General features: G+C 38.7%; 4 protein-coding genes across 7 annotated transcripts; 3 read left to right on the top strand and 1 right to left on the bottom strand.

Annotated features, from left to right (window-relative positions):
* Nucleotides 1-27900: 27900 nt before the first annotated feature.
* rbbp8l (retinoblastoma binding protein 8-like) lies at nt 27901-43320 on the top strand. Its single transcript, XM_067372029.1, has 14 exons — nt 27901-27992; nt 32972-33014; nt 33101-33196; nt 33270-33382; nt 33585-33660; nt 33905-34089; nt 35021-35073; nt 35331-35398; nt 35480-36179; nt 39020-39131; nt 39204-39238; nt 41963-42056; nt 42147-42234; nt 42333-43320. Exons 1-13 carry the CDS (start codon nt 27926-27928, stop codon nt 42230-42232), a joined length of 1728 nt encoding a protein of 575 aa, XP_067228130.1. The 5' UTR covers nt 27901-27925; the 3' UTR covers nt 42233-42234; nt 42333-43320.
* A 908-nt stretch (nt 43321-44228) lies between these two features.
* On the top strand, nt 44229-59343 carry hck (HCK proto-oncogene, Src family tyrosine kinase). Its single transcript, XM_067372362.1, has 13 exons — nt 44229-44527; nt 47458-47582; nt 49045-49084; nt 49433-49529; nt 49616-49711; nt 51694-51797; nt 51915-52064; nt 52194-52346; nt 53835-54017; nt 54097-54173; nt 55166-55319; nt 55434-55565; nt 58154-59343. Exons 2-13 carry the CDS (start codon nt 47466-47468, stop codon nt 58354-58356), a joined length of 1506 nt encoding a protein of 501 aa, XP_067228463.1. The 5' UTR covers nt 44229-44527; nt 47458-47465; the 3' UTR covers nt 58357-59343.
* A 1103-nt stretch (nt 59344-60446) lies between these two features.
* Nucleotides 60447-75219, top strand: tm9sf4 (transmembrane 9 superfamily protein member 4). The gene is made up of 18 exons (XM_067372445.1): nt 60447-60495; nt 63731-63838; nt 64115-64214; nt 64564-64732; nt 65580-65724; nt 66001-66124; nt 67155-67273; nt 67354-67465; nt 67549-67619; nt 67710-67842; nt 68146-68227; nt 68327-68402; nt 68516-68599; nt 69725-69900; nt 69993-70056; nt 70180-70299; nt 70773-70862; nt 73628-75219. The coding sequence occupies exons 1-18, from the start codon at nt 60463-60465 to the stop codon at nt 73775-73777; spliced, it is 1956 nt and encodes a 651-aa protein (XP_067228546.1). The 5' UTR covers nt 60447-60462; the 3' UTR covers nt 73778-75219.
* A 4829-nt stretch (nt 75220-80048) lies between these two features.
* plagl2 (pleiomorphic adenoma gene-like 2) lies at nt 80049-127871 on the bottom strand. 4 transcript variants are annotated; one of them, XM_067372449.1, is made up of 5 exons: nt 114356-114374; nt 98292-98359; nt 84972-85048; nt 84199-84617; nt 80049-82029 (listed from the first exon to the last, which is right to left on the bottom strand). In XM_067372449.1, exons 4-5 carry the CDS (start codon nt 84498-84500, stop codon nt 80565-80567), a joined length of 1767 nt encoding a protein of 588 aa, XP_067228550.1. In that variant the 5' UTR covers nt 84501-84617; nt 84972-85048; nt 98292-98359; nt 114356-114374; the 3' UTR covers nt 80049-80564. The 4 variants fall into 4 exon arrangements, with proteins under 4 accessions (XP_067228550.1, XP_067228549.1, XP_067228548.1 ...); XM_067372448.1 differs by lacking the exons at nt 98292-98359; nt 114356-114374 and adding an exon at nt 127721-127871 and having other exon boundaries at nt 84914-85048; XM_067372447.1 differs by lacking the exons at nt 98292-98359; nt 114356-114374 and adding an exon at nt 127721-127871.
* Between the last annotated feature and the right edge of the window lie 16308 nt (nt 127872-144179).

Genomic DNA, 144179 nt, shown 5'->3' with positions numbered 1-144179 from the left:
CATGATCCTTCAGAAATCATTCTGATATGATGATTTGATGCTCAAGAAACATTTATGATTATTATCAATGCTGAAAACAGTGCTGCTTAATATTTTTGTGGAGACCGTGATGAATAGAAAGTTCAAAAGAACAGCATTTATGTTATTTTATATTGTGAATCAATTGGCTACCTTTTATGAATTGTTCACTAACATGTTTACTTGTCATGTGACCATGATCTATATAAAACAAAGCAGCTTTAATTATACGTCCATAATAGACCCTTTAAATATTATATGTACCAATTATGTGAACCTGGACCACAAAACCATAAGGGTTGAATAAAGAAGCTGAATAAATAATCTTTCCATTGATGTGTGGTTTGTTGGGATAGGACAATATTTGTCGAGACACAACTGTTTAAAAATCTGGAATCTGAGGGTGCAAAAAACTCGAAATACTGAGAAAATCACCTCCAAATGAAGTCTTCAGCAATGCATATCCACTCACAAAAATTATTTTTTTATATATATTTATGGTAGGAAATTTACAAAATATCTTCATGGAACACGATCTTTACTTAATATCCTAATGATTTTTGGCCTAAAAGAAAAATCAATAATTTTGACCCATACAGTGTATTGTTGGCTATTGCTACAAATGTACCCGTGTGACTCATGACTGGTTTTGTGCTCCAGGGTCACATATGGTTGCTGTGTGTTGCATGTGCATATAATGTGTATTATTTTACATTAACAAGAAGACTTGCTAGTCAAATATCCAAGATCGCAAAACACGTGAAAGCTAGTTTCAGTCAGGGCTGATTTTTGCAGTCACATTCCATTAGAAACTTTTGCACGAGTGGAATGAACTTTGACCCTGCCCCGGTCAGCTGAACTCTAGCCCACTCATTAATTTATAGACTCTGTGCCATCTGATTGGTGCTGCACTGATGATGTCAGGCCTGAAACAGCAGCACTAAATTATAATCATAGCCATCGTAAAGACAAGGGCCTGCTGCACATGTGGAATTCTTTTCTCTCTCTTTCTCTCTTTCATTATCTCTCCCCTCTTCATCGTCTCCATGCAGGATTTCCTTATGTTCCTGTCTCTGTCTGTCTATCTATTTCTTTTCTCTTTGTCTGTCTGTTTCTCATGTTCCTCCGTGCGGGTTAATCTCTCACCCTTTCTCATTCTGTTGTCTCTCTCTCTCTCTCTCTCTCTGCTTCTGAACATGCACTTTGGATAACCCTGTTTTCAGACCCTCCGCTGCACTTTGCAGATAGATGCAGCCTATTTATTTTACTGTAAGAACACAGCAGACACAGGGAGCCAGAGAGAAAGCCAAAGAGACATATATTCTGGTGGGTTAAATCCAAAAGAAGTTGGCTGAAAGTAAGTGTGTGTGTGTGTGTGTGTCTGCCGACTACATCTTCAAGAGAGCCCTCCAGATTTATAGAAGTGACTCTAGACCTTGAAATATTTTTAATCATGATTTGTTTGATTATGTGGGGGAGTGGAGAGAGAGCTGGAAGTACTTTAATACTGGATTCTCTCTCTGTCTCTTTGTCTCGCACCAACACACACCCCGATCCCTAACACACAAACACTACATCACTGCCTATATATATATATATATATATAATATTTAAATATATTTTCTTATTATTATTCTAGTAATTTTTTATTAATTCTAATAATTTATTGAATCTGCTGCATTGTTGAACTATTTCTCTTTATAGGACACAGAATTGGAACACATCCCACACCTCTTATATGTTTGTTTTTTGGCAATAAGGTTTCACATTAGTTAACTACACTAATAAACATGAACAAATGATCTACAATACTTCCACAACATTTGTTAAAGGATTATTTCACTTTCAAATGAAAATGATCCCAAGCTTTACTCACCCTCAAGCCATCCTCGGTGTATATGACTTTCTTCTTTCTGATGAACACAATCTGAGAAATATTAATAAATATCCTGACGCATCCGAGCTTTATAATGGCAGTGAACAGGATCAGCGTTTATGAAGCTGAAGAAAGTGTCTCCATCCATCGTACTCCAATTTTAACTCCACATGGCTCCAGGGGGTTGATAAAGGTCTTCTGAAGCGAAGCGATGTGTTTGTGTAAGAAGAATATCCATATTTAAGTTATAAAGTAAAATATCTAGCTTCTGCCAGACCACCTTCTGTATTCAACTTATGAAGAAAGTGTAACGCCTCTTACAGTTCAAAACACTTATGCTACGTCCTACACCTTCCCTATTCAACTTATAATAAAATGTCAGTTATGCTTTTGGAAGCTAGATATTTTACTTTTATATTATTTTTACACAAATGCATCACTTCGCTTCAGAAGGACTTTATTAACCCCCCGGAGCCGTGTGGAGTATGTTTATGATGGATGGAGACACTTTCTTCAGCTCATATTTGTTGGTCCCCATCACTGCCATTATAAAGCTCGGATGCGTCAGGATATTTATTAATATTTCTCAGATTGTGTTCATCTGAAAGAAGAAAGTCATATACACCTAGGATGGTTTGAGTAAAGCTTGGGCTGATTTTCGTTTGAAAGTGAACTAATCCTTTAAACTGAATATTAATTTAATCATGTAAGAATAGATTTATTAAAATCAAAAGTTGTATCTGTTAACATTAAATTCCCTGATATACTTAAAACGAAATCCGAGAACGGACTGATGTGAAGTAATTTCAAACAAAATCAGGCCAAAGCGAAGTTTGTTTTGTGTTTGTTTTGGGAGTTCGAAACGGCTTGCCAAAGTGAACTCTCAGGAAAAGTTCTCTTCAGCTGGTTATCACCTTCGTGCAACCATTGGTTCGTGAAGATAACGTAACAGGAGGCGTGCTCTGAGGCTCCGCCTTCTTTCACGAGGAACTCTTCTCTGACTCATTTCATCTGTTGAGTCTGTCGAGGTGAGATCTCCACGGGTGAAAACATGAACACACTGGATAGCCGCTTTATAGTACAAAATGAACTTGTGCTTCTGATGAAATGAAGCACTGACACTTTTTTTCATCTATCTATTGAATAAAATGCCATATAAATAAGCATGACGTGACTTTACCGGAGTGTTAATTTGCTGAGCTCGTGCTAACACACCCCCTTCACGAGTTCATGTGCCCATATAATCTTAGCGTAAGTGGTAAACAGATTTGGCTTGCTGTCTGCTATAGAGGGGCTCGGAAAGAATATCCTACTCGAGCTCCGAGTGGCCCCTATAACAGGCAAAAATAAGTAAAAAAGGAGGAGAAGGGGAGGAGGAGGGATGCCAAAAGAACTAACAACAGGAAGAGGGAAGATGCTGGTTTTATACCTCGGTATTAATTGGAAGATTAGATGGGCGTACTCCTCCTGAAATTACGTTTATTAACTTCACATGTTATTATGATCAGATGCTTTTTTGCTTTCTATAAAAAATGCTAGCTGTTTTCTCATATCTGTTGTGTTAATTTTGTCATTGAGAGGAAAGCGTGCAGCACATATTTACATGTTCATCTAACCGTCGCTCTCAGCAGTGTGGGCGGAGTCAGATGTTTGATTACAGTGTATCACTGCACACGGATTTCAAACTTCGTTTTACCCCTAGATGAAAAAGAGTGAGTATATCAGGGCCTTAGTTCATTCACCGTGAACTGACATGAACAAACAATCAACATTTTAAAACATTATCAATATTATAAAACGTTCACAGTTTCTGTCTGGGCTTAAAGGACAGTTCACCCAAAAATGAAACTTCTGTCATCATTTAGTCTCCCTCAGGTTGTTCCAAATCTGTGTGAGTTTCTTTGTTCAGCTGAAGACGAAGGAAGATATTTTGAAGAATGTCAGTAACCAAACAGTTGATGGACCCCATGGTTGCATGTTGCATGGAGAAATGTTTGTCTGAAAGGTATGGATCTCTCTCTCTCTCTCTCTCTCTCACTGTAATGGTATTTGTAGGGCTTGATAAGCTCCTCTCTGACGGCCTCCTGTCCTGATGATGTGGACACAGAGACAAAGGCCGACTGCTGCATTCTTCTGAAGCCAGGGTTTAACACATGCTCAGATAACAGAAAGGTATTTACAGCACACTTCACTGTTACCTCAGAAAAAACGGCCAGAATCTAGAGCTTATAAACTAATGCTGCATAAAATGACACAATAGTCCTTTTAGTTTATTGTACTGAAATTGTTTTATGTGCCAGAATTGATTGGCTAAGACCCTTCCATCTGTCATCTGCGGTCATCGTTTCAATGAAAAGGATGAGGACAAAGCAGTGATGTCATTAAAAGAGAAGTGAGGTTGGTGAGCTGCAGTTATCGCCGTGATGTGAGTTTAACGTGTGCAGATTAGACTGCAGTCAGAGCGGCTGTGAGTGTATCAGTGAGCGGCAGGCCTGTCCATCTCCAGTCCCGCTGGGATTCCTCTGGCTGTGTCTCATTGTGCTGGACCCTGTAAGACAAAGGGTTAAGTAAATGTTTGGGGAAGATAAGGCCACTCACACTGACAGCATGCAGACTTCAGGGACCGGGCTCCACTACGGCCAGATACACACACACACACACACTCCTCCTCACTATTGCCTCTTACTCAATTTCAAATTTTCTCTCTCTCTTTCAGGATTACTTCATCTCTCTATTCTAGCTCCATGACTGTGTGTGTACAAGTTTGTGATGAAGTCGCCAACATCTTATTTTATATTTTCATGTCCTCATCATCTATCTTATTATTGAGCTATATATAAAATACATATACATATATATATATATACTTTTATTGAATACTGTGGATTTGTGCCAGATTCACTGGCTGCTAAGCATTGACTTCCAACATGAAAAACTGGCAATTTATTAGAAATATTCAAAAAGATTACTTTTTGAAATTTTCCCTTCATTTTTTCCTTTGTTCTCATCAAAATGTTTTGCACATGTTTTCTTGTGAATGTTGTTTTAATTGATAATCATGTATAGGTTTTCTTACTTTATGTGTTCTCAATTTCACATTTTTTAACCTATTAATGTTTTGTAATATCCATTTAACAAAAACCAGGTCGTGACTTTGCGTCATTTTCCAGGAAGTGACACCTGTTTTGGTGGGAAAACAACAACACAGACATCAGTAAGTGTTGACATTAAAGTTTATTTAAAAAATCCAGTCTGAACATTTTCTAAAACAAGGTTATAGTTATTGAAGTGTCTGAGTTTGACCAAAACACATGTCTGAGAGTTTAATTATTTCTTTATGGGAATGCTTCCTTTAAATTACAACACAAACATATTATTCGAATTCATTTTTTTCAGACTTCAGAACACTGCGTAACAGGAATGACCTGACTGCAGTGAACATGGAGGCCGAGATGATTCTCTGTGTGTGTATGATTGTGTGTAACACACTGCAGTATTATGTTTTCAGGTAGTATGAGGCAGTGGGAGGAGAATGGTGGAGGCTTGCTTTGCATGGCTGTTCCAGCTGCTATCTCCAGCTACAAGACTAAAAGTCTGGCCAGGAAAACAGACTCGCACACACTCACTCCTATTTTCTTTAATGTGCTCTGCTCAGTTTTTCCTACTTTAAAAAAAACAAGCTACAGTGGTCTGATAAGAGAGAGGAGGGCCTGTGTACCTGTGTTTGTGCGAATGTCACTGTGTCACGTTGGTTTTTTGGAGGGTGTGTGTAGCATTAGTCATTTGAGCTGTGACACTGGTTCTGTATGCGTCGTGTGTGTGTGTGGGTGCACTCATTAGTGCTATTAGCATCAGGGTAAATAGCTATGAAATACTTTATCACATTGGCAAAGTGTCATTTTATGTGTGTTCATGACAGCTTGTGAACTGAAGGTGGGCCTTCAAAGTCATGTCACTTATCATTACCATGTTTTCTGAGGCAGAATACCATAGTAAAAGTGTTACTTTAGTGTTTTTTGAATATTTACTATGGAAAAACCATGATTCTTTGACTTACCATGTTAATGCCCTGTTTATCTTTGAAACCATTTAGATACCATGGTATATGTCACGATGTTGCCATGCCAACATCACGCCGACTGTACCACGCTACCACCGCAGTGCATTTTTTAAAGGGCAAGCCAGCCTCTTTCATCCAATTTCAATACAGACAAATGAGCCCTGAAAATACATAAACTTCCCACTTTCCGTTTACTTCTTACTTTCACACATATTAAAATTATGGCCTACATTTTACACAAATAGGAGATCATAAATTAAAGCGCAGACGTCGGCTACACAATGAAGTGCTGCCATTGATGTGTTCTCGCCATACACAAACAGCGAACGCTCTCCGTGCACGGTTAGACGTTTTGTTTTTCTCCATAATTGGGCTGTAGAATAAACACGGAGGTTAGGCTGTGGAGCAGAGATGTCAGATAGTTTACGGAGACTTCATTCACGTACGGTCAAGTCCGATTCAGCCAACAGCTAATAAGTACGACGAACATCGTGTCAAATTGTCAGAGACGTCCAGAGTGGCTCGGTTAATGATACACAGTCCTTGATTTGTGAGAGCTGCTAAATAGCAGTAACATTAGTTCAGCTGTTTTAATGGCCTTGTTAGCATGTCAATGAAAGATCAGTATATCAAATGATGTATCACCTGCCATCTTAGTTATGAAGAGCTAGCACCAGCAAAAATGAGGGAAAGACAGTAAATTTAGTTTAAAAGTGTTCTTGGATCAATGTGAACCATAACACATACAGTGGGGGTGCATCCTCTCTCAGCCAATGAAGATTTAGGTGGACAGCTGTTTGAAACGGGGAATGCATTCATGAACCTGGAAATTAGCTTGTGCTCTTTGGATAATCTACACCTTCGGGAGGACTGGGAATCTGAAAACACACTCCTATCCTTCTCTCACTCCCCCCACTCTGACCATCTCTCGTTCTCTATTTGGTTTTCTGTCTTTCTCTCTCACTCACACACACTGACACAAACACATTCAGACTTTCTTTATATCTCTCTTTCCATTCGCTCTACCCCCTCGCCCATTACCATGACCCTTGTTCTTCCCACTTACTTTCTCTCCATTCTCTCTCTCTGTCTCTCTCCCTCCCTCCTGCTGGTTTTATCAGTGGTCCTGCTCAGTGTCCTACTGTCATGTCTTGATGTGATTTATGTCATGGGCTGTGAAGTTTACTTATCTCCTCCCCCTACACACACACACACACACACACACACACACTGAGAAACTGGCTCCCACTTCCTAGGGCTCAGCCAACCTGGCTCCTCTGCCGCCCAGCACCCAGACCCGGCCAGAGTGTGTGAGCAGTGTTGTTTGTGGCAGCGAAAAGTGTGAAGGTCTGAAATTAGGTGGCGGTTTTTTAGTGGACAGTCAAAGATAGTGATGTATGTTCTGTCAGTCATGAAGCTGTAGATTTTCTCCCAAATCCATTCATCTTCCGACCTGTCCTATCCTGGCCTATCCTTTCCTATCCTATATTCTGGTCAATCCTATCATATCTTGGCCTAATTATCCTATCCCATCCCATCCTACCATATCCTGTCCTATCATATCCTGGTCTATCCTATTATTTCCTGGCCTAACCTATCCTATCCCTTCCTATCCTATATTTTCCCAATCCTACCTGGCCATGATCTATCCTATCCTTTCCTACTGTATACTATCCTATCCTGGCCTATTATATCCTATCCTATCCTATCCTTTCCTAATTCTGCCCTGCCCTGATTTAATCTATCCGGTCCTTTTATACCCTATCCTGTCCTGTCCTGATTTATCCTATCCTATCCTATCCTATCCCATCATGTCCTACCTTGCCCTAATTTTTCCTAACCTGTCCTATGTTCTGTTCTTTCAGTCATGAAGCTGTAGATTTTCTCCCAAATCCATTCCTCCTCTGGCCTTGCCTGTCCTGTCCTATCCTATCATATTCTGGTCAATCCTACCATATCCTGGCCTAATTGTCTTGGTCTATTCTATTATTTCCTGGTCTAACCTATCTTTTCCCAATCCTACTTGGCCATGATCTATCCTGTCCTGGCCTACTGTGTACTGTCCTATCTTGGTCCTATTATACACTTTCCTGTCCTGATTTATCCTATCTTATCCCATCATATCCTACCGTGCCCTAATTTATCCTAACCTATCCTATATTCTGTCAGTCATGAAGTTGTAGATTTTCTCCCAAATCCATTCCTCCTCTGGTCAGTCCTATCCTGGCCTAATTATCCTATCATATCCCATCCTACCATATCCTGGTCTATCCTATTATTTCCTGGCCTAACCTATCCTATCCCTTCCTATCCTGGCCTATCCTATCTTTTCTCAATCCAACCCAGCCATGATCTATCCTGTCCTGGCCTGCTGTATACTATCCTATCCTGGCCTATTATATCCTATCCTATCCATTCCCAATTCTACCCTGCCCTGATTTATCCTATCCCATCCTATTATACCCTATCCTGTCCTGCCCTGACTTATTCTATCCTATCCCGTCATATCCTACCTTGCCCTAATTTATCCTATCCTGTCCTACCCTCCCTTATCCTATGCAGTGCTATGTGATGAGAGCTGTATTCTTTTCTTCATTCCAGTCTTTGAGTCTGAATATTTGCCCCTTGACTGTGATTTTCTCCATCCAGTAACTCACAGTGGATCCAGCTCCATTTATATGTCATTGTTCTGTCTGTAATTTTGAAATACTTTCATCCCAGTGTCTGCTATGTATGCTTGTGATATTTGTGAGGTGCATATGTGATTTGTGTATGTGTGCATGTGTGCGGTGGAGAGGTCATCCACATCTCTCGTCTACACGGCTCTTAGTGCCGACCCTTTGATGTGCTTTTAGAATGGCCATACAGCTCTCTGCTTTACCTCTCGCTTGACAATTGTTTATTAGTTTTGAAACGGCTTTAGTGGACATCAGGCTCTCTGTGATGGCGCTTTTGAGGAGAGGGCGACTCACAACTCACCCGAAACCATCCTCCCCGGGAGCTGGACCTAAGACAGTGAGTCACAGAGACCTTTGGAGTGTATAGGGGGACCGGGACTGCTGGGGTAGGGAGTTTGAAGGATAGAGGAATGGATAGGGTGAATGTTTCAGTAAGAGTAAGAGAAAGTTTGAGATGGTCGCAGGAGAGACAACAGGGAAGACCACCCTGGTCTTTAAGAGCTCATTGTGTGTGAGATTTATAGCAATGGTTACTAGATGTGAGAGGTGTTTGAGAGTCCTGTGGAAGTGCTAAGAGAGTGCTGCATAAACGCCTCAAGAGCGATAGAAGCTGACATATATGCAAAGGGACAGCATGACAAAGCAGTTTAATACAGGGCAAATCTTTGTAAGAGTGGATAATCCACCTCAAACTTGTTTTGGAACATGGTAGCTGGCATCCAAGTTGGTCATTATCTAGATTTTCTAACATGATGTGCAGCTGTTCAGAAATCTCCTGTTTAAATTTGTAATAATGTGCATCCTGGCATCTCCTGCCCATCTTATGTATTTCTATGCATGTTAAAATATCAAGCAATTACATTCAGTTTTAAATTATTTTACATGAAGTACACACTCTAATCCCCATGACTTATATAGTCGTCATTTAAAAGAAAAAGAAAGAAAAATAAACCAGCACAATGCTATTATTAATCATTTGCTGTGAGAAGTCACTTAAAGTTTCACTTGCTAAAATTATCACTGCAAGTGCTTTTTTTGTCTCTGTTTTTCTAAAATCAGGAAATAAGTGCACAACTTGCAGCTGCTTCCTCCAGAGGCCGTCATAAAACATGTGCGCGTGCTTGAGAACATTTTATAACAATTTGGATCGGTTTAATATCAATATGATATGTTATCTATATTATCCAAGATGTCTCACTGATGTTTTAAAAACCTCTGTCCAAAGGAAGATCTGCACATGAAATGACCCATGCAGACTCTGAATGTCAGTGCATCTACAAAACAAGCATTCTGTAGCCAATACAGTCATGCATAAATCCCAGCAGTATGATAGGACAACGAGGCACTGATAAAAAGGCAGTCGGACCTCAAATTTGGTCCATTTACAAGTGTGTATTTGACACATTTGTGATTGCTACATCTCAGTGTCCTCACTGAAGAAGAGTTATTTTTACAGAGGAGTTTTTTGGACGGTGTTTTGTTTTATTTTAAGCTCTATTGAACAGTATTTCGAGGGAATACGGTGAGGTAATATGATGGATCAGTCTGTCCCTAGATATACAGTGCTTTATATTGGTTTAGATTAATAATCCAGATACAGCCGTTTCTCCTGCACTAGTTTTTCACTTAATTTTTCACATCTCTTTCTCAGGAGTCAAAGAGTTACTGAGAGTTCAGTTCATTTGTCTTCTCTCAAATAAAGAGAGACTCCCTGCAAATACGTCTAATCTTCCCTACCGCTCCTTTCATAACCATCACTTTTCTGTCTCTCCGAGGGACACGATACGTTCGCTCCGTCAGCTCGAGTCTTATCGCTGTGTATAAAGGGTAAGAAAACACTGGGATGTTTGGTTTTTAATAGGCCTGTGTGGTGTAATTGGCTAATTGCTTTATTTTTCTCTGAAGGGTTCTGTGTTCTGTCATAGAGGCAGGAGGCCATAAACACATATGAGCATCTCCCTCACTGTCAAGGCTTCGTGAGCTGCGATTGGCTGAAGGCTGCATTGGCACCGCAGCCGATTGGCTGGGCTGAGGATGAATGGCCATGCTGACAACCAATGGGGCCAGATGAGGGTGAGCCGGGTGAGATATGGGACGCCGCATTCTTGAGCACTAATCAAATCTTATGAGCTTTCACTGATGGGTATGTGTTATGTTTGTTGATTTCCCTTCATTAGTCTTTACGGCGTGTACATGTTCTTATGCATTTTTGTGCATGTGATGAATCATAGCCCTCTGTATAAATGCTCACTGTGTGAGGGGCTTTCAGTGAATCCGTTTGTTTCGAGAGTTCAAATGCAGGAGGAACCAAGACAAGCCTCAACAGATTCAAACAAACACACACACACATATTGCAGCAAGCTAATAAAGTTTATATTGAAGAGGTTCTGAGGTCAAAGGTGACACGCTGCCCTCTGCTCAGCCTCCCCTCACCACTCCATCTAACGCTCCAACGGGAGTGCTGAAAATACCCTGTGATGGATGCAAATCTGAACATTTCCCTCATTCCCTCCCCCTTCTCAGTCTACCTTTCTGTGCTCATCAGACCATCTCTCGTCATTGCTATTAGTCCAGATGGAGATGGATATGGACAGTCAGTTATTTATGGATTAAGGCGGAGCTTTAAACTTCTCCTGCTATTCTTTAATGTCCTGTGCATGTTTCACATTACCTGCTGTAGTATTAATATCAGAAAATGGTTGTTTTTCTACAGCTCTTTAATCTTTGACTTTATTCAATTCATATATAGCTTTACATTGTAGAATCAGATCTTACAGTTATACTGTAGAAAAAAACACTTATACAAAACAACAATTATTGTGCGGATCCTGTTACTATATCTTATACAGCACACACACACACAAATTTTTGGTTTGCCTGTATTATATATATATATATATATATATATATATATATATATATATATATATATATATATATATATATATATATATATACATAAATACAGTCAAACCAAAAATTACTCAAACATTGTTGATATTTTTTTATATATTTTACTAGTGGGTGCAGGACACTATAGTTCATATTTGTAAGTGAGGATAGCAAAATAAAGTAAACCCAAACATTCTTCATACAGAGGAGTACCAGTAAAACTGATATAAATTTGGACACAACAATTATTCAGACACTTTGACCCGAACATGTTTAGCTTAAGTGTTATCTGACTCTCTAAAGATCTCGTCATATTTTATTACCATTTTTTAAAACTATAGTGAATAAACTATAGTGTTTGAATACATTATGGTTTGACTATATATATATATACACACACATAAATACACGCACACTCCTTTCAAATGTTTGGGATCAGTGTGATTAATGCTTTTTATTCAAAAAAGTGTGCATTAAATTGATCAAAAGTGACAGTAAGGATATTTATACATTAATAAAGATTTCTATTCCAGATATATATATATATATATATATATATATATATATATATATATATATATATATATATATATATATATATATATATGTATATAGATTTTTAATGTTTTTAAAAGAAGTTTCGTCTGCTCACCAAGGCTACATTTATTTAATTACAAATACAGTAAAAAAAAAACAGTAATATTGTGAAATATTATTACAATTTAAAATAACTGTGTACTATTTAAATATATTTGACAAAGTAATTTATTCCTGTGATCAAAGCTGAATTTTCAGCATCATTACTCCAGTCTTCAGTGTCACATGATCCTTCAGAAATCATTCTAATATGATGATTTGCTGCTCAATAAACATGTATGATTATGTTCAATGTTGAAAACAGTTTCAGGATTCCTTGATGAATAGAAAGTTCAAAAGAACAGCATTTATCTGAAATACAAAGCTTCTGTAGCATTATACACTACCGTTCAAAAGTTTGGGGTCAGTAAGAATTTTTATTTTTATTTTTTTTGAAAAGAAATTAAAGAAATGAATACTTTTATTCAGCAAGGATGCATTAAATCAATCAAAGTGGCAGTAAAGACATTTATAATGTTACAAAAGATTAGATTTCAGATAAACACTGTTCTTTTGAACTTTCTATTCATCAAATAATCCTGAAAAAAAATATTGTACACAAATATTTTGTACACATTAAATGTTTCTTGAGCAGAAGATCATCATATTAGAATGATTTCTGAAGGATCATGTGACACTGAAGACTGGAGTAATGATGCTGAAAATTCAGCTTTGCATCACAGGAATAAATTACTTTGTCAAATATATTCAAATAGAAAACAGTTATTTTAAATTGTAATAATATTTCACAATATTACTGTTTTTGCTGTATTTTTAATTAAATAAATGTAGCCTTGGTGAGCAGACGAAACTTCTTTTAAAAACATTAAAAATCTTAGTGGTTCCAAACTTTTGGACTGGACTGTGTATGGTAGTCAACATTTGAAGTTGATCAAAAAAATTCATCAAAGTTGTCCTATGAAGAAGGTTTTAGGACAACTTTGATGAAAAAAAAAAAATAAATAATAAAAAAATATATATATTTTATATATATATATATATATATATATATATATATATGTACAAAAAAAAGCAACTTGGGCATAAATATCTCTACAAAATAACTCGAGTTTGGAATTACATTTGCGTGATATGATTATTTGTGTGAATTATTCCTTTTACGTAAGCATGTTCTGTGAGCAACTCATTCTGAGAGACGGCGTGTCTGCTGGTCTGTAGGGTGGAGATGGACGTGTGGGCAGACGAGACCTGGGACACAGGAATCAGGAGGGGGTGTTTTTGTGTTCTGTTTTAGTCAACTTCCTCTCTGTGCCACAGAACTTCCTGTGTCTGTTCCGTGAAAGGAGACCCACCAGCTTCCCCCACCTCTGAACCGGAATGAGTGTGTGTGTGCATGTGGGTGCCCATCTTACACACCGTAAGTTACTGCCACCTGCCACACTCAGATCTCTCTCTCTACAGCCTGAAGTCATTAAGACCGCTTCAGAGTTTGCCACAGGGTGTAAATAATGTTCATGATGTTCACTGGGGTTTGGGTACCAATGCACTGCAAACATTTATGAGCCAATGACATGATGCTAATTTTGGTAATACTTTAGTATGGGGAACAATTCTCACTTTTAACTGTTCACTTATCAGTTTGAATATTGGCTGTTTATTAGTACTTATTAAACACACATTAGTGGCTTATTCTGCATGACCATAATCTACATCCCATAATCTTAAACTTAACTACTGTCGTACTAACTATTAATAAGCAGTAATTAGGAGTTTATTGAGGCAGAAGTCGTAGTTAATAGTGAATGTGTTTCCCATAAAAAAAGTGTTAACCTTATTTTTTTTCACGCCAATCTGTTAATGTATTCAAAAATACAATAAAGAAGTATACATATGAACACGCCTCTTCTATGATTACATTTTTTTTTAATATGTTAATATTTTCTTTTAAATACGTTAATTAATTAATGAATTAATTAATTAAAATTCATGTTGATATTTAATCAAGATAAAGTAGAAAATTCCAGAGTACTATCTTGATATCATAATGAAGAAAAGCTTAAATGAAAGAATGAAATTATTGAAAAGAAACATTAAGTAAGCCAACATGTTGTTTTTTAGAAAAAAATATTGTAAATGTAAAAAAAAAAATCGTTTGTTAATATTTAATAAACTTATGTCTGCCAGAACAAAGTCCTGATATATGACTAAAATGCAAAAAACAAAAAAACAAAATAGAAAATAAGTTTAATAGGTTCTAAGATGTCATGTGGTACAACTCGACAGAAATGTGTTATTTATGAATTCATAATTTGTAATATTTTTAAAAAAAAAAAAAAAAAAAAAAAAAGTTTTTTTCTTAATTAATAATTCATGATATTTATAAACAATACTTTTTATCTTCAACAATATATTTAAAAACATTATGATGTGTACATGTATTCAAACTATGAGGATATACAGTGTGTTATTGCTTCTTTCTTCATGGTTACACCAAATGACATTTTTAGATCTATTAAACTGAAAGTGATAAAGTTATTTAAAACCGTACGAAACCACTAGAGATTTCTGGTTTACACTATTTTTGGTCATTGACCCACAGGCTTTCGTACAGTCCCATCATGCTCCAGCGCAGTCTTTGGATCGGTGAGGTCACCTGTGACCTGGAAAACGCTCTGAATGTTGCTCAAGCATGTGACAGATTAAAAGATTTTAAATCTATGGCATGTCCAAACAAAAGTTCTAATGATTTAGGATATGGGCTTACATCTACACATAAAGTGAAATATATCTATTTATGCTACAGTAATTTTCCATCATTAGAAACGAAGAAATGGTGACTTGTGAATCTCTGTGTTAAGATTACAGTATTCTTTAGGGATTGGAAACTAAAGCTCCCCTGTTCCCGACCCCGGTCCTGTATCTTTCTCTCGCTCTCCCCTTCCTCTCTCGTTCTTGTTTGATGTCACTGTAAGTGGAGTCTCTGGGTGGGCTTGGACGGTATCGGGTCTTGGACTGACTGACTGCTCCATCATGTTGTTTTCTGGCAACACTACAGACAAATGATCAAGACACATCCATTCCTTTGCTCCGTGGCGGAACAGAGCGATCTGGATGTGCCATATGCTGTTAAACGGCAACGGTCCTGCTTTCCATCCCTCCTGTACTGGCAGGTTTAAAGACCTATACTGTTGAGATTATCAAAGTAGTTTAAGAGCAGAAACAACATCCCAGCTTCCAATGGGAAATCATTTATTGTGTGTGTGTGTGAGTGAGTGTGTTTGTTTATACCCAGCATCTTTGCAGTACGTGATAAAAATGTTAAAACACATTCATTTTGAGTTTAAATCAGCCGTTTGTTTTGGTGGACCAGCATGTGTGATTTCCGTACAGGTGAATTCCTATAGAGGTCAATTACACAGCGCCCTCTAGTGACTGACTACAGAACTGCGTGAAAAAGCTACAGCCACAACATGATGACATCAGGTTGTTTTATCACTTGAATTGATTTAAAGATAGCATTTGGACTGGGTTGTCAAAAACAAAAATTTTCATTTTAAAAGAATCACCCTCTGTGAATAAAAATCTGAGACCACATGGAAAATCTGTGATTCAGAATCAAATAAAACAAGGAATCTAAGTTTAAGTATTCAAAATAGAATCAAAATGTAAGCATTTTCACTAGTTTGAATGCTGTTGTATAAATCATTTACATCTGTTTAATATTGCTTTGTTCAGTAAACACCAGTAGCCCATTGTTCTCTCCTGTGAGAAGCCACATGATGACTGAGCTTGTTTCTGCAGCGCTGGACGTCTTTTGAGTTACATAAACATTTATGTAGCAGTATTTTTTAAAGGGAGATTCACCATGTCTTGTAAATCTGTCTCATTCTTTGAAGTCTTATCTGGCTCGAGACATTGATCGCCGTGCCGGAGTGATCCGATGGAATCCCAGCCCTCTGTGTGTGAGTCTGTGTGGGGCCCAGAAGACCCGCTGCATATTTTACTGTTGGATGATTAAGGCATGCCATGAATCAAATTTAAACAGTAAAAAATAAATTCTTAGTCATTTGAAATTGTACATGACATTCATGAATCAGTCAATTAAAAGTCATTGAGAAATTTGAATCATTTTGTTAAAGGATTAGTTCACTTCAGAATTTAAATTTCCTGATAATTTACTCACCTCCATGTCATCCGAGATGTTCATGTTTTTTTCTTTCTTCAGTCGAAAAGAAATGAAAGTTTTTGAGGAAAACATTCCAGGATTTTTCTCCATATAGTGGACTTCACTGGGGTTCAACGGGTTGAAGGTCCAAATGTCAGTTTCAGTGCAGCTTCAAAGAGCTCTACATGATCCCAGACGAGGAATAAGAGTCTCATCTAGAGAAACCATTGGACATTTTCTAAAAAAAATAACAATTATATACTTTTTAACCACAAAGCAGTGCAAGACGAGCATTTGTGGTTAAAAAGTATATAATGGTTTCTCATGAAGAGCTCTTTGAAGCTTCACTGAAACTGACATTTGGACCTTCAAGCCGTTGATCCCCAGTGAAGTCCACTATATGGAGAAAAATCCTGGAATGTTTTCCTCAAAAACCTTCATTTCTTTTCCACTGAAGAAAGAAAGACAAGAACATCATGGATGACATGGGGGTGAGTAAATTATCAGGAAATTTTAATCCTGAAGTCAACTATCTATCTAGTCTGTGCGTTTTGTACAAATTATTGTTATTAGCAGGAACAGATATTTATCTATTTATTTAAAACCAGTGCATTTTTAAACAATCAACCCTTGTCATGACAAGTAATGACACACCCAGTAATTTGCTGCAATTGTGCGCACTTCATATGTTATTTAAATTCATTTGAAAGCCAGTAATAATTTCAGCTGCATCTGCAATCCCTTATCTATTTTTATTCTTCATGTGTAAATCCATAGGGCTATAGACTGTGCTATCACACCCCCCAGTGGACATAAAGCTGATCACATCTCTGAGCACTACAGTAATATAGCATATTTTGTGCTTTGCATCACGAACCCAGAGAAACCAGTTTGCATAGATCTGTCACCATTTGCTTTGATGATTGTTGTGGTCTAGTTGCTCTCTCTGGCCCTCAATAAAATCATTCAAATAGTCATTTGCCTATCCCAGCATAAAAATACATAATTTGTTATAAGTTATGTTGTTATGGTTTGTTATATTCTCCAAATTTAAATTCTCCAAAAGATGACACATAGAGCTGGTTTAGTCTTTGTGCTTATAAGCTGCACATGCTGTTCTCTACAGTATGTGTCCTCAGAGTCTAGTACTGAATCAGAAATCAGTCGACAAACAGACATTACCAGCATCTGTCTTGCTGTATTACATAGTATTGAATAGCTCATGCTATTTATTTAATAATCATATTTAATAAGCATAATGGTGACCTGGTCTGTAGACCTAAGTTTATTTCAGCCTCAACACTCTGGTCTCTTTGTTGTGGAGTATTGAGTCCAAACTTTAAATGCATCGGTCAGGACATATGAAGTGTGTCTCTGCTTTGAAGATATATGAACACTTTTTTTTCCTCATTTTTTTGTTACTGATTTTGGTTGGAAAATCTGTGGAAACTAAAGGATGTAACCATGGGTAGATAAAAAAAACTGAGAGTGCTATAGAGTTAATATATCAGTAATCCCATCATAAAAGACAGGTTTCGAAGCACTAAAAGTTATGATGAAATGAAAGTAGTTCTTTCCTTCCATATTGTGACATACATCAGAGTTAAATGGATTATCCAAAAACAAAACAAAAAAATTCAGACAGGGTTCTACCCATGGGCTGTTGATTGGAGGGATTTGAATGTGGCTACTTTTGGAGCACATCTGATCTCTTCTGGAAGCTGGTTTCTCCTGCGGGTGGCCCGATTTTGCATAGTTTCTGCTTGCTGTTTAATAATTATTTGAAACTTAGCAAACTGACAGCTCCAGTAGTAATGAAGCGATTAGTCTTGAACTCTCTCATGGAAACTAGCATGTCTAAACCTTAATTAAACAATTTAATAATCAATTAAAAACCAGCAGTTTGGAAAATTGATAGATGATTAAGAATGCAGGTGCCATCTTCTGTTCAGACACAGGAATTAATTCGGTGCACAGTGCATAATAGGTATTCTCTAGTTGTTGAGTGTATAGATATTAGTGGGTGGATATATTAGGCAGCAAGTGTCCTCACAATTGATGTTAGAAGCAGGAAAAATGGGCAAGCGTAAGGATTTGAGTGAGTTTGACAAGGACCATATTGTAATGGCTAGACGACTGGATCAGAGCATCTCCAGAACTGCAGCTCTTGTGGGGTGTTCCCGGTCTGCAGTGGTCAGTATCTATCAAAAGTGCTCCGAGGAAGGAACAGTGGTGAACCGGAGACTCATTAAAGCCTGGCCCGTGTGGTCCGATCCAACAGACGAGCTCCTGTAGCTCAAACTGCTCAAGAAGTTAATGCTGGTTCTGATAGAAAGGAGTCAGAATACACAGTGCATCAGTTTGTTGTGTATGGAGCTGCAGACCAGTCAGAGTGCCCATGCTGACCCCTGTCCACCACTGAAAGAGCCAACAGTGACACGTGAGAATCAGAACTGGACCACGGAGAAATGGAAGAAGGTGGCCTGGTCTGATGAATCACGTTTTCTTTTACATCACGTGGATGGCCGGGTGCGTGTGCGTCTATTACCTGGGAACACATGGCACCAGGATGCACTATGGGAAGAAGTCAAGCCGGTGGAGGCAGTGTGATGCTTTGGGCAATGTTCTGCTGGGAAACCTTGGGTTCTGCCATCCATGTGGATGTTACTTTGACACGTACCACCTACCTAAACTTAAAAATGCTGCCTTCGTAGGACGCATTCCAAGGTAGGAAGGCATCAAGGCACGTCCGAATCCAATGCTAGCTTCACTTCCTGTCTCCTGAGATACCTTCATCTGATCGATTTTTGAAGGCAGCATACAAACCCGATTCCAAAAAAGTTGGGACACTGCACAAATTGTGAATAAAAACAGAATGCAATGATGTGGAAGTTTCAAATTTCAATATTTCAATGACATATCAAATGTTTAAACTGAGAAAATGTATCATTTTAAGGGAACAATAAGTTGATTTTAAATTTCATGGCATCAACACATCTCAAAAAAGTTGGGACAAGGCCATGTTTGCCACTGTGTGGCATCCCCTCTTCTGCAAACGTCTGGGGACTGAGGAGACAAGTTGCTCAAGTTTAGGAATAGGAATGTTGTCCCATTCTTGTCTAATACAGGCTTCTAGTTGCTCAACTGTCTTAGGTCTTCTTTGTCGCATCTTCCTCTTTATGATGCTCCAAATGTTTTCTATGGGTGAAAGATCTGGACTGCAGGCTGGCCATTTCAGTACCCGGATCCTTCTTCTACGCAGCCATGATGTTGTAATTGAGGCAGTATGTGGTCTGGCATTATCATGTTGGAAAATGCAAGGTCTTCCCTGAAAGAGACAATGTCTGGATGGGAGCATATGTTGTTCTAGAACTTGGATATACCTTTCAGCATTGATGGTGCCTTTCCAGATGTGTAAGCTGCCCATGCCACACGCAATGATGCAACCCCATACCATCAGAGATGCAGGCTTCTGAACTGGTTTGTAGATGTACCCTTCACTGCCTTTGATATCCCACAATCCTGTGCTTTCCATTCTGTGACAGTTTAGCTAGAAGAAGAAAGATGGCATCTGAAAATTGCGGTTTCAGGTCAGTTTGTGTGTAAATGTACGTTCCCTTTAGTGGGAACTATCGGCGCTATGTCAATGACGTGATGGGAACCCTCTGTATGATGTATTCTTGAAGTACCTCTGTATCCAACCAATGAGGAAACGAGACGTCAGAGGCGGGTGACGTCACGGACCAGGAAACTACAAAGCATACCCAGAACTAAGAATGCTAGCTTCTGTTGTCTTCAGCAAGCGCTCTCTGTATCTTGTGTGTCTTATTTGGTGTTGTTTGTCTTATCACATATAAACAAGTCACGATCTCTTCGTCTGAGAACAAGAGTATCTCACACCAATCCATATATTTATATATAAAAAAGACACATATTAAGGTGAGAAACAGTGAAATGGGAGTTGAGTAAGCCCAGGCAGCTCTCAAAGGAAGCCTTCTGTGCACTGTAAAAACTCATTCTCAGGACACTGTGCTCCGGTGTTCCCCGCGGATCAGCGGCGGAGGCTCCATTCGTGGGGTTCACAAATGGATCTGACAGAGGGTTTAGAGACGGGCGCCGCCCTTTCTCTGCCCTCACCTTCCAGGTTCAGTGCCGTCTCCCAGGTGGAAGCACGCTCTGCGGTTTCTTCCCCCGGGTTGAGGCACCGATACTCACATATCCAGCTCTGAGGAGGTGGATATTGTGATATCGATCTGAGGACCGCCACCTCACAGTCACAAACATATTGTGTTTCAAAATCACACGTTTATAACAAATCAATAGTAAACATGAGTTTGAATCGTGTTTTCCCCTGTGCTACACTACAAAGCGAGTTGGGATACACACGATTTATGTGTCGTTTGCTGGGAGTGGAGCATGCACGTCAGCTCACAACTGGCAGTGACAGTGTTGATTCATAAAAATGTCCTGGAGTTTTGTAGCTCCACTCCTGTTGGCTTTATTCTCGAGGGAATAAAAGTCTAACGCAAAGCTCGATTGAGATTTCATTAAAAGAAAATAAGGAGACCATTCTGCCAACCCTGCCACCTCGTGTGCTTCAGGGTGCAGTGGTTTCCAGTGTTCCTCCAAGAAAGAGGAGGATTGTAGAGCGGTCAGTTCAGATGTTCCCTGCCGGTTCGCCATTTCGGGGCACTGGTCTGGCCGTTCATCCAAAGAAAGTGTCGCCACCCTTGGTCCCCCGCAGAAAGCTTGGGGACAGGGACAGGCGACACAGCTGAAGTCTTTGTGGGATAACACAGATCTGTGGACTGTAATTATCACCAAGAAGGCTTTGAAGAGGTCCTGATGCCAGTGGCGCGGGACATTGGAGGGCAGCCCCCTCCAGAGAGAGTTGGGTATTAAAATACTTGGTACCCATCCCTCTGCTAACCCTGCCACCCAGTGTGCTTCAGGGCGCAGCGGTCTCCACCAACCCTCCGAGGAGGGCCGGTCATCACTTGATTCGGCTGTTCCTTGCCGGTTCGCCGCTTCAGGGTGCGAGTCAAGTGCTCAAAAAACACCAGAGGCCAGTCTCGAGAGACTGGTTCCCTTAGTAAATAAAGCAGAATGGAAACTTCTCCCAAATATTTCAAAATGGGTGCTGCTCACAATAGAAAAGGGTTACAAATTCGGGTCCCGCCCGCCCCAGTTTAATGGGGTCCTTCCCACAGTGGTGGCCCCTGAGCAGTCTCTGGTAATGGAACAGGAGGTTATGACGCTCTTGCAAAAAGGAGCTATCAGGGTTTTACAACCTATACTTCATTGTTCCAAAGAAGGATGGAGGGTTATCCCACAGATCAGGTCCGAGGACTGGTTTGTTGTGATAGACCTGAAAGATGCTTACTTTCATCTATCCATCCATCCTCAACACAGGAAGTTCCTCAGGTTTGCTTTCGGGCAAAGCTTACCTGTACAGAGTTCTTCCCTTCGGCCTATCTCTATCACCCCGCATGTCGCAGCTCTGGCTCCGTTGAGACTCCAGGGCATCCTCGTACTGAACTATATCGACGACTGGTTGATACTAGCTCAAACAGAACAGTTGGCAGTTCAACATTGAGATGTTGTTCTGTTACACATGAAAAAGCTTGGGCTGAGGCTCAATGCCAAGAAAAGTGTGCTGGTTCCGTGTCAAATTACGAACTACTTAGGGGTAGTTTGGGACTCCACCGCGATACAGGCATATTGGAATGGAAATGATGGCTGTATTTCTTGCAGTAAAAAACTTCCTCCCAGACCTGAGGGCATTAAATGTGGGAGCAGAAGCCCTGTTGAGGCAGGGGCCGAGGCCCGGGGAATGGAGTCTCCACACCGAAGTGTGGAGCTCACTTTGGAAAACTTTGGTCGAGCTGAAATCGACCTATTTGCTTCAGGGGAATCAACCCAGTGTCCACTGTGGTTCTCCCTATCTCATTCAGCACCATTGGGTCTGGATGCCATGGTACAGATGTGGCCGAGGCTGCGTCTGTATGCATTTCCCCCATTCGCTCTGCTCCCGGGAGTTCTGGAGAAAGTACGCCAGGAAGGGGTCAGTCTAATATTGATAGCCCTGTACTGGCCAACCAAAATATGGTTCTCAGACCTAGTATCACTTCTAGATGGCTCCTTGATGGAGCTTCCTCTCAGGCAGGACCTCCTGTCTCAAGCGGGCGGCATGATAATTCATCCACGCCCAGAACTACGGAGACTGTGGGCCTGGCCTCTGAGGGGGCCAGGCTCATAGATGCTGGTCTCCCAACTGAGGTTGTGGAGACCATACTCCACTCCAGAGCTCCCTCCACATGGAAGTTGTATGTGGCCATTTAGGCCATGCTCCTCTGGGCGATTCCTCAGTAGGTCAAGACCCCCTTTTTGTACGCTTCCTCCGTGGTACTCTGAGGCTGAGGCCTTCAGTACGTACAAGGACTCCGGCCTGGGACTTGACCATGGTATTAGAAGGGTTAGCTGAGGCTCCATTCGAGCCACTAGAGGAAGTTTCAGAGAAATTCCTCACCCTTAAAGACCATATTTCAACTGGCTATTTCATCTCTTAAAAGAATAGGAGATCTTCAAGCACTTTCAGTTGCTTCTTTGTGTTGGAATTCACACCTGGAATGGTCAAAGCGTTCCTGCACACTAGACCAGGCTATATACCTAAGGTCCCCACCAACGTCCCAGGTTCTATCGTACTTCAGGCCTTCCATCTTCCTCCATTTACAACTTCGGATCAGGAGAAACTCAATCTGCTCTGCCCAGTGAGGGCTTTAGATGCATATGTCCACAGAGCTGCCCTGTGGAGCAAAACAGATCAATTGTTTGTGTGTTTAATGGGTCTCATAAGAAAGGAGGCCCAGCATCTAAGCAGAGAATGAGCAAGTGGGTGGTCGGGGCTATCTCACTTGCTTATGAGACGGTCGGACAGCCATCTCCATTAGCTGTCCGTGTCCACTCTACTAGGGGTGTCAGGTATGGAAGGGTGAGCACTCAATAATGCAGGGAAGGAAGGGCTTTTTATTAATAATAAAAAATAAAACAAAAACACAACAAAAACTACCCCGTGGGGGAAAACAGACTTTACAAAAAACAAGACATGACTTGACTTGACTTGACTTGGCTTGACTTAACTTGACTTGACGAAAACACCAGGGAAAATATGACATTTCACGACAAATTTTGACAACGAACCAGCCCAGGACTGCAAACACAAGGAGAATAAATAGGAGAGCAAACAAGGCAGGTAACGAGGGAGGACAGGTGGGGCAAATCAACCAATAATGAGGTAACAAGGTGGGCGGGGTCAAGACAATAGACATGAGAGCACATGGCACAAAGAAACACATGACAAGCCATGTGCTCACATCAAACAAAACAAAGACACAAGCACATGGCCAATGAAGACAAATCACAAGCCATGTGCTTACACAAGACGAGACAGGAACACGTGACTATGAAAACTCATAAGCCACGTGTTCACACAAAACAAGACAACATGAGAGCACACAGCCCGTGAAACACAGACTGCGTGCTGCACAAGACAACACCACAACATGAAAGCACGCGGCAGGTGGAAATAACCGCGTGCTACACAAAACATGAGACAAGAGCGCACGGCAAGTGAAGGTACACACAAACCGTGCGCTCACAATAAAGACAGGACTGGGAGCGTGAGTGTTCGAATCCCGACACGAAACCGAAACCAAACTAGACACGAGTGCCGGGATCCGAACGCCACGCTCCCAACATGAAACAAGGCACGCAGACAAGAGAGCACACAGCCCCGAGAACCCTCGAGACCGTACGCTCACACAAAAACACGACAAGAACGGGAGTGTCAGAGCTCTGTCACAAAACCAAGAAATAAACTAGACCGAAGTGACAGAACCCCGACAAGGGGTGTGGTGGCCTCAAAGGCCTTAATGTCAGGAGTATCCATTAATGACATATGTGGTTCTGTTGGATGGTCATTCCAGCACACATTAATTAGGTTTTACATGTACTTGGTGATACGGCGTAGTTGGGATAGCGTTCCTATCACGTCATTGACGTAGCGTCTTGTTCCCTTACTCAGGGAACAAGGGTTACACCAGTAACCTGAGACGTTTTTGACCAACATGTTTCTTCTGATGTAATTTCTATGAAGCAATTACTACTGTAGTAATTAAAGGATTAGTTCACTTTCAAATTAAAAGATTATTTCCTGATAATTTACTCACCCCCATGTCATCCAAGATGTTCATGTCTTTCTTTCTTCAGTGGAACATAAATGAAGGTTTTTGAGGAAATCATTCCAGGATTTTTCTCCATATAGTGGACTTCACTGGGGTTCTTCAATGGGTTGAAGGTCCAAATGTCAGTTTCAGTGCAGCTTCAAAGAGCTCTACATGATCCCAGAATAGGAATAAGAGTCTTATCTAGAGAAACCATCAGCCATTTTCTAAAAAAAAAAAAATGAACTGTATATGCTTTATAAACACAAATGATTGCCTTGAGGGTGAGTAAAGCTTGGGCTAATTTTCATTTTATAGTGAACTAATCCTTTAACTATTTGTTTAGTTCTCACAATTCTCGCTCTGTAGATGCCTTCATGTGCAAACGCTGCCTGCAGAGTCATTACCTATAAGGCAGCGAGGCAACAAGTCAGCTGCCTAAGTTTTCAAATGCAGCCTATGTCTTGACCATGTCTACATGCCTTGTGATTGGCTGATTAGATATGTGTGTTAACAAGCAGCTGAACAGGTGTACCTAATAAAGTGGCCAGTGAGTGAATATCAACTGGTCTGTAGACTTGGTTTTGCAAAGCAACATATGATGTCTTGATACAAATCATTCAGTTTTATGATTATTATCATGATATATGAGGATTTAAACAGACACCGGGGAATGTACATAGTAAATAAACACAAAACATTTTCCCATGGCACTGCAATGAAGCTGAATAAAGCCATTTGGTTCCTTGAGATTAAAAGAGCAAATCAAAGCAGAATAAAGCGGCTTTGTGTGTCTAAAGGTTCTCTATATCCTTCTGAGGATTTTTTTTTTCTTTGTGGCCGGGCAGGTTTAGTGGGATTTCAGCAGGACCGGTTTATCCAGGGGAGAACTGGTGTTTGTGTGCCGCGGCGAGGAACTGCTCAAACCTGTTCTCCTCGTCAGTGGGGAGGAGGGGAGGAGGAGGAGAGGAGCGCAGGGCGTATTAAAAACTCTTCTTTACCTTTCCTCTGTATTTCTTTCTCATTCCCAATAGTTTTCCATCCAGTGTAACTCTCCGAGGGGCTCCGGAGGACACTGGCGTGACGAGGAGACCGACAGCATCGCGTGATTGACAGGTGACGTGATTGACGTCCACAAGGTGGCACGGGGTGAGTGAACTGCTCGTTTCACGTGAACACACTGTATCGATCAGGTGTCATGTGCTTTTGGTATATATTTATTTAGGGACACATAAATTCACTCCGGATAAAACACAATCACTCAATCAATCATTCAAGCTATTTCAATTGGGTGGGGTGACTTATAATGTCCTCGTTATTTGATCAGTGAAATGAATTCATCTGGCTGTAGTATTGCATTTTATTCCATCTGCTTCTATCTATTATTGTTTCATGAGTTTTTCTCTTTCATATTAATTGGAATATGTAGAATTATAATAATCACGGGTATTTTATCATTCATAATTTGTATTTTTATAATGTTTTATAATCTCAATACATGTTTATAACATTTGCTTGCAACTTCCTCTCTCTCTCTCTCACACATTTTGATTGTCATGCCCATGGGAATATACCAAGCGATATTAAACTGATATTACTCTGTTAATTCAGCATGAGAAACATGTTCAACACAAACATCCATCAAATGCCAAAAAACAAAAACCAGCAACACCATAGGCAGTGATTGCGTAATGCCAGGCGTGATCCAACAATCCATCTCAAAATCACACTTTCTCATGTATATTAATATTATTTTTATGCCCTAGGCCTGCTCATACTCCACCTTTATATCTTGCAGACTGACTGATTTTGTATGTTTTAGATCAGTTATATGTGATATGTAATATTCAACTTATTTAGTGTCACCATGTTTGACCTCTGACCCCAAAATGTCAAGGGCACAGAGAGTCAGAGGCCAGATCTGATCGTCATCAGCTGTTTGTATATGCTAAATCTATATAGGTATATATTAAAATGATGTCAGCTCAAAGGATTGGGTTTAAAACATTAGTGTGTGTGTGTGTGTGTGTGTGTGTGTGTGTGTGTGTGTGTGTGTGTGTGTGTGTGTGTGTGTGTGTGTGTGTGTGTGTGTGTGTGTGTGTGTGTGTGTGTTTGTGTGTGTGTGTGAAATGCAAAGTTTGCAGATCTGAGAGACAGGTTCCCTCTTGCTCCCGCTGCTGTAACGTTCAAAACTGTTAGCTAACATATCCCAACATGCAGAGAGAGTGAAGGAGCAGGCGAAAATCACTCAGATCAAAATGCAAAAACGATTGTAGGGGGGAGGGGGGTAACCGCACCCTCCCAAGAGCCCTCAGCAGCAGGCTGTCTCTCTGCAGGCAGAAGTCATGCAGACGTATAATCAGCAATTACAGCGTATTCAGATGTTTATATGCAGCTTTGCAGCACATTTCCCACTTTGCATTTGAAATTAAACACACCGTATTGTCAGAAAATGTGTTTGTTTGCCATCGGTTTTAAGAAAAGTCATGCATTCCTACAGAGAAACGTTTGTATCTGGCATCATTTACAGTGCCTAGACTAAACTAAGTGTCTGTTTTGACTGTCTCAGTATACAGTACTGTTCAAAAGATTGGGGTTGGTAGGATTTCTTCATGTTTCTCACCAAGGCTGCATTTATTTGATTAAAAATACAGTAAAAATGGGTATATTATGAAATGTTATTACAATTTAAAACAGCTCTTTTCTATGTGAATATATAGTAAAATGTAATTTATTCCTGTGATAATAGTGTATCAATTATGTATTCACATTGCAGCGCATTGCAATCATTCTGTGTTACTAGGCATTTACGTCAACTATGACAGTCATCTGGAATTGTTTAGTTTCTGTGGTCTGGTAAAGTTTTTTGAGGCGGTCATTTATTAGACAAACGAGTCAATGTTTGTAGATAGCACAGGTCAAGAAAAATAGGGTGAACGACATATATAGATATATAGATGTAAGTGTAGTATGTGTCAAGCTGAACCCTTTCATTAGTCCTCACTGCATTACATGGGTCATAAATAAACTTCCAGATCCTGTTTGTTCTCTAGGTACTAGCACACACATGTCGTAAAAAAAAAAAAAAAAAAACATCTCTACTCATTTCTTACTCTCTCACTCTCTCATTTACACACACTTATACATGCATACACAAATAAAGTTAGGCCTACGGTGCTCACCTTGCAGAACCGGTTTAGCAAGACCAGCTTTTAATAGCCATGGCATATATGAGAGTAGAAATTTAAGCTCATATTTTAAAACATTAATCCAGGGCAATGGCAGAACATGAACATGGCACCAATTGTTCACTAATCAAGCTTTAACAAATCTGCATCTCGGTGTTCTTCATTTTTTCCCTTCATACCCCATATCGTAGGAAGACGAGTCAAGTGGCAGGTGTGCAGGAACACCAGCATGGCTGTGGAGAGCTTCTCTGAGCTCCTGCAGAAACTGCGGGAGGTCCATGAGCATGAGTTAGAGGGTAAGACCACCTTAAACACAAATTCACCGCACTGACCGATAGAAAGCTGCTTATTTTGACAGTATCTTCCATACATCCATTGTTGGGTTGTGATGAGGGTCCAGTTACGTAATCAGATTTGTTTTAGTAAAAACCAATGCATCACATTTAAATTTACAACAAAATATCTGATTTAAAATAAGTAACGCAAGCTACTTTGTTGTGAGGTGCGGAGGTGTTGTGTGCGCACAACATGTAAACATGATCCTTATTGTAGCTCTAGACTACAGTGGACGTGCAAAATGAATAATAACTGTGTAATGAAAACTCAGAATATTACTGAAACCTGCAATAATTAAATATGTTCAAGGGTTAGTTCACCCAAAACTCAACTCTTCTCTTATATCCAAATCCTCCGACATTTCTCTTTAGAAATTCATGTTTTAGACTTCTATTTCCCAACTGGTGTTTAGTTTTGCTCTCTCCTCTGAGCTTCAGTGTCCATCATTGCATCGTGCATCGGTCAAAGTTTGCTCTTCTGCCGCAGATTGATGTGTATGGCTGTCTGCTGGAAGCTAGTTATATACTTAATAGTTTTAAATATGGAAATTTTTCTTACAAAAACCCATCGCTTCACTTCAGAAGGCCTTTATTAACACTCTGGAGCCGTATGGATTATTTTTTATGATGGATGGATACACTTTTTTGAACTTCAAAAACTTGTGCCCCATTTAATCCCATTATAAAGCTTGGAAGAGCCAGAATATATTTAATATATCTCTGATTGTGTTCGTCTGAAAAATTCTGCTTAAAATTCATAAACATTAATTTATTGCACATTTATTGGAAAGTCTGAATTTATCAGAAGTCCGAATGTGCGAATATAAAACCAACTTTACCCAAGTCTATTCTTCTGCGATCCATTTCATTTCAATTTTAGTCTAAAAGGGCCTTTACATTTGCCAAAAATAGAACTCTGTTGTTGTTGTTGCCCAGTCAATGTCATGATCACCAGTGTGAGTGCCCTTTCAGCCACTAGAGGGCACTCCATCCTGGACTCTGTTCACCCATTTCATGGACTACATTCCCATACACACTCCCTGGACTTATCACTATTCATCATTGCACTCAGCTGTTTTGTGTTTGTTCATTAGAGTCTGTCTATTTAATCTCAGTTGTTTCTGTCCTCAGTTGTGGTTTGTTGTATTGTTACGAGCACTTTTTGTTACCTCTGGCTTTCTGTTTTTTGTGGACTGTTTCATGGATTTTGACCCTTGCCTGTTCTCTGGATTTTGACCTTGGATTACCCTTTAATAAATGCTGCAACTGGATCCTACCATCTTGTTCTTGTGTGCACCGTGACAGAACAAACCACCACAATGCAAGGATCCAGCAGCGAGGGAGTCTGGTCCCCGGCCAAGGCACAGGGTGCTTGGGGCAGTCCCCAGGATTTGGCGGCGCTGCGGCAGAAGGGTATGAGGATACGGCCATTTATCCAGAGGTTCTGGTCACGGGCAGAGAAGTTTAGCCTCCCTGATGCGGTCCTCAAGGAGACTTGCAACGGCTGTCTGAACAACCCTCTACCGCAGTGGGAGATGGAGCTGGTGGGGAGGTTGAATTTTTGGAACTTTGCCAATTACCTATACCTACGTAAGAATAAGCCGATTCGGAGACCTCCTGTTCCCGCTCCAGCCCGTGTGTCTGCTCCAGAACCCTCTCCACCCTGTGTGTCCACTCCAAGATCCGCTCCAGCCAGTGAGTCTGCTCCAGCCAGTGAGTCCACTCCAGAGCCCACTCCAGAGCCCGCTCCAGCCAGTGAGCCCGCTCCAGGCAGTAAGTCCATTCCAGAGCCCACTCCAGTCAGGGAGTCCACTCCATCCAGTGAGTCCACTCCAGAGTTCGCTCTAGCCAGTGAGTCCACTCCAGTCCCGCATGCTCTCCCTGTTAGTCCTATGATGGCCAAGAGGACTGTCTTCACTTTTTATGTTCTGGCGGTCTTGCGTGCCTGGAGGATGCACTCAGAACAGCCCGAGCCCGCTCCAGCCAGCGAGTCCACTCCAGAGGCCGCTCCAGCCAGTGACTCCGCTCCAGCCAGTGAGTCCACTCCAGAGCCCGCTCCAGCCAGTGAGTCCGCTCCATTCAGTGAGTCCGCTCCAGCGCCCGCTCCAGTCAGTGAGTCCGCTCCTGCCAGTGAGTCCGCTCCAGCGCCCGCTCCAGTCAGTGAGTCCGCTCCTGCCAGTGAGTCCACTCCAGAGCCCGCTCCAGCCAGTGAGTCCGCTCCAGCCAGTGAGTCCGCTCCAGCCAGTGAGTCCGCTCCAGCCAGTGAGTCCGCTCCAGCCAGTGAGTCCGCTCCAGCCAGTGAGTCCGCTCCAGCCAGTGAGTCCGCTCCAGAGCCCGCTCCAGTCAGTGAGTCCGCTCCAGCCAGTGAGTCCGCTCCAGCCAGTGAGTCCGCTCCAGCCAGTGAGTCCGCTCCAGCCAGTGAGTCCGCTCCAGCCAGTGAGTCCGCTCCAGCCAGTGAGTCCGCTCCAGAGCCCGCTCCAGTCAGTGAGTCCGCTCCAGCCAGTGAGTCCGCTCCAGCCAGTGAGTCCGCTCCAGACAGTGAGTCCGCTCCAGTCAGTGAGTCCGCTCCAGCCAGTGAGTCCGCTCCAGAGCCCGCTCCAGCCAGTGAGTCCGCTCCAGCCAGTGAGTCCGCTCCAGCCAGTGAGTCCGCTCCAGCCAGTGAGTCCGCTCCAGCCAGTGAGTCCGCTCCAGCCAGTGAGTCCGCTCCAGCCAGTGAGTCCGCTCCAGTCAGTGAGTCCGCTCCAGTCAGTGAGTCCGCTCCAGCCAGTGAGTCCGCTCCAGCCAGTGAGTCCGCTCCAGCGCCCGCTCCAGCCAGTGAGTCCGCTCCAGTCAGTGAGTCCGCTCCAGCCAGTGAGTCCGCTCCAGAGCCCGCTCCAGCCAGTGAGTCCGCTCCAGCCAGTGAGTCCGCTCCAGCCAGTGAGTCCGCTCCAGCCAGTGAGTCCGCTCCAGCCAGTGAGTCCGCTCCAGCCAGTGAGTCCGCTCCAGCCAGTGAGTCCGCTCCAGCCAGTGAGTCCGCTCCAGCCAGTGAGTCCGCTCCAGAGCCCGCTCCAGTCAGTGAGTCCGCTCCAGTCAGTGAGTCCGCTCCAGCCAGTGAGTCCGCTCCAGCCAGTGAGTCCGCTCCAGAGCCCGCTCCAGTCAGTGAGTCCGCTCCAGAGCCCGCTCCAGTCAGTGAGTCCACTCCAGCCAGTGAGTCCACTCCAGAGCCCGCTCCAGCCAGTGAGTCCGCTCCAGCCAGTGAGTCCACTCCAGAGCCTGCTCCAGTCAGTGAGTCCGCTCCAGCCAGTGAGTCCGCTCCAGCCAGTGAGTCCGCTCCAGCCAGTGAGTCCGCTCCAGCCAGTGAGTCCGCTCCAGCCAGTGAGTCCGCTCCAGCCAGTGAGTCCGCTCCAGCCAGTGAGTCCGCTCCAGCCAGTGAGTCCACTCCAGCCCCGCATGCTTTCCCTGTCAGTCCTGCGATGGACTCAGAGCAGCCCGAGCCCACGGCCGTCCCAGAGCAGCCCCAGCCCCCTGATACGGCCATGGAGGCCACCACCGAGCTGCCCGCTCGCCCTGATATGGCCACGGAGGTCGTCACCGAGCTGCCCGCTCTCCCTGATATGGCCATGAAGCACCCTTGGCCTACTGCCCTGTCGCCGTCCAAGCCTTCTGCCCTGCCGCCACTGCCCAGATCTTCTGTCCTGCCGCCATCATCCAAGCCTTCTGCCCTGCCGCCGCCGCCCAGGCTTTCTGCCCTGCCGCCACTGCCCAGGCCGTCTGAACCGTTGGAACCAGCCTGGTCAGTTCCTCCGGCACCACCCTGGCAATCAGCCAGGATTCCAGACCCGCTGGAACCAGCCTGGTCGGTTCCTCCGGCGCCACCCTGGCAATCAGCCAGGACTCCAGACCCGCTGGAACCAGCCTGGTCAGTTCCTCCAGCGCCACCCTGGCACTCAGCCAGGACTCCAGAACAACTGGAACCAGCCTGGTCAGTTCCTCCAGCACCGCCCTGGCTATCAGTTGGGCACCCTGGATCTGGCCCACCATCCCTCCCCCTGATCCTCCTCCTGTCCACCTCCCTCCTGAGTTTTTTGTGTGTTTGTGTTTTGTCTGGTGGAGCGTCTGGTAGCCGCTCCTTTGAGGGGGGGTAATGTCATGATCACCAGTGTGAGTGCCCTTTCAGCCACTAGAGGGCACTCCATCCTGGACTCTGTTCACCCATTTCATGGACTACATTCCCATACACACTCCCTGGACTTATCACTATTCATCATTGCACTCAGCTGTTTTGTGTTTGTTCATTAGAGTCTGTCTATTTAATCTCAGTTGTTTCTGTCCTCAGTTGTGGTTTGTTGTATTGTTACGAGCACTTTTTGTTACCTCTGGCTTTCTGTTTTTTGTGGACTGTTTCATGGATTTTGACCCTTGCCTGTTCTCTGGATTTTGACCTTGGATTACCCTTTAATAAATGCTGCAACTGGATCCTACCATCTTGTTCTTGTGTGCACCGTGACAGTCAAGGTGAGAAAAAGTAATGCAAAAATAACGTAACAAATTACTTTCCATAAAGATTAATGCAATTACTTTGTATAGGGAGCAACGCAACAGCAAATGCTCCTTAACAATACTCATAAATAAAATCAGTGAAACAATCATTTATAAATAAACAATTTATACATTTACAATTCATGCTATGATGCTATGGGCAAACTCTTAATAAATCTGCAACATGCTTAGTATGAAATTGGCATTGTTTATTCACCATGTCATTCCAAACCTTTTTTTTTTTTTTACTTTTTTCATTTATGTCTTTCTTTCTGAACACAAAAGGAAGTAGTTTAATGAATGAAGGTGGAGTGAATTCAACACAATGGCATTACATTGTGATTCACATTAACACCTAACATATCCGGCTCCTCACACTCCTGTTGTCCAGATTCACTGTGTTTCTCTCTCTCTCTCTACAGTGTGGCAGGAGAAAGTACTGGAGCTGACAAATAAAAAGAACATGTGAGTGAGAATACCACATTGTCCAAGCTAAAATCGACTGACATCAAATTTGACATTCACGTCATTTTGTGTGCGTTCTGTTGTAGCGATACGAAGCGCATGGAAGAACTTTACAACAGGAACCAGCAGATGAGAGAACAGCAGCGGATCCTCACCGAGAACATCAAACAGCTGGAGAACAGGTTTGTGAGAATTCATTCTTGAATTCAATCTCACGTACCGCTGCCCAAACTGGATGTGTCTGTCGATCCTCAGGTTGCGGGCCGGGTTGTGCGACAGGTGTACAGTCACTCAGGATGTGGCTAAAAAAAGACAACAGGAGTATGAAAACTCCCAGATCCAGAGTCTACAGCACATCTCTTTACTGGGTGAGCTATAGAGCCTTCATGTGAAGAAGAAGAAGAAGAAGAAGAAATAGTGACCCAGTGTTGTTGTTATTGTTAACTAAAACTATTAAAACCACAACAGGGGTCAGTCACCCTTTGCAGTATTTACTTCATTGTCCATCTAGTTGAATATATGAAGGAATATCTGAACATTGAAGGTATTCCTGTTTGTTCACTGCTGCAGTGAGTGAGATGAACATACTCAAGAAAGAGAACGACAGACTGAGAGAGGAGCTGAAGGGCTTGAGGAATCCCTCGAAGTGAGTTTCTAACATGCTTCCTTGACATTTGTGTTCAAGCATTTCCTGTTGTGTATCATGGGAAAGTTCAAGTCCTGCCACATAGTGGCACAATCTGATTTACTGTAACTGTAGCTGTGTGACATTAGCCGACATATGTGGGTCACTTTGGCTTGAGGTAAAGGCCGGTTTAACAGACTAGTATTGTGTGTGTTGCATATAATAGTCATGAATGAAAATACAAACATCCTCCTTTACCTTACAGTCGGCAGAATGGTCATTCAGAGGACACGATCAGCCCAGAGGTCAAGATGTCACCTGACACAGCAGTGGCTGCTGTGACTCTACTGACCTCAGGGCTGAAGTCCAGCCAACCTCCACCAGGGGACGCCACTGTACCTGCAGCGACCGTCAAACGAGAGACGGACAACAGCCCAACTGACAGTCTGGGTAATGAAAACCAATGCTATTTTATTCCAACAATACATGAGATATTTGTCATTTGATCAAATGGTAAAATGGTGTGTGTGTGTGTGTGTGTGTGTGTGTGTGTGTGTGTGTGTGTGTGTGTGTGTGTGTGTGTGTGTGTGTGTGTGTGTGTGTGTATACAGTACCAGTCAAGTTATCTTTAATGTTTTTGAAAGTAGTCTCTCATGATCATCAAGCCTCTATTTATTTGATCAAAAATACAGAAAGAACAGTAATATTGTGAAATATTATTACATTTTAAAATGGTTTTATTAAAATATAATTTATTGCTGTGATTCAAAGCTGAATTTGCTCCAGTCTTCAGTGATCATGATCCTTCAGAAATCATTCTAGTATGATGTTTTGATGCTCAGTTATTATCAATATTGGAAAGTTGTGCGCTTAATATTATTTTATAACCTTTGATACTTTTTTCAGGATTCATTAATGAATAAAATGTTAAAAAGAACAGAATTTATTCAAAATATAAATCTTTTCTAACAATATAAATCTTTACTATCACTTTTTTATCAATTTATCACATCAGTGCTGGATAAAAAATATATTTTACTTTCAAAAAAGAAAGAGAAAAAATACAGTACAGTTCAAATAAATGCTGTTCTCTTTTTTTTTTTTTTTTTTTTTTTACATTGTATTCATCAAAGAATTCTCAAAAAAAAGTATCACAGGTTATAAAAAATTATTAAGCAGCACAACTGTTTTCAGTATTGATAACTAAATATCAAATCATCATATTAGAATGATTTCTGAAGGATCATGTGACACTGAAGACTGGAGTAATGATGCTGAAAATTCAAAAATTGAAAAGTTTGCCTGGTACTGAATGTATGTTTCTTTGCTTGTTCCCAACTGTACTGATGAAAACATCTGTAATGTCCTTTCTTCTGAACAGAAAAAGCATCTGAACACAAACTCATGCAAAGCTGGAGCAGGGCGTTTTCATTCGTAAGCAATCATTTTTTCTTAAATAGAATAGAATAGAATAGAATAGAATAGAATAGAATAGAATAGAATAGAATAGAATAGAATAGAAAACTTTATTGTCACTGTAGAGCTGTACAACGAAATTTAGTCTCATTCAAGTGCACACACATACAAATAACACACGTTTTTGCTGTTTCAAGTTGGTTGCTTTATTAAAAATCTTGTTTCTTTCCGTTTCCTTGTGTCTCATTGGTTGCTGAAATTTGTGCTTCTCTCAGGAATCTAAGGGCATGTTGCCCACCTCGAGCCCTGTGAGATGGGGGACCGAACACGGCACTGAAAGGAGGTGAGACAGGCAGACGTGTTGACACTGGAAACAGACAAAATGTTTTGGCACATCTTAATCCTTCTCCTCATGTGTCCACAGAGCTGCCAGCGTGGACTCGGTGGAGCACAGACACTCCCCATTGTCTCCTCTCATCCCATCTCCTCTTAGTCTACTGAAGAACAATCCTATTTTTTCTTCTACTGCCTCTGAGGAACGTAGCAGCCGGCAACAAATCCACGCTCCCGTCCCCTTCCGGCCGCTTCCGATCAAGAGCGGTCGTCTGTCCATCCCGTGGTCACTCTCTGAATCCTCTGACTGGTTGGCAGCGGCCAGCTCTGGTGTTAGTAGTGGAATAGCAGTTAATCCAAGCCAGAGCCCACTCTCAAGCTCAAACATTCTGCGTTTCCCTAAACTGGTCCCACCAAGCGGCGGCCTCCAGTCGCGCATGCACTGCTCAACACCTGCCGGCCTGCGGCCCTGGTCCCGCAGAAACCTCTCAGAGCATGCCGAGAGTAGAGAAAAGAAAGTGACAGAAGCCGTTGCAGCGCCGCCCCAGTGGAGGGTCTCGGCTGCGCAGTCGGAGAGGATCTTTGGAGAGAATTTAAGAGAGGAGGAAGAGGATGCACCGCTGGACCTGTCTGATTCAGGACGCTCAAAAAGCCAAGAGAGAGAGAAAACGCACTCACAGAGCGATGCATCTTCGTCTTTGTCTTCCTCCCCACATGCTGCACTTTCATCGTCGTCTCAATGTCCATCAAGCCCTCAAAGTGACCAGCAGACTGCAGATAATAATACACAGGTAGACTTCAAATGATGCATAAAAACCTCCTCAATAAAGATATATATTTTTCTGAGCAATCTGTTCATGCCTGATTAGAAAGTATAGAAAATCGCTTTAGTTTAGGGTCTTTTAACTAGTTGTTTATTAGCATGCATATTACTAGAACATTGGCTGTTTATTAGTACATATAAAGCACATATTAATGCCTTATTCTGCATGACCTTATTCTACATCCTCAATACCTGAACTTAACAACTCTCTTACTAACTATTAATAAGCAGTAATTAGGAGTTTATTGAGGGAAAAGTCACAGTTAATAGTGAATATGTGTTCCCCGTACTAAAGTGTTACCGAAAATCATAATATGATTTAATAATGAAAATGTAAATTATACTTGAACAAATATATATAATAAATTGCACATCAAAATCCAGAGAAATAAGCCGTTTTAACCAGGACACAGATAGTGATCTTTAATGACATCATACCCGCGTTACCCTCGATTTCTGGTTTTGTTTTGTAGAAACCATGGAGACACCAAAGACACTTTAATAAATTTTGTGTTTTTATTAGACAGGTGAGCAACTGTTTGGATACATTCATCGACAGAAAACTAGTCATTGTTAAATAGCTCAACACAGAGGGCTCTATTTTAACAATCTAAGCACATGGTCTAAAGCGCACGCCACAGGTGCACTTAGGGCGTGTCCAAATCCACTTTTGCTAGTTTATCTATGGAAACAATGGCCAGAGTGCCCGGCGCATGGTTTAAAAGGGTTGTCCCTATCCTCTTAATGAGTCATGGGTGTGTTTTGGGTGTAATGTGCAATAAACTAATCAGAGTCTCATCTCCCATTCCCTTTAAAAGCCAGTTGCGCTCGCGCCGTGGCAGATTCTCTATTTACATGGTGGAATTTGAAAGCGGAAAAACTGAACGCTTCTCTAGCGAGGAAATGGATCTGCTCATGCACGAGGTTAAAGCATGCGAACAGATCATTTACAGGACAAGCTGGATTCCACCAAAGCATTTTTATGCACACAATAACAATATTTTACATTGTAATCCTTATCATATTTGGCATGTTTGTGTGCTGCTGCGTGTCCCTGTGTGCATGGGCGCACAAATGCATTTGCTATTTAAACAATGTGGTGCAGGACGTGAACTAGCAAAAAACACTTGCATCGCGCCTGGCGCCACATTGTGCCGGGTGTATGATAGGGCCCTAAGTCTTATTGTTTGTATCTTGTTTTCTTGATTTACTATGAATACCATGTTTGACCATGCCTAATATTGATCTAGCTTACTGCAGTGTGCAACACGTGCCTCATAGCAATCGCAGAGCAAACGCACAGAGTAGCATTATAACAACTTTCAACACTCAAATGTATCTAATATGATAAACAGGGCTGTGTTACCCCCAGGTGTGCCTGGAAAAGACAGAAATCGACCCCGCGCTTTTGATAAGGGCTGCTTCAATCAGTCACAATATATCATCTTTTAGCTTAGAATATTTTCTTTCAAATGAGACCATTTTCACGTTTCTGTGAGCTTTCTTTCATAAACGATCAACTATTTTGTCGCAGATATGAACAGGAAATGCGAACGGAGAAACACGCGATCTCCAAGCAATCGATCACAGTGTGCTAACGTTTTAGGTCAGGTCGATGGTATATAAATCATGGCCGAACGTTAGCGTTTGTCAATCAAGCCAAACCGTCCATTTAGAAAGCGAGAAATTTGACACTTTAAGGTAAGGAGGCTGATCTCTCAGGTTGACGCGCGAGCTGGCTTGACTGAGGTTTTCGTGAGGATTTGTAGTTTATGGGCTGTTTTGATTTCGGTAATTACATCTAGAAAGTTCAAAGCATTGATGGCATCTATAAAAGAGATATCTAAAAGCGAAATGAAAGTTATTGCCTCGACCGGCGACACAATGGGGAGGACGCGCGAGAGGAGACCTGCGCGTTTAATGGATATATACTATAATACTGCATTTACAAAGCTTATCAGTGGCATGCACTTTGATCGCGGTCCCATTTCTCTCGATGTGAATCGTGAGCTCCAGTCCATAACAATTTAGGCTGTAGATGTGAAGACAACACCTCCCATGATTCCGTGAAATCACGGCATCATCAAGCTACACCTTTGTTTTGAATAAGCGACCTCTAGCGGTGAAAATTACATATTGTGCCTTTAATTAGCTAGAACAAGATGGCAGTAACTCAAGCATTGAGGAAGGGGTATAGGATCTTGCACGATTAGAGGTCCTTGCTTGCTAACATGAAAAGGTTAATTCTGCTTTGGCTTTGTTTAGAGCTATTTAGAACAAATAAAATAAATTTGATTATTTTGTTTCTAAAATGTAAGTTACTCAATATTCACTTCTTGTTTATAAAACTCTTTGCTTTAAACTGTTGTGTACTATTGTATTTGCTAGACACTCAATTAATATTTCTCTGCATGCTGTGCTTGTTCATGGAGCCCTGCACATGGAATATAGAAATAAATAGATATTGTCACCACAATAGCCATGAATTAGAGGCCACATTTTATTAATTTGTTCCCTCATTTTAGGTAAATCTCCGCAGTCTTGTACTTATTTGTTTCCGCATTTTAGTTAAAACATGTACATGTTGTGCTAATTTGCTCCTTTAAGTTAATTAAACTGTAGCAATGATGTTTTAGTTTAACAGCCACAACTTACCTAAAATAAACAAATTTGGGGAAGAAATTCATAATTCGTAGCCACAATGTCTTCTTTTTTCTTCCTTAAATGTCATGTGCAGGTGTCTGTACATGTTTGTATCAGTGAGTATAAAAATAAAACTGACTGTGGTGTTTGGTTGACATTACACAGCAGGAGGAAGCACAAGAAAGATGTAAGGAACAGGAAGAGGTAAAGGAAGGTGAAACATCTTTCAGCTCAGAGAACAAGAAACTCCCATCACTTACCATTTCCCTCCAGCCAGGTAAAGCTTCACTCTCATTGGTCAGTTTAAATTAAATTCGACAATGTTTAATCAATCTGTTTTGCCTTCCAGTTGTGGTTATGGAGCCGCTTAAATCTGGAGGACAGGTAAACTCAGCACTGAATTAATGTTATGTCATTATACAACCTGAATTCCGGAAATGTTGGGACGTTTTTTTAAATTTGAATAAAATGAAAACTAAAAGACTTTCAAATCACTTGAGCCAATATTTTATTCACAATAGAACATAGATAACTTAATAAATGTTTAAAGGGATAGATTTTACACTTTTATCCACTAAATGAGTTCATTTCAAATTTGATGCAGGTCTCAAAGAAGTTGGCACGGGGGCAACAAATGGCTGAAAAAGCAAGAAATGTTGAAAAGATTCAGCTGAGACATCTAGTAACTAATTACGTTTAGTGATATCAGGTCTGTAACACGATTAGCTATAAAGGGATATCTTAGAGAGGCAGAGTCTCTCAGAAATAAAGATGGGCAGAGCTGTGAAAGAGTGAATAAAAAGATTGTGGAATACTTTAAAAACAATGTTCCTCAATGTCAAATTGCAATTACAGTGCATAACATCATCAAAAGAGTCAGAGAAACTGGAGAAATCTCTGTGCGTAAGGGACAAGGCCGAAGACCTTTATTGGATGCCCGTGGTCTTTGGCCCTCAGACGACACTGCATCACTCATCACTAAATGGGCCCAGGAATACTTCCAGAAACCACTGTCGGTAAACACAATCTGCTGTGCCATCTGCAGATGCCAACTAAACCACTGTCGGTAAACACAATCTGCTGTGCCATCTGCAGATGCCAACTAAACCACTGTCGGTAAACACAATCTGCTGTGCCATCTGCAGATGCCAACTAAACCACTGTCGGTAAACACAATCCGCCGTGCCATCTGCAGATGCCAACTAAACCACTGTCGGTAAACACAATCCGCCGTGCCATCTGCAGATACCAACTAAACCACTGTCGGTAAACACAATCCGCCGTGCCATCTGCAGATGCCAACTAAACCACTGTTGGTAAACACAATCCGCCGTGCCATCTGCAGATACCAACTAAACCACTGTCGGTAAACACAATCCGCCGTGCCATCTGCAGATGCCAACTAAACCACTGTCGGTAAACACAATCCGCCATGCCATCTGCAGATGCCAACTAAACCACTGTCGGTAAACACAATCCGCCGTGCCATCTGCAAATACCAACTAAACCACTGTCGGGTAAACACAATCCGCCGTGCCATCTGCAGATGCCAACTACACAACTGTCGGTAAACACAATCCGCCGTGCCATCTGCAGATGCCAACTACACAACTGTCGGTAAACACAATCCGCCGTGCCATCTGCAGATGCCAACTAAACCACTGTCGGTAAACACAATCCGCCGTGCCATCTGCAGATGCCAACTACACAACTGTCGGTAAACACAATCCGCCGTGCCATCTGCAGATGCCAACTAAACCACTGTCGGTAAACACAATCCGCCGTGCCATCTGCAGATGCCAACTAAACCACTGTCGGTAAACACAATCCGCCGTGCCATCTGCAAATACCAACTAAACCACTGTCAGTAAACACAATCCGCCATGCCATCTGCAGATGCCAACTACACAACTGTCGGTAAACACAATCCGCCGTGCCATCTGCAAATACCAACTAAACCACTGTCAGTAAACACAATCCGCCGTGCCATCTGCAGATGCCAACTACACAACTGTCGGTAAACACAATCCGCCGTGCCATCTGCAGATGCCAACTACACAACTGTCGGTAAACACAATCCGCCGTGCCATCTGCAGATGCCAACTAAACCACTGTCGGTAAACACAATCCGCCGTGCCATCTGCAGATGCCAACTAAACCACTGTCAGTAAACACAATCCGCCATGCCATCTGCAGATGCCAACTAAACCACTGTCGGTAAACACAATCCGCCGTGCCATCTGCAAATACCAACTAAACCACTGTCAGTAAACACAATCCGCCATGCCATCTGCAGATGCCAACTACACAACTGTCGGTAAACACAATCCGCCGTGCCATCTGCAAATACCAACTAAACCACTGTCAGTAAACACAATCCGCCGTGCCATCTGCAGATGCCAACTACACAACTGTCGGTAAACACAATCTGCCGTGCCATCTGCAGATGCCAACTAAACCACTGTCGGTAAACACAATCCGCCGTGCCATCTGCAAATACCAACTAAACCACTGTCGGTAAACACAATCCGCCGTGCCATCTGCAGATGCCAACTACACAACTGTCGGTAAACACAATCCGCCGTGCCATCTGCAGATGCCAACTAAACCACTGTCAGTAAACACAATCCGCCGTGCCATCTGCAGATGCCAACTAAAGCTCGATCATGCAAAAAGGAAGCCATATGTGAGCATGGTCCAGAAGCGCCGTCGTGTCCTGTGGGTCAAGCCTCATTTAAAATGGACTGTTTCAGAGTGGAAAAGTGTTCTACAGTCAGACGCGGAGATGCAACACCATGGTAAACATGGTCCCATCCCAACTTTTTTGAGACCTGTAGCAGGCATCAAATTTGAAATGCTCATTTAGTGGATAAAAGTCTAAAATTTCTCAGTTTAAACATTTGTTATGTCATCTATGTTCTATTGTGAATAAAATATTGACTCATGTGATTTGAAAATCTTTTAGTTTTCATTTTATACAAATTTAAAAAAAGTCTCAACATTTCCGAAATTCAGGTTGTATTACATGCAGCTTTAATCGAGGTTTTCTGATGTTATGAGATCAGTTGTAACTTCTGTTTTTTTTGTGGTCGCTGATCTTTTTTGAAGGTCACTGATACTGGGAGCAGACCGATGGAGCAAGAGGAGAAGGAGAATGACAATCTTGAAACAAGCAGAAAAAGACCTGGGCAGGATACTGATGGTGAGAAATCATCTTTTATTCGTTCATGTATTCAGTCAATACATTTAGCATCTGCTGAAATGTCACTTTTGATTCATTGTTCTGTCTCAGCTCTTTTCCAGCATTCGCTAAAGGAGAGGAAAATACGGCTGAGCAGAGGACCTCAAGGAAACCACGCAGCCCCAGATCAACGATGAAGGTCTCTTTTTATTTTTCACCGTTTTATGTTAATATTTTCATGAACAGTTTTCTTTTTCAGTTCGCTTCATATATTTATGTTCTTTTCATTTTTTACAGGCATTGGATTCTACGACAATCTGTGGTTATTAAGCCAGCCGTTTTGTTTTTAGCCTTCATCACCAGCCTCCTCCAATCCAAATCACTGGTGTTCACTTCAGCTTTCCAGAAAAACCAACAAAAAACATTTTAACCGCACATCTGTCAACATCATTTGCATGTATCAAACAGAATCGGTTCTCCAGCGCACATCCCAATTCCATTAGATCTATTATTAGTGTGTGCGAGCGATATAGTTTGTGTAACCTTCATTGTAAATATACAGAATATGTTCCTTCAGTGGCTAGATTTCCCAGCAGTCTTTAGCTGTACTTCAACAGGAAGCCAGCTTTTCTTGCTGACAGGGGGCTGTCAATAAACTTATCCGCTAGATTGATTTATTTTTATTTTTCGTGGTTTCGCTTTCTTCTTCCTCTTTCTTCATTTATACCATGAGTTATTAATAATGTACATATAATTGCTTGCTTTCGTGTGTTGTTACAGTTGTCGTGTCTTCTCTCAGTTTGTGTTCACTCTCTCTTCCGTGTGAGAGCTGTCACATCTCATCTATTTTTGTCTCTGTCTGAGCACCATGGCCTGCTTCTTGTAGATGTGACAAAATGAAAACCCTCGGCTTCCCCTTTTGGTTTTTTTTTGAGATGTCAAGCATATATTTTGTAATAGTGAATTTTCCACTTGCAGCGGTAAAAACTTTCAGTGTAAAGGAGGAAGGTAAAACTGTGAAGAACAAAGTGTACTTTATTAAAGTTTCTGTACCATTGCATTAAACTAGTCTTATACCTTTGCTTTTATCTGAGGTAAAGCTAATTTAGAGATATTAAAAATTCCTAAGTTTGTTGTTAAAAAATGGACACAAAAATAAATGTATTTTACCAAGGCTTACCAAGGTTCCCATAGGCTTTTATTTGATCAGTGCTGTGGTCATACCTTGAGAAGTATCATTCTGTAAATGGTTTAGGATGTGGGAAACACCTACAGTGTTGCAGGAAGAGGTATAAATCGTTTCACCGTGAAGAACATGCCTGCTTTGCATCACTGGAACAATTTAAACTTTTGCCAATCACCACAATATTTAGCTTGCTTACTGAAAGGAGTTTAAATTACAAAGGATCCCATTAAAAACCTGTGGATTTTCTGTTTCCAAATGTTCTAATATAAATGTTTTATTTGTAATTTGATCTATGCGCATTTCTTGACTCTTTCTCTGAGAAGTATTTGCATATCTAGAATTTTCTGTAATTATAAGACTAAAGTTGTTTGGTTTTATTATTATTAAATATTATTACAGAAGAGGGAGATTTATGTATTTGCTGGTCTCTCTTTCTCCATCTATTTCACAAGAAGAGTGTGTTTAATCCCACCATCTGATAGAGGATTATTAGAAGCTCACTGTTTTTCAGAGTCATTATATAACTGAGGCCAGACCAACTGTTTCCAATCCAATAATACATCTGTGCGTCTATCTCTGGTGCTTTTCTAATAGATACACACAGATCTGACAAGCAAACATTGTCTAAATCTGCCTTTATTATCAATGTTTCTTTTCTTTTCATATATACAGGCTATATAAGTGATACATATCCTATATTTAAAACGCATGCCTCAGAATTTGAATGACATTTTGGCCGAATGAAGTGCTGAGGGCGGTTTTTTTTTTTGTTAAAAGTGACATTGCAAACTTTTTTGCAACCTACACACACACACACACACACACACACACACACACTAGCACAAAAAAACCTTGTTTCACAGTGTTCTACAAAGACAATTGCGTGAATAGGGCATGCGGATACTGAAGCGGAATATTCATGACAGATTTCCTCTGACTACACAATGTGTGTCTCAATATGCACTGAGCTCCCTATCTAGACAGCACTGTAGCTACAGTCTGCGCTTGCGGCATTTCCGCCCTCATGATCTCGATGTGAGTCGGGTGGGCTCATTGTGCATGAATGAGCTGAACTGACTCGGAACACGCCTGGAGTCTGAAGCTGTTGTCTACTCAGGCATCTCAGTAATATTTGAGACACGGCCGCCAACTTCCTCTGGACAGTTAGTGAAGCTGTCAGTCTCTCGGAGAGGGTGAAGCGCATCACTGCGATGGAGTAGCCGGTGTGAAGAGACTTCATTTTCTCGTCGTTGGAGAAACTTTGTGAACAAAGAAAATACTTTTAGACTGGATTGCGATTGAAGAGGTGAGATTGCTTCAAATATATATATGTGTATTTTATTGTTTTACTTCATTTTATTATTTATAATTTCAAATATATATATTATATCTTTTTTTTTTTTTAGTCAAACGTCGAAGACTTTTTCTAACGTCTATACCCTTTTTCTTTGAAGTTGATTTCCCATTTTCGTTTTTGAAACGAGGTTTCTACCTTTCATAACTAGCTAAATTAGGTTAAATAGTAGCCCTAATAGGTCTATTAACATTTAATATAAATTATAGCCTATGTGTGCTTAATGTTGATTGTCATAAGCTACTCTGTCCAACTTTTGCAGTTTCACTGTAAACTAGAATCAGTGGCCTGTTGCTTAGACTAGTCCTACAAGTTAGTCATCTAATTTCTTGACTAATCATATATTTTTTACGGCTATTACATAAGATTGATCTAATCTGTAGAACTGAAGCCCAAAGTCATTGCTGCAGTCTTTCCTCTTGGCTGTTGTGTTCATGCAAAATGGACCCTTCTTCTCTTTTGATGTATAATTGGTTCATATGTCATCAAATAATGAAGTTGTTTATTCTTTTTCTGAATTCAGGGTTAGTTTCTAGTGTATGTCGCAGTTCCTGTATCAGATACTGCATGTTTAAAAGCAGTCACCTGTGTTTGAGGAACCTGCATGTTTATTCGAAATAGTATCAGGCTTTATCTTTAGTCATACTGGTACTTCCATAGTTCACTAGTTTTACAGAACACACCAATATCAGAGGACTCATTTTAATATTTATCTTCCTCCTCAGAGGATCCATGTCCTCATGTAAAGTGAGACTCTTTAAACACTCTTTACATTCACCTTTCTCTGTTGGCTGTCTGCCTGCTGAAGTAGAGAAGCGTGCCGTGTGTTCAGACAGTGTGATTCTGGGACAGAAGACAAAACACAATGAGAGAGCCCTGACAAGGAAGGTGGAACTAACACATCTCACATTTGCATGCGTGTGGTTAAAGGGAAAGAGCTGTAGTTCTCCTCGTGCTCCTGTGGGAAAAGTGGAGGTGGTTCGTCCGAGCTCTGGGCCTTTGAGGGACGAAGCGATCTTTGAATGGAATGGGCGACGCTGTCGAAAGGCAAATCTGAACATTTCCTCCGGGAACGATCGGTTATCAAATCCCGAGTCGGAAGAAGGAAATGTACTTGTGATCAAGCCAGCAATTAAGCAGGTTAAGAGGAGACGAACTGAGTAAAGGCTTGAAGAGCTTTCAACCCCCTTGTGAAAAAGAAGCACACGTTTAGTACAGAAATATTTAAAAGAAGAGGCCTAAAGGGATAGATCACCCAAAAAAATTAATTCTGTCATTAATTATTCCAAACCTGTATGAAGTTCTTTCTTCTGCTGAACACAAAAAACATATTTTGAATATGGGTAGCCAAACAGTTCACGGATCCCACTGACTTCCACAGTATGGGAAAAAATACTATGAAGGTCAAAACGGCTCATCAACTTCTTTTGTGTTCAGCAGGAGACAGAAATTCATACAGGTTTGGAACAATTAATGACAGAATTTTCATTTTCGGGTGAACTTTCCCTTTAAAGTGTGCTTTTTTGACCCACTTAAGTAGGACTTAAGTATGTAATGGTAAACTAAACTATAATATAGTGCGTTAGTATCTTAGTCAACACATCAAAATAAGTGTACTTAAATGTACTTTAAAGTAATTGACATTATTACTAAATGCACTTTTTAAGAAGCATAGTCATGAAAGTGTCTTTACACTTAAGTGGCCTTTTATTTCAGTAATATTATATTATCCAAAAGTAAAGTTCTTTAAAAATATACTTTGCATAAAATTGAGCGCCCTTCTTTATCACAAGTCAGCCAGTTAGAATAAAAAAACATTTGAAATGAACAGCCAACCAAAAGTAACACTTCAAACAGAGAGAAAGCAGAACATGGGTGAACAAGCTAAAGGAAGCAAGCTCTTAATGCATCACAAATTTCTCAAACTAATTGCATTCACTGAAGGAGGAAACTTGAATTAGAACTCGGCTGTTCAACACAACTGATTCTCAAATAACATCTACGTCTTCATCCTGGTCACCTGCAGGACAAACAGACTGGCCGTTAATATGAAACATGTCGTTTTGTTTGTGGTTTTGTGTGAGGTCGTGTGTCATGTGTAAAGGTGCATAAGTTAATGATCAAACTGGAAAGGAGACATGAACCTACACCGTTACAGCGAATTGCTGCTGTCGTTCGACTCGATGTAAGGGTTCTTGGGCGATCGCCACAGAGAGGCCGAAGAGCTTAGAAACATCTCCGTTCACCTCTCATTCAAAGGCTGATTTCTGCTTCCAACAATCATCCCAGCTGGAATCTTATTTGTGAAGGAGGCAGCTCTGTGTGTTTTGGTTGGTTAATTTCTGCTCTGTGACACAGGGTGATTTAAATCGGCTTGAACATTAGGCCTTAACTAACCACAGTTTCCACTGAGCAGCTTCCGCATGTGCATGTGTGAGAGAGTTAATGACAAAACCACAGGCGAGTGTGAACTGCAGCCTACAACGTGGAAGTCTCCTCAAGAACCCGGTTATTTCGACTTTCACTAGTTTAATCGGTCACGGCTGCACTTCCAAAAAAAACATACGTTTGAGTGGATTGTAGCAACCAGGACTCTACAATCTACTTATTATGATGATTTTAGGAAATAATGTTAAAAATCCTAATCTGAAATATCATCTCACCACTTACCACTTAGGTTAATTTTGTTTGTAGGGCAAAATCGTGGTGTGTTTAATACACTATGAGTCTTGTATGACATCAAAATATGCATCATACATGCTTTCTGAGCAACAAAAGTGGGCGTTGTTTGGTGGGAACCATCTCTGATTTGCATTTTATTTTCTATTTGAAATGGCTGTTTTTACAACCTGCATTAGTCTCCTCTTTGGTGATCTCTGCAGGCCTCAAAATGGGCTGTGTGGGGACTAAACCGGAGCAGGATCCTATTGGCAAATCGATGGGCAACGATGACAACCGCAACCTGACAACACATTACTCCAAAGACCCCACGACAGGGAGCAAGGACGTAAGTAGAAGACGCAGAAGTTCAAGTTGATTGTGGCACCAATGGTCTCTACTTGTCATGATATTGGGAAATAATTTCCATTTAACATTGGAGATCCTAATCTGAAGTAACATCTCACCACTTCTTTGTGCTTTTAGTCTGTATGTGTAATATGTATGGCATATTACAGACATGTTTCCATCATAATCTGTACCATACATGCTTTCCGAGCAACAAAAATGGGCGTTGTTTGGAAGGAACGACCCCTGATTTATATTTTTTAGTTTCCAGTTATATTTTATATATATAAAAAAACATTTCTGAAAAACGATCTTTTTTTGGGGGGGTTTTGCTGAGAATTGTTTTCTTCTGAGAAAGTGCTGATTGAGTTGAAATGTTGAGATGAGCTAAACCATCAGTATCGGTTGTTTCAGCATATTTTTTGCTTTCGTTTACTGCACTTCTACTTACTTCGAGACAGAGCTGTGAACCGCTAAAGTACAGCTGTACAATATCATCTTGACTTTGCATAACTTTTTTTTTTACCCAACCTAACCTGTTAATTGCCCTTTTTAAGCACAGATCTGAACTTAAATGGTTCATGAATGCTTTGGAATACAGACCAAATGCTTTTTAAAGAAGCTTTAACGTAATCTTCGGCAGAATATAGCAGAAGTGAAAGCACTTCCAAAAATGAAAGGGTTAAAAAGCTTACTGTAAAGCAGATGTACTGAAATAAACTTTTTATTTTGTACAAAATCTATATTTTACAAGTAATTTGGATGTCTAACCAAGTTGTGTTCCAAATTTGAAATGGATATCAGAAAAATGAAGCTCACTAAAAGGTTTTTAAAATACTTTTTCCATTGTAACACAATGCAAAATGTGATAATTCGAATGAATTTATGATTATTACTAAAAAAAATGACTGCTAAAATGTGATGCAGAAAGAAGATACAGCCCTAACCCTAACGTCTAATAGCCGTCCAAACACAGCCCTGACGTCTAGGCTAAAACAATTTGGGCCGTCAGTGAAAATTTAATATACGAAATGAAACCAAACACCTTATAATCACTGTTGACTTTGCTTATATGATGAACTACAGGTATCATACATCTCGCAAGTAATTTTGGCAAAAAAGACATGCACAAATTCAAGATTATGTTTGGCTGGATGTGGGTTACTATAGCCGGTCTATGGTTAAACAAAATGGTGAAATGACGGCAGAAACACTGAGAGTTAACAGGATATACTCTATATTTAGTGTGTTTACATGTTTAAATTTATCACTCTGCACTTGGGTGGTTTCTAGCTGCTTCTACCTGATTTGCATAATCACCATGAAAGAGTTTGAAATGTTTATGTGTTTGAACAGATATCCTCTATTTGGAAAGCTGCCTCAGATGACTCTGTTTTTACTCTCAGAAAAGAGAACTGAAATGTTTGTTGTCTTAAATGCTGCACCTATTTTTCCATCTACAGAGCAGATCAGCTACCAAGACAGCGACTTCAGGGGCAGAAAGTAAGTCAAAGTGTCTTTGATTTCTAGAACATTGGTTGGAGATTTCATTCAGAAAGTTAGATTATCGTAAAATTTTGAAAATACTGTGTACATGTATGGATGGTTACTGGAGCCGTTGATGGTAAATACTGTTTTCACCCGCATTTCGTTGAACCTCAAAGTGTGCAACGCTTACTAATAGTAATTACTCGTCTCAACTTTAACCATAGTATAAGACAGAACGTGCTCACCTCAAACCCTGCTGGAACCGTGCTCGGCTCGCTGCTTGCTATTATTAAAAAAAGCTTGTGAAGAGCAGAGAATGTGTGATCACAGCTCTTTCACACTGAATATTCCACTTGTCTTTAGCTTCAGAGAACATTGCCATCGCTCTGTACGACTATGAAGCTATGCATGAAGGTGACCTCGGCTTCAGGAAAGGAGACAGACTCAGAATCCTTCAGGAGTAAGTAGGCCTCTGATTCTACATCTCGCTTCTTTGATTGGTTGATTGAGTGATTGAGTGATTGAATCATTGATTGTTGTGTTTAGGTCAGGTGAGTGGTGGAAAGCAGCGTCTATCAGCACTGGTCAGGAGGGCTTCATCCCCAGTAACTATGTTGCCAAGGACACTCTGGAAACTGAAGAGTGAGTAAATATAGTTTGTGTGCTTTTGTAGTCATCAAAAATGAGATGGCAGAAACCGCCAGACGCCACTTCCCTTTGTCAGCAAAAGTCCACAGAAGAACCAATCAAAAACTGCGTATCCAATCATATGATTTCAGGATGAATGACGGTGTGTATATGAGCTGGCTTTCGATTGCCGAGCTGCACGATTTCATCAGGTTTTGTCCATTGTTGCAGTGGCAATGACAGGATTCACGAGTAGCACACAACAGTGTTCCTTTTGCTGCTGTAAAACTGACAGAAACGGACGTTTTAATGTTTCTTGTTGTCCAAAGAGGTGGACTTTGAGGTTTCTGCAAAAAAAGCACGCATGGACTTAGCTGGTTTGGCAGCAAAAGACATTCAAATTTGTTAAATACCAATGAATTGAGTGAAATTACTGAACCTAAACCTAAAGGAGCCTGATGAAAAAAATGCTCTTTTAAAAGAAAACAACTTAGAGGTTTTTGTATCTGAATATATATATATATATATGTATGTGTGTGTGTGTGTGTGTGTGTGTGTGTGTGTGTGTAGAAATGTTTCTTGAGCATCAAATCATCATATCAGAATGATTTCTGAAGGATCATGTGACTCTGAAGACTGGAGTAATGATGCTGTCATAATTCAGCTTTGATCACAGGAATAAATTACACTTTACTGTATATTCACAGAGAAAACAGTAATTTTAAATTGTAAAAAAAAAAATATTTCACAGTGTGGATCCTTTCATTTAATTTTTTTTTAATGTACATCTAAAATACTTTGTGTTATATTACTTTGGCATTTCATTTCAGAAAAGTAGTTAACACTGCTGCATGAGTGTTTATAATAGAGCGGCTGAGGAAATAATGGAAAATTCATTTATGATCACTGTAATTAATCTCCATTATTTCTGTCCTCTTTTGGGAAGTCAAAGAAATGCTATCGTAGATATTTTATTTTGCTATTGGAGCAAATGGAAATGCAAAAAAAAAAAAAAAAAAAAAGTTTCCTTTCAGTATACACTACCATTCAAAAGTTTGGGATCGGTAAGAATTTTAATATTTCTAAAAGAAGTTTTGTCTGCTCACCAAGATTGCATTTATTTAATTAAAAATACAGTAAAACAGTAATATTGTGAAATATATAATATTAAAGTGTAATTTATTCCTGTGATGTAAAGCTGAATTTTCAGCATCATTACTCCAGTCTTCAGTGTCACATGATCCTTCAGAAATCATTCTGATATGCTGATCTTCTGCTCAAGAAACATTTATGATTATTATCAGTGTTGAAAACAGTTTCAGGATTCCTTGATGAATAGAAAGTTCAAAAGAACAGCATTTATCTGAAATACAAAGCTTCTGTAGCATTATACACTACCGTTCAAAAGTTTGGGGTCAGGAAGAATTTTTATTTTTATTTTTTTGAGAAGAATTTAAAGAAATTATTTTAATTTTTTTCAGCAAGGATGCATTAAATCAATCAAAAGTGTCAGTAAAGACATTTATAATGTTACAAAAGATTAGATTTCAGATAAACACTGTTCTTTTGAACTTTCCATTCATCAAATAATCCTGAAAAAAAAATATTGTACACATTAAATGTTTCTTGAGCAGCAAAACATGATTTCTGAAGGATCATGTGACACTGAAGACTGGAGTAACGATGCTGAAAATTCAGCTTTTTAAAATGTATTACATTAGGAAACAGTTATTTTAAATTGTAATAACATTTCACAATATTACTGTTTTTACTGTGTTTTTAATGAAATAAATGTAGCCTTGGTGAGCAGACGAAACTTCTTTTAAAAACATTAAAAATCTTAGTGGTTCCAAACTTTTGAATGGTAGTGTATATATATACACACACACACACACATATACTGTATATATATATATGTGTGTGTGTGTGTGTGTGTGTGTATGTGTATGTGTATATATAACCGTACAGTTGATCTATATTTATGTCTGTGTCTTCAGGTGGTTTTTTAAAGGTGTCAGCAGAAAGGATGCAGAGAGACAGCTGTTGGCCTCTGGAAACAAAATAGGGTCCTTTATGATCAGAGACAGTGAGACCACCAAGGGTACGTCCAGACACAAGCTCTTTACACAAGGAGTGTAATCTTGAAGCATTAGCAGTGCCGGTAACAGTTTTACTTCATCCGCTCATCCACAAGCTCTTCCTCTGCTCTTCCTCTCAGGAAGCTACTCTCTGTCTGTCAGAGACTGCGACCCTCAAACAGGAGACGCTGTGAAGCACTATAAGATCCGCACACTGGATAACGGCGGTTTCTACATCTCTCCACGCATCACCTTCAACACCCTGCAGGATCTGGTCGCCCACTACAAAAGTAAGCATAAAATGCAAAGTGTGGACTACTGTAACATACATAATGGCACATTTCATTGGATAATAGACAAACACGATTGTTGACTCAGTCGGTTTACCATTAACAAATCAAATAAATGTACATCTACAGAGCAGAGCGATGGGTTGTGCCAATCTCTCACCACTCCCTGTCTGAGTCCCAAACCTCAAAAACCTTGGGAGAAAGATGCCTGGGAGATCCCACGCGAGTCCCTAAAGCTGGATAAACGTCTGGGAGCAGGCCAGTTTGGAGAGGTCTGGATGGGTAAGACACATTGAGCTTGCTGTAATATGTATTTCTTATGTGTCTGTGTACTCCAGTAAAATACTGGAATAATGGTTAGGACTCTAAATCCAGAATTTGAAGTGTTTCAGGCATTGGCAGTGAAGTGCCAATAAACCCACATTCAATATCAATACAGTTTAGGTGCAGTCACATTTTTCAATGTTCAGTGAGTGTTTGTGGGCGAAATACAGTCATTTCAATAGAAATCTACGCAATCAGGAGTGTTGCAGGTGGCTGAAAGAAATCCCCACGCACATTCACATCATGTTCAAGTTAGTAACGCCAATTCCCGCGTATTAAAGTCACGTCTTTCTGAGCTGTGCTTCATACAGTGCTATACTAGTAATGAGCAATGGATATTTTTGGACTTATTATATTATATTATATTATATTATATTATATTATATTATATTATATTATATTATATTATATTATATTATATTATATTGTATTATATTATATTATATTATATTATATTATATTATATTATATTATATTATATTATATTATATTATATTATATTATATTGACATAAAAATGTTCCATTGGTTTATTTAATATTTATTTATATGTGATTAATATTTATTATTTATTATAAATAAAAACACCTTGGTGTGTTTTATCATTAATTATTTATTAATATATGTAAACATTTTATTATGTATTATAATAAAATTACATTAGTGTTATGCATCATATGAACTATATATAATATATATTAATTTATGTTGAATATTTATTATAAATATAATAAAAATAACCTTGATGTCTTATATTTGATTACATTTATTTATTTATTAATATATTTTGGAAATACATTATAAATATAAAAGTTTAACAATGGTGTCTTATCGCTTTATTAACAGAAAATACATTAGATAAAAATGTAAGTATTCTATATGTGACCCTGGAGCACAAAACCAGTCATGAGTCACACGGGTATATTTGTAGCAATAGCCAAAAATACACCGTATGGGTCAAAATTATTGATTTTTCTTTTATGCCAAAAATCATTAGGACATTAAGTAAAGATATTTTATAAATTTCCTACCGTAAATATATCAAAAATGTATTTTTGTGAGTGGATATGCATTGCTGAGGACTTCATTTGGACAACTTTAAAGGTGATTTTCTCAATATTTAGATTTTTTTGCACTCCAGATTTTATAAATGAAAAATGTATCTTTGCCAAATATTGTCCTAACAAACCATACATCAATGGAAAGCTGTATAAATCTCAATTCTGGTTTTGTGCTCCAGGGTCACATATATAAATCACAATGACAAAAATCATTATTATGACAGTAACAATTTATTGTTTCATTAATTACAAACCTGAGAAAAAACACGAACCTGTTCCTAAAAATCTGACCGGATCCTGAACTTGATCTGAAACAGGGTCCAGTCAGACTTTGAGCAGGTAGTGAACACTAATAAGTGTAAAACCCGTCTCCGTTTTCTTCTCAGCTACATACAACAAGCACACAAAAGTGGCAGTGAAGACTATGAAGCCTGGCAGTATGTCTGTGGAAGCTTTCCTCATGGAGGCCAACCTGATGAAAACGCTCCAGCACGACAAACTGGTCCGCCTCAACGCTGTGGTCACCAAAGAAGAGCCCATATACATCATTACAGAGTACATGGAGAAAGGTGTGTGTGACTTCAGCCTCTCCAATACGAAAGCATAGCCTTCTGTTATTTATCTGTTTGTGCGTGTGTGTGTTTTCAGGCAGTTTACTGGACTTTATTAAAAGCGATGAAGGGAACCGTGTCCAGTTGCCCAAACTGATCGACTTCTCAGCGCAGGTGAGGCTTTAAAGCTCTCATTTGTTCAGTTAACCTGCTTTCCTCCCCCATATAGAATCACATGTGGTGGAAGACAGGTTTGTCCTAGCAGATTTCAATATTCAAATGTGATAACCGACTGACAGTAATATTTGTGTACAGAGATGTGTGTGTGTGTGTGTGTGTGTGTGTGAGAGAGAGGGTGGAGTCTCCCATTAACATGACAATCTATTCCCCTTTCTCTTTGTTCCTGTTCATCCAAGATTATATCAGTTTGTTCTCTCTATTGTGCAAGTGATATTTAAAACAGTAAAATATGCATCGAGAATCAGGTAATATGAAAGTTATCCTAAAAATATACAAGAAATATTGTGGTTGAGGAAGTACGACATAAGAATTGTCATTGATATTTCATTCAAGCGAGGGTGATGGTTGCAAAAAAAAGGGTGCGACACTGAGTTGGAAAGAGGAAGAGAATTGCAAGCACTTAACAAGATGTGAATCTGCCCTGACCGATAAGAGGATGCGCTAACACACGCACGCTCACACACACTAACACACACACACACACATATGATGGTTTCCATGTTTTATGTGAACTTTCCGTTGACCTAATGATTTTTACACTGTACAAACTAAATTCGATCCCCTAACCCTAAACCTACCATCACAGAAAACTTTCCGCATTTTCAACAGAACCTGATCTAGTATGATTCATGAGCTGCTTTCCTCATGGGGACCAAACATTTGTGAGTTTGTGGTCCTGGTAAACCCTGCGTTGTGTGTACAAATTTCCCCACAAGGATAGTAATACTAAAAATGTTTGACCTTGACCAAATTTGTACACACAACCTACGGTGTACCAGGACCCCACACACACACACACACACACACACACACACAGACTCATTATAGCTTATCGTACCTGTTGCTGACTAACCTATTGTTCTCTTGCTCTCAGTGACCCAAACTCTGTGTCATTAAAAGTAATCTAATTCTTTCCCTGACTTTAGATAGCAGAAGGCATGGCTTACATTGAGCAGAGAAACTACATTCACAGAGACCTTCGTGCTGCTAATATCCTGGTCAACAAGAGTTTAGTGTGTAAGATCGCTGATTTTGGACTGGCCCGTATCATAGAGGACAACGAATACACTGCCCGAGAAGGTCAGTCTGATCTGGCTCTCTGGCAGCCAACAGTGAAGCAGATTTAATATACGTTGATAACTTTTTTTTATAGGTTATTGTCAGCAGTGTTAATATGTTTTTTTGTGACCTAAGGTGCAAAGTTCCCTATAAAGTGGACCGCTCCGGAGGCCATAAACTATGGGTCCTTCACCATCAAGTCCGATGTGTGGTCCTTTGGCATTCTGCTCACTGAAATCATCAGCTACGGTCGCACGCCGTACCCAGGTTAGTGGTCACCTCAGGGCACTGTGAATATGCTAAAAGGGTCATTCTCTGGAAATGGAGCCATTCGTGCCTCCTTTTTGCATCCCTGTTTTTACCACTTATGCAGCTGAACTGTTATTTGATTGATTTTACACTGGCAACCTCAACAATTAACACAACTCAAATAATTCGAGGCAACCGACTGCCTTTATATAATAAATATTATATAAACCTAAATGATTTAAGTCTACAAAAGTACATTTCTTGACATTAAACTATTAAGTCTACTCAAATTCGTTAGAAAATGACACACTTATACTTAACCTAGTAAAAAAATAATAATAATTAGACGCATCAAATCAGATTACAAATATCTCTTGACCCTCATGCATTTGATTTCTGGGTACACTCGTTATGGTGCGGAACTGGATTCAATACAATTCCCCAAAAATCACAATATGAAAAAAACATACAATCATGCATAAATAGTTTTATTAATAGCTTTTATTTTTGACACTTTACAAAGAATCCATTTCTGAATTTATGATTTATAAAAATGTTTTTAACCACTATTTTTAAGACTGCCCCTCGATTACACATTTATAACTATAATATCTTAGTCTAACAATAAAGTAATCTTGACAAACTATATATCGTTTGAAGGCTTTCAGACTATAGTTTTCATATTTGGTGACTGATTTTCAAAAGAAATGACAGAACAATAGAGAAATAGAGATAGATGATTCTATCCGTATGTGTTATGTGTGTTTTAGGGATTTAATTCAAATCAAATAGGATGTGTACTTCATAAATATTTTGAAAATTAAGGAAATATATCACTCTTATATTGGTCACCGGTGGAGTCTGGATGTCATCTAGTGGAAAAGTTTGGTACTGCGCACAAAAAATCTTACTGAAAGTTATTTATTTGAGATATCAACCTAAAATTGGCACAGAACTTGTTTGGATATTTAGCTTTGATTTTCTTGAGGCTTTAGAGTTGAACATGTATTGTAAAATATGCATTTTATAGAAAATATAACAAGTTGTATTTTTAGATTTTAAATGTTCATAAACTTGCCTATATAAAGTGCCTATAACTTTAAACTTTACTTTTACAAACTCAAGTCTGTGCTCTGAAGTATTCAAGATTTTTAACAATTTAAGTTGGAAAAGTCATTTTCATGTCTGTGCTCAAAACGTGGGACAGACGCTTCAGGACTCCGACACACAACACACAAGTGTTTTAATTTTGGGTCTGTACAGTTGCTTTTGGGTAAAATTGACCGAAGAACAGTAAGATTGTATAAAATTTCTGTATGCACATTCCCTAAATGAGAAAAATCACCAAATCTCAAGAAAATAACATAGGGAAGTATTTCAGATAGCTTTAAAAAGCTCATTTTTTACTATCTGTGGCTGACTAAATATTTTTCAGTATTGAAATAAGCTGGAAAAAGCTTCATTTTACCTTCATAAGGGTAAGAAAAACCAGTATAGCAAAATATAACCAAAAATTTTTTATTATTTTGGGTCTGTACAATTGTCTTAGAACATTAAAATATGCAGGTCAAATTGACCCACAAACATCACAAACCTAACAGTGATTATGTGTGTATATGTCCAAACATCAGCGTGCTGAAACATGCATGTTCATGACCCTAAATGAGTCACAAAATGTCAAGAAAAAACAAAGGTTAACCAGTATTTCCAACACCTCTAAAATCAAAATGGGTCAAATTGACCCGCAAAATAACAGGAAGGTTAATAAAATCAGCTGAGTTTACTGAACTCTATTTTTTGTTTGTTTGTTTTTGAAAGAGTCTCTTCTGCTCACCAAAGCTGCATTTAGTTGATCAAAACTACATTAAAAACAAATGAAATATGAAATATTTGTGAAATTTTATTACAATGTAAAATAACAGTTTTCTATGTGAATATACAGTAAAGTGTAATTTATTCCTGTGATCAAAGCTGAATTTTCAGCATCATTACTCCAGTCTTCAGAGTCACATGATCCTTCAGAAATCATTCTGATATGCTGATTTGCTGCTCAAGAAACATTTATGATTATTATCAATGCTGAAAACAGTTGTGCTGCTTCATATTTCTGTGGAAACCGTGATACATTTTTTCAGAATTCTTTGATAAATACAAAGTTGTTTGTAACAATAGACACGTCTTTATTGTCATCCGTGCTAAATAAAAGTGTCCATTTCTTTCCAAAAAAAATAAATAAATTGTGATCACAAACATTTGAACATGATTTTCACAGTGTATTTTTAAATGTTTGTAACATTAGCTATTCTGCAAGAGACGTTCTGTTACACAGTCTAGATCTGTGATTTTCCTGTCATCATATTTGAGGGAGTATTAATGAGCACCCTGTCCAAACAGAAGCTTCAGTCTTTATCATATTTCATTATACGGATACACTTATTTTGGCACGGTCAAACTCAAAGTTTCTCTTTTTAACAATATATTTTCTGCACAAGACCAATAATATGGTGTGGAGCAATAGTATAGTTTCCAGAGAATGACCCGAAACTAACTTTATGGTAACAGAAGAAAGTTAGCGAAATCATTTGACCTGTTTCTGGTGTGTTCAGGAATGACGAATCCGGAGGTGATCCGTGCTCTGGAGAGAGGATACCGCATGCAGCGCCTGGACTCCTGCCCTCAAGAGCTGTACGACATCATGCTGGAGTGCTGGAAGAACAAGCCGGAGGACAGGCCCACCTTTGAGTACCTGCAGAGTGTACTGGAGGACTTTTACACGGCCACTGAGAGCCAGTATCAGCAACAGCCTTGAGACACACACACACACACACACACACTTTGACATGACTTCTTGCATAAATCCCTCGTTCAGGAACTCTCAAAGAAATGTACACATATGTAACTTATCCATGCTAACCTGTTGACTTTATACATATGTAGTGAAATCAAATGTGAAAAGTTATAGTGTGTTATTTAAATGACATGTAAATTAATACAATTTCAGAATCTCATTATAGCAGTTTAATTCTTTGCCTTACACTGAGTGTTGCACAACAGAAGCTATATCAATTTATCATTTAAATATACAACCGTTTTTCTCATTAACTTTTCTGATTTATTTGTAGAAACCTTACGTCAGATGTATTTCAAAACTAATATGTTTGTGTAAATGAGAATACACATAAAGAGCATTCAACTAAAGTGTTGTGATTGTTTATGAGAAGATTAATTCTAAAATTTAAGCCTACATTAGGTTTCAGGAAATGCGTAGAAATATATTTGTTCGGCTGTTGAATCGATTCTGAATTTTAGAAAAACATCTAGCCTAAGGTAGTTATGAATATCTCTTTAGTTCTGATTTTAAATACTTTGAACTTGTGTTAAAGGACTTTGTGTATTGTGATTGTATGAATTTGTAAATGATGCTTGATTTTTGAGATTTTAGGTTTATTTGGTACCTTTACAAGCCTGAAGCTATTTAATGTTTCATGTGTCTTGCTTTCACATCTTCAGTTTTGTTAATATTTGTGTAAACGTTTGTGCAATAATAGTAAAGGACATGTGAGATTCTTTTGTTTGATTCTGGTTTCTGCAGGCTTCATTAACATTAATCTCATTAATATTGTGTAAGACATGATTCTGATTATGCTGGTGATTTTCAGTTCTCCTTTCCCTGACGTCTTCTGCAAAGAGTCCCCTATGAAGACACCCTTGCTATTTTTGTATATGTTGTTACAATTAGTCCACAAAACAAATAAATGTATTTAATTTTGAGTCTATAGAGGAAAAATGTCATTCACTCTCATTCTCATAACAGCTCTACAAACTTCATTTTTTATTGGTGCATTTATTAAAGTTTACAAGATCATGCAAAATTAAGACATAACTTCATTTTAGAGTTGTCCACACATCAGCATTATAATCTTAACAATTTATTTTTATTACTTTAGTTTAATGATTGTATTTATTATGTTGCTGACTCACAAAGATAAGACCTTTGTTAATGTTCGGAACACAAATTAAGGTATTTTTGATGAAATCCGATGGCTCAGTGAGGCCTGCATTGACAGCAAGATAGTTAACATTTTCAATGCCCAGAAAGCTACTAAAGACATATTTAAAACAGATCATGTGACTACAGTGGTTCAACCTTAATGTTATGAAGCGACGAGAATACTTTTTGTGTGCTAAAAAAAAACAAAATAACGAACTTTTTCAACAATATCTAGTGATGGCCGATTTCAAAACACTGCTTCAGAGCTTTACGAATCGAATCAGTGATTCGGAGCGCCAAAGTCACGTGATTTCAGCCGTTTAGCCGTTTGATAGGAGATCCGAATCACTGATTCGACTCAAACGATTCGTAAAGCTTCGAAGCTTTATGAATCAGTGTTTTGAAATCGCCCATCACTAGATATTGTTGATATTAAAGTCGTTATTTTGTTTTTTTTTGGTGCACCAAAACTATTCTCGTGGCTTTATAATATTAATATTGAACCACTGTAGTCACATGAACTGATTTAAAAAAAAAAAATTGTAGTACATTAATGGATCTTGAGAGAGGAAATGTCATTGCTGGCTATGCAGGCCTCATTGAGCCATCGGATTTCATCAAAAATATCTTAATTTGTGTTCTTGAGGTCTTACGGGAGGGCGAGTAATAAATTACATTATTTTCATTTTTAGGTGAACTGACCCTTTAAAGCCCATTAAAGAGGAGAAAAAGTGAACAGCGTATTAATAAAACAACAAGGAAATGGAATCATTCAACTGCATATATATTAGTAAATCGTAATTACACTTTAAAGCCTCGTTTAAAGGCTGAAACGTCTGCAAATGTCTCCTCCCGGCTGTGTCAATATTGAGAGTCAATGACAGCAGCGTGATGACGCATGACATCCTTCCTGTGACGTCAGCAATGACACGTGTATTCAAGATGGCGGCGGCGATGGTGAGTACCGATGCTAAAGTGTCTTCTGTTTCTCTGTTTCACAAAAGGTTTAATTCCACACGGATAGAGGTGTCTTACTCTAAAGCATGTTGTTTCGTTTTGCTTCATGTGAGTGTGTCATATGATATGATCTGCTGTTTTCGCGCAGTGGATGCTGATTGGAAAGCAGCCGGCTAGCATTAACACTTAGCAGGCAGCTAATCATCGAGTGTTTGCTAAGAGTGAGACTGAGTTAATGTCCTCATCTGATCTAAACCCGAAACACATGAAGCAGACCGCTGTGTTCACTGTGATTCACGGTACACAGCGTCAGATGATGGAGTCTGGATCTGTCAGTCAGGTTAATGCGCTGCTTTAGCATTCACTGCCTCTCGCATCAGAGCGAAGATGATGGTGAAGAAGAGGAAAAAGTGTTATAATCACAGCTGCTGTCTCAGTTCACTGCAGAATTCATTCATGTGTTCTGCTCTTGTCGGACGGCACTGTTTGTGATTGTGTTCTTTGACACTTGTGGACCGCTAAATTCAGTTTCGGTTTAACGTGAAGAGTTTACATACTGTTTATGTGATTTTGTAAAGAATAATTGGTCGACTGCATCTTATTACGTGGCAACTTACAAATGAAGTAAATAAATGGACATTAGATTTGATTGTAAATAATTTTATTTTGTGAGAAGAAAGTGTGCGAGTGTGATTCTGCTTAAAGTCTTAATGTGAATGATTTGTTTTTTACTTGCTTTGACTTCGTAATGTTTAATCAGGATGTCATGACTGAAATCGGCAGACTGCCCTCTGGTGACGCATGCAGGACTTCTCCAATCACTGCTCAAACCCCGCCCCTTTCTTAAGATGTTTGAGTGTAACGCCCACATCTCAAAATCTGATCAACAGCTGATGTGTAGATGCTTTAAGCTCTGGGTATACTATAGTGTACGCGCACAGCCTTAGAAAGTGTGCTTCATTCGACGCGTACGCAGTTTTGAGCAATCTGTCGCCACGAGTTACAGCCCGTGTCAACATCGTTGTATTCTTTCATGCTAGAGTTGAGGGTACTTTCTAACCTCTTCACACAATCTCTCGTCTATATAGGCCTCCATCGTCACTGTAGCTTGCATCCGTTCCAGTCTGTTCTGTTTATGCAGTTTTTCTTTGATTACCTTGTGAATTGATTTCTCCAGGGCATGGTCGCCACCTTGTGGATTAACTAATTACTGCAAAAACAATTAAGTGCGTATCTGTGCAAAAATCCGGTGGTGTGCGTACAGTACGTGCGTAATCTTCTGAAGATGAAATTCACATCCCGCGCACTGTACGCTGACCCTTGCGTACGCGTAAAAAGTGAACTATACTTCAGGCTTTAGTCCCTGCTAGGGCTGTACGATTAATCGGACGATTAGAAAAAAAAAATTGAAATTATGCTTAAACGATTTGGCTTAGTGCGATTATGAAGCCAATGGCCTGCATAGCCAGCAATGACATTTCCTCTCTCAAGATCCGTTAATGTACTAAAAACATATTTAAATCAGTTCATGTGAGTACAGTGGTTCAACTATTATATTATAAAGAATATTTTTTGTGTGGCAAAAAAATAATGACTTTTCAACAATATCTAGTGATGGACGTTTTCAAAACACTGCTTCATGAATCTTCTGAGCTTTATGAATCTTTTGTTTCGAATTAGTGATTCGGATCTCCTATCCAACGGCTAAACTGCTGAAATCACGTGACTTTGGTGCTCCGATTCACTGATAGTGATAAATTACATTATTTTAATTTTTGGGTGAACTAACCCTTCAACATCTTGTCCAATAAAAGACAGCATTTAATAACATGTTTTTACTCTAAACTCACTTCATAACGACAGTTGAGCGTCCTTCTGTGAGATGATGAGGCTTCTTACACAGAGTAAGGCAGTCAAAGCGTTTCAATCTTCTGTTTATTCAGCTACAGCTATATGAAATGTGTTATCTACTTCTGCGGCAGGGCATATTTGGAGTTTCTGCGCAAGAGCGCCCTCTGGCTTTCAGATGGACAAGCATTTACTACTGATCACAGAGCGTACAGCTCTGACAAGCTGAGCATAAAATAATTGTAGCCTTCGCCAAATGGCATTCGGTTTAATCACGGTAAATTGTACAGCCCTAGAAGTTTTTCTTTTTTGATAACGTTTCAGTCAGAAGTGTGTAATAATACGGAACATCTCTTGCCACTTCTGTTAAATCTCCACTTTTATGCATTTAATATGGCAAACTCCACTACGCATCCACTCCACGTATCTCGCATAACCTGGTCTGGACCGCACAAATACACAGGCAAGAGTGATATAAATAGTGAAAAGATCCAGTACTGTTGGACTTTAAAGGTGCTCTATGTAAGAATGACAGCTAGTGGTTTAAATGGGTACTGCAGTCCAAATTCAAAATATTGTTTGCCCCGCCCCCTCCTCCTTGACGCTCTCGCGGGTTGCCAGTTTGAGGACACGCAACAGGAGCGAGCTCAATTGACATTGGCAGGCGAGGAGACTTACACACTGTAAGATAATTAGTTGAATTATTGATTTATGATGAGCTGATATCGTGTTTTAATATGCTCCCGTTCATAGAGATTTTTAGATGGATGCTGAGGCTTTTTAGGTCGAGCAGAGTCTGCGTTCTCTGACCCAGTTTGTTCGCTGGCTTCCAACAATTCACTGCATGTGTTTTCCGTCAACTGGCAACCCAGGGTGGCAAAATACTAATGGGTAAATTGGCAATGTGTGGTCTTGCACAGACCGAAACAAAAATAGACATTCTGACACGGAACGCACATTTCAATGTTAAATGACTGTTTTTCAGAGAAACAAGTATGTGAACGGAGCACGTTTTAATAAATATCTGCAAACACAAATTGTGGTGTTTTTATGCTTTAGTACAGTCAAAAGCTTACATACAGCACGTTTAACGATGTAAAAATAGATAATAACCACAAACTGCTTATTTGGATGATGGTGGGACTGTTTATTCAGTTGCTGTTGTTTCAGATTCACATTGTTTTACCTGTTGAGGTGGTTTATGGATCATATGGTTTTTCTTTTCCAGCACCGCACTGACCGACTCTAGTAACACTTCCATAAGGATGTATATTTTTGTGTAAACATGTTTACTGTCAATGTGCTGTCTGTTTTTGTTCTGTAACACGGTTATAGATGGGTAACTAAACATTTTTGGCTTTGTGTGTCTCTTTTTGTGTGTTTTTAGGAGATGTGGGCACTGTTACTGGTGTCCACGCTGCCTTTAGTAACACCCTTTTATGTACCAGGGGTTGCGCCCATGAATTTCCACCAGAACAGCCCTGTCGAAATAAAGGTGAAGCGTTTTCATTTTTACTCAGTCATAATTATTCCTTTCACTTAAAAATAAATATAAAAAGCAGGCATACATTTTTCTGTTCATAGTTGTGTATTTTTTTACACTTTGACCCTAGTTCTAGAGCTGTTTACACGTCTGCCCAGCACTTATCAATCTAGATAGAGGCATCTGTGTGTGACACTATCTTTATCATTCATTCCACAGATTCCTTCTCCAAAGGTTTCTAGATTTGAGCCGTGGTGTTTCTAACATATACCTATGTTTAATTACCAGGCTGTGAAATTGACAAGTTCCAGAACCCAGCTGCCCTATGAGTACTACTCACTTCCCTTCTGTAAGCCTGAGAACATCGTCTACAAGGCAGAGAACCTCGGTACGTTGTCATCTCACTGCTGTCACACATCTGATGTCTGCTATGTTACAGAAAACTTAAAAGGATAGTTCACACAAAAATGAAGATTCTGTCATCATTTACTCAACCTAAAGTTATGAATTTCTTTCTTCTGCTGAACACAAAAGAAGAATATGGGAAACCAAACAGTTGATGGACCCCAATGACTTCCATAGTTACTCTACCATGGAAGTCAATCATCTGTTTGGTTACTGACATTCTTCAAAACATTTTCTTTTGTATTCAGCACAACCATGCTGATGGGTGAATCTTGCAGTGAGAAGGTTGACTTAATACCTTCATGCTTCTCATTTTGCTGATATGTGACCAGGTGAGGTGTTGCGAGGGGACCGCATCGTAAACACGCTCTACGCGGTTCTCATGAACCTGGACAAGAAATGTGAGGTGTTGTGTAAAAAGCCAGATAATCCCATCAAACTCACCGTGGAGGAGAGCAAGCTGCTAGCCGAGCGCATCCAAGAAGAGTACTATGTCCACCTGTGAGTCCTTCTTCTGCTGACTGCATTCCACATTCATGAGAGCACAACAATCTCCTGAAGTCTTGCACATTCAATGCAATGCATCAGTTTACACAATTTCCTTCTGCTCGTGTTTCGTGAAAGAAACTCTATACAAAGATTTTTTTCTTCCTGAAAAGTTTATTTATTTCAAATGAAGTACATCAAAAGTAAAATTTAAAATACACAACAACACAATTTGTTTCTCCGAGCTCCAAAGGCAGTGGAAACACTTATTTTTTTGACCAATGTAATTTATATAAAAAAATATATATATATATAATAATTTATATACACTACAGTTCAAAAGTTTGGGGCCAGTACAATGTTTTTTTTTTAAAGAAATTAATACTTTTATTTAGCATTAAATTAATCAAACTCGACAGTAAATACTTTTATATTGTTACACATATTTTTATATTAAATAAAAGATGTTTTTTTTTGTCTATTCATTAGAGTCCTGAATAAAATGTGCCATGGTTTCCACAGAAATATTAAGCAAAAACTTGAGCATCAAATCAGCATATTAGAATGCTGAAAATTCCACTTCCACAACATAGGAATAAATTACAATTTAAAATGTCTGTTTTCTTATTTGAATCCGTTTTAAAATGTAATAATATTTCACAATATTACTGTTTTTGATCAAGTAAATGCAGCCTTGGTTTGCATTTCTTTCAAAAACATTGAAAGCTTACAGACTCCAAACTTTTGAATACAAAAAAAATATATTTTTAATGCTTAATATTCTAATTCATGCATACTTTCACCTCCTGTATAGTTAAATCTGTCAGTAGTATTTTGATTAATAAGTCATACGTATGAACAGCATTGCAGATAACCTCCCTGTGGCCACGCGGCTGGAGCTTTACCCAAACAAAGAGGAGGGAGCGGAAGAGGAGCAGAAGAAGGACACACTGAAGGATATTCAGTTTGAGCATGGCTACAGGCTCGGCTTTACTGAAAATAACAAGGTAATAATGAAGGGCATCTCTTCACATTAGTGTAATTTTATGGCAGTCCAGAGATGTAGACGGTAAGCAATTAGTTCTGTTACCTCTCATTCAACCACTTTTCATCTATTTATTTATTGACATTGAATTCAATACATTACAATTGTGTCTATCAGCTTACTATGGAAACAAATGGCTGTTGATTTTTATGTAAAAAAATCGTATTGCATTTGGTGATGTCATTGTGTGTTCTTTTTCCTGATTGGTGGACACGTGCTGTGTTGTTCCCTCCTGTAGTTCTATTTGCACAACCATCTGTCATTCATCCTGTACTACCACAAAGAAAAGGTGGAGGAGGACGCCGAACACAATTACAGAGTTGTACGTTTCGAGGTGATGCCGAAGAGCGTAAAATTAGAAGGTAAGCCACTAGTAATTCAGTGAAATTTGAAATTGCAAAAAATCTGGATAGATGGGTCCAACAACAGAAAAAAGCTATTCAGTAACATTTTACAATAAGGTTCATTAGTCGACATTAGTTAACCACATTAACATGAACTAATAATTAGCAATACTTCTACAGCATTTATTAATCTTCATTTCAACATTTACTAATACATTATTAAATTCAAATGTTAACATTTGATAATGCACTGTGTGAACTAACATTAACAAACAATAAACAGCTGTATTTTTAACAAAGATTAACACATATATGTTGCTCGTTGTAAGTTACATTAAGTAATGTTAACAAATGAGACCTTATTGTAAAGTGTGAATTGTAAAGCTTTTCTTTTTCTGTCCAATTTTTATTTTAATTATTTTTCAGTTAAGATTACACTGTTCTTCCTTGAAGTGTTGTCACTACAATAACATCTAAGCTCCATGAGTTTCATTTGTGCACACATTTATATAAATAAAAAAGAGACAGTAAAGTCATTTATAATGTTACAAAAATATATTTTCAAATAAATGCTGTTCTTTTGAATTTTCTAAATCCTGAAAAAAAATGTATCATGGTTTCCTTAAAAATGTTAAGCAGCACAACTGTTTTCAACGTTGATAATAATAAGAAATGTTTTGTAAGCAGCAAATCAGCATATTAGAATGATTTCTGATGGAAGAGAAGACTGGAGTAATGATGCTGAAAATTCAGCTTTGCCATCACAGGAATAAATTACTTTTAAAATATATACAAATGGAAAACAGCTATTTTAAATTGTAATATTATTTCTCAGTATTACTGTTTTTACTGAATTTTTGATCAAATAAGTGCAGCGTTGGTGGGCCTAAGAAACTTTTGAATGGTAGTGTTTTTAGATATATTTATTTAAATAATTTAATTTATATTATATAGTATGTTCCTGCATGCATCTAAAAACACTGTCACCTTTACATTAATTTTGCATTGTTTACTATCATTTCATTCGTTCTTCTCTCACATGTTCTAGATATAAAAGCAGATGACCGAGGCACATGCACGTTGCCTGAAACGGTTGCCCCCGTCCCTCAGGAGATCGACCCATCCAAAGAGAACAGCATTCTCTTCACTTACTCTGTGCGCTGGGAGGTGAGACGCGCCGCCGCCTCCATCGAGAAGTCTGCCCGTCTTGTTTGGTTTATAAATAGCTGCTCTCTTCTTCTTTGCAGGAGAGTGAAGTGAAATGGGCGTCTCGCTGGGACACGTACCTCACCATGAGTGACGTGCAGATCCACTGGTTCTCCATCGTCAACTCCGTGGTCGTGGTGTTCTTTCTGTCAGGTGTGACTGATTTTCATCTTCAGCTTCATATGACTCTTGCACTTTTCGATTGCAATGGCATCTAAGTAAGTGTTTGTCTGCAGGCATCCTGAGCATGATCATCATCAGGACGCTGAGGAAGGACATTGCCAACTACAACAGAGAAGATGACATTGTAAGATGACTGATTGGTCGCTTGCCTTCTGATATTCATCTCTTATATTGTGTTGCCTCATTGCTTTCTCTCATTTTTCTGTTGTTATAGGAGGACACAATGGAGGAATCTGGCTGGAAGAACGTCCATGGAGATGTGTTCCGCCCACCTCAGTATCCCATGATACTTAGCTCCCTGTTGGGATCTGGCATCCAGCTCTTCTGCATGATTCTCATTGTTATCTGTGAGTACACTGCTGAGTTTCTAGATTGACAACCATATTTAAATGCGTGATTGAATCTGAAACTATGATGATTGAGCAAGTTCTTCAACAGTTTTTGCTCTGGTACCGACACTGGTACGGAGAACCACACAATGTTACTGGTATAGGCAGTCACACAACCCTAGGTCGTACAGCTCCAGAAAACTGCAGATTTCTACAGAATTTTCATAAAGTGCTACATGTTCCTTGCCTGTTGAATGTTCATTTATTAATGTTTTTTGTCACGTGACTCCTAAATACAACGAAACTGTGCATGTGTTGTAGTTGTGGCTATGCTGGGGATGTTGTCTCCATCCAGCCGAGGAGCTCTGATGACAACCGCCTGCTTCCTCTTCATGTTCATGGGGTAAATGCACAATAAAACACCTTGTGCTCCTGTCAGATTTTGCACATTCATAAGCATCTCTGTTCAATCTGTGTTGGTGTCATGTGTCTTGTCCTGCAGTTTGTTCGGAGGATACTTTGCAGGAAGACTGTACCGCACTCTTAAAGGCCACCGATGGAAGAAAGGGGCTTTCTGTGTGAGTACAAACTCTTGAAACATTTGTTGCATCAAAATAATTGAGCTTGGAGATTACACTGTCTGACAGAATAAGAAATAAAAGACATTGTGTGTGTGTGTGTGTCCTTCTAGACGGCAACTCTGTACCCAGCTGTCGTCTTCAGCCTCTGTTTTGTTCTGAACTGTTTCATCTGGGGAGAGCACTCTTCTGGCGCTGTGAGTATCTTCATTTGCTTCACAAGAAACGTGTATTATTATTATTATCAATGACGAAAACAGTTGTGCTGCTCGATATTTTTCTGGAAACCATGATACGTTTTTTTCAGGATTCTTTAATGAATAGAATTGATAGAAATAACAGCATTTATTTCTGTTAGAAATCTGTTGACAATATATAGTGTCTTTACTGTCACTTTTAATCATTTAATGCATCTTTGCTGAATAAAAGTCCCCCTGTAGTCAATAATTGTATTTTTGATCAGCAAAATGACATATTCAAATGTTTTTCCTGTGAAAAAAATTCTTCATGCCTTAAAATAGCTTGAATGTAACTCTACACCCTTGCCTCATTTATATACACGCCTCATGAATATGCAAATTAGCCCCGCCTCCACTCGCTCACACCTGCTCAGATCCACTCGGTCAACTTAATGCACAACAGTATTGCTCTTTACAACATCGGACGAATATCGGTAATTAATATGATTAGCCTTTTGATTGACTAAGTTATCAAACAGCTAATAATCAGCTTCGCTTTGAAGTTTGAACAGCTCAGAACGTCAGTGAAAGGCATACGGTTCATCATGACATCGTAATATACATCATTACTAAATCTACCCGATATTTTCATATCAACAGAAAAATATACCGGGATAACCTGTCTTCTCTTGAGACTTGTTGACGTGATTGGTTACAAGGTAGTTTGTGACGTCACAGACACTGGCGATTTCAAACTGCGTCTTTTTTTCACTGCAGATTTAAGGAGAAAATCCTCAGCAATGATGTTGACACATGAATTTGCACATGGTTTGTCTTAAAGCATATTAAAACCACCACACAGACATGTAAACAACATCAAAAACTTGATTTTCAGCACAGGGGGACTTTAATTTCTTAAAACATAAATCTTGACCCCAGACTGTTATCTATACGTCAGTAACTGCTATTGATGATGGATTCACTCAGTAAAGGCTGATTTAAACTCAAAACAATAATGTGTTCTTCAGTCAAAGAACAGCTGTTTGTTTCAGTCACTTTGAATGCTCCACCAAGCAACTTCCTCTTACTGAGCTTGAATGTTCTTGGAAACTGACTGCCACCTCTCACTTTCACATATTTCAGGTTCCTTTCACTACAATGCTGGCTCTGTTGTGTATGTGGTTTGGTATTTCTATGCCTCTCGTGTACCTGGGCTACTATTTCGGTTTCCGGAAACAGCCGTACGACAATCCGGTTCGTACCAATCAGATCCCCCGACAGGTCCCTGAGCAGCGCTGGTACATGAACAAGTTTGTCGGGTACGTGACGCTCTCTGTATGGTCTTTGTTAGCCTGTGAACAGGTGAATAGCAGTGCATGCTTAATGGGATTGTATTGCTCTCTCCATTTAGCATCCTGATGGCGGGAATCCTGCCGTTTGGCGCCATGTTTATCGAGCTTTTCTTCATCTTTAGTGTAAGTTTAACCAAACACACACAGTTTATAAGTGCATATATCCAGTATGACGTTGTAAATGTACTCATCTGTTGATGTCTATGAATATATAAGCTCATTGTGGTGTGTTATACTCTCTTATAGGCTATCTGGGAAAACCAGTTTTATTACCTGTTTGGCTTCCTGTTCCTTGTCTTCATAATTCTTGTTGTTTCCTGCTCTCAAATCAGCATCGTGATGGTGTACTTCCAGCTTTGTGCAGAGGTGGGTGTATAATCATTCGTTTAGTAATTAACAGCAGTAAATATTTGCCTGTCGTACAGTCATACATTAATCAAAACAGCACAGGTGTAATAATAATACAGGTCAGATGTAATTCTTCCATTCCCACACATCCACTCTAAGAACTTCTCTAGACATCATTTTGACCCTCTTGTGTGTCAGAGTGCTGCTGTGTGTCATTATTTGGTGTTCCTGTTGAGCTCCATAATCTTCAGCAATCTCACTGTCCATACAAATTCACTCACCGCTCTGGAATATATAAATAGGCAAATATTAAGAGTTAAGATAACAAAAGCAAAGGTCACTTCATTTGAATGGCCTCTAAGCATGCTAAATCATCTCTAACAGATGGCACTGGTGTCCCCCTCAGTCCGGTAGAACCTGAACAGAGCTCGCTCACTGTCAGTAGACATTGATTTAACACCTGTCAATCATTGTGGCTCCTCCCCCTACAGGACTATCGATGGTGGTGGAGGACGTTTCTCGTGTCCGGAGGTTCTGCCTTTTATGTCCTAGTCTATGCTGTTTTCTATTTTGTCAATAAGGTAACTATCTTTACAGTATACTTATTTTATTTACCGCAGTGTCTTTCCTATTCAGCTCCTTAAGATTTGTTTTATTTTTTGGGTAATGTCAGAGGGAATGTACAACATTATTTTAGGCTTGAACTGGTATGAACTGTAGATTAGATTCAGTCCCACTGTATACAGTATTTAGACTAAGTCTGCTGTTTTCTTATCACAAAACTATACACACAAACACGCTAGGGATTTTATGGCACTTGGTGTCTATGAATAAATATATTTTAAAGGGGTCATGAACTGTGTTGTTTTATTGTTCTATAATGTTTCCTGCGGTGCACTTATATTATTAATATGCTTTTTACATAAAAAAAAATGTCATAATTTCGAGATAAACGGCATTTTTCCGACCCTGATTTTATCCTCTGATTTGAACGCTCTGTTTTAAGGGGCGTGTCTGCTGTGAGACTTCAGTGGAAACGCCCACTGCTGTGATTGGCTGACATATTTGCATATTAAATAGCCAAATATTACTCTCTCTTTTAGGACGTTTGTACTATTACAGCTCTCAAGGTTAATGAATCGTGAAAAGTGCTGCATTACGTTTAGATCGATGGCATCAGCTAACAATAAAACGGGAGTTTTGGCTCGAGTCCAGAACTCAGTCACTGATAAACTCACTCTGTTTGATTGACAGCTCCAGTGATTGTAAAGGGAGCGTTCTTTGATTGCTTTCTATATATAATTTAATCACAGTTTAAATAACAGATTATTTTCATCCTACTAAGAGTATCAAGGTGAAGTTGAGCGTTTAGTCGCTGGTTTGATTTACTGACACACACACAAAGATCATGTGACTGTACATGAATCATTAATATCAGATCAGGCATTAGAATGAACACAGTTACTGACATGTTGTTGCATTACTGTCGAGTTCATATGGTAAAAGTCTGTTTGCGCCGAAATGTGATTGATTTAACAAAGAATCCACAGTGAAATGAAGCGAAGTTTCACATATCATTAGACACATTCCAGGATCAGTCGTTCTCTGGATCTGCTGTCAATAAAAGCTTTTATTGGACTAACAAGGAAGATTTCAGTTCTGAATCTTACAGGATATTCTTATAGTACGATGAACTCTTATATGTCAAAAGCTCAAAGAAAAGCTTATTTCTCAGTTCATGACCTCTTTAAATAATAAATGCATAATTGGGGGCTTATTTACATTTTCGGTAATCTTCTGAAGCAAAATCAAACTAGACAAGGTTCATCTGAAAAAAAAGAACAAGTCTCAGTCTCGTATTTTGTGTGTGTGTGTGTGTGTGTGTGTGTGTCTGTGTGTGTGTGTGTGTGTGTGTGTACACACTGCCCTCCAAAAGTGTGGAAACACCTCTAGCAAAGTGTGGTTTTGGACGATATCAGCATAAGTCCTTATCATTTTTTGGTGCACATACATTACAGTAACTTGACATTATCAGTAGTCCAGCAATAATAATTTTGATTTTGATTACATAATAATAATGGCAATATATTCATGTCAGAGTCAGACACGCCCCTTTGCTGTGACGCTGGTTACTGGATTAAACTTGGCCCGGGTTTGTAAAAGATGTTTGGGTCAGCACACCTTAATAGCTTCAACAATTGATTGCCAATTAAGTTTAGAATACAATGAACCAATCAGAACCCAGTTTAGGTCAGATAGCTGCTAATGCTGGATATTTTGATTAATCGAAAAGTTTTTTCTATGTATGAACTGTTTATGTGATAAAATATGTTTATGTAGTTTGTGTTGTCCCTTATCAGTGCAGAATTATCGCAAATTAAAAAGGATTCATGCCAATATTGTCTAAAACTTTTGGAGGACACACACACACACACATACACACACACATATATTAGTTTAAAAATTATTTATACACCGTTCAAAAGTTTGAAGTCAGTACGATTTTTATTTTTTTTTGAAAGACGTCTCTTCTGCTCTCCAAGGCTGCTTTTATTTGTTCAAAATTACAGTAAAAACAGTAACATTGTAAAATATTATTACAATTTAAAATATTTTTTTTCTATTTTAATATATTTAAAATGTAATTTTATTCCTGTAATTGCAAAGCTGAGTTTTCAGCAGCCGTTTTCTTCATTCTTTAGCGTCACATGATCCTTTGGAAATTATTCTGATATGCTGTTTTGCTGCAAGAAACAATTATTGAAAACAGTTGTGCTGCTTCATATTCTTATGGAAACTAATACATTTTTTTAAGGAATCTTTCATGTATAGAAAATTCAAACGAACAGCATTTATTTGAAATAATCTTTGGTGACATTATAAAGTTGTTGTTTTTTTTTTTCTGTCATCAATTTAATGCATTCCGGCTGAACGGGTATTAGTTTCTTTAAAAAATAATTAACCACCTTTGTCCTTTTGTTTGTTTGTTTGTTTTTGTTTAAATATTTTTTGTTATCTGAACATTACATACAATTTAATATTTGAAAAATTCAGTATTTTGTATTTGGCTTATTTGCTCAACCAGTAGTGTTGAGGGGCGGGGCTACCATTTTATCCAGCCAATGGGAGATGGACTGCCCGTCTTTCATAGTAATAGAGCACAAATGAAACGTGAACTATTTAAAGTGCTTTGGAGCTAAAAACAAGAGATACAGTTTCAATTAAAATGGACATTTTCCTAGTTAAATTAAGTCGAAGATTAAATTTTGCGTGACGAGTCCATTTTTGTGTCCATTGTTTAGTTGTACTCAACATTTACATGCTTGTCTCTTTCTCCCTCCCTCAGCTGGACATTGTGGAGTTCATCCCCTCCCTGCTGTATTTCGGCTACACAGCCCTGATGGTTTTGTCTTTCTGGCTGCTAACGGGAACGATTGGTTTCTACGCTGCATACGTGTTCATACGGAAAATTTACGCCGCGGTCAAAATAGACTGAAATATGTCTTTCAGTTTTTGTTTCCTTTTTTTTTTTCTGTTTTGTGAAGCAAGCACTGACGTGTGTGAATTGCTGGCGTGAGGTGCAGCAGCGCCCCCCTGTGGATTGGAGGAATGAACAGCGATGTGTTTTGTACACCGTTATCAACCTTTCTGTCCTGCTCTCTCTGCCTCAGCAAAGATGTAGAGAAACAACATGAACAGTTCCATTTTTAATGTCTGTATATCTTTTTGCACACACAACATGGGCCAAAGTGTGTCGATTGTTTTCTTTTTGTGTTTGGGTGGGGATGTTGGATTTTTGGGCTGGGTCTCATCCTTTTGAAGACATTGAGGTTTAATTGCATATTATATCATTTTACAAAATAACTTTGTGTCCTTTTAATATAACGTTTAATTTCAACTTGTTCCCATGTCTTTGATTCAGAGCGGAGTTCTTGAGTGCTTGTCTGGAGGTGTGTGTGCGCGTTTGCGTGAATGTGTGGTCACTTTGTGGTCATTGTGTTGGCATGGATTGGAATTATGGGATGTAAAGACATGAGGCAAGGACATTAAAAAAAGAAGTAGATTTCCTTCTGTTTCCTTGTGCTTGCTGGTCATTAGACCTAAAAGATGATGCAGACTCTTCCTGTTCATTTGATCCTCGCCATTGAGAAAAATGTCTGCTTTTTATAGTCATGCTTAGATGTCATTTTAACAGGTACATTTCAAAAACTGCAATTTATAAGCATTTTCCCACTCCACAACATAGAACAAGTCATGTTTTTCCTGTTAAAATCGTTCTCTCATGCCTTGATGGTGGTACGTCACCTATGGACTGTTGCTGTAGCTGCAAACGGGTGGATTTACCCCAAAATGCAACTGCATCATAACTAGTTTGGGCCGTGCCCAGCAGGTAGCAGAATATTTGCTTGCATCCATGGCGCTTTTCTAGATTTGTTATCATTTTTAGGTCCCTCAAAATACAATATTTGGATCCAAATTCTGAGCTAAAGTGAATCCGCTGCAAGATTCAGTATTTTAAAACACTATAGCAAAATCTACTCCTGCATTCGGACCGGTCTCCTCTTCGTTTGTCATCGTTTTCCTCAAACCTCGTCGTCGTCATACGCGTTGATCAGTTTTTGGTCCGGTGGATTCTGAGTTCACAGGTGACTTTATGAATAAATGCAAGGACTACAGAATATATTTTCTACAGAAGTACTTTATTCTGCCTGTTGCGTGGGGTCGATGGGTCTCTGTGTGTGTGTTAATGGTGTAAATACGGTGCTTTATATTGTTGCATTTTAGGGTTTTTTTGTGGAGCTGTTTGTCCAATTATGTCTTTGTTTTAGGCAAAAGCATGTTAATTTTACTTTATGAATCAATCTTCCCTTTCTCCTTTAAGAATGTCCATTTATAATGTATAAAACAATAAAAGTGCCAATATGTTGACATTTGAAACGCCGTCCAGGTTTTGTTGAGAGCATTGTTCGCTCACCATGTGACCGTTTCCTGCACTTCGGCCATTCTCAGATGGTTTTTCTCAGAAGAGTAGGAAGTCGGAGCTTTAGCTGTTCTTGGAATGCAAGACAAGACTGTAAAACCTCAAATTCCTCCAGATTTAAGTCATTTTCACATGAGAAATTATGTATTGTTGGTGGGAATTTTGGGCCTAAAACAACTCTTTGAGATGTGAAAGTATAGGTTTGAGATCTGCTTTATAATTAAGCCTGGCTATAGCTCAGTTTTTTATTACTTGGACTGGTGCCGTTCTTGTCTTTTCATTTGTGCGCTGTGGTGTGGTTTCCTGTTCTGGCTGTATGGTATGCGAATGGCAGTTTTCAGCCATAACCGGCCCGTTTCTTCTCGCACCCTCTCCCATCGCTGCAGACAGGAAATCAAAGGCTTAAAAAAAGGACGCCAGAAATATGAAACCGTGGGTTTGTCTTTTAATCATTTTAACATAACACATTACAAGTCAAATGGTACAATGTACTGTACAATAAGTAAATAGGTTTGTTGTAATGTCATCTCTTTGGATCAACCAATATACAAATCTGTCAACTTTACAATGCAGCAACTGACCGCAGGTGAGCTGTGTGACAAAAAAAGCGCACTGTTTGTTCGTCCTGTCAATCATCATCATCTCCATGTTATATAAAATAGTGTACGGATGAATATTCCTTTTTTTAGTTTTCACTTTTTTTTCCAGAAGTCGTGGTAATAAGCAAGTACTAAAAATAAAATGACTATATTGCTAAACAAGTTAGATAAAAAGCTTGGAATGCAAGACTTACGATAAGCTAAAATATATCAAACTACAAGTGGATTTTGTCCTCTGCGGACGTACCCATTTTCTCACTGAAAGCCGGAAGATCATTTTATTGAATCATTTTTCCTTTTCTTAAAGGTCGTATTGTTTTGTTTTTTTGCCCTAGCTTGGTTACCTCATCATTTCCCTTAATATGTTTTTGTTATAGGCACCAGCTAGTATTCTGGGAACAAAAGGACAAGTGCATTGCTACAAGAGAGGAAAAGAACCATTGTAACTTGGTTAACCTGACTAATTCTACTTCTGAATGTCTGTTGCTGAATATTGCTGGTATTCTGAGAAAGAAAAACAAAAAACAACCTACAATCAGATGCTGAGCTCCACCTATCCACAGGCAGTTATTATATAAAACTTCATTTAAACCAAAAGTGCTTTTTTGAGGGGTGGGAGAAGCTGGAGGAAATCTCACAGCAGCCAAACCTGATATTATTATTATTATTATTATTACTAATGTCGATTGAAAACGCCTCAGTCATAGATGGAGCTGGAAATGGGTTCTCGTTTGTTTGTTTGTGGCGATGATGATTTTGTCAAGTTTCAGACACTGAGAATCATTCTAAGCATGTTACTCTAACAACATCTATTTTAAGATTAAATGACTTCCTCAAATGTATGACAAGACGACGTGGGGAAAATGGCCAATGCAGTTAATATTAGTGAAAATCTATCTAAAATACTGTTACTCTTTTGGAGAAAGGAGAAAAAAACAACAATTACATAAAGATGAATAAACTCTACACATCAAACTAATGGCACATACAAGATCAAATACAAAATTAATAACATACAAACATACAAGGCTGAAAAATACTCTTTTTAAAGGTTTAAAAGTGCTAGAATTCAGATCAGCTCACAGAAAACCCGGGGAGGACAAACTCAAAAATTGCCAAAAGCTTTCTTTTATTCTGTTAAACATAGTTACTCCTGTTTCTTAAAAATAAAATACTCTTTTTTTCAGAAAAAATAAATGCTTTGAAAGCTTAAATGAAGTGAAAATGAAGTTTCTGTCATTAATTACTCACCCTCATGTCGTTCCACACCCGCAAGACTTTCGTTCATCTTCAGAACACAAATTAAGATAATTATCTGATCCACACATAGGCGGCAACAGCTTCTGATGTCCAGAAGGTCGTTGAAAACATGGTGGAAATAGTCAGCGTGGCTGCAGTGGTTCGACCTCAGTGTTATGAAGCGACAAGAATACTTTTTGTGTGCAAAAACAAAACAAAAATAATGACGCAGGCTTCCTTGTTTACATTTGAATGCCGGCTCATTATTGGCCGGGTCCCGCGTCAGCTTCACACGCATGCTGATCACGTGACCGGCTTCGGCCAATACTGAGTTGGCGTTCGGACGTAAACAAGGAAGCCTGCACTGAGTTCATGAACGTATGACAACAGTTCAAATGGTTGAATAAAGTCATTATTTTGTTTTGTTTTTGCACACAAAGTATTCTCATCGCTTCACAACATTGAGGTTGAACCACTGCAGTCACGCTTAACTACCTTCTGGACGTCAGAAGCTGCAGTGATGCCTATGTGTGCATCAGATACCCTCAGATTTCATCAAAAATATCTTAATATGTGTTCTGAAGATTAACAAAGTGGAACGACATGAGGGTGAGTGATTAATGACAGCATTTTCATTTTCGGGTGAACTAACCCTTTGTTTCAAATTCCAATTTTTAAAAATAATTAGATTTCATAAATTTGTCTGTACACATTCATTGCATTTTAAAGGACATTTTCAATTCCTCTAACTTTTTAATTAAATTTAAAAAATGTATTTTTGGACAAAAGTCCATTAATGACTTTTATAAATGAATATGAGAGTAGAACGAATATTTTTGGCTTTGTTACGAAACAATTATTTTAAGAAATCATGCTTACAGTATAAACACAACTCAATTAGTCCTTAAGTAGCAATTGTGCAAAAAGAAGTTTCTTCTCCCCAGGTTTTTGGTATGAAAAACAAATAAATGAGGTGATGCGTTGTGCTGTTTTGAGGTCCTGTTTCAACAAACAGAAAATAATATAATGACAAAACGACTAGGCAATATCCCAATCAAATGTCCCATGCTTTGAATGTCAAAGACCAGGCTGGTGACTTCTTTGTGTCTCTTTTCAGACCCTTTCATAAAATGTTCATTCGAATCAAAGCAGCTGAAAAACAGAGAAAACAGACAGACAGTTCACGTGGACTACTGTGCATGTTTTCTGCTAAACGATCATTTGCAGTTTAAAATGTTTCCAGAGTGGTCTATGGTTGCTGGCAACCACAGCACAAAGAGCAGCATAATATTGTTTCGTCTTAGTTTTGCAATGTGGCCTTTTTTACCTTTCTATTGTCTTTCCTGCTTGTGAGATTCACATTCACTATAAACGCAGATGCGGACACAGAATAGATTAACCCAAAGGGATGAGGAGAAGAGAGAGAGAGAAATACATCTGTTTGTATCAGGCACTGCTTTCACTGCTGGTACGTTGATCATCTGTTTCTTTACACACATGGCCATTGGTAATGAATGATTATTTGGTAAGAACTTGTGCAGTCCACTTGCTGGGAAATGGCAACTTATAAGAGATTATATGACAAAACCCCTCTAAAGTCCTGTTTTTGTAATATTAAAATGAACCTACAGCAACTGGAATCGTGGTTTCAGACATTTCAGTGTGATGGTGCAAATTATAATGGAGGTTAAAAACTGTACAACCAAACACACCAATAGACAGCATCAGTCAGGTCTGATCGAATACTGAGAATAAAAAACGCAAACTGAAACCTGGATCACATTATGGGCCTCTAGTACATGCTCTAAAGATTAAAGACTAGTCCACTCTACTGGATTATGCCACTATTAGTCTATTATATGCAGGTCAAATCCCACCGTATTCATCTCCTTTGACTCACATGGAAAAACAAGAAACAGGAAAAGCTATAGGGAAACGCTAATACTTCATCCATTTTGTTCAATATGATGCAAGATACATAATTATGTAAACCTGCTAGACATTTTTTTTTTTTTTAAATCCATCAGCAATTTTTAATACAACTATCTAAATTACAAAATATACTGAAAAAGAAGCAATTATAATATATATTTTTTGATGTGGTACTTCGTACACTGCAAAAAAATATTCTTGTTTTTGTTTTGTCTTTTTTTCCATTCACATATATCAGGGTTATTAAAATGTATGTCTCTCTCTAAAATAAAAACCTGCTTAAAATACTTTTTTTCTTAATATATATATATATATATATATATATATAGGATCTGGAAGTGAGATATTGTTGCGCCACGGAGACTTAAAATTAGTGCTGGAAGGAGGAAAACCATTTCGAGACTCAGAGAGCAGTTGAGTATGCCAAGGTACTTGATGGTTGTTTGAACTTGCGTGTGTGTGTGTGTGTGTCTCTTTACAGGAAGCGTGAAGGTAGAGTGTGAAAAAGGGAGGAGGGGATTTCAGTGGGTCATCTTGGAACCCAAAGAGGTCAAGTGCCTTCTGCTGTAAACAAAGTGCTTCTTTTGAGAAAAATTGTAAACCTGTAAGATTTTAACGTAAAAATTATTTTGCTTTAGTTCTGTCAGTGGTCACATTGTACCAAATGAACAAACTGTGCAGTTTTTACCCTCTTTGCCTTTCTATTTTCAGTCCCTTCTCTCACATAAAAACTAGTTACTGACCATTCCAACATGTGTAAATTTGTATTAACACAAAAAAGCTGATATTTTCATCTAATCACATACACTGCATTATTTTTTTTAAATTGCTTTTGAAATTCAGATGTGATTTTGTGATGATAATTACTTGATTGAGTCTTAAATTTGCTATATATATATATATATATATATATATATATATATATATATATATATATATATATATATATATATATATATATATATATATATATATATAATAAAAACTATATTTGGAATAATAACCAATTTCACTCCTTCATTCCTTCACTAATTCTTCCACTCCTGGCCAAGAAGACGGTTTTAGTTTAAGGGCAAGCAACTATTACCTGACTTTAAGTCAGGTCTCACATTTGGAAAAGAACACAAAATTCATATAATCACTTCAAACTAGTCTTTCAGAGTCTCAAAGACTGATTATCTTTTCTACATTAATCTTTTCCTTTTTCTACTAATATTATTACTTTATAAAATATGCAGTACCATGCCTTAAGGCCTACTGATGCTGCTGTTTAACTACGAAATTGTAGGACAGGGGATGGTGGGAGAGGTTCAAAAGGGTATTTTAAAAAAATCATAGCTAAATTCAGACAGCCTAAATAAAAGCTCCATGATATTCCATATGCTTGTTTTCCTCCAGGCTCATTAAAAAGCTGTTGTGCGCTTTTGTTAAGGCTTCTATGTGTTCAAGTGTTCTGTTTCCCCACACCTAAGGGGAGCACTAATGCTCCTCTGCCCTGAGCCCCTGCGACAGGCCAGGCTGGTGTGGGGACCTCATTGAAAGGCCTGGTGAAAGCGAGGCAGAGTGGTCGTACTGAGGCTAGAGCTGAACACTGGTGGGAGTGGGTGCAGAGGCCCAAGACCGAGCCCCCCTGGCTGCTCCTGAGGTTGAGGTTGCAAAGAGGTAAGAGGCACTGCAGCTGTGGCCGAGGCAGCGTGTGGTTCGGCAGCATGCGAAGACGCTGACGACAATGAGGAAGAAGAAACGGTGGAGGTGGTGGAGTAACCCATTACCAGTCCTCCTGAACTCATGGGGGCGCTATAGGGTGGCAGATTTAGTGGAATAAAGCCCAGCAGGTGAGAAAAGTCCATGTTAGCAGCACACAAAGACTCAGCAATGACAGCGGGGCTCTTGGACATGAGGGGGTCCCCGCAAAGGTCATCCGACAATCCCACCGGAGGTTCCAAACCCTCCTTATTGGGCGAAGCTGCTGAGTGAGGGTCAGCAGAGGGTGGCGGAGGAACTGGGAGTCCACTCTGAAGATCCATCAGGAAACTCTCCATCTCCACCTTCAGGGGCTTCTCCAGCAAGTATGAGGTAGATCCGAGCTGGTACTTGGGCGGTGGCTGTGGGTGCTGCTGTTGCTGGTTCTGCAGGGGAGGCTGCTGCTGGTGTGAAGGTGGGGAGTGGTGGTGATGGTGAGGATGGTGATGATGATGATGATGATGATGATGTGGGTGATGGTGGTGCAGTGATGACGGAGGTTCCATATGGCAGCCCATCCCCATGGCAGTGGATAAAGTCCCTGGAACCAATGAGTGATGGTGGCCCACACCCGGATTGGACATGGCCTGGAGATGATGAGCGTTGTACATGCCCATGGGAAAAGGGGTGGCACCGTGGAAAGGCTTTGCCATCATCGAGTCCTTGGTAGGTCCCATGCTACACATCATAGGGCTTATTTCTTCTTTCACAGCACAAGGTGGAGAACCAGACCCAAGTAAACCCAACATATCCGGAGGTTCCGTCTTGATCTTCAGCAGCTCCTGCGAGTGGCTCTTCTTGACGTGTCGCGTCAGATGGTCCTTCCGCCCGAAACGTTGGGCACAGTACTGGCACAGGAAGTCTTTGCGTCCCGTGTGTACCACCATGTGTCGGCGAACATCCTTTCGTGTGTAAAAGCGACGATCACAGTGGTCACAGGGGTGTTTCTTCTCCTTGGCTCCACCTGAAGACTTGCCTGAGTGGCTCTTGAGGTGCTCCAAGAGTGCAGGCGTGCTCTCGTAGCTTTGCAAGCACACCTTACAGGTAAGATCACCGGCTGTGGCTGAGTGCATAGCCATGTGGCGCTTGTAGCCCAGCTTTGTGTTATAGTGTTTGCCACACTCCTCGCACTTAAAGGCCTCTTTGTTGGGGTCGTGAGTCTGCAGGTGGTTTTTCAGGTGATCTTTGCGGTGAAACATCTTTTCACAAAACGAGCACTGGTGAGTCTTCTGTGGGGAGTGTGTGGCCATATGCCTACAAAAGAAGACAAAGACCACCTTTAGCTAAAGACACACTGGAAATTTCTCTTGAACTAACTGAAACATTGTATGTTCATGAGTTCATGGCAGACTGCAGGGGGACCCTCTAAAGCTGGAGTGTCTACTTCTCCTGGAGGCCCACCTTCCAGCCTAGTTTAGCTCCAACCTCCTCCAACACACCTGCCTGGAATCTCTAGTAATCATAAAGACCCTAATTAGCCTGTTAAGGTGTGTTTAATTATAGTTGGAGCTAAACTCTGCAAGAAGTTGGTCCTCCAGTAGCTGGGTTAGACACCCCTGCTCTCAAGTATAAACTACTTTACCAAGGGTGTCCAACCCTGCTACTGGATTGCAGATGTCCAGCGGAGTTTAGCTCCAGTTGGGGTAGTTGCAGCCTAATGCAGTGGTTCTCAAACCTGTCCTGGAGGACCCCCAGCCCTGCACATTTTGTATGTGTCCCTATATCTGACACACTTACTTCACGTCTCTACTAATGAGCTCATGAGTTGAATCAGGTGTGATAAATGAGGGTGACTTTGGGGGTACTCCAGGACAGGTTTGAGAGTCGGACTTGTAACCCGAAGGTCGAGTCTCAGTACCGGCAGGAAATGTAGGTGGAGGGAGTGAATGAACAGCGCTCTCATTACCCACAACTGAGGTGCCCTTGATCAAGGCTCCTAACCCCCAATCGCTCCCTGGGCACCGCAGCAAAAATGTCTGCCCACCGCTCCGGGTGTGTGTTCACAATGTGTGTGTGTGTTCAATACTCACTGCTGTGTGTGTGCACTTGGATGGGTGAAATGGAGAGCACAAATTCTGAGTATGGGACACCATACTTGGCTACGTGTCACGTCACTTTCAACACACCTGCCTGGACAATTCTAGTAGCATATCGCTCCATTGACAAATGGATGTCAATGGAGGAGAGAGGCTTCACTAACTGGTTTTGTGGGAAAACAGCTTATCATTTAAAGAAATGACAGCCTATCAGCTAATCTTGTTTGCCATTAAACATTCGTTTTGGATTGATCCATTTTTAGCGTTTACACCAAAAAGTAAATGCTGTTTTATAAGAGAACTCACAGACAATTTTGTGACAGGTATGATTCAGTTTATGGCACTTCTCATTCATTTCTATGGTGTCGGCAAACAGCGATTGACTGTTGCACAAATCTGACAGAAATTCAATGACGTCAAGGCTGTAATGTGATTGCTTTTCAAGGCACACGTGGCTCAAGTTACGCTTTCTCCAAATGGTAGAGCCACGGACCCTGCTATCTTCCAATAATAAGACAATGGCTGTGACCGAAAGGTAGCTTGGCTGACTTGTTGCTGACTTGTGACCACCAACTGCAACTTTCAGATGTTCTCTTTAATGTTTAGCTAAACTGTCACAGAATGAAAAGCACAGGATTGTGGAACATCAAAGGCAGCGAAGGATACATCTATGCTGCCTTTGAAAATCGATCAGATGAAGGTACCTCAGGAGACAGGAAGTGAAGCTAGCATTGGATTCAGACGTGCCTTGATGCTTTCCTACCTTGAAGGCAGCATTTTTCAGCTTTCGGATCAGCCAATACCTGCCCTAAGGACTATGATTGGCTTGTTCAGGTGTGGTTAATTAGGGTTGGAGCTAAACACTGCATGACAGTGGCCTTTCCAGGAACAGGATGAAGAGTGCAGCCAATGCAACTGATGTAATCAGTGAAGATTACACTGAATATAGATAAGGGGCGTTTGGATCAGAAACAAATCTTAAGGCCTTGATTTGCAAAGTTAATAAAATGTTCCAAATACCCGAGCAACGGTATACTGTTTTCGCACTTTCCGACACTAGTCATGAAGTCGTATGTAGATGAGTATGTAAATATGTGTTGAGCACCATCCTATTAATATCACAACAAACAACAAAAATGACATAGATGAGAGATGTTTTCACTTATGTCTGACCTGGAAGAATTATGTAATCGTCATGGACCAGTGGCAGTTCGAAGGTGTTTTACAGTCGGTGCAAAGTTTTCCAGAAAGTTCATGCTGGGGAGCGGTTTCAAACCATTGAAACAAACTTTGTTTTGGACACAATTGGTTCAAAATCACGTCACATCTTTTTGTTCTTTGATTACTCTTAATGTATATCAGCCCTTGACATGTAAGTAGCACCTACCTAAAGAGCTTATATTTGGAGCTGAAAGCCTTAGGACAATGGGGCTGGGAACAGTGGAAAGGTTTCTCTCCTGCGTGACAGAACGCGTGAAGCCGGAGCTTATCCTGTGAGCTGAAGAGGGCACCGCACACCAAACACTCGTTCCCACTGCCTCTCCCTTCCCTCTCCCTCTCGCTCTCTGTCTCTCTTTCTGTCCTCCCTGCAGCGGGACCTCCAAACACTTTGGTGGCGCCTCGTCGATCCTCGTCCTCCAGCGTCAGTGTGGCAATGTGGTGTGGGGCATCGGCGGCAGCTGCTGCCATGGCAGCCCTAGGGTGCCGTTGCCATTGAAACTCGGCCGTGGCTGCCCTGCCTTCCAGGCTCTGGTTCGATATCGCGGTGGTATTTAAGGGGATTCAGGCTCTTAAGCTGTCTGCTATCTGTACAATATGTGACCAAAAACAAAAATAAATAAACAAACATGACAAGGTGAAGCAGATATTTTTAAGCATGTCAATTTATGATTTTTCGGTTGCACTTTAATTTACAGTATGTTCACTTACGTGTACTTACCTAAGAAAGTACTGGGTAACTTAAGGTAACTACATGGGTTAAGGTTAGGTTTAAGGGTAGGTTAAGATGTTAGTACCTAGTATGTACATGGGGAACAGGACTGTAAAATAAAGTGCTAGCGATTTTTCTTACATGAAGGGAGACAGCTTAAATCAGTGCTTACCCTTTTTTATGTCTCCCAAAAGAATTGTAAGTGCTTTTTCAGTCTTTTTTTCGTTTACCTTCACACTCTCATCCAGTCCCACCTGCCATGACTGGGGACGAGTAGGCGACAATAGTGCTCATCATCATCTTCATCCTTTCATAAAATAAGAAGACATATATCTTCAATTAGTGTTTCAAATATTTTACTTCATTTTTTAAAAAATATTTAAAAGGAGTAATACTTTTCAAGATGTGTTTTTGTTAACATCTGTTAACTGTAAACAATATTTATCAGCATTTATTAAACTTTGTTAATGTTTATTTCTATGTAAACATTTTAAATTGTACATTTTACCATTACATTATAATATAAATCAATAATGATAATGTTAACATTATCAAGAGTAATAAATGCTTCATTTTTATGGTTAATTCACAACCTTATTTTACAGTGTTACCTTAAAAGGACCAATTACATTTGAAACACTGGCTCTAATATAATTTCTAAACTGAATAAAGCATTATTTATGGGTTTCTTCCATCAACATGAAGGTGAAATGCACAAGTGCCTGTGGGCATACTGTAACTGTTCTAAACATTTTGACTGTTTTCACTCTGCAAGATAGAGGGCAGTAATGTACAGAACAACTGATAAACTAAGTAGTAACAGACGTAGTGCTATACCACATTAACAATCAAGGTGCACAAAGTAAGTTTTGTGTGTCTTTGCATGTTCTGTCATGCATGTGTGTGTTCATGTACTCCAGTGTAAGGCTCCTGTAATCCAAAAGCACACAAATCTACTTCTAGGAATGGCAAATACATTAGCTCTTATATAGCATTACCTGTTACACACAATTATTTATCCTTCATATGTGCCCATGGCACATGATATTACCCCTTGGTAAAATAACTTTTTTAATTACTGTTTATAACTCTACTCTCTGTCTACTTAATTGACATTATCTATTGGTGTACAATGAAGTAGATTAGGTCCTTTTGACAACATGACGTTCTGTGGTCTGACATGCTATACTACAAATTATATATAAAAAAACATAATCCTTTTATAATTATTATGCATGGTATTTTTATGACCGTTACACTAGAGAGACTATTTGTACTTTTAATAAATTTGACTTTTAAATAAATGTCATAACATAAGACCATTTTAAATAAATGAATTGATTGCAAAACGGTGATTAAAACAGTTCAAAACTTAAGAGCAATGTTGACCAATTTCCATTAAAGAGTTAGTTCACCCAAAAATGAAAATTCTGTCATTAATTACTCACCCTCATGTCGTTCCACACCCGTAAGACCTTCGGTCATCTTCAGAACACAAATTAAGATATTTTTGATGAAATATGGGGGCTTTCTGTCCATCCATAGACAGCCACACAACTACCACTTCAAAAAGTTCATAAAGAGATCGTAAAACTAATCCACATGAATCAAGCGGTTTAGTCCAAATTTTCTGAAGAAACTTTATATGATGAACAGATTTAATTTAGGTTTTTATTCACATATAAACATTCATCAACGCACAAAAACATAAGAGCTCAACTGAACCTGAATGATGCGCGAGAAGCTCGAGTGTGCAGCTTAACACACCTCATTGGTTCTCGCACACATCAAGCAAACATATCTGTAAAGGGACAGAAAGCTCTCAGTTTTCATCAAAAAGATCTTCTGGTGTTCTGAAGATGAACAAAAGTCTTACGGGTGTGGAACGACATAAGAGTGAGTAATTAATGACAGAATTTTGGAAACAAAACCAAAGGTTCAAAAAACAAAATATAAAGTGAGGTGAGCAACGCTCTGCATTTTACCGCCATCTCCTGCGTCATCGTTACCATGCAAAAGGGGTAAACAGCTACTGCTTTAATGGTGCAAATTCTCCGTGGTTAAATTCGCACCCAAATAATATAATATGAACACAATCCAGCGGGGGCAGGAGAGGGGGAAGCAATCAAACTCTCGTTCGGGCCAAGCAATCGAACCGAGTACTGTATGAAAGCTCCCTTTTTCAGACCCTTTTTATTCAAAACAAATTACAGTAACGAATTGTAAGATTGCAACATCTGCGCTAACAACCAAGATCACTCACCATCACTCTCTTATTATATGAGGGAAATCCCCAAACTCTGCTATGAGACTCTGTCAATAAACTGAAGCTTCGTATAACATCTTGTCTGTGTGCAGTTTAGTAAACTGATGTTTGTAGGGATAAAAACTCTCATCAATGATCATACTGATCAATGCAGACTCATTTGAGACATGTTTTGGCTGAGTTCTTAGGACAGGTATGATAACGTAAAGTGTACTCCTTCTCATGCTACTGCATATCAATCACTCATTCATATACTTCCTTTGCTTCAGCAGTGAGCGATACACTTATATCACTCACTACTAATTAGTTACTGATTATTACATTACTTTTCTTTAGTATCGAGCATTTAACATATGGTCCCTTTCCTGATTGCTTTTTTATTATCAGTATTTGGCATGTATGGAGTATTGTCCACAAATATCTCTCAATATCTCAGAAGTGTAAAGCTCTAGTCAATTACCCTTTTGGTTAGGGTTCAAAATCCACCTGTCCTCTGCTGACCACACATTTACTAATGCAGTCACATGAGCCTAAAATGTAAACATTCACAAACACACACCGGTTACCCCCGTTATACAACAGACTTCATAACCAAACAAATAACTACTGACTGTTTCTTTTTTAATACTGTTAAAAGTTAATTAATATTACTGTTTAAACGTTTGGGGTCAGTAGCCTTTTTCAGTGTGATGTTACAAAAGCTGTTCTTTTGAATTTTCTATTCACAAAAAAATACTGTTTTCAACATTATAATATTATAATATTAATATATTATAGTATAATATTAATTGTTTTTTGATTCAATATTAGAATGATTTTTTGAAGGATCATGTGACACTGAAGACTGGAGTAATGATGCTGAAAATTCAGCTTTGATCACAGAAATAAATTACATTTTAAAGTATATTAAAATAGAAAACCATTATTTTAAATTGTAATAATATTTCACAATATTACTGTTTTTCTGTATTTTTGATCAAATAAATGTAGCCTTGAGTAAAACAGACTTCTTTTTGAAAACATTAAAAATAGTAATGTTTCCAAACTTTTGAATGATAGTTTACTTTTCATTAAACAAATTAACATAAAGGTCTTCTTTCGTTAAAAAAAAATCTGCCATGCCCAAACTTTTGAATGGTATAGTGTATATGAATGCATGACTGTCCCTTAAAGTCAACAAGAAAAGAAAACACTCTCCTTAGTCCTTATCATGAATGATTCATCAATGTTGTTACACACAGAAGGGGACGGAGACACAGGTAATGGTTAAGATGTGTTTATTAAACAACCAGAGGATGAATGGCAGAATGCAGGTGAGTAAATGGCAGGATGAGTTCATGACTGGAGCGGTGACTGGATCTGATGATGTTTCTTATCTTTTCCCAGGGAACGTGGATGCAAACAGACGTGGAGCAGACAGGACACGATGACACTCACTGGAGACACGGAGACACTAGGAGTCATGGAGAACACTGGAGACAGGTAGGTGACAGGGTTGATCCTCCGAGTGATGGTGAAGGGGCCAATGAACCTAGGACTCAGCCTCCTACAGGGCAGGCACATCCTGATGTCCCGGGTCAACAGCCAGACCTTCTGTCCTGGCTGGTAATCGGGTTCTTGGGAACGCCGAAGGTCCGCTGTCGCCCTGCGCCTGCGTAGGGCCCGCTGGAGTTGGAGATGAGCTGAGTCCCAGACCCTCTTGCTCTCCCGGAACAAGTAATCTACTGTAAGGACTTCCAATGACTCCCCATCCCAGGGGAACAGTGGGGGTTGGAAACCGAGTACGCATTGAAACGGAGTAAGACCTGTGGTTGACTGACGGAGAGAGTTCTGGGCGTACTCGGCCCAACCCAGAAACTGGTTCCAGGAGTCCTGGTGGCCCTGACAGAAGGTATGTAGGAAACGGCCGATATCCTGGATCTTCCTCTCTGTCTGCCCGTTCGTCTGGGGATGGTAGCCAGAAGAGAGACTCATGTCGTGGTGTCTTGGAGATGGCAAATTCCCGGCACCCCTGTATGTACCTCCTAATGTCGGATGCCATGTTGGGCCACCAGAAGCACTGTTTAAGCAGTGAATCAGGGGAGTGTGCCGTGTCCGTGGGATATACTGCAATCTGGGGGCAACCCGGCGGGGTGTTGTTGGAGGCACTCGGCTCGGGGAGCGTTTCTGCAGACCAAGTGATGGGGCTGACAAAGAGGTTCTCGGGGATGATTGGATCTGGATCGTCGGAAGTTTCTTCAGGCCTCTAGATACGAGACAGAGCATCAACTTTCACATTCTTTGATCCAGGGAGGTATGAGATGGTGAACTTGAACCTTGTGAAGAACAATGCCCATCTTGCTTGGCAGGGATTTAGTCTTTTAGCGTCCCGTAGATACTCAAGGTTCTTATGGTCTGTAAGAACCGTAAATGCTTGAAAGCTAAAACCGTAAAAGCTTGCCTCCAGGGCAAGCTTGATGGCTAGAAGCTCCCGGTTCCCGATGTCATAGTTGACCTCCACCGGGTTGAGCTTGTGGGAGAAGAAGGCACATGGATGGAGCTTACGAGGATTCCCCTGTTGCTGTGACAATACTGCTCCCACTCCTGTGGTTGAGGCGTCTACCTTGATGACGAAAGGGAGCTCTGGATCTGGGTGAGCCAGGAGGGGAGCGGTCGTAAAGGCTTCCTTGAGGGTGCTGAAGGCTTGCATGGTGGCTGGAGTCCAGGACAGAGACTTGGGCTTGTTCTTGAGGAGGTTTGTGAGAGAACTGGTGATGGAACTGTAACCTTTGATGAAGCGACGATAGAAATTTGCAAAACCCAGGAACCTTTGTAACTCTTTCATGGAAGTAGGAATTGGCCAGTCTTTGACAGCGGATACCTTCCTCTCGTCCATGCGGACACCACTGCGATCAATGATGTAACCCAGGAACTGCACTGAGGACTGGTGGAAAGTACACTTCTCGGCTTTCAGGAACAGATGGTAGTCTCTCAGGCGTTGGAGGACCTCCGCAACGTGGCAGCGATGGTCGGCCATGCTCCAGGAGTATATCAGAATGTCGTCGATGTAGACCAGGACTGACTTGTGGAGGAACTCCCGGAGCACCTCATACATAGTCTTGGAATACGGAGGGGGCGTTGACAAGTCCATACGGCATGACGAGATACTCGTACTGGCCAGTAGGTGTCACGAAAGCTGTCTTCCACTCGTCCCCCTCACGTATTCTGATGAGGTTGTAGGTGCTGCGGAGGTCCAACTTGGTGAACACAGTGGCGCCGCGTAGTTGTTCCAGCGCTGATGGGACAAGAGGAAGTGGGTGCCTGGATTTGATGGTGATTTTTTTTAAAGCTCTGTAATTGGCAGAGATCAGCAGCAGTAAGGTTTACAACAATAGTGAGTGGTTTCATCTTATTCAGCATAGGCATAATAAAACTCACCATGGGATGTACTGGACGGATGGGGCATTCAGAGATGAAATCCCCAACATGGCCAAAATAGATGCAGAGATTATGGGTCAGCCTCCTCTGTCGCTCAGCAGACATGAGACGTGAGTATTCAACATGCATGGGTTCGCTGGCTGGTTCTGGGTGGCTGACGGATTTTGGCCGGCGGAGGATGGATGGGAACAGCGGCTGGCCCTGGTGCTCCTCGAGACACAGCTGCATACGAGTGGCGAACCTGATGGATAACTGGATGAAATTTTCAAGCCTGATGGAATCCTCATATGCAGTGAAATGCAACCGCACATGTGGATCGAGGCCTTGACGATAGGTGGTAATAAGAGCTTGTTCATTCCAGCCACTTGCTGCAGCTAAGGTTCGGAACTGAAGGGCATAATCAGACACAGACATTAAACCTTGCTTCAATCGACACTTCCTGGTTTCCCGAACACTTCCTTGAAATGGTTAACGAAACCTGAGAATGAATTGATAATGGGTGTCCAGAGTGGTTCGGCCCAGCGGAGAGCTTTCCCTTCGAGTTGAGAGATTATGTACGCCACCTTAGTGCTGTCATCAGGATACAAGTGCGGTTGCATCTCTAGGACCAGCGAACACTGCAGGAGGAATACGTTGCAGTCCTCCGCCGAGCCAGTGAAGGGCGCCGGTTTGGCCATGGGACTGGCGACCGCAACGGGTGAAGGAGATGCAGCGGGGAATGAGGATGTGGTCGGAGTTGAGGGAGTGCGTTGTGATTGGTTGAGTGAAGAGCCTGGCATGTCTGTGACAAATGTATGTTATTCCAATTATTCCTGTCCATTCTGGTATGTATCAAATCCCATCTGATAAAATCAATTCTTTTTTTATTCCATAATGTGTCACTAGAGAAGTAAACAAGCTGCAAATGACAATTCATGTTGACTTTAAAGGAGTGTGTTTATCCATATGTATGTGGATAAGAGGAAGTGACAGCTGTGTGGCGCTGCTGCGGTCGTCACACAGCGGGGAGGGTGCCGGGGGGTGACACGACTCCATTCAGCTGCTCCAGGGAGCCCTGTGCCATTGTGATGCTTCAGCTTCTCCACCGCAAGCATTCCACATGCACACACACACATCCCATCCGTCACACAGCACTTCTAACATGCTCTATACACACACAAACATATGGCATCCAATCCATTCCCAACAACAGTATTCAAACATTACCCATTAAAGTTCCAGATATTTTTACTTGCTCCTAAATGTAAATTTGCAACAATTTCAAATCAGTGCATCCAGGTAATTTGAGTATTTCACTGCGGTTTGACACATGAGTTAGTGGGGGTGGGCAGGTTTATATATGACCATCACACAAACGCACGCTCACTGAATGCTGCTGCAGAGGGGGGAAGCTGGCCATCCATATTGGCTGTGTGAGTGTGTCTGAGGTTTTGTTTTGAGATTAAAGGGTTTTCACATTCCTCTGGCCCAGGGGTCAGAGGTCACCGTGTACACCATGCTGCCTCCTGTGTGCAGGTTTAACCCCTTCTGTCCAAAGGCAGAGAGTGAGAGAGCAGCTAATTCAAGGTCACAGACACAGTCAAATACAGGCAGTGTGCCTGATTCTGATCATTTACAGTGTTACATAAATCTGCACCCAAAGAAATCACCAGATTTTATTGTTTCAACTATTACTGCAGCACTCTCAGGTGCAGTGAGCGAGAAAGTAGATCGGACCGAGCACCACAAGTCAACATGGGGGAGGAGAGAGAGTTTGCAAGAGGGGGATTTGAAGAAAGACTGTAGAAAGAGTAATGGCAGAGAGACATTACAAAAGAGAAAATGTCAGAATATCACTAGAAAATCAAGGGTTATGATCAGGCAAGAACTTTAGGACCCACGTTAATATTAGAAAAGCTTTCCAGTGCTGGAAGACCTGAAAACGGACACTGAAATTGTGTTGTTTCTGCTCCATATGTGAGTAACATTGGTTTTGCTGTTTGACAGAACAGTTTTGAGTGTCATTGTTTGTCTGGAGATGGTGTGCTGCTGGATGTTTGTAGGGACCAACTCTTGCTTGTATGTACTCTTGTGTACTGTATGTTTATTTGTCTTCTCTTTATTTTGCGCAAAGCATTATTTTGCTTTACTTCAGCAATGATAAAGAAACATCCACTCTTGCATTGCGTGTGCATTTTAGGGGGAAGAGCAATGGGGGTGTGTTGGTTTGGGTTGAGCTTACTATATAAAAATGTTGTTCACTTGCATTAAAAGTGGGACAGTCCAATAAAATATGTTCAGTGGAAAGAGAGGTCTTGCAGAACATACACAGAGTTGGGCCTTCGCCTCGCCTCGAAGCAAAATTATCAATCTGTCATGAGCTATGCAACTTCTAGTGAACGCCACTTCAAAATTTCAAAATTTCAAAAGGAAATTAAAAGCCTGTTGGGGATGATTTCATGCAATTTGTTGATTGTGAAAGTATCCCGTTCTTTTTGCCAATTGTTTAATACATAATGATTCACAGTAGGTCTAAAGCCCGGGACACACCAAGCCGACATCAAAGAACTAGCAGTGACAAAAGTCGACTGCATCTCGGCCAAAATCTGTACTTGAACGCACCAAAAGGACTAAAGCAGACTAGTATGTGCGTTCTGTGCCTGCGTGTAAGTAAATAACTGTCTATATCAGCAGATATCAATAGTCTATTTTCGTAATTCAAAAAGGGAAACCAAAACTGCAGGTATACAAACCATAAACAAAGCAGCGCTTGCGTACCATTTTGAATATCAGTCGGCTCATGTTACTTTAAAAAAAAATATTTGTGCATTCGAATTCATCACTTTTGCTTTTATTCTCGTGCACTGACTTGTTCGCTAAGCTGAACAGCCAATCAGAGTTCTCTCTCTCACCGATGGCCCAACGGCGATTCAACATGCTGAATCGGCCCAAAAAACAAACTAAGCCAACCGATGTTCAGAAACAGCCCGGCATTGCCCAACAGCCGACCGTCGGCTTGGTGTGTCCCGGCCTTAAGATCTGAAGGAGGAATTTGACATTCTTCTACTTCCGGATTAATAGCCTCCTTTGCAGCCATGTCAGCTTATTCATTTCCTGACAGCTCAACATGACCCAGAACCCAGCAGAAGATAATACAAAAAAAATGTATTCTGTAAGTGGTCCACTTTAGTTAAAATGCAGCCCACCAAAGGATGATCGGTTTCTAGAGCTTCTATTGCTTGAAGACATGATCCAGGGACTGTAAAATGATTTCCAATATTTTCCAAAGCTCCAAGCTACTTTTATTCCAAAGCTAAAAGTAAAGCACATGCTTTATATAAAACACACACACACATATATATGGCCTGGCTGTGTGGACTGGACCATTGTCCTGTAGGAAAAACCAAACGTTCAAGTTAGGGAACATTGTCAGAGCAGAAGGAAGCATGTTGTCTTCCAGGATAACCTTGTACATGGCTTGAGTCACATGTCCTTCACAAAGACAGATCTGCCTGATTCTGATCGTCTCTGTTGAGTCCTTTTCAGCTTTACCCAACACCTGGTCCTCTAAAGGCTAGACAGAGACCTGGAGAGGCCTATAACCCTCGTAATCTGGTGGAGGACTGGTGATGATCTGGTGATTCTTCAGTAAGGCTAGAATTGGGCAGATACATCTTTGTGAAGGATGCATAACTCAAGCCACGTACAGGATTATCCTGAAAGAAAAAATAGCTTCCTTCTGCTCTGACAATGTTCCCCAATTCGGAGGATTGTTTTTTCATGCAAGGCAATGCCATCCACACAGCCAGGCCAATCGAGGGCTGTTTCTCAATATGCGTTCTTCAGCGATCTTGCGTCCTTGTGTTCTTGCTCTGCCTCATCATCAACCATCGAAGTTCAGTTCCAATACTCAAGAACGCAAGAACAGAGGACGCATGAAAGTACCCGGATGTGTTCTTGGTATCGAGGATGCATCGAATGCAAACTTGAGAGAATCGAACCGTTAAAAATCCCAGAAGACGCTGCGGCGGTCGACGTACGGAAGCCTGTAAGCTTTGAAGTTCTCCTTCTCACTTGTGAGATTCCCGCTACAAGCTCGCAAATACGTGACGGCTTGTGAAAGTAAACATTTGTCCATTTGTCTTGCTTAATTTTAATAAAGTGATAACCTGAAGAAAGCCTGCAGTATTTTTATTGGCATATAAAAAAGAATCTTAACATTGACAAAGCATCTAACACAAAGGCTACTCATTTTCATAAATACACGCGGTAAAATGAAAAGATATAAAATTATATGAAAACAATGTCTATATTATTATGATAGAAGTCTTTTAATATGTTATGACATTTGTTTGTGATGTTATGTTTATTGTGCATTAGCCTCTTATAATATGCTGGTATGGTCAGTTGAGCAACAAGATCGCAGCACATCTCAATTCTCAAACGATGCGTTCTGTGTCCTCGCGTCCTTCCGAGTTCGTTCTTTCAAGGTCGCCTAGCAAGACCGGACTCCACGAGAACGCAAGTCCGTTCTCTGCGATCCTGGAATTGAGAAACAGCCAAAGTGTGTACGGAGGACCACCAGATCAAGACCCTGGCATGGCCATCACAGTCTCCAGACCTGAACCCCAATGAAAAACTCTGGAATGTAAGCAAGAGGGTCACCAGCCGTTCAATAAAGCCAAGCTGCTTGAATCGTTTCGTCAGGAGTGGCATAAATTCACACAACAGCAATGTGACTGACTGATACCAAGACGCATGAAAGCTGGGATTGGAAATCAAGGTTATTCCACCAAATATTGATTTCTGAACTCGTCCTAAGTTAAAACATTAGTATTGTGTTTAAAAATGAATATAAACTTGTTTTCTTTGCATTATTCGAGGTCTGAAAACATGACATGTTTTTTCGTTATTGTGACCAGTTAGGGTTAGTCATTTTCAGCAAGTAAATGCTCTAAATGACAATATTTTTATTTGAAATTAGGAAGAAATCAGGGTTCCCACTCTTTTTCAGCAATCATTTTCCAGGATTTTTCCAGGACATTTCCAATTTTACTATGGCAGGAATAAAAGACAAGGATCACACCCTAAAGTGATATATTGCTCTTTAAAAGTCTTTAAAAGGCGTACAGTTTATTGCCATGACTTAACTATAAAATCAGTTTTTAATATGAGCTCTTAATCATACATTATGACAATGGAAGCTTGTTTCCGACACAGAATGGAAAAAAAAAAAAAACAGTTTCCTTTTTTGTATCTCACTATTCTGACTTTTTTTTTTCTTGCAATTGTGAGTTTATATTACAGTGATGTGATTTATAATTCTGACTTTATAACACAATTGCGAGATTATATAATGCAATTCTGACTTTATATCAAGCAATTGTGAGTTTATATCACATTTGAGATAAAAAGTTGCAATTACCTTTTTTATTTTGTATTCAGCAGCAGACACTTCCATAGTTTAATCCCATAACTTAACTATAAAATCAGTTTTTAATATGAGCTCTTAATCATACATTATGACAAACTGTGTCCATATCATAGCAAAAAATATTGGAACTACTTTAATGTTTTGTTTTACTATTTGAAAATAAAAATATTTGTTGATGAACAACAAAGAAACCCATAACACGTAATAGAAATAACTAATAGACCTGCCACATATCCTGTCCCGTCCAATGCTGGTTATCATCATGTCAATCAATATAATTTTGGATTCAATCCCGAATTTAAATAAGTTAGTTATTCCCAAAACTTTGCAGTGTGTATACTTAGCAGCACGAAAAACTTTCCAATTGCGAATGGGTTATATACAGTTTTTTTCTTTTTTTAATGACTGCAGCTGTCCATCACTTCAGCGCAAACTCACAAAGTTCTGCACTGTTGTGAAAACTCCTGTTATAATCAATGAAGTTGGCTACACTGAACCCCTTATTGACCTTATATTTGTTGTGAATGGGAGTCTCAGGCTGGAGATCTAAGTGCAGCGTTTTATTAAAGTAGAGTGGTCGTACAGGCAGGGTCAAAACAGGAACAAACAGGAACAGTGAGGAACAGGCAGAATCGTAGTCAAGGGACAGGCAATGATCAGGACAGGCAGCAATGGGTCAAAAACAGGGAACAGGCAGTAACGGCAACAAGGAACAGGCAGACAGGGAATACAGAAAAACGCTCGGAATTGCAACAACAGTTAAACAAGACTTCGCGGTGAGGTGGTGTGTGTGAAAGTCCTTTATAGTCCTGGTAATGATGTGCAGCTGGGTGTGGTGATCAGTGTGGAGTGCTAGGCAGTATGTGGCAGCAGGTGATTGGTGGAGTGAGTGCATGTGATAGGTAGGGAGGATTGTGGGAAGTGTAGTCCTGGAACTGACAAGAGCAGACTGTGATCATGACAATATTGCATCAAAATTATTAGTTAGCAAGTTACTGAATTAGGTAGCTGCTTACTAATTAACATTTTCTGCATACATTTGAGCAGTTTATAGCATTAGCTAACTGCTGCAATAAACGTTTTGTTCTCGACTAAAGAAAAACCTAAGAACTTTTTTTTTTAAAAAATTTCAAAGACAACAAGATTTTCCAGGACATTTTTAATTTCCTCTAATTTTCCATGTGTTTTCCAGGACTGGAAAGTTTATCATCAATTTTCCAGGTTTTCAAGGTTTTCCAGGATGAGTGGGAACCCTGGAAATGTTGTCAGTAGTTTGTAGAATAAATCAAAAATGTTAATTTTACTCAAACAGATACAGATAAATAATAAGTTGTGTGGTTGTCTCAATTGTTTCCAGAGCTGTATATATGGCCACATACAATAAAGCAATACATACTGAGATGTTTTGATGAAGAAAGTTGTCAGATTTGCTTGCTCTATAACTGTTTTATCTTTATTCTGCTTACCTTTGAGCTATTAAGTCTACTGTAAGTTTGACAGTTTTTATTTAGATTCACAGATATAGACTTCAGCAATATACTCTTTATTAACTAGAGGAAATAGACAGAATATTAAGTGCATAAATAAAACCTTAAATATCACATTTGCATGAAAACTGTTCAAATTATTTACTGCACACACAGACGATTTCAGCTGAAATTAGGACTTCCTACTCTTGTCATGGAGCGACTTTTAAAAATGCAAATATTAGCAAAAAAAATCTACCCAATCAGAGAGTCCGCCAAAAGGTCAGTGAGTGCACTTCTGCTGAACTTCCACCAGGTGGGAGGGACTTACAAGCAAGAAAGATGATTTGATTTGATCTGCACACATGAGCAAACTTCACCTGTCCTAAACTCATCCAAGTGCAAAAACTAGTCAGTTGAATCGCATAAGTTTGACATGGAAACATGTGATTTTAACTTATGAGTGAAATCAAATATACTCACTTGAGGGCTATATTCACACTTTACTACTCCAGCTTTTTAGTAAATGAGAAAATAAAGGGTAAATAAGACACATTAAACCCCTAATAAACCGAGAGGTTCATTTATGAAACAGCAGATGCAGCGACAGGGCTGTGTGAACCCAGGCTGTGTCTCACGCCTCTGAGGGTTTATTAACGCAGAGGCACACGACTCTCAACGTGTTCCGGAAAAAAAGAAGTTCAGTTACCAAAAATAGCCCTCGAGTTCACCATACTGAGCTAAAGTGACAACAGCCGCGCTCGAGAGAGAGAGACGAGTGAGATTACGCGAGTGTGGTAGTTAAGCAAAGCAACAGATGGCACAGAGAGCGAGTGAGAGAAAAGAATTTCAGAGAGGAAGGAAAGAGGAAGGAGAGAAAGAGAAAGAAAAAAAAGAAAGAGAGAGGGACGGAGGGAGGGAGGAGCTCTCGGTCAGTGATAGTCACACAGACTCCAGAGGGGAGGATGGCTAGTCATGCTTTACTGACCACATTGACAAGGGATGACAGGCAGAGGAAGGGGGAGCAACTGCAACAGGAGATGCCAGATATGAGACCTGCGGGGGACAGAGAGAGTGTGTGTGTGTGTTATCTTCACGTTCAGGGGCTTAAACACAAACAAAGACAACTTTTAACCTGAGGGCCGGTTGAAAAAAACACAATGTGCACTTTGTCCTAGTCATTTCGGATTTGTAGTTACAAATCAACACGAGCCTATTTTCAAATGCGCTTTTTTAACACTTGTAGCCGTTCGACAGTCTGGTGGTCACACTCTTTTTACCCCACCCGCACGAGTCCTGTGGCGCTCGCTGTGACGGACAGGTTTCACTTCCTCTAACAGTGTCCGTTTGGACCGTGCACAGATCTTAGTGGGGTCGTGAAGAGCGGAAAGCTGCCACTCCTCCCACCCTACTGACACAGAGGTAAAGCCCTGCCAAACCCTCAACAGTTACACTGCACTGGCCCTGGCTACCAGCACGGGATGTGGCCACAATCTGCACCGTCTCCGCCCCCCTCCACATTAAACACATCCACCAGCCTGGGCACAAACACAGGGAAACGCAGCTAAACTTAGCCCCGCTGCGGTTGACCGTTACAGCAGGCCAGCTCACCTCATCTGCCTTGTGTTTGTCTCATTATGACTGATTTGATTGGTGCGTTTCGACCTTCGCAATCACAAAAGGAAGCGGTAGAGTGTACTGTGAAATTCTTTTGAAGAGTCTCAAAGCGACAGCAACAAAATGGACAAAAAAATAAATGATAAAGTCACAATAAAAGTGGTCCACGCAAGTCTTTGCAGTTATACGATAGCGTCAGGTGAGCAAATGTAAAGGGTCAGTTCAACCAAAAATTAATTACTCTCCCTCATGTCGTTCCACACCCGTAAGACCTTTGGAACAAATTAAGATATTTTTGATGAAGTCTGAGGGTATCTGATCCACACATAGGCAGCAACTTAAAAACATTAAAACGCAGTGTTTACGTCTGAATGCCGGCCAATAATGTGTCAGCGTTCGGACGTAAACCTGGAAGCGCTGCACTGTGTTCACTACGACAACCACGTATGACAACTGTTCAAACTGTTGAATAAAGTGGTTATTTTTGTTTTGTGTTTGCACACAAAAGTATTCTCGTCTCTTCATAACATTGAGGTTGAACCACTGCAGTCACTATTTTAACCATGTTTTTACTACCTCTTTATATATATCTAATATCTTCATTTGTGTTCTGAAGACAAAGGTCTGAACTAACCCTTTAAGTCCTTAAAATCACTGATAATCATAGCTCTCGATATGCGTTTACAATATGCATATTAATTTCTAGGTTAACTGTCCCTTTAAAGTTGTCTTAAATTTAGCTTAAATGGCAGTTGTTTTAATATTATATTATATTATATTATATTATATTATATTATATTATATTATATTATATTATATTATATTATATTATATTATATTATATTATATTATATTATATTATGTGATTTATGAACTAACATTCATAAGTTTGGGGTCTGTAAAAGAAGTTTTTGAAAGAAGTCTCTTATGCTCACCAAGGTTATAATTATTTAATGAAAAATACAGTCAGAAAAGTAATATTGTGAAATATTATTACAATTTAAAATAATAGTTTTCTGCCTTTTATACCTGATAATTTCATTATAATTAATAATTAATCATTATAGATTTGTAAGTATTATATTTTGAAAGAAATGTAAATAAAAACTTTACCCATTTCATCAACTTGTTTCAGATTAACTGGAATCAGTTATAAACACATTACTCAAATTCATGTTAACAGATATTAGCTAAATTCTGAAGATTAAATTAATATTTCGTCATTTTCTGAATGTTATTAATTCATAAAATTACTATTAATATTGAACATCAAACTGGTTTCTTAGCATTTTCCTTACACAAAGCCCAAATGCAGTGCATTTTCTTGCCCTCTTTTGATTGACACGATATATCGGCCCAACTATCGGCTGTTTTTAAACAAGCCATTATCCGATAGTGTGGAAATTTGCTTCTTGCGGCCGATATATTGGTGCATCTCTAATTTTAATGCATCCTTGCTTAATAAAATTATGACTTTTAAAAAAAAATCTTGCTGACCCAGACTTCCGAATGGAAGTTTATTTTGCTTGCAAAAAAAGCTCAAAAATAACAGTAGTAGACAGTAACAATAGCAAACACCAAAGATGCCACAACAGCTCCATCTATGATGCCAACAAAAACACATGGCAAAGATATCTCGCTTTCGCTCACTTTTTCTCCCTTCGTGTGCCGTTCCTGTGGTTAAAGTGGGCACATATGTGGGTTTCAGAATAATAAACAGATTAAAGCTCTGTTGAGGTAGGCATGCCAATAAACGATTCATCACACCATCCGAGAACGATCCACTGAAGGTCTTCTGACAGAACAGATATAACACCTTGTACAAAGTACACAACTGCAAATGAGCCGCAGTATTTAAAGGGAAAGAAATTCTGGCATCATTTACTCACCATTATGTTGTTCCAAACCTGTATGGCTTTATTCCTTTAGAGGAACACAAAAGAAGATATTTTGAAGTGACTTCCAATGTATGGACTTTTTGTGGCCACCAAAACTGTTTTCAAATATTTTTCTCGTTCAGCAGGAAAAAGAAATTCATACAGGTTTGGAATAACTTGAGGGTGAGAATATGACGACAGAATTTTCATTTTTGGATGAACTATCCCTTTAATGTGGCCTTGAGTCAAAATATAAAACATTTTTCATCAAAATGTTATTTTATGAAGGAAACTTCATTAAATGGCCATCCTTCCGCTAGAACAATATTATGTTTTATGACCCAAAAATGGGCTAAACAAGGTGGATAACTGGGCTCATGGGTGCAGAGCAGTGTTATACACGGTGGGTAGATAAGCAGGGTCTAGAATCACACAGCATGACTGGAACTATCCATTCTGCATTTCAAAACAAACAACACATTCATAAATGTCCATGTCAATCTGCAAAGTCAGCAAGAAACGTTTCCGTTCCATTGATTTTATAACCCTTGACCCCTCAGCGCACAAATATCTGCATCTCCTTTCTTTCATTCATCCCTTCTTCACGCTGAAAAAAGCTCTCGATATACTTGTTGCATGAAGACATCTGGCCAACACACGGACCCCACTTAACGACACTTGAGAAAAGGAGGGAAGCGAAAATTAACAGGCTTCACAAACAAAGGCCAATTAAAGCGGGTTCCCGCCCTGATCTAATTTGCGGCTGAACAATGACAGAGCAAACATGCCGACGTTTCATTAAAGGGGTGTTTTGCTTTAAGTCTGATTCTGGCTATCAGAAGCAACAAACGCTCTATAACAGGAAAAGGCATGTGTGTAGTTAAATACATCAGTGCCAGATGCCTTTCTGATTTCCTCAGGGATTCTCCTCGTGAATGCTGAGAACACAACTTCAAGATAGGATGAGATACGGAGGATGGAAATGAGCAGGTTGTAGAAGTGATCTGAAGAGCTTGGGAAGATTACTTACTAAATGTAGTCAGTTACAAATTACATGATGAAAATTGTAGTTAAAAGTCTATTACATTACACGTTTTAGGTAATGTATTCTGACTACTTTTTGATTACTTTTAAATTACTTTTGACCAAACTCATTTATCATTTTGATTTGAATATGACAATCTTGGACCATATTGATATAAAAATACAAAGAGAAAGAAAACATACAGACTATTCCAATATTTTTATCTAAAACATGAAGGGCATTGCACGAGCTAGCGCCGCCATCTGCGGAACACAAAGAGGGTTCAAAGCGGCAAATGAGAGTAAAAATCAGAGTAGAATTTTGAATATTGATTAATGTTATGTTTTAAATTCATCTATTTGATTATGAAAAGTGAACAGCATGAGTAAGACAGGATGCATGATAAGATGATCAATATATAGAAAGAATTTCTTTAAAGAGAATTTCATTTGTACAAATTGTATCTTATTTGTAATCAATGTTTCATCAACCAATTGCCTGGATTTAATAAATAAGAAGCAAATATAGCAGAAAATATAATCGTGACAATATAATCATGGATGCGCCGGCGCGATCACAGGCGCATGAACTGGAGCACGTCTTACAGGCTAAATGAACCGAAACATAGGCTGCTTGCCTCACAGACATGAGAAATATATCTATAGAAAGCTTGAAAAATCTACTTTTAAACGAAATAATTAAAATCAAAAAGAAATAGGCTACTCTGATCAGGTAATCCGAATGAAATGTGCATTCTCTCTCTAGGCGCGTCCAGTAGATGCAGAGATGATGAGAGTCAGCAATGTCAACTTCATCTCTGCAGCCGACACTGATTCAGAAAACATTACTTTATTAATAAACAATTAAAATGTCACCTTGCTGTTTTTGTCACATTCATAATCATTACTTTTGCCGGTTCTTTATGGCAAGCTTTATGTGTGCGCTTGAGTGCTATATATCCTATATTATGTAATTATTATGGTTTATTCTCTCCAGTATTTAAGAAATCAAATTAATATAAATGTGATTAGTCAACTAATTACTTAAATTAACAACTACTAGTCCAACACACACACCAGAGAAAAAACTTTGCAGGTCCCAGAAAGAGCTTACTCAAATGTAAACCGCTTCAGTGAGATCAATTATAGTAACGTGGCATTTTTTTGTCAGTAACATTAACGGCATTGTAACGGGGAAAAAGTAATTCGTTTGATTACTCGATACTGAAAAAAATAACGCTGTTTATTTATACTGCCATTATTCCCATCACTGATTTTCAGTTAGATTCACAGTAAATTCTACTCTGAAAGTGCTCGAGTCGCTTATTATTTGCATACAGAATAGAAATCTGTTGTTGTCAACAAGAAGTTGTTTGTTGTTGATGTCTCCATGAGGTTTCCAGCCAAAATAAAAGCTCAGTGGTTTATAGCTTGAAAGCAAAAAAATTAAGACAACCAGAAATATTTCTATAAAGAATGTGAAGCTACGTCACACCGCGTTGCATGCTGGGGCGGCGCTTCTATCTTAAGAGGATCGCCCTCTGCTGCTAAATACCATAGATGTGTATGTGCAGATTCCACATTCGCCATCTTGGAACAGTCAGTGTGTGTCACTCACAGTAAGAATCTATTTTGCGCAGCTAGAGCTGTACAATTCTGGATAAAATGAGAATCATCATTTTTTGGTTTCAAATTGAGACCATGATTCTCCCATGATTCGGTTCTGAATATAAAACTAAAAAAATAACATGTAATGTACTAGAGGTTCTGACAAAATATGAATTGCTGGACTCTAATTGCTGGAAAAATGTTTAATTCATATGAATGAATTCAATGACTCAAATACTTTTTTCATGACTGGACGAATCAGTGTTTTTGAACGAATCTTTAGAATGAATGAATCATTTTTTAACAGTCACTTTACAACCGCTATTTGAAGCACCAAGTTCGTTTCAAAAGGTGGTTTGCTCTATTTCCATCGCTATCATAGACATCAGTGTTTATATCCTAACTTTTATCTCAGTATTTCTGTGATTTCTGTCTATTTCTCTTATTGTAACATGTGTTATAATATAATATACACTATAAAAAATGCTGGGTTAAAAACAACCCAAGTTGGATTGAAAGTGTTGCTCAACCTGCTGGGTAGTTTTATTTAACCCAACTATTGTTTAAAAATGACTGTATTGCTCACTTAAAATGAACCCAAAATATGTTGGAAATTGACATTTATTAATGTTTAATGAATAATAGTTTCATGAATAATAATTAAACAATAAACATTTATTAAACTGCTTGCTGATAAAATAATTTTTATTATCTATTATTATCATTTCCTCTAGTAATTATGTGTCTGATTTTTAATTTCCAATCTATTTTGGGTTCATTTTAAGCCAGACACATAGTCATTTTTAAACAATAGTTGAGTTAAATAAAACTTTTAACCATTTTGTCCAACTTGGGTTGTTTTTAACCCAGCATTTTTTAGTGTATGATTATGATTATTATTAAATTTTTACAGTAAAATAGTATGTATAAGTAATAATATGTGATTTATCAATAAAAATGTAACTGCAGTCTGATTATGAGTATTTCAAAATGTAATATTCCAAAAATGACGTACTTGTAATTGGATTATCCGATTATGCAATCCAGATTTATTATGAGTTTCTACCCAGCACTGGTGGAGATAGAGAAGAGGTTAAAGATATTTGGGATTTTATATGTAGCTCTTCTAGTGAATATGGGGTTTACGTCGTGGGTTCATGTTGACGTGACTGTGAATGGTGTGTGTGTGTGTGTGTGTGAGTCAGGGGAAACCCCTTCTGGCAGGGAGTCCTGGTGGTGACACAGAGCTCCAGAACAGCAGGCATCCTGCCAGACGGCAACGTGCCAACTCTCTTTCTCTCGCTCCCTCACTCTTCCCATTCCCTACCGCGTCCCTCAAACCTTTCTCTCTATTAGAGCGTTTTAATGTCTTATTTCTCAATCACTCTTTTATTCTTTCACTCTATTATTCGTTTAATGTTCCTCATGACATTACCCAGAACACTTAAAGACACAACAGAACTGGGATCTTGTTGCATTTTTATTAAAACTACATTTTTGTCCTTGTGACAGTTTTTTCTTTGCATATTTGTGACAAACTCTTGAAATGAGTTTGTCTCCATTTCTTAAAATCGCACCAGTAACCAAACTGTGAAAAGACCAATTATGAATTATTAACATTTTATAAATTAATATTTCAATACTACAGTTCAAAAGCTTGGGTGCAGATTTGTAATAAATCTATACTTTTATTCAGTCTAAAAACAGCTGACTAGAACCGTGACGCTACAAGTAATGAAAATAACCTGATGCATTGCTGAAACCTTTAATCACAAACTTGTGCAAACTTTTAATCACCTCTAAAATGTACTTTTTACTTTTACGAGTTAAAGCTGACAATAAAATGTAATTACTCACTCGCAGAAACATCTGAACTTCTATTTAGAAGTCTTTAATCAAACAAGTGTAGATTTTATTTTAATGAGAAGAAAATACGCACAGTGAAATCTGAGCGTGCTCTTTTCCTCTTTCAGACGCGGTCAGCAACAAACAATCTCTGAGCTAAGCTTGGTCAGCACCGCTTAAAACAACAGGCATTGTCGCGGCCGCCCTTTTGTTTACAGATATCTGCGACACTTTACAATAGAGCTCACTCTCTCTCTCAGCCTTTCTGACAATCAGCTCTAAAGTTAGCTCATTTTTTGTTTGCTGCAGGAGAGATCCCACCTCTCCCTCTTTTTTCCCGTCTGTATGTAGAAGGATGTGCGAGGAGAGACGAGGAGGAGGGGAGAGCCAAACTTGTAAAAATAACATTCCTGCATAAACAGGCTCTGAAAATGGTCGCCAAGCAGAACGCATTCCTCACATTTCTTCTGAAACGTGATCAGTTTCTGAATCTCTCCGTCGGAGAAATGACAGCCGCCGCAGGGTGCCGGACGCGTGTTTGTGAAATACACAGAGATATCTCTCACTAGAGAACGCTTTCACACTGGAGCTTGAGCTGCGGATCTGAGTCCGTCTGAATGTCAGGGTCCAGTCGACTCCGATCCGCTCGCATGCTCCGGTCTGGATTCTGGGATGTGGAGTGATGCAAACCGTGAAAAGACGTCAGCACCCTTAGAACCAAGGACCGGAACTAACTGTTGGCATATATAGGCTAAGCAAGACTTTGTACTAGATTTAATATTGTATATAATAATAAAAAAAAAATATTATAATTATTAAAATATATAATATATATTCTAATTTATATAATTACACTGTAAAAAATTATTTTATGGCGAAGTAAATACTACAGAAAAAAAGAAATTTAATTTTTACATGAAATATAAAAAAGGCAAGAATTTAAAAAATGAAGTAAATTCTATATAAGTACTCAATTTTAAGTTTGTTGAAAATAAAGCGTAAATATCAACATTATAAAATTAAGTAAAACTACTCAACTTTTCTGACACTGGTGTTCCCATCATGCACTGGGCCTTGAATAATTAATAAGGTAGATTTTTCACTGTTTTCCAGCTGTTTTTACACTATTTTATCATTGATTTTGTGGTTACCGTCATTGTGTATTGTGTACAAGCACTGAGGTCGCTGTGTTCAGGTGGCGTGTTACTTCGAATATGAAGATATCTCTATTATATTATTTACTTTCTAAATAAAGCATACACTTTACAAGCGTGATTTAATTCAGTGTTATATTGTAAAAGAACTTCAACAAAGTAGAAATTACTCAACCTTTTACTTAGTTAAGTTAAAGTTAAAATTACTTATTTTCTTTGTTAATTTTACTTATCTTAGTTAAGTAGAGTTACTAAATTCCATATTTGAAATTTACTTAAAAATATGCATGCAAAAACTTGCGAAAGAAAAAGTAAGTACATTTTACTTATTGTTTTTTACTGTGTAGTTCAGTCGATAACAAATTTAAAGGGTTAGTTCACCCAAAAATGAAAATAATGTAATTAATTACTCACCCTCATGTCGTTCCACACCCATAAGACCTTCGTTCGTCTTCAGAACACAAATTAAGATATTTTTGATGAAATTTGAGAACTTTCTGTTCCTCCACATTCCTCCATTTTGACGCTTCAAAATGTTCATAAAGAGATCGTAAAACTAATCATATGAATCAAGCGGTTTAGTCCAAATTTTCTGAAGAAACTTTATATGATGAACAGTTTAAATTTAGGCTTTTACTCGCATTTAAAACATTGATCAGCAATCATAAACAGAAGCTAACCTGCTTGACACAAGAACAAACCTCTTGCTGAAGCTCAGACGTCCAGTGTAACACCAGAATGAACCTCACTGGTTCTCGCACGCGTCAGGCAAACGTGCTTGAGCTTCAGTTTACCACAACTGATGTGTGTGTTGATGAATGTTTATATGAGAATAAAAGCCTAAATTAAATCTGTTCATCATATCAAGTGATCAATTCTCTTCAGAAAATTTAAACTAAACCACGCGATTCATATGGATTAGATTCTTTATGAACTTTTTGAAGTGGTAGTTGTGTAGCTGTCTATGGAGGGACAGAAAGCTCTCAGATTTCATCAAAAATATCTTAATTTGTGTTCCAAAGATGAACACAAGTCTTACTTGTTTGGAACAACATGATGGTTAATGGCAGAATTTTCATTTTTGGGTGAACTAACCCTTTAAAGTCAGCATGAAACAGAATTCGCAATAGTCTTTTCTTCCCTCTTATGACATATGAGTGAAACGGTAAAAAATGTAGGGACGGACTTGATTTTGTCTATCAGAAATTGACTGGCTGGTTAAATGGTGGATCCCATGTAGACATGTGCCGGTATATGATATATCACGATAATGAATATGTGGGATATTGTTATCTCGGGCACTTCAAAATACAGTGAATAATAATTTATTATGAATTATTCCGATTTTTAGAATGCATTTTCAGAATACTTTACCCATCAACTGTTTAAAATGCACACCGCTGTATGCTTCATCAAAGAGGCTCGGGCACTGATGTAAACAAACAAACTAGTGAAGGCGACACGCTGAATGAACATGCACTTTCACACTCTGACAGCAGATGGCGCTGATGCAACAGCAGAAATGCAGCGGTTACCCCGGTACCCTACAGCTACTACAATATAAATGCTATAAACAGCCGTTCAGATTTTTGTATCCGCTATCGTGTTCAAACACTTAAAGACTTAAGGCTATTTATTTTTTAAACTTAAACATTTTTATATTTTAATCTGGACTACAACATGTCCTAGATATTGTTTTAATATGTTCTGATTCTTTATAGTTCAGTCACACTTTACAATAAGGCTCCATTATTTAACATTAGTTAATTAATTAGTAAACATAAACTGACAATAAACAATACTTCTAAAGCATCTTAATTATAACATTTAATAACACTTTATTAAAATCAAACGTTGTAACTATTATTTAATGGGCCTAAAATGAAAAGATGTATTTTTAAACTAACTTTTACAAAGAATAATAACTTCTGTAACAAATTTAGCTATTGCTCATTGTTAATGTTAATGAATTAATTAACACTAACTAATGTAAAGTGATACCTATTGTTCTTTATCATTATTTTCCACTTAATATTTTTGTATTTCTTTATTGTATTTTTATGTTCAGAGTTACAAGAAAAAAAGTTACATTACAAACTTTTTTGCAACTTATTTCAATATTGTGATAATACCACGCACCGTACACCAAGCTTCAGCAATTATCGCAACAAAGTTTTGATACATCACATGACTAATCTCATGTGAGTGACAGGTTGTCCCGCCCTCGCGCCAGTAAACACATCATCAGAGTAGAGATGTTGAAAAGAGAAGGGAGGGGAAGTTATTTTGATTAAAGGTTTCGAGGGCACATGAATTAAAAAATAATGATGTGCACTGATAAATTATAATTGTATATTTATAATAAATATTGAAACAAGAAAAATTTAAATTTATAATTAGTAACCAAATAACTCTTTGTAATCATTTTTCCAATGCAAGTAATTAAGCTTTTCTCGTTTAAGCTGTTGGTTCTTTGTTTCTGAAGCCTCTCCACAGTTCGTTCAATGAGCCGCATGTTGATTCAGGAATCGTTCATTTAATGAAAGATTCATCACACTGATTCCAACCACTGAGTCTTATTGAATGATTCATTAAAAGAACCATCTCAAAGGAGTCATTTGTGAATGAATCAGACAACACTCCTCATGCTGTAAGTTTGTTTTTGCATGAAGCTCACAAGAACAACTTACAGACTGCAAACTCACACTCACAACAGCGCCGCAGTAGAAGTGATATTCGAAAATAAATGCAGGATGACAAATTTCTATCAGCATATTTCACTGTTTGTCTCCAAATACATTTTTTCAGAGATTTCTTTAAAAACATCAACAGCTGTTGACACCAGTCGCGTTCTGTGCGTGCAAAGCTTCGGGATGAACCCGAGTCTGTACCCGAAGCGTAAGTGTAGACGTTCTCAGACTTATCAGAGAGGAACAAGCATGAACTGTGATGCGGTGAGGTGGGGCTCTTCCATGAGGAATCTCTCGCAGCTTCTCTCATGACAGATAGAGATCAGTTATGCATTACAGCTCCCCTCCTCGCTCACACACACACACACACACACACATAAAGACGTGTGTATTGATGTAGGCAACAAAGCTGTGGTGCATGAGTTCGTCGTACTGATGTGCAACGAAAATCCTGCATGAGGATAAAGAGAAAGAAAAAAGGGCCGTACAGAGAAAGAGAGCGATGTGTGTGTGTGTGTGTGTGTGTGTGTGTGTCGGGGGGGGGGCTCCCCGTAGGCCGTGAGGTGAAAGACGCCGAGGCAGAGCAGTTATTCATTAAGACGCTGTTCTCTCTTCCTCTATTCTCTCCTTCCCCGGAGCTAAAAACACTTGTTCTCACTTCAATGGCTGTCTAACCCGGGGTGGTCTTCCAGCCCACTACCTACACCCACAATCAACACCGCAAACTGTGTGCGTATGTATGTGCGTCTGCAGATCGATTCGTTTTCATGCACACACATTAAAAAGAAGACACTTTTGATACCTAAAAAATTTAAATTACAATTTATATATATATATGTAGAATTTTTTTTGTAGCATCAGGATCATTTAAATATTATTGTGCCAAAAAGAAATAATTACAAAATAATTAAGACTTGCATAATGATTATCAAGACACTTCACACATTTTAGTAGAAACACACACCAACAGGACAAACTAAGTGTGTGTGTGTGTGTGTGTGTGTGTGTGTCTTGATCGCTATGTGCAGAAAGGTTTTGAGTTTCACGTGAACAGTGAAATAGTTAACAGACTGCTGCTCAATTCAACACACACACACACACACACACACACACACACACACACACACTCTCGAAGTATAAATGTCTTTGCAACTTTCACCTATACATACATGTTAAATCATAAACATAAACATATTATATCTTTTTGAAAGTAGCCTGTGACTAGATTACAGCTTTACACACTCAACTTCATGTGGTTGCGAGATTTGAGCACGAGTGACACTTCACATCACATGGTGTGTTGAGGAGAGCTGTGATTGGACTTAAAGGGTTAGTTCACCCAAAAAATGAAATTTCTGTCATTAATCACTCCCCCTCATGTCGTTCCACACCCATAAGACCTTCATTCATCTTCAGAACACAAATTAAGATATTTTTGATGAAAGCAGCATAATTACCACATTCAAGGTCCCAAAAGGTAGTAAAGACATATTTAAAACAGTCATGTGACTACAGTGGTTCAACCTTAATGTTATTAAGAGACGAGAATACTTTTGTGCACAAAAACAAAACAAAAATAATTTTATTTAACAATTTCTTTTCTTCTCTGTACTCCGTTTATGTTGTACATACAGTGCAGCGCTATCGGTTTCGACATCAGAACGGTGGCTTATTATTGGCCCGCTCCTGCGTCAACATCATATGCATGCGTTGCGCTGATCACATGATCGGCCAATACTGAGCAGGCGGTCTGACAGAACCTGGAAGCGCTGAACGTAAACAGCGTAGGAGAATGACAGGGGAGAGAAATTTTTTGTTTTTTTGTTTTGTTTTTGCGCACAAAAGTATTCTCGTCGCTTCATAACATTAAGGTTGAACCACTGTAGTTCCGCTGACTACTTGTTAGCCTTTACTACTTCTCTGGAAATTGAATGTGGTAATTACGCTGCTTTATCTTGGAGATCAAAAACCTTTCGGATTTCATCAAAAATTATCTTAATTTGTGTTCTGAAGATGAATGAAGGTCTTACGGGTGTGGAACGACATGAGGGTGAGTAATTAATGACAGCATTTTATTTTAGGGTGAACTACTCTGGCAAACAACAGTCAAAAACATGCAAACATTTCCATAGACTTATACTGAAGTCAAGAGCTGAGCCATATCTAGTTCCTGTTTTAACCAGAGGTGGTAGGTGCTTTTGACTTTGATGTGTGGTTGCTAGGGTGTTCTGGGTGGTTGCTAAGTGGCAATGAACTAAAAATTATACAGAACATCTTAGCAGCTACACTACTGCTCACAAGTTTGGGGTCAGTAAGATTTTTTTTTAAAGAAATTAATACTTTTATTCAGAGAGGATGCATTAAATTTATCAAAAGTTACAGTAAACAAACATATTTACAAAAAAAAAAAAAAAATCAACAAATCCTGAAAAATATATCACAGTTTCCACAAAAATATTTAGCAACACAACTGTTTTCAACATTGATAATAATAAGAAATGTTTCTCCAAATCAGCATATTAGAATGATTTCTGAAAGATATGAAAATTAGGCTTTATCATCACTTGAATAAATTGCATTTTAAAATATATTAAAAACCAAAAGAGTTATATTGAATTGCAATAATATATACAATATAACTATTTTTACTGTATTTCTAATCAAATAAATACAGCCTTGCAAGAGACTTCTTTCAAACATTTTTAAAAAATCTTACTGACCTCGACTTTTGAACAGTGATGTACATAGCAACACCCTGACAACCACATATGCACATACTAACTACTGAGAACTACACAACGACCTTCTGACAACTGAGAACATCCTCGCATCACGGTGACAAGTGCCACAAAACTCAACTTTAAAACCTGATGCTGAAGATAAAGAACTCATTTAACAGCCCGTCACATTTTATTTACATTCACAGCTCTTTCTGAATATCTGAATCTTATCTGTTCAGCGGGTCTTCATTTCAACCAATGTCCATGTTTATGCCAAGAGAGGCTGTAGTGCACTGCACTGTGGCACCTGACAACACTCTGATACACAAAATGCCAGCACATAAAGAACACTGGAGACACACTTTGTAGCACAAGTGCTTGAGATGAGAACAAAATATAATGGTCAAATGCTTGATGCACTGATAGCACAGCTTTATCACAATTTATGGCACAAATCAGTTGTATTCATCTTACCAAAGTGTCAAAGTCATCTCATGAGGGTCAAGCATGCTAAATAAAAAGTGCAGGTGGTCAAAATGTGCCATTTAGGGTATGTTTACGGTACATTTACATGACGTACTAAACACGGAAAAGTTTTTCCTTTGCATTTTTCATGTACAGACGACAACATTGTCAAAATGAAGTTCACATGGATCCGCGGAAACGAATAAAAAGGTTTTCCATTTTTAGTAGAAATGGTCTTGTGTAAACGGACCCTTAGGCTACGTCTACACTGATCCACATACATTTGAAAAATGTCGTTTTTGATCTGATTTGGTCTTCCATCCACACTGAGACTTTTTGTCCTGCAAAACAAAGCTTTTTGAAGACGCTCTTTCAAGTGGATACATTTGAAAACAAGTTTTTTCACATTCAAAACAGGTACGTTGGAAAAAGATGGTGCGTTTAGTCATGTGACTCGTTTTGTACCAGTATGTGCTAGCTATGCGCTATTCACTTTCACCGTGTTGCTAAAGATCGTAACTTCGTACAGATTTCATATTACATTCCTGCAAAGATCAAAATTTTAAATAATAAAATTTACTTGCAATTGCAAAACATGAGGGCAGCTGTGTTTGAGACCATAATGGCGAATGAGTGCGACCGAGATGCACAATGATAGAAGAAAAGGTTCTCTATAGAACCTTAAAGGGTTCTGTCTTCATATATAGATCCTTTTAAAGGTTCACGTTATTGGATAATTTTTAATTCATTCATTTTGTTTATTCTTAGAGAGGATTTCTAAGATGATTTTAGCTAGTACTGCACGATTTATCACACAATACGAAAAATAACATTGAACTTAAACGTGATTATGTTATGCTCAGTGCAAAGGCTCTGATTATTTTTTATGCGCAGCTTGTCAGTGAAGTATGGCTCCAAATGCTGATCCATCTGAAAGCACTGCGAGTTTGAATCACTTATAATGTGCATTTGAAAAGCAACATACCTCCAGACACGAGAAGCATTTATTAACATCTTGTCCAATAAAAGACAACATTTAATCACATGTTTTTACTCTAAACTCACTTCACAGCGAAAGTTGAGCGTCCTTCTGTGAGATGATGAGGCTTCTTACACAGAGTAAGGCAGTCAAAAGCGTTTCAATCTTCTGTTTATTCAGCTACATCTATATGAGACGTGTTATCTACTTCTGCGGCAGGGCATATTTGGATTTTCTGCGCAAGAGCGCCCTCTGGCTTTCAGATGGACAAGCATTTACTACTGATCACAGAGCGTACAGCTCTGACAAGCTGAGCATAAAATAATCGCAGCCTTCACCAAATCGCATGCATCCCTAATTTTAGAATTTTCTGACACTTCAGTTTGGACAACAAACTTTTGGAAAACACTAGTGTGAACGGAGGGCATTTTGAAACGAAAAGGCCATTTTCAAATGTATCTGACTCAGTGCTTTAGTGACACGCACTTGCAAATGCTGAAAGCCCCTTAACATCTCCTACTACAGTCGTAAACAACAAAAGTGTGCAATCTGGCTAGCTGTAGACTTTCAGATGTTCAAATCAAGCAATCAGACAATAAAAGACATATAGTTGCGTAACTTTGAGGAAAGTCCCTCGCCACAGTCAGTGCTTCTATTCCATAGATCTAAAATGTAGATAAAACTAGTAAAGATAAATCTAGTGAGAACACCAACAAACATTTTAAATGAGTCTAGCACCTTCCAGAATGTGATGTAGCGCTGAACAGCTTGAATCTTTAAACATTTTAGTCTTCTCTGCCAATGCCATGTTTGTCTAGGAATATGGAATTGCTTGTTTTGAGGATTCTGTACACTGAAAGAATGTAACTGTCCTCTGAGACATGCCATACTTTTGGACATTAATCAAATATCTCAGCCATGAGGTTGAGGAATGGAGTGGAGACAGGTCCTGAAAAGATTTCCACCCTTAGTACCTGGCCATGACCCAGAAACATCAAGGACCTCGTGTCCTTCCAAGGATTTGCAGGTTATGGCAGGAGGTTTATATAGAACTACTTCTATGTTTATTCATACCTGTTGCACATGGATGCAAGGCTGCATGAACCTGGCACGGCACCAGGAACAGAAGAGGATCCTGTGCAAAATTCCATGTCCGTGGTCCCTCACCGGCTTCATATTCTTTACAAGGATCTTTAGTGTTTTACCACTTATTTACAGGATGAAAACAACAGTATAGCCAAAAATGATCATTTATCCAAACCTGTAAAAGAATCTCTTTCCTCTGCTGAACACAAAAGAAGATATTTTGAAGAATATGGGCAACCAAACAGATGATGGGCTCCACTGACTTCCATAGTATGGGAGAAAAAGCCACAATGGAAGTCAATGGGGTCCATCAACTGTGTGATTACCAACATTCTTCTAAATATCTTCTTTTGTGTTCAGCAGAAGAAAGAAATTCATACAGGTTTGGAACAACTTTAGGGTGAATAAATGATCATTTTTGGGTGAACTATCCCTTTAAATATGCCATTTTGATATAAGTATTACGTACAAAAGCAAGGGGAATGCATTCTGGGAAATTAAGTGTACTCCACCTTTGTCCACAAAATTCTGTCAAGCCCACGTCTTGACAAACTTTTATTTTCTAGCTATAAAATGATTCGTTATTCAAGTTTATATATGCATTTTAAATCTACTTCATCACACGCCATTTACATTCTCACATCCTGCTTGCTACTTCAGTTTAAATCCAGTTATTACTGGGATGGAAAAAACACATTCTAACTGTGTGAAAAAGATCTATGTGGAAAAAACAATGTTTTGTGCTCCACGGAAGAAAAACTGAATCAAACAGGTTTGGAATGACATTAGGGCGAGTAAATAATCAGAATCTGAATGATTTCTTTAATGCTTCAGACAAGAAAGGCTCTGAGGAAACCAAGAGTTCATAGTGTTGCAGAAACTGCAGCTAAAAGTGGTTTATATAAGGGTCAGAGCGTTTCTCTTACGGTGCAGACTGATGAAGCCTGAAAGCGATGACCAGACTGACTTTCCACATCCCTCAGCAGACATTTTAACTCAAGGTGGACAACAGCTGAACGAGAGGAAGGATCTGCAATGCTAGCGGCACCAGCAGTGGGGGAAGTTCAACGGGAGCTCTGTACGGGAGTCAAGACGTGTAACTTAAATGGCACAAACGGACTGAGTATTTGGAGGAAAACAAGAGTGGAAGAAGATACTAGTGGAAAAATTGCAATGGGTGGGAGTAAACTACGAACACATCATGCAAAAGCCTGTGGAACAAACTAAAAAAAAATAATCTGAAGAGACAACAGGAGAAAAAGCTCTGAAAGGCACGAACTGAACAACGACAAGGAAACTGACAAACCCAACTCTGGGAAATGTTCTTGTGTTCATTAAGGATTGGGAATGGTTTAGCCCACTTTAGACCGGGACAACTGTGCTTCTGTTGATGACACTTACGCAGCACATGCTCAGTGGAGTTATTTCTCTGCCTGAAAAAAAGAAGTGCGACCATTTCATTTTGTGACAAAAACCCAATTCATTTCAACTAATTATAATGTAGGTCCCTCTTAGACTTTTGCTTACCCAGAGGACAAGTGACAAAACGAAACGGATAGTTCCGGTCCTCGATTATGATTGGTTGAGCCACATTACATCAGTATTAATGCGTCTGTTTACAGTGAATTTAGAACAGCTCCTCTCTGCGTTGCGCCCTCATCTGTTCTAAATTCACTGTAAATCGCGGCTTCTTGGGGATTTTTGCTTTATTTTCTCGCACACACCCATCATTTCACGTAAGAAGAGATTGGTTCATCCACTGGGGTCGTATGGGTTACCAACATGATTGTTTTGTGCTGTTTGTGACGCACCAACTTTTGGGAGACTATCCACTTTCATCATATGAACTCCCTGAGATGGATTATATATTTATATGATAGTGTTCATCTGAAGTCAGTCAGTCATACAGGCCTACATTTGAAACAGCATGAGGGTGAGGAAGTGAGAGGATTTTCATCTTTTGAGTGAAGTATTTCTTTAGTGTTTTTGAAGAAAAAAACTGGCTTCAGCAAGGCTGCATTAATTCGACCAAACATATATGTGAGTCTGGAGCACAAAACCAGTCATTATTAGATAACTGCATTCTCTAAATTGTAATGTTCACATGCATTCTCTGTAAAGCTGCATTGAAACTAATTGAATCATAAGGGTCATTTTTTTTTAAATTGAGATTTATACATCATCTGAAAGCTGAATAAATATGTTTTCCATTGATGTATGGTTTGTTAGGACAGGACAATATTTGGTTGAGACACAACTATTTAAAAATCTGGAATCTGGAGTGCAAAAAAATCAAAATATTGAGAAAATCGCCTTTAAAGTTGTCCAAATGAAGTCCTCAGCAATGCATATCCACTCACAAAAATACAATTTTGATATATTTACACTAGGAAATTTACAAAATATCTTCATGGAACACGATCTTTACTTAATATTCTAATGATTTTTGGCCTAAAAGAAAAATCTATAATTTTGACCCGTACAGTGTATTGTTGGCTATTGCTACAAATATACCCGTGTGACTTATGACTGGTTTTGTGCTCCAGGGTCACATATTAGAAAACAGTAATATGGTGAAATATTACTACAATTTTACATATAAATATCTTGAATTTAAATATTCATATTTTTAAATGTAATCTATTTCTGTGATCAAAGCATCTTCAGTGTCACATGATCCATATTCAGAAATCATTTGATGCTCAAGAAACATTTATGATTATTATCAATGTCAAAAACAGTTGTGCTTTATATTTTCATTGTAATTCCTTGAATAGAAAGTTCAAAATAACAGCATTTATGTGTAAAATAGAAATCTTTTCTCTAATTTTCTAACATAATTGTTAGTGATTTTACTGGCAATTTCGATTAATTTAATGCCTTGTCGGATAAAAATATTAATAAAAAAAAAGAAAAGTATTTTGTCACACACATGTCTGTGAGTTTAAAAGAAAACTAATTTCTTAGATTGTCTTTGCCAAACAAACAGGTGAGCGTTGTGTGCCGAAGAGAGAAAAGCTAATGTGAAAAAAGACCTCAGCAACACTGTAAAAATCTAAAGTGCAGAAAACTTAAAAGTTTAAGGCAACAAACTTCAGCAGATTTGAGTTTTCTCAACTTTTGTTGTATAAACTGAATACAAGTTGAGAAAACTCAAAAATCTGCTGAAGTTTTCTTAACTTTTGATTTTTTACACTGAAGGCATCTGAACAGAGACTCTGTCCATGTAAATAAACAACTGTTTATCTCTACATTTATTTCAGCAGTTCGATCTGAACAGAACTGGCTCAAAACACCTGGTGAATTTACAAACAGTTTCAAGAGACGTTACGAACCTCTTCTAAGAAAAAACACAAACTTTGGCTCAAGTGGACTTTTGCATGGAGGCACAAATGTGATATGAATCTACCTTATTTTTGACTTCATTTGACTGCCTTATAGATTTAATCTTGAATAAAACTATTAAATATTCCTTAGCCCGAGTCTTTTATAATATACAAGCAGAACAGCTGGGTGATGATTTACATGACTGTTCAACAGAAATAAACTGCATCTATCGACTGGAGATAAATGTGCACCACTAATACAGTATAAAGTGTTACCATCTGAGATCTGAACTAGACAACAATCGCATCCCAAACGCTGTGCTCACTATTATTAGAGATCGAATGGAAAGACCAAGAACATCTGCCTCTGGTTAAACGCTTTCGTCCGACGGGATCCCGCGACAGTCACACCCGGAGAGCCGGTGTGGTGCGCTGCGCTGAAAGACATGGAATTTTCTCTGGCCAGCGTCCGGCAGCCGAGGTGTGCGATAGAGAAAGACATGTGCTGTGAGTCAGCTGCTCGCTAAATGAGGGCATTCAACCACATGGTCGCTGAGAAATATCCCTTCTGCCACCTGATTGGTCGGCCTTCGACACGGGAGGGAGGGGCCGGCCGAGCGGGCAGGGAGGAGTCATGTGACCAAATCTAGCAGAGCGCTCGATAATGGGACCCCTCTCGCAGCGGGGAGAGAGAGAGAGAGATAGCGAGGGAAAGAGAGAGAGAGAGCGGCCTGGACGAGAACCAAAAAAAACCCTCTACCACACACAGGCTGGGTATTGTTGCCTATTCACTGGACTCCATCTCGGGCCACTTTATCATTCAATTAGGACAGCTTTCACACCACACAGCAGAGAAAAGGGCCCTTCAATCAAACTGAAAACTTCACGCTGCCACTGGAGGGCACACAGAAAGAGACCCACAGTCCTCTCTCTCTTCATTTCTCTCTCTCTCCTCCTGTTGTTGTTGTTCTGGACTTTGTGAAGGAGAGAGGGAGAGCGAAAGAGAGGAAGAAAGCAAGCAACAGAGGTCATTTGTTAACACCAGAGCTTCTCTCTCTCTCTCTCTCTCTCTCTCTTTCATTTCTTGCCCTTTGTTCTCTCTTTTCTTCTTCTTCTCTCTCTATTACTTTTGAGAGGAAATCAGCATCTACAATTTTGCAATGTTGCCGCTGGAGTGAGCTGTGGTTATTCTGAGATTACATGAAGAAACAGAGAGGAAACATTTTAAAATTGTCAGAAAAATGTCGCCACAGGTACATTTGTGAGCCTGGGCTGGAAAAAGATGACTGTTGAGTGTTACTGTGGAGCATCTGATGCAGAAAAACGTCACAATTTACAGTCAAAAAAAATAAACCATTGTTAAATGCAAAAATAATTGTATTTTGTTATTTTATGCAGTTTTTAATATGCAGTTACTTTGAATGATTTCTACCTGTCCTGACCCTTTAGTTATCTTAAATATTATATTATATTATATAATATAATATAATATAATATAATATAATATAATATAATATAATATTATATTATATTATATATTTTTTATTTAATTTAATTTTATTATTATTATTTAATTTTTGTATTATTTTTTCTTTTATATTTAATTTTATTTTATTTTAAATTTTATTTTATTTTATTTATTTCTTTTTAAATGACTTCAGCCATAGTCACATTTGTACAGTTTACATTGTTCTTACTTTTATTACCATTACTGGCACCTTATGTGTGTGTGTGTGTGTGTGTGTGTGTGTGTGTGTGTGTGTGTGTGTGTGTGTGTGTGTGTGTGTGTGTGTGTGTGTGTGTGTGTGTGTGTGTGTGTGTGTGTGTGTGTGTGTGTGTGTGTGTGTGTGTGTATAGATATACTCCTGTGCTTGTCATTTTTGGGTTTTTTTTTTCAATCAACAAAGTACTAGAAATTACACAGAGTTAGAGAGAGAAGTGAAGCACGCTTCTGTAAATGGATTTCATGTATTTGTCTGTTAATTCAGTTTAAGTGTAACAGAGATCACAGTTGTGGAGCATTAGTAATATGCATGACCATAAAGTAGTCACATGGTGATACACGACTCCTTTCATTTCATTATTATCATTTATTTTCTGAGTGAACACAGACACCGAGAGCTTCTAGCGATTCTTCTCAGCTGAAAACGTAACAATGGATCGGGCAGACCACACACCTGACCGCACACAATGAGACGGCAACCTCCTCGCTCTCATGTGCTGCCAGGAAACATTTCTCCCTCAAACTCACATTATGTCATCAGAAATTAATCTACAACTTTAAATATCTCCCGTTTAAACACAGTGAGCGTCTCTGATTTCGAGTGTCTCTCTCACAAACTATGCACTTGCTCACAGGTCTCACGTCAGACTGAAGAAAGCCAAATTATACCAGCATGAAAACCTTTGAGTAAAAACACGCATTAATGAAGAGCTGTGGGCAAAGCTCCAGAACCATAAAGCCAGTTTATAGAGCTTCACAATGTGAATGAGGGAGAGAGAAATAAGAAAATACTTGCCAGAAATTGTCCCTATAGACAACAAATGACAGACTGCAGGTGATTCATAAAGACTGTGAGTGTAAGTGTGATACTAATACAAAACCTATCAGCTTTTATATTAATAATTTGCTGAAAAGTAAGTGTGGAAAAAGTGTTTTTGTCATTGCTTAAGGCAGGTAAAAGCCTGATTGAACAACAACAAGAAAATAGTTAAATTAGATGACAGTTCAAAATGTTAAAACTGAGCAATGAAACTAATAAACTAATATGCTAAAAGTTTTACTTTTAAAGAATCACCGTGTTAAATAGAATATACAAATATGATAACTATAAAAAATATTAAATATAATAATTAGTGGTTCAACGGATCACAAAACTCACGTTTCAAAACATATTACAGTTGTTGAGTCACAGATCGAATCATTTTTCAGAGCAGCAAGAGAAAATAAATGGTTTAGGGGCAAATATAACTTTGCTTTCCATTTAAAGCACATTTTAAGTACTTCAGAACCACAGCAAAAACTACTATTAACTAATAAAGTTCAAACATTATTAAAGGCAAGGGAACATCAGTAAAAAATAAGAAGAAATGATATACTAATTACAAGCATAGATAAATACAATATAACAAAGTTACAAATACAGTAAGGTCTCATAGTACTCTAGTATTCAGGTACAGAAATGTAATAATTGTAAAATAACATTAAGAGTTCACTGTATAAATTAAAAGTCACTGTGATTTTGCCAAGTAAGACTGTCCATAATCCTAACCCTATCCCTACCCTTAAATCCAGCCTTATCCCTGAAATCAGAGGGAGCTGACAGGTGAATAACACGGATAGAAACACCTAACCCTGGCTGTAAGCCTGGAATAAACTGCAATCTGATTGCTTGATTGGAATGCTGTACTTGGTGAAATCAGGTTCACCATGAATTAAATATAGATTAACGTCTGTTAAAGCTGTTGTTTGATTGACTTTAATGACACGGAGAGCAGCAGTATTTATAGGCTGCTGTCACTTTAAGACCTAACGCACGGATCCAATATAACGATACACATCTGAACTGTTTACATTCACATAACTGACTTGGTTTACGAGAATACTTGCCAAGCTGGGTATTCTGACATCATTTTGTGTCCATTCAAGCACAAGGAGATGCGAAAGGAGAATGGTGTTCAAACACTTTTCTAAATGTGCCGAACTGAGTTCTCTATCGCCTCTTCATGCACTGGAATGGTTTAAAATCACTTAAACGTTTAAATTGGCAAGATAAAAACATGCAAACGACAAACTTTCACTCTAGGATGGTTAAACTTTGCAATTAATCCACAAATCACATGCAAACCATACGGATCAGGGATCAACTAAAATCCATTTAACCCCTGATAAAAATAATACTGAATATATACTATATTAAGTAAAACTATACAATGCATAGAGTTTATAGCTTTCAAGGAAATAATAGTTTTCTCGAGACACAATTTTAAAGCTTCTTCTTTTCTTAAACTTGCTCATATATGTGTGTGAATAATGAAGTTTATATTTATGTTATTTTGACTATTGCATAGTAAAGATCATTAAAGGCCAGCCCACACGTAAAAAGATAAAAATATTATTCTCCACGCCAGCGGGCGATTTACACTTTGTTCATTTTAAGCGTGCGCAAGCTTTTTAAAGCAGGATGGATTCTGATTGGCTGTCAATGATTATATTGTCCATCAACTAGGAAAAAATTGTTCCAACGATTCCAAATATATCGTTTCTCTGTGCTGCTATCCTTACAGTTATTGAGTGAACGAGTTTTCCTCTCTGGTGTGAAACACTGCAAGTTATGGCGTCACACACCAGCTTCTTATAAAGAACCTTCTGGTAAATGTTTGTTTGATGGCCATTATAATTCACTTGAAAACATGTCTGTATGATTACCAACCAATCATTAGTCTTTTTTTCCCAGAATCTACCGGTGAACGATAGAATCTGTGAAAACACCCGACTCCTGACATGTGACTGAATGACCAGCACATCTTAAACATCATTAAACAACTAAACGAATCTACACGTTCCTTTCACTGCTTTACTTATTTGCGTGATGCAACTCAAACAGCTATATGAATCATAATAATTATTTTTCTCCAGCCCTCTTCAATGACTCTCTCCCTCATCATCCAGCTTTCTTTTTCCTCTGACTGAGTCATCTAATCGCGCTCAAGGTCTTCTGGATTCTCCGTATATGACTGTGCATCTCTGAGCAATGTGGCAGCCATTTGAGTTACACCAAGTTTTCAATATTTATCATCTAATTTCACATCCTTTCCATATGACTGTTTCTGATGGTTTGTTATTATATATGCATTATATAGTTTCACTAATAAAGCTGTCAAATCCTATATGTACATTATATATCAGCTTTTTGTGTCATACAAAGAGATTTTGTACTCTTACTAATCAAGAACAGTTCACAGAGAAGACTACAAATAATGATATTTATAATAAATACTGCTGAAAACGCTCATTTACCCAGATGAAAACAAGTACACTTCTATAATGTGCTTAAAGTGCTCTATTTTCGTACTCTAATTTTGTTCTTAATATACTAAAAAAATTTCTTTAGTACTTCTTAAGAACATCTAAGTGTACTCAACTGTGCTATTTTGAGACAGCATGAAATATGAACTAAAATATGCTTTTAATATACTATCTCTGTATTTAAAAAAATATATTTAGATACCACTTGTAGTACACTATGGGTTCAAATGTACTATAAGTGGTATCTAAATAAATTTGTTAATGTACTAGTGATGTCGTTCAAGTGGATGTTCATTCATGAATTGTTGTGCATTATCAAACTGGCCGTGTGATCAGCCTATCACAGCGTCACGTGACTTTTACGTCTGTAATTGACAGTCTCAGTGAGAGCACAACAAGCTCAAGGGAAGAAAAGGAGACCGTTCTGAAGTTGCTGTAATACTACTCATTTTATTTCTATTACAGTCAATCATTTTCTCATCCACATTTTGACTGATTTTTTAATCCAAAGCTGATCAACCTCTGTGCCTGTCAAAAAAAAAAAAAAAAAAAAAAAAAAAAGTTTTTAATGCAGTAATAACTAAATTATCAAATTTTATTGAAGTTGAAAATAGTATTGAACATTACAGAAAGCTAAATGCATTAGGTCACACCAACAAAACCAACTTTTAGGACTAGATCAGATCAATGTAACAATTACAGATTGAGGAATCATTTTCATCTGGTTTCTGGTGAGCTTCCAATGTAATTTACTAATGTAATGGCACTACTTTTACAGAAGCCATTATAACATCTTAACAGCGTGTATCAGCGAGGTAATGATGATTACGAATTTACTGCACTGTACATTTCCTTAAGAAAGACAATAAATTCACAACAAAGATAGCAGAGAGACAGTAAACGAGCGAGAAAGTAGCTCGGAGGGGAAGAAGACCCATCTTTGGGGTGGAAAAATGGACGAGGGGGATGTGAAGGAAGAGAAGGAGGGGTTGCAGCATAAGTGGTGTTCAGTGATGGATAGACTCGGGCCTTGAAAAGCCACACCTGGCTGACTGCTTTCAAAAGCACAGCTTTGCTCACGTACAGTGGCACGATGCGTTTCAAACATCTAGCGTCTTCTTACTATCTGAAGGCGCCGCATACTGCAAGTGCAGTCAGAATGCGTGCCAGAGAAGGGAAAAAAGACGCTCTTTTCTTGTGCGTGTGCAACTCGGTTGCGGTTTGTTTGGACTTGTTTTGCAAATCTGTCAAGAACATTAGCGTGTATTTACACATGTAATGTTTATGTGTCTTTCTTTTCTATTACTCTTTGTTCGCTTCACTTGATGATCGCCTTCTCCTGCATTTAATGAGCTTGGATTTGTTTTTATACCCCTTCCGAATGCCATTTTCTACTCACAACATACGGTTTAGAGCTGTTGTAACGCATTCATTTGTTACAATTATACAGTTTTCTTTCTTTCTATATAGTCTTCATATGTGCTGCATATCAAGAGCTAATCGACGAGGGAACTGAAAATAAATACTTCAGTAATGTGTACAGTTAAGTAAAATACAGCAAATAAGTAAGAAATTCATAATTAACAAATGGATTTATGAATTTCCACACTGTAAAAACTATGCAACTTACTTTCAGGAGCTATGTGATTTGAGCGTTAAAAATAATGTGTGTTTTAAATAACTTTTTAAATATTAGAACTGTTGTCGTATATTTTTTGGTTAGAAAACAGCTGATTTGTTTAGTTTTCCACATGAAGCACATTTTTTAGGTTACCTGTCAAAACATTGTCACAGTAAAATCCAAGCAGATTCAAATCAGTTTCTGGGAAAGTTTCAATTTAATCAACATCTTTTACTTTCTAAAACATCTTTGTGTGAGAGTACAATATTGAAGTCATCTTCATTTCTTGGTACTATAACTGCAAAGTTTAAAATATTCTTATTTTAATGCAAAAACAAATATGAGGATGACCATAAATTTAAAAAGACATTTTCACAAGTTTCTACATCTATATGCATTAATTAATATCAGTAACACACATTTAACATGCAATCTACCGTTTTAATTTTTCATATTGCATTTAATAATCTTTGTTAAGCAGCCCTATAAAAAACAGTCAAACAGATGTTCCAAACCTGAACGAACGATTTGTTTTTCTGACAGTTCTGACACCAATCATTTTCTGATAAGGATCAAATCTGATGTGTTGAGACGCCCTCGTGAACTTGGCCTGATTTTATCTCTCCACCCTTTTTTATGGGGCGACTGAGTGACCAGGTCAGCTACTGTTCATTCTGCCCACATAAACACTCCCCAGTGCCCATTTCAGACCTGGATTGAGCCAAAAAACAAACACGACTGCAAACACAATCCGACTCATCGGCTGATCCACAAGCCCACATTATCATCACGCAACACCGCAAAATACATAGCTATATTACAGTAACTTGGCACAAATTTCAGGCACGGCGTCCTCACTGCTATAAGTGGAGGATATAAGGACTCAGATGAGGGCTGATCCCCATTCTACACTGGGTATTAAGTAGCGTTTGTGCTCTCCAAAGCCTGTCCTACCTATTAACCCCTCTGATGTGCTTTCTCATGATAATCAGCCTGTTACCCACCGAGGAGCAAGGAATTGTGGGATGTTTTCAGAGGAGAAACCCCCCTTGATGCACATGCTCTCTCTCTCACACTGAATCAAGCATGTAAGACGCCTTTTCAGAAAGCCCATGAGCAGCCTTATGAAAAATAAACTGCTGAAACGTTCCTTTAAAACATCTACATCTCTCAAAACAGACAAAAGATAAGGAAAATGTTTGAAATGAGGTGTCAAAAAACAACAAAACACAACTAATATTTAAGTTCTTTACTCCATTCTGCTTCGTTTATTAACACGCAAGAACACTTCACATGGAAATAAATGAGATCTCATAACCAGAGCCAATGCTGAAAAACTACACCGTCTCATGCATCACGATATGCGTTTCAACATGCAATGTCAATAACAAAAGCACTGTCTCGTGACGATCTCACTTCCATTTCCTTATTATGAAGCTCGAGGCAGTGGAAGTGAGGGCCATGATGGAGCGCAGCCACCAAACGCGTCACGGCCCGTTCTTTGTCAATCACTGTTAGGAAGCCATTTACAAACTCTTTATCCAATGAGCTGCAGTGAAATCTTTCATTTAGATCATCATTCCAACACACACAATTAAAGCGACAAACTGAGCACAACACAAACAAGAGATTTAAGCAAGCAAAGCAGGTTTAAAGCATCAGCACATATATCTGAGAAAGAGCCGTCAGGTGTCTGACACAGTGCTGCAGTCACTGCTGAATTAAAGACGGGTCGTACGACTCGAACTTTGACTTCAATTTCTGTCCCTTTCGAATCACTTCTCTCCACGTCACAATCGTTTCCACAAATCTATCTACATTTTCAGCATTTCAACTGCATTTTTGTTACTAGTAACAACATTAAAAATTTCACTTTGAATTTACACCAACAATTAAACTTAAGTTTTCCATTTTGAGGGTGTTTTGAGCGTGTGAGTTGCAATGATCTTTACACATGATGATTTGGTAACACTTCAGTATAGCAAACACATATAAACCATTAACTACTCCTAATATTCTGCTTATTAATAGTTATTAAGGTAGTTATTGGGTAGGATGCAGAATAAGGTATTAATAAGAACTGATAATATGCATGCTAATAAGCAACTAGTTAAAAGATCCTAAAATAAAGTGTTACCCTTTAGTTTAGGGTTCAATTCTCACTATTAATAGCATGATCAGCATTCATATTACTAACTTTTTATTAGTACTTGTATTAATGCATCCCTTAATCTACCTCACTATTGATAAGCAGTAATTAAGAGTTTTTTTGAGGCAAAAGTCATAGTTAATAGTGAGTATTGACCCCATAAACTAAAGTGTGACCATAGATTTCGTGAGCGTATTTGTGACCAAAGGTCAAAACATTTAATTATTGCAGCTTTCAGTGAGCTCACTACACAGTAAACATGTTTTGATCATTCTTACAACATATTCGTGTCTAAATGAAACGGTTCGAAAGGTTTGAAGGTAAACTTTGCAGTGGTTGAACGTGTTGACAGTGTAAACAGAGCTCGCCGTTGAACACGGGTTATTTCCCAGCAGAATGTGCCCTATATATGAGCACTATCTGGAAATGAAGGGACTAAACACACCTCAGCAGCGCCGGGCACTCGATTGATCGGAGCGCACAAACAAACAAACAAACAAACAGTTTTTCCACACAAGACGACTTTATAGAAAAGTCACAATCCGCCCAGGAACATCCGATCTGTGGCGAACAAATGACGAGCAGCAGATCGAGACAAACTAGACAAAAACACTTGTGTATTTACAGCCCAGTGAGATTTTCTCATATCAACGAGTGAACTATTAATAGACAAACGCGTTTGTATAAACTGATGTCTGAAACTCAACAGGAACGGCGCTTCAGCTCGCGTGTGTCTCCAGCACAGCCAGAAATATTCAGAAATTACTCAAAATTCAACGATTCGCACTAAAGTCGCGCTGAACACCCGCAGACACGGCCGAGCCGATCATCGATCGATCGCGAATGTATCGCTTTGTAAACTAACTGAGCCGCGCTGAATTTATCGATGAAGTTTGCGAGCGAACGCGCAATTAAAAATTAAATACCCGGAGCCTCAAACAATGTTTCACAAAAATGAGCCAAAAATAAATGACGTCGGCTCGGGAGAAAACATCACGGGTGTTGTTATTATTATGAAGCACTCTTGAATCATCTGCCATATCGATCACGAGCTGTATTCGTTCTCGGGATCTCATTAGAAAAACATGCACACATCAGCTCGTGCAGCTACATTATGAGGACTTGCAGAAAAAAGCGAGCATTGCCACCAAAAACTTTCCAGCGCCGCATTAGTCAATTTCACAAGGACCCGCCGTCACATTCCTGCACCGACTGAGCGCAAACCTACCGTGGGAGCCCCGCGCCACCGTCCCCGGCCTCTCTCCTCTCGATCTGGTCTTTTATTATTTTTTCCAATTTTTTCTCTAATTTTTCTTTTTTCGGGGCCTGAGTGTCTCGCGCTCCTCAGGCTGCAGCAGCAGAGTTATGGGGCGCGCGAGCATTGTGGGAGTGTGACGTCAGGCCACTTTCACAAACTTTTCACAGGGGCTGGTAAACTGTTGTGCGCGCGCGCGCGCGCGTGTGTGTGTTGTGTGTTTTCGGGGTTGTAGTTTACACACACCGTTATGATTAATGGTGGAGAGCGGATGAGGCTGAATGTGTGTCGAAAGTAAAGGCATTGAGTCAGCCGATAGTGTTCTTCAATTATTCACTGCAGCATGTTTAATGCAAGTCAACAAGCCTTTATTTTACACTGCTGTAATGCGATACACACTGTTTTTGTGATAAATCTCTCTTAAGCAATAGTCTTTAAAGCTGGATTAAATGATTAATCGAGTGTGTTGACATGAGGAAGTGTCATGAAGGTGTTTTTCTAAATTTCTTACATTGTAGCTATAATATTTTTTTAAATGCATTTTTTTTTATTGTTTGAATACAATGAAAGTAGTACCAAAATGCAGTGATAAATTATTGCACTTTTAGAAATTAATTTTTTACTTTAATTACAAATTAAGTTGACACAACTCATAAAACCTACAGTGGAAATGACAGAAATGATTTGTGACGTTAAATGGATGGAAACATTTCACAGTCTATCATTGGTACAAATAGGCTACGATTTTGTGTATTTTATTTGAGCAGGTTAAGAAGTCTTGTTCTTATTTAGGCTATTGTGTATTTTTATGGTTTGCAAATGTAAAATAAAATGAAACATGAGCATTGGAGTCATTGTTTATTTACAGTCTAATTAAAACATCAAATATAGATTTGAGAAAAATAAAAAATCAATTAGAAATCAATCACAGTAAAATAAAAGGTCATACACAAGTAAACACACTTTAGATGGTCTTCAAAACCTCTTTCTGTCCTGACATCATATCAAGAGATGAAGAAGTTTGTTGCAGTGACCATCAGATATTTACAACCATTTAAAAAGCTAAAACGAAAGGCTACTGATCAAACACAAGTATTGAGAGGATGATGATTCTGTAGGCTTTAATTCAATTTCAAATAAGAATCAAGACAGGCAAGTCCTGGATTCAATTCTCAAGTGATTATTTAACAAAATAACTTCCCTTTATAGAGGTTCAATCAAGAATTAACATCTGAGTGTTCACGGCTGTGCTCCTGGAGAGAGTGTTTGCTGTAGGGAAGGATGAAGAGGGCAGGACGCACGTGCAGCTTCCGATGCTCCCGTTTCACCTTGTGTTTGAGGAAGAATCACTTCCAGGGCACAGCAGCCCGTTTCCTCACACCCCAGCCCCCTCCGTGTGTGTGTGTGTGTGTGTGTGTGTGTGTGTGTAGGGGGTGGGGGTCCTCTCGACATGCTCAATGCAAAGGGGCGAAACTTTTCCGAGTTTTTATGTTAAAAACAAAAAGAAACCCCTCCAGGAGTGTCTCGAGCACCTGAGCGAAATTAAATGTTTTCACGAAGGTTTCAGCACTTGCTGAATGCGAATTTGTTGTGAAATTGTTCAAAAAAGACAGGGAAAATGTTTGTATAATTTGGAGTGATAATGTCAGGTGGTTTTGAGGCGGAATTGTCGCGGGTTTGTGAGTTCGCGAGAGATGAGTTGTTTACAAATATTTTTTTCTTATTAGCCTTTTGGTTTTAATTCACACTTATCCTTGACTTATACCAAATAACATTAATATTCTATGATTCCTGAATATCGCTCTGGAAACATAGTTTTTCCCCCGACAAAAATATAAACAGAAAACTTTGAGCTTGTCGAAAAGCATAAACAGTTTTCGATGAAAGATTCTTGAGAAGTATCTAATAATCTGAATGGACTGTCAGAAGTGAAAATCTGTCCCTTAAGAAATACTCCTATAAATATGGGAAATATTATGTAGATGTTACCACATAAAGCACTTTATTTCTTTGTGAGTTACACAGCATCATTGTGTAACAGTTCATACACCACATTACATTTAGACTAATTGGATGAAGTGATATTTGGTGTGCAGACAGTCAAGGAAAACAGATGAAAAGGGAAAACCCAAATGACTGTACACTGTATGTGGTATGAGATGATTAAAGGTTAGGAACTGGGGCTTTTATACAATTAAAAAAGACACAGAAACAACCCTGAATTACTCATTGATCAAATAGCAAGATGATTAACTGCTTGTATTTTTATTTTCCTAAATGTTTAAAGATGTTAAAGATCAGATGTAACCATGGCCATCAGATATGAGAACAATTTAAACAGCAATAATTACAGCTATTCTTCAATCAGAAAGATTATATTATATAACTGAGTAAACTCTCTCATTGTGAAGGGCATTATAAATGTGTTTTGGCCATTTTCTTTTTTAAAGAATTTGATTTAGGATGAACTGACCAGATTTTATTAATTGTATAAAACAGCTGCTTTAAAACATGTGTTTATGCTTCAACAAACTTTATTATTTTATATATATTTTCACAACAAAAAAAAATCACATTTTCTGAACAGTTTATGATCCATCCGTTCTGTTGTGTTTCTTTCTTCTTGTGAATGAATAATATTGGTGAAATGCATCATGTTTTTTGGGTTTTTTTTTTTAATAAATAAATATAAACAAAGACACGTCTCTCCAGCGATCAATGATATCCATTGCTTTCAGTCATTGTTATGTCTCTACCAAAGCATCCATGTTTCTGAGAGATGTTGTGCTTTCAGGCAATGTTAGAGGAGACTTCAGACGGGTCAGGTAAAGTAAAGGTGAGAGACTGCTGTTGTTTATCCAAACTAAAGAATTCACATCTATACATGAGTTCATGAATGAAGAAATAAACAGAAAGTTAACTTTATCAACGGTTTTATCGCATTCTAGGGTCAAAACCCTTATACAACACTGATAAAAGAGAGTATTTCACAGTTGTTACTTTATTGTAACATATAATATTATTAAAACATCAATACTGTAACATATTCATAACATTTGAACTTTTTAATTTAGTGCAATATTCACTGTCACTACTGTTGTGACCACACTCAACAAAACTCAATAACTGTGAATTCATATTAATCCTATAGAGACCTTAAAGATAATGTATAACTTTAACATATCTTTATGTTACCAGCCTTTTGTTTTGGAGCTTTTGTCTTCATCTTCTGATGGTGCAGACAGGAAGTAAACTGCTCTGGTCATGTGACAATTTGCACTATCCATGCGAAACTGCACATATTAAATCTTTTTTCCCCCCCATATTTTCAGGAAATGCACTAAAACAGCAGTCAGTACATTTTTTACTTCTTTACGGTCACTATTGTGACCGATTTATTAATAAGAATAACATTTCAAAATTTACAACTGGCTTAGTTTTATTAAAGAGATGCATCATGAACCTGTCATATAATGATGCATTATTAAACCTAAACAAACAGAAATATTAAAGCAGTGATCCTCAGAAGTGTTTCTCTTCCTCTTACACTGTTAAAAAGAATTGTTGGTTTAACTTAAATAAGTTACCTGGTTGTCTTAAAATTTTGAGTTCACTGAAATGAAAGATTTGAGTTAATACAAAGAAGGCGACTGGTTTAATCAACAGAAACTCAACATATTATGTTATCTGAACTACATTAATTATCTAAGTTGATTTGACAAAAGAAAAAAAAGGCTCTGATAACAAATCATGAAAATATTTTTTTACAGAGCAGAAACAGGGAAGTTCTGATTTCTTTGTATAATTCTAGGAGAGAAGACGCCCAAACACATTTACATTTACAAGCTGCAAAGTCACAATCATATTCTGATGACATGAAATGATTACTGATCAATGAACCCTTCAGATCGTTTATCCCAGGACAGATACATATTCACCTCAGTGCAGGAAATGATATTATCAGGACTTTTTAAAAACTTAAGATATTTGTTTAGGAAATTATATGATCATATTTGCGAGGAAAATGCTGGGTTAAAAACAAGTCAGAAAGAATCAACTAAATTCAAAGTGAAAACAACACTGTAAAAAAGCTGAGCTAAAAACAACCCAAGTTGGGTTGAAAATGGACAAACCCAGTGATTGAGTTGTTTTAACCCAGTGGTTGGGTTAAATGTTTGATCAACCTGCTGGGTAGTTTTATTTAACCCAACTACTGATTAAAAATGACTATATGTCTGGTTTAAAATGAACCCAAAATATGTTGGAAATTGAGACATAATTGCTAGAGGCAACAATAATAATCAAAAGGTGAACATTTATTAAAAAGCAACTTATTGTTTAATACATTTTCATTAAACGTATTAATAAATGCTCATTTATTAAAAGATAAATGTTAATTTCCAACATACGCTGGGTTCATTTTAAGCAAGAAATACAGCCATTTTTAAACAATAGTTGGGTTGAATAAAACTACCCATGAGGTTGGGCAAACGTTTAACCCAACTGCTGGGTCAAAACAACACAATCACTGCACTCTAAAAAATGTTTGGTTAAAAACAACCCAAGTTGGGTTGAAAATGGACAAACCCAGCAATTGGGTTGTTTTAACCCAGTGGTTGGGTAAAATGTTTGCCCAACCTGCTGGGTCGTTTTATTTAACCCAACTACTGATTCAAAATGACTATATGGCTGGCTTAAAATGAATCCAAAATAGGTGAGAAATTAAAAATCAGACACATAATTACTAGAGGCAACAATAATAATCAAAAGGTGAACATTTACTAATAAGCAATTTAATAAATGTTTATTGTTTATTATTCATTTTCATCTTATCAATAAATGCTTATTTATTAAACATATAAATACATGTTAATTTCCAGCATATTTTGGGTTCATTTTAATTAAGCAATACAGTAATTTTTATACAACAGTTGAGTTAAATAAAACTACCCAGCACGTTGAGCAAACATTTAACCCAACCGCTGGGTCAAAACAGCACAATCGCTGGGTTTGTCCATTTTCAACCCAGCATTTTTTAGAGTATAACTGGAATAAAATGTAATGGGTGAATGATTCAAAAGTGCAGCATATTTACAATGATGTGACCAAATATTTATGTGTAATTGAAGCTTGCCTAAAACACTACAGTAGTTTGAACACACCAAATAAATATGCTGAAGCCAAATGTAGAGCTTGATTGAGTCCAGAAGGATGTCGTTCAGAAATCAAAGAGCTGATTTAATTTGGGAAGTGGCCGCTCTCTCTTTCACACACACACACACACACACACACACAGCTTCTGTTAGACATCAGCATCCGCACACAGTTTGGTCAGAGTGTTTTGACATCTTTGTCTTTTAGCTCTGAACCCGTTCATAGAGAAGAGCCATTATCTGTTTGTTTGTTTATGTGTGTTTCTCCTGGACTCCATTCAGGTTGATTACAGTCTGTCATTTAGAAGCTCCAGATCGATTTTAAAGTGCTCTGTGAAACGCCACACACCACACTGCCGGCCCAGTAAAACCTCTGCTCCCTCTCCACCTCAAACGTGCTTGTAAAAAAACCTATTATGAGGAACAAGGGGAGAGTGAGTTTCAAAGCAAAGTCAACCCTCCATTCCTGCAAGACCAGCTCCTAATTACTCTCTGATTAACCATGGGACTCACAAAGCCAATATTTGGCTCTTTATACGGATGCCATGATGACAGGAAGCAGAACGGGGGAAACGCGCACATGCACACTAAAAAAGCCCGACAGAAGTGTTTGAAGGGCATCGGGGAACATCTGTGGCTGTTTACGAGTCAGTAGCCAGTAGTCAAAGCTCTAACAGGTTTAGGTGTCATCCTGATTCCTCCTGTTTTCTGTTGATCTTTGCGACACTTCTGTTATACAGAATCCAACACACTTACACAGTGGATCCCGCCTCCTCCTCCAAACGCTACCAAAGCCGGCCATGCAAAAAGCATCTATGACAACAATGGCAATTAAGCAAGGGGCGATTTGTACACATCTGGAGTGGATTTCCTCACCAGAACGCACAGAATCAGCTCTCTGGCAGCCTTCTCCCCCTCCGCGCTGCTGAATCGGGGACTGTAGTGGGTAGGGGAGCGTGTTTTTTGTGTGTTTGGTTAAAAGCAGATGGTTGGTTTATATTAGCTCAGGAAGGCGATAAACAGCTTCGACGCGCTGTCAAACCGCCGATCACGGAAGCCGGCGCTCTGTGTTCAGGGTGATGACGACGCTCAACACATTTAATCACTTTCAGACAATGTGACAAGAGCAGCGCCGGAAATCACAATACTGCATCTGATGAGGAACAACCTTTTTTCTTTGTGACCTTAAGCAATGTGTTTTATATAGTATGAATCTAGATGTATTGTCTCTTCTGTGGCCTCATGGGATAGTAAAGTGTCCATCAGATGCACACTTCAGATGCACACCCCAAAAGTAGAAGGTCATGTTTTACTACTATGCATACTATGAATAAGGACATACTTTTTTTTAACATATTGTTTTTCATCTTCTAGGGCATATTTGGATGCAGGGAAAGTCTTTTCTAAGGAACATGTGAAAAACTGTAAAGAAATTGTCAGGTAAATCTTCAAAATGCTCTTCATATGATAATATACTGAAGTCAAATAAGTCTTTAATATGAAAAATAATGTCTGCTTTCAAACTAGTATCTAAATTAACACTAATTGTTGAGACGATGTTGGGCAAACAAACAAGAGCCCCAGTTAATGCTACAGAGCAACAGTTTTCATATTTTTTGAGGTATATCAGTTTAGAAAGAGTTTACTTTTAGCTCTTTTTATATATTATGATAAAATTATACACTACCGCTCAAAAGTTTGGGATCGGTAAGATTTTTAATGTTTTAAAAAGAAGTTTCGTCTGCTCACCAAGGCTTAATTTATTTAATTAAAATTACAGTAAAAAACAGTAATATTGTGAAATATTATTACAATTTAAAATAACTGTTTTCTATTTAAATATATTTGACAAAGTAATTTATTCCTGTGATCAAAGCTGAATTTTCAGCATCATTACTCCAGTCTTCAGTGTCACATGATCCTTCAGAAATCATGTTTTGCTGCTCAAGAAAACATTCCTGATTATTATCAGTGTTGAACACAGTTTCAGGATTCCTTGATGAATAGAAAGTTCAAAAGAACAGCATTTATCTGAAATACAAAGCTTCTGTAGCATTATACACTACCGTTCAAAAGTTTGGGGTCAGTAAGAATTTTTATTTTTATTTTTTTGAAAAGAAATTAAAGAAATGAATACTTTTATTCAGCAAGGATGCATTAAATCAATCAAAAGTGGCAGTAAAGACATTTATAATGTAACAAAAGATTAGATTTCAGATAAACACTGTTCTTTTGAACTTTCTATTCATCAAATAATCCTGAAAAAAAATATTGTACACAAATCTTTTGTACACATTAAATGTTTATTGAGCAGCAGATCATCATATAAGAATGATTTCTGAAGGATCATGTGACACTGAAGACTGGAGTAATGATGCTGAAAATTCAGCTTTGATCACAGGAATAAATTACACTTTACTGTATATTCACAGAGAAAACAGCTATTTTAAATTGTAATAATATTTCACAATATTACTGATTTTACTGTATTTTTAATTAAATAAATGTAGCCTTGGTGAGCAGACGAAACTTCTTTTAAGACATTAAAAATCTTACCAATCCCAAACTTTTGAGCCGTAGTGTACATAAAAAGATTATGTACTTAATCTTAGAAGTAACGATTGCACATTTTCTTTTAAAGGGAAAGTTGACCTAAAAATGAAAAGTCTGTTTTCAATTATCACTCAGTAAACTTAAAGAAAGCTTATGAATATTGTTAAAACTGTCAGGCAAATACCAGAAAGTGCTTCATGTGGTAATAACTAAATTAACTGGTTTTATTTAAGTCAAAATAGTCCTGAACACTATAATTAGACAGGTTGAGATGTTCAAACAAAGCACAGTTAGTGCCACAGATTTCACATTTTTTACTTAGATTTACTTTGCCTTTTTTTACATATTAACATAGAAAAGAAGAAAGTATCTTAACATAAAAATAACGTACTACACCTTAGAAGTAACGACTGCACATTTTCTTTTAAAGGGAAAGATGACCTAAAAATGAAAGTCTGTCATCATTTACTCACATTTACTCATGGTGTAATGAAAAAAGGAGTAAAGTCAAATGAAAAATGAAAATAATTCTGGTTTCAAACTAGACTCTCAAAAGCTAACCAAGTTATCACAGAGCAACAGTTTTTACATTTTTTTTTTTTTGTTGTTGTTGAGATAAATCAGTTTAGATATAGTTTAGCTCTCTTTAGATAAAAAATAGAAAATTTACATTAAAAAATGATGACCTTAGAAGAAACAACTACACATTTTCTTTTAAAGGAAAAATTCTTCTTAAATTCTTCTGAAGATATTTGATTAATGTTTCAACTGTTTTTGTGCATGAAATGAAAGTCAATATCAACAGTCAACTATGGACAAAATAGTTTTGTGTTCAGCAGAAGAAAGAAAGTCATACAGGTTTGAAACGACATGAGGGAGAGTGAATGATGACAGACGTTTCATTTAACTAACTGTTGACTACGACAGTTCCCTCAATAAACTCCTAATTACTGCTTATTAATAGTTAGTAAAGTAGTTGTTAAGTTCAGGTATTGAGGATGTAGAATAAGGTCATGCAGAATAAGGCATTAATATGTGCTTTATATGTACTAATACACGATCCTAGTTATATGCATAGTTCATAATGAGAATTGAATCCTAAACTAAAGTAGGGTGCACCAAAAAATCATTTAAGGATCAGATGAGGTAGACAGGACTGCATGCTGTCACTTTTTACATTTCAAAGAAATCAAACGATCTTTTGCAGTTCCCTTGTCGTGTCAGAGGGAGTTTTGTTTTGAACGGCCCAGAAAGCCCGAGGGAAGTGTGTGGGAAGGTAGCCCTGAGGTATCCAGCAACAACCTGCGGTATCAGCGTCAGCCGTCACTGCAGCGGCTCTGTTCAGCACTGATAAGAGGCTCGGGTGGACCCAGCGCAGCTCTGCACGTGCTCCTTCTTATTCATCTTTAAAAACAGATAACGTGATGTTCGTAAGATGATCCTCTATGAAGCGTTTGATGTGCCGTATGATTTATCCCTTGCGGTCTCAAAGCCATAAAGTCATCACTAACACGTCTTTGAGTGTGAAATGAAGCACCGGAAGGGATGAGCGCTTGCATTCACTTCTAGAGGAAACATTTGTTCTCTCTGAGTTGCTGTTCCCCTCTCTCATCATAAGAACTAAGTACAGGCTGTGCTGGAGCACACAATGAGAATGAGAAGCGATTGTTTTAACCTCTATCTCGTGGCCTTTGAAGATGTGATTCGCTTCCTCACCTGAAAGAAGTTTCAGAACTCTGTGAGCGAGAGCAACCCAGACTCGCTCCGCTTTGTTATCATCGCAGTCATCTGCAACAATGAAAAACAGTGTCTGCTGTGTGCACATGTGAACATTTCAATGGAGGGGGATGGGCCAGGTCATTAGAGAGCAGGGATAAAGGCAGGGCAGCAGACACAGGAAACAGAGAAACATGTTGACAGCGTGCAGGAGGAAATGTTGAGAGATATGACAAGAGAATATATATACGAGTGCTACGAGAAACTGTGGTCTTAACGGCTTGTCCACCAAACCCCTACTGGTCATTTCTGAGATAGCCATCTGCTGACCAGACCCTGTTCAGTTGGACATGATCATATTTCCTACAGAAGTCACTCCTGATATGCTTGACCGCGTTGATCACGCAATGAGCTTAAAGGGATAGTTCAATTATCACATGATTTACTCACTCTCAAGCCATCCTAGGTGTGTATGACTTTCTTCTTTCAGACGAACACAATCAGAGTTATATTAAGAAAATATCCTGAAGTCCAAAAAAGTGCATCCATCATCATAAAAGATATCCACACGACTCCAGGAGTTAATAAAGCCATTCTGAAAGAAAAATATTCATATTAAAATCTGTATAAACTAAAGCAGATGGGCTACGCAAATCGACTCGAATGTCCTCCAAAAAATACGACCCTTAAGGTCGTTTTTCAAGCACCTCGTCACGACCTACATTTACGTTTTAAAGCTAGCTGGCGTAAAAATAATGACAGTGTCGTGTTACGTATGACGTATGTCTGTCGTTACCAATCAAAATGCGTGTTCATTGAAATGAAATGTGTGGACTTTTTACACCATTTGTACTATTTCCATTTAGCAAAACTCATTTTTTATTAAGGACTACAAAGACCCACCCCACCTCTAAACCTGCCCTTAGTGATTTATAGTGCATACACACTTTCTGAGCACATGCGAACCCACGATTGCATGATTGTATATTGTTGCATATTGCAATGCTCTGCCAACTGAGCTACGAGAAACCCGAAATATGAAGCAGATAAAAGGGAGCAATGCATTAAAATGAAAGTGTGCTGTTGTCGATAGAGGCGCAACTTTAGCAAACGCTCCTTTGGGTCGTATTTCAGGGAAGTGACAAACAGCCGATATGGGAGTATTGGTTGGAGAACATGTTGGCCAAAGGAGTAATCTCTGACCTGATGCATGACACACTGATGAATGCTCAAGCACAGAGGAGAGAGCAAATCTAAACACCGGTCACAAGACTTTTTACAGAGAAATGACAGAGGATTTCGATATGAGAGAGGAGGAGCTTCAGTTATTGATCAGCTCTATTTGTTTGAACAGTGAGAGGCGTCTGAGCTCATGATACTCCTACAATCTGCGTCATACATCACGTCACAGGTTACGCTTGTGGCGCACGTCGACTTGAGTTGGTCATCTGCCAGAAGCTAGTAAAGTTTTAAATATAGATATTTTTCCTATAAAACCCCATCGCTTCACTTCAGGAGGCCTTTATTAACCCCCTGGAATCTATATAAACATTGTAAAAATTAGGGATGCACCGATACTAAGCTCTTACTCGTGAAAATACCCCTGATACCAAAGACCGATACCTCACGTGACGTAACTGACAGACACCGACGGCAGCGGCAGAAACACTGTCAGCCTCAGAGGTGTGGAAATACTTCAGAATTAATGATGACAACGGCATGCTTTCAATCACAATTCGTTATCGATTAGTGAAGGTGGGATAGGAGGAATCACGCTGAATGACACAGACCAGAAGCACTCGCTCTCTTTCTCGCGCGCGATCGGTTCTCCTCGCGCCTGAATGGTCAAATGCACACATAGTTGTCAAAATGTCCATCGTGTCGGTTATGGCTTAAGTGGACGTAAACATTTGGGTGAAAACAGGATATGTGTCAGTATCCATGGATTCGGTCTTAAAGGGACAGTAGCCTATATTTGTCATTAATGTTAATAAAACAACAAAATATGTTAAATAAATGTATACATGGTAAATCTGAAAAACAGGTTTATTAAATTGTATCTCTATAGTATTTGTTGTATTGTTTGTAATTTGTTTTTAAATTTCTTTTTATATAACAATTATATTTATTGGTAATTATGCCCTTTGAAGGTTTTTGGACACTGTGAAATTTTGTGACAAGCACATAAAAATTATTACTTTTTTTCATTAGAGTAATATAAAAGAAGCTGTCCTACATTCATGTCAATATTCATGTCAATGTAAGTCAATATTCAGTGTACAGGCCAGATCTGGGCCACATCCATAAATAAGAGTCTTTTTACAGGGTGTGGGCCGCATCTGGGCCAGAGGAGATTGCTTGTGTCCATCGTCAGTGTGAGGACCGGTTTTGCCAGAACTGGGCCGGAATTGAAGCAAGGATGTGGCCCAGAAGTGGGCCAGACAAATTTTGCTATCTGGGGTTGTGCTTGGAAAACTGCAACATCACCAAAAAAAAAATACAAAATAAAAATATGTAGGCATCGGTATCGCTATCGGCGAGTACTATAAAAAAAGTATCAGTACTCGTACTTGGTCTTTAAAAAAATGGTATCGGTGCATCCCTAGTAAAAATTGCAGTGGTGTAATGTAATGAAGTAATAATACTTTGTTACAGTACTTAAGTATTTTTTGGAAGAATCTGTACTTTACTTGAGTTTTACTTGAGTCTTTATATTTCTGTCAACTTTTACTTTTACTCCACTACATTTCCTAAATAAAATGTATACTTTTACTCCGATACATTTTCCCAAGGCATTTTCGTTACTTACTACAAAATAAAATCGGAAGAACAAAGTGCAAGCAAGCATGCACAACCGTGGTTGATTTCATTTGCCGGGTTGCGTCCGCTGAGAAGAGTATGCTGTCATTAATTATACAGTACGAGAGCGGCCTCTAGAGGCGAAATAAAAACTATCACTGAAGCCTCGTAGAGTTTGTTTTGACACGTGACGTGAGGCTGTGCACTTCAAAAACAGATTTAAAACGTACCACAAAACAGTATGTTATACAGTGTACACTACAGTATATGTTTTCATATCACTATAAAGTAATTAGTTTGTTGAGTAGATGCTGCATTAGTGGAGAACAGCAGTAGGCTATGTTTGCCGTTGTCTGTCGAGGCTGACAGGATGCTAACATTAGTAGTATGTCAAGCGGTTAAAACAATGTGATAAAAACAGCAACTGTTTAATGTCATGATTGTTACCATTCATTTGCAGTAGTTTATATCCATTTATTCGCTGTTATGCATTCATTATCCAGCGATGTAAATTTAAACTGCATTCTCATCATGCAGCGACAGAAACATAACAAATCAGAAATGTATTCGCTTTCAGTTATTTTTTTATCGGCACTGTAACACATATTTTGATTAGATGATCATCACGTTTTCTAAAATAGAGACAAATAATGTGTGAAAGTATACATAGACTTAGGCTATATTGTGTGTAAAGATGGCAATTTTTAAGCATAACTGTTTTTATTTATATGGTAACACTTTACAATAAGACTCCAATTGTAACATTAAATAAGGTTAATAAAAGTATTGTTCATTTTTAATTTCAACATTTACATTTTAACATTTTAAAGTTGTCTCTTACATTAGTTATAATGCACTATGAATTAACCTGAATGATCAATATATTAGTATATATATTAGATATAATATATTAGATTAATATATTAGTATTTTTTTATATATATATTTAAAAATTACAATAAACTTTTAGCCATTTTTTTTAATTCAAAGAGACAAAATGTAAGAGAGCTGCTCAAACTACTTGGGTAAAGTTGGTTTTATATTCGCACATCCGTATTCAATAGCCTTGTTAATCACACTACATTGGACATTCACAAGTAAATATGCCATTAAAACAATACTTGCCTATTTTGATCGACTGTGAAAAATGTTATAAGTTGACAATCGTTGGTTGTCAATATCATGTCGCTGCTTAAAATTCACAAACATTAATTTATTGCACATTTATTGGAAAGTCTGAATTTATCAGAAGTCCGAATGTGCGAATATAAAACCAACTTTACCCAAGTGCTCAAACTGTGTATAGAACAATTTTTAATATTTTATGCTCCTTTTGTATTTTACTTGTACTTTTACTTTCAATACTTAAGTACGTTTAATATTTAAAAAATACTTTTTGTACTTAAGTACAAAAAAATATCACAAACTTTTACTCAAATAACAAACTCAAAAAAAAAAAAAAAGTACATTTTAAAAAATGTGCTGAATTAAGTGGTTTTAAGTCAAAATAGTCTTTAATATGAAAAATAATAACAGGTTTCTCAAAAACTCTGTCATTGGTTGGCCAAACAGACAGCCCCACCCCCAGCTGAGCATTATTGTTGGACAGGTTGAGATGTTCAAACAAACAAGAGTAAATCAATCAACAAAACAAGAAATAACCATATTTAAAACTTTATAATCTAAAATAACTAGCTTTCGGCAGACGACCGTATACGCATACTACACAAGTCGACGTGCGCCACAAGAGTAACCCGTGACGTGATGACGTGTCATGAGCTCAGACGCCTCTCACTGTTCAAACAAATACAGCTGATCAACAAACTGAAGCTCCTCCTCTCTCATATCGAAATCCTCCGTCATTTCTCTTTAAAATTCATGTTTTAGACTTCTAACTGGTGACCGGTGTTTAGTTTGGCTCTCTCCTCTGAGCTTCCGCGTTTGTCATTGTGTCATGGCAGGGTTACTCTTCTGCTGCAAAGCATTTGTATGGCCATCTGCAGTTAGCTAGTTTTTGTGGATGATAAAGTTTTAAATATGGATATTTTTCTTATAAAAACCCATCGCTTCACTTCAGAAGGAACCCTCTGGAGCCGTATGGATTATATTTATGATGGATGGATGCATTTTCTGAGGCTTCAAAATCGTTCCCTCCGTTCACTCCCATTATAAAGCTTGGTAGAGTCAGAATATTTTTAAATTTATCTCTGATTGTGTTCGTCTGAAAGAAGATAGTCATAAACACCTAGGATGGCTTGAGGGTGAGTAAATCACTTGATAATTTTCAGTTTTGGGTGAACTATACCTTTACGTATTTTACTCCTACTGAATGTAGGCTCAAAGATGCACTATGGTCCTCAACCCCTAAGAGACATGCCAGTGAAAAACAAGAATCAGTTGATTCGTGAGGAGAGCAATCACACGTTTGTTTTCTAAAATCAAAATAAAACTGAACACCTCAACATTGCAATAAATCAAGGCTGACAGTGACACAGCAGCTTCTTAAACGTCTACACTCAAGTCTCAGTTAAGCTCAAGAAAGGCATAAACCAATATCCTTCAGTAAAGATTAAATAGTCAAAGCCTACTTGCACTGGACATCATCGGCCTCATCTCATATATGAACCACCTGCGATTCACAACTACCTGCTAATTGGTGGCCTTGTTGACAACCTTCAATGCCCTGTAGATGGCCATATCACTTCTTTTGCAGCAGAAAAAGTTAGGATCAATGCAAAATGTAGCGAGTAATTGCATCACTCATTACAAATATATTAGAGTAAAGAGTATATAAAAATGTAGTCAAGTAGAGAGTACAAGTTGCTGATATCTTTAACACTCATTCAAAGTAGCCAAAAAGATACTTAAGTCATGTAATAAATACTTCACACCTCTGAACCTAGCTGTTTGATTTTCTTTCTTCTGTAAAAAGATATTTGATGAATATTTCCACAGTTTTGGTCTATACATTATCAACAGTCAACATCTGACCCTTTTATGGACAAAAAGCATAAAAACACTGAGAGATGTTTCAAAAGCATCATGAGCTAAGACGATCGAACATTGGTGGCAATGGTCTCCACAATCAACTTGGGCTCACAATGCATTTGGGACACAACCCTGGTCATTCTGCGATAGCGATCTACTGACCAGCTCATTATCAGATTTCCTGCAGAAGTCGCTCCTGATGTGCTTGACCATGTTGCGTCATTGATAACCTGATCAGCAGTTCAGAGAGCTTACTCGTTCACCGAGTGCATCACTTTACTGTGTATTTGACATGCACATTAGTGTGAGTCAGATTTACGTGTTTTATATTGATCAGATGGCAGTAGCACATGTACATACAGTACGCACTCAAATTAATCTGTACATGCCAGGGCCATTTTTAGCATGTGGAGTGCTTGTGTGAATTCCCGTGGAGGGGGATGGAGTGTGACCATGTTGCACACACATGTTGCTTTTAACGACGGGTTTTGATAAAAGAGCTTCAGATTAGGCATAAACTCCTTTTCATTTATAGTATATCACATTATCATCACTGGATATCACCAGCGGAGCTCCACTGGAAATATCAGAGCAGTTTGTTCAGAAACTGAAAGAGATGAACAAGAATAATGAGAATAAGTCATACGCTTGTGAAAAAGAAATACGCTGGAGCATACATGACAAGTAAAACAGATACTTGAACAGAATGCTATTTATAATTAAAAGAGTTTAAATTTATATTAAATGCAATTGAACTTAAGGGTGTTTTTCGACCCATATGTAATTTCATAATTACTTCTACTGTATTTGAAATATGTGTTCTGATGAATGGACTGACAAGCATTTATGATAAACGAAAATATATAATTTCTATTGAAACTTGCATGTCATGTATTTAAATATATTTGTAAACATTGTACATTTCAAATATCCTAACTTTGACACACTACAATTAAAATGATAATCAAATACTTGTGCATGTGCTTTATATGTTAGTCAACACATCAAAAAAAGTTTATATATTTAAAGCAGGGCACAAGATTATTAAAACATGATTTAAAATGTACTTTAAAGTATATTTGAAGCATAGTCATGACAGTGTAAGATTTGAAGTACTTTCAATAGAATTAAGCACACTTCTTTTTCACAAGGATACCCAAGTCCATAAACATGAAGGCATCACTAATGTGCAAATTACAAAAATACACTTTATAAGTGATGTT

The sequence above is a fragment of the Chanodichthys erythropterus genome, chromosome 20, assembly GCF_024489055.1.
Source record: "Chanodichthys erythropterus isolate Z2021 chromosome 20, ASM2448905v1, whole genome shotgun sequence".
In the NCBI taxonomy this organism is placed as follows: Eukaryota; Metazoa; Chordata; class Actinopteri; order Cypriniformes; family Xenocyprididae; genus Chanodichthys; species Chanodichthys erythropterus.
The sequence above is the reverse complement of the archived record's forward strand: the minus strand, read 5'-3'. Positions and strand labels throughout refer to the sequence as shown.

Coding starts and splice junctions, on each gene's coding strand:
- tm9sf4 (XM_067372445.1), top strand. CDS start 60,463: ATGACACGTGTATTCAAGATGGCGGCGGCGATG. Junction 63,839..64,114: donor ACAGCCCTGTCGAAATAAAG/GTGAAGCGTTTT, acceptor TTTAATTACCAG/GCTGTGAAATTGACAAGTTC. Junction 67,274..67,353: donor CTTACTCTGTGCGCTGGGAG/GTGAGACGCGCC, acceptor TCTTCTTTGCAG/GAGAGTGAAGTGAAATGGGC.
- plagl2 (XM_067372448.1), bottom strand. CDS start 84,500: ATGGCAGCAGCTGCCGCCGATGCCCCACACCACATTGCCACACTGACG. Junction 82,030..84,198: donor TCCAAATATAAGCTCTTTAG/GTAGGTGCTACT, acceptor CTTCTTTTGTAG/GCATATGGCCACACACTCCC.
- hck (XM_067372362.1), top strand. CDS start 47,466: ATGGGCTGTGTGGGGACTAAACCGGAGCAGGATCCTATTGGCAAATCG. Junction 52,065..52,193: donor TCTGGTCGCCCACTACAAAA/GTAAGCATAAAA, acceptor GTACATCTACAG/AGCAGAGCGATGGGTTGTGC. Junction 54,018..54,096: donor TACAGAGTACATGGAGAAAG/GTGTGTGTGACT, acceptor GTGTGTTTTCAG/GCAGTTTACTGGACTTTATT.
- rbbp8l (XM_067372029.1), top strand. CDS start 27,926: ATGGCTGTGGAGAGCTTCTCTGAGCTCCTGCAGAAACTGCGGGAGGTC. Junction 33,383..33,584: donor ACAGCACATCTCTTTACTGG/GTGAGCTATAGA, acceptor TCACTGCTGCAG/TGAGTGAGATGAACATACTC. Junction 39,132..39,203: donor TACCATTTCCCTCCAGCCAG/GTAAAGCTTCAC, acceptor TTTGCCTTCCAG/TTGTGGTTATGGAGCCGCTT.